Below are 127,393 nucleotides of genomic sequence, written 5' to 3' on the forward strand. Positions count from 1 at the left end.
GGGTCCAGGAGGATGGAATGATGTTAGAATTCTGAGCTGGACATCAATTTCTAGAACATAGCATGCAGAGAATACCACATGCATTGATTCACAGTCACCTTATCATTTTTTTTTTTTCCTTTCAACTCTTGTCTGTGGATCTATTTCTTCCTTCTGCTAGGAAGGGTTGCTGAATGTATAATAGAATCCATTAACACAAATATAACCCAGGAGCTAATGTTAATTAAAAATCCACAGTCACAAGGAGGAGAGGCCATATGATGAGAGGTTTATCACCATACATATTTTAAATACTTTTGCCTGAGAAGAAATAGACATACTCAAGAGGAAATTAAAACTCCGGAGGCAACTATTCTAATTTGGAGCAAGACTAACTGAATTATAAAAGCAAAATCAACCGTAAGAATTTAAATCTATTCTAGATGGAAAGATCCCTTCACTATTTATCATTTCAACAGCGACACAATTGTATTTGAAAATATCTTATCTTGGACAGGTTTCTGAAAAGTGACCTGAGGAGGTATAAAAGAAATAGAAGGATTTGTCTATTGTTACAGTGAATCATTCTTCACTTGGGAAGTGAGACTTCACATGCATGGCACACTTAGGGACCCTGAGTTTTGAGGGATGTACACTTGAAAATATCAAAACTAGACACATTTATTCTGGTTCGGTTTCTTGAATACAGCATCCTGACTGCTTCCAAATTTCTTTCCTGAAGGTAAAAGTGTGTTCATCTTTGATAATGGTGTTGATGTTTTCTTTTGATTTATATCATTATGTGTAGAGACCAACTGTTCAAGACATAAATCTTTATACAATGGATTTGCTGTGCTCTGTTAGCAAAACAAAAACAAAAACAAAAACAAAAACAAAAAAAACAACAACAAAACCACAAACATTTGAGCATTTCTTTTTAATGGGTATCAATTTCAAGTTCTTCTGAATGATTACTTGCCAACATCCGTATGATTTTTTTAAACTTGTTTTATTTTTTATTTTTTTAAATTTACATCCAAATTAATTAGCATATAGTGCAAGAATGATTCCAGGAGTAGATTCGTTAGTGCCCCTACCCATTTAGCCCATCCCCCCTCCCACAACCCCTCCAGTAACCCTCAGTTTGTTCCCCATATTTATGACTCTCTTCTGTTTTGTCCCCCTCCCTGTTTTTGTATTATTTTTGTTTCCCTTCCCTTATGTTCATCTGTTTTGTCTCTTAAAGTCCTCATATGAGTGAAGTCATATGATTTTTGTCTTTCTCTGACCGACTAATTTCACTTAGCATAATACCCTCCAGTTCCATCCAAGTAGTTGCAAATGGCAAGATTTCAGTCTTTTTGAATGCCGAGTAATACTCCATTGTATGTGTGTGTATATATATATGTGTATATATATGTATATATGTGTATATATATGTATATATATATGTGTATATATATGTATATATATATGTGTATATATATATATATGTATATATATGTATACCACATCTTCTTTATCCATTCATCCATCGATGGACATTTGGGTTCTTTCCGTACTTTGGCTCTTGTTGATAGTGCTGCTATAAACATGGGGGTACATGTGTCCCTTCGAAACAGCACACCTGTATCCCTTGGATAAATGCCTAGTAGTGCAATTTCTGGGCTGTAGGGTAGTTATTTTTAACTATTAGGGTAACTATTAACTAATAGGGTAACTATTTTTAGGGTAACTATTAACTAATAGGGTAACTATTTTTAGTTTTTTGAGGAACTTCCATAGTGTTTTCCAGAGTGGCTGCACCAGCTTGCATTTCCAAACATCCATATGATTTTTAAAAACAATTTTAGGCTTTGATTTTTTTTTTTATTTTTTTTTCAACGTTTATTTATTTTTGGGACAGGGAGAGACAGAGCATGAACGGGGGAGGGGCAGAGAGAGAGGGAGACACAGAATCGGAAACAGGCTCCAGGCTCTGAGCCATCAGCCCAGAGCCTGACGCGGGGCTCGAACTCCCGGACCGCGAGATCGTGACCTGGCTGAAGTCGGACGCTCAACCGACTGTGCCACCCAGGCGCCCCTAGGCTTTGATTTTAAGAGCCACCCATTTTTTCTTCCAAGCAATGCTATTGCAGTCACTTACAAAGCGTGGTCCCTGGGCCAGCTGCATCATCATCACCTGGGAACCTGTTCTAAAAGCAAGTTCTCAGGTCCCCCCACACTGGCTGAATCATTCTCTGGGGATGGGACTCCATAATCAGTGTTTTAACAAGCTCTACAGGGAATTCTGATGCACACTCAACTTTGAGAACCACTGTTCTTCTAAACTATGGCTTTTCACTACTTTGTGTATCTTTCACTCCTTTGGCAGTATGGTGAAGCCTATGGATCTTTTGTCAGAATAATACTTTTAAATATCCAAAATAAAATACACAGTTTACCAAGGAAATAGGTTATATTACAATTCTTTTATCCAAATATTAAAAACAAATTTGTGATACAACTATACATGTAGTTCTTTATTAAATGCATTTACCTAATGAGTAAGTCTAATAATGATCACAGTTTTAAAATATTGGTGATCAAAAATGTTATTTCCAGACTTCTGCAACAATCATGATTTGATATAATGATATCCATATCTATGATTTATATTGGTGACAAAGTCATAGTTATGGCTAATACTGTTGTGGTTTTTTCCTATATTCATAAAGGAAGGATATATTGAATTTCAGCCTGCAGTTAATGAAAATACAAGCATGAACTTTCTGTGCATCTAAATTCATGGATCTCCTGAATTCTATCTACAACCCCTAGGAGAAAAGAAGCCTTATAAGATGGGTGATTTGCAGTGTATCCAAAAAAATGCTTATTTTGTCATATAATAAATATGATACATTGTAAAACAACATAGGAGACAGGATATGAATCAAATGTGTTCTGGAAGCCATAGAATAAATTGTTCTCCCCCAGGGCACCTCGTGGTCTAACACCTGTGACAGTGAAAGCATAGCTGATCTAATAGTTTACTGGAAATTACCAACAGTGCTACATATTTTCCTGTTTAATCATACAAAACCTTTGTATTCATTATAATTTAAAATTTTTTTCCACACACCCTGCCAATCTTTACCTGTCACTTTATGTATTAATTGACACCTCCCATGATTCCTTAGAACCTCTTAGAAACAGTGAATTTGCAACTCTTTGTGTTTTCACTGCTAGCCCCTTTGAAGAAATGGATATTCAAAGATCACATAAACAAGTCAAGGTCATGGAGCACAGTTCAGGGCCTTAACTTCCACTTAGTTCCACATTTCTGGTTCTGCATTCTGGCCTCACTGGCATAGCTGCAGAGAGGCAGGGAGCCAATGAGACCTGGCCTGCCCCCCATTTGAGATAGCTGAATGGTGGTATCCATTGAATAAAAAGAACAAAAAGGGATCCTTTCTATTTTATCCACTGATGACAGACTACTCAAACAGGAAATAATCAGAGTATAAAAGGAGAAATCTACTTTCATCATGAGACAGAAGAGACAATAGACTGTCAAGAAAGGAACATGCTGTTATTTTGTAGATGGGACATTGTACAATAGGAATTTGTGCCAATCCCTTATTTCAGAAGCCATTATTTCAAAGTCTTGTCTTTGCCTTTTAGCTCCTTTTATTTGACAAATTCTCCCCCTTACCCTGATTATTAAAGGGCAATAAAAGGTCTTCTGATGGGCTTTCCTATAAATTATTTTCTTCATGTTGTTTCTTATTGGTATGAATAGCTTGATACTGTTTCTAGTATCAAATATTGACACCTATTTCTAGTCTTAACTTTATAATATGGAAACAGAGAGACATTAACATACATTTTCAAGTGCTCAGTTTAATTATCTGAGGATTACATTTGCCCTACTGATTCAAATATAGTTTTTAATAGATGAAGGAAAAGGAATGAATATTTATTGAGTGCCTACCATGTCCCAAGCTCTCAATGTAGAAGAGCCAGTGTAAAACAGGGAAAGGGGATAACACACCTGGGCAGGTAGAATAGAGGAAAAGAAAGTAGAAGAACATAAACATCTGCAAATGTGACAGCAATTCGGGAAGGCAGAGGCTGGCTGTGAGAAGGCACAAAGCAAACTATCAGGTAGGAAGAATTCAGGAGAATCTTAGTGGGGTAGAAATATCTGCAAAATATCAGTAGCAGCAGGAATTGACCAAAGTATTTTAGTGGTAGACAGTGCTGAGTTTTCTCCTTCAGCTTTTGTGATGGGAAGAGAAATGTCTGTTGGCAGCTGCAGATAGAAAATGTAAGAAAGATGGAAGACAGGGCAAGTCTGTCTACTGTGAAACAGAACTGACTGCATTTTTATAGGACAAAGGGGGGGGCAGTGTTTTCTGTTAGTTTCTATTTATCATACATAACCTTTATATTTGGAGAGTTGAATAAAAGCAAAGAGGAGAAAACCAGATAGAGCTTCTTTGCAGGAGAGAGTGTGGATGCTTTCAGCGAGGGGCTTCTTCATGAGAACCACTGTCTCCAGAGAAAGAACAACTGCCCCAAAACTCTGATGCATAAGGCCATGTTTGGGAGGACAGTAGATATTTATTATTAGGTTAATTCCAGGAAATAAATAACTTAAATTTTCTTTAGAACAACAGTGAAGCTGGTTTTAAAAATCTATCAGTGAAAAAAGCTGTGACTTCTCTTTTTTTTAATGCTTACTTATTTATCATGAGAGAGAGAGAGAGAGAGAGAGAGAGAGAGAGAGAGAGAGAGGAAGCAGGGGAGGGAAGAGAGAGAGGGAGAGAGAGAAAATCCCAAGCAGGCTCTGCACTGTCAATGCAGAGCCTTATGCAGAGCTTGATCCCAGGAACCATGAGATCATGACCTGAGCCAAAATCAAAAGTCAGATGCTCAACCAACTAAGCCACCCAGGTGCCCCAAAGCTTATGACTTCTGAAGGAATCCTATTTCAATTACACTTAGCAAATAAAAGGTAAAGATTGCTAGTTACTTTCAGGAATGGCCCATGCTTGACAGGACCATGAGGTATAATATTTGATCAATAGAGTTGTTAGAATAACACTAGTAACGCTAGTTGTTTTCATGGTTATTGCCAAGAATTATTGAATTGTGAATTATTGAAAATGGCAGATAATTGTGGGCTTTAGTATACATAATAAAAGCATGAAATAGATCTTTGGGGGAAAAAAAGAAAAAAGTCTTAACCATTTAATAAGTACTTTTCAGTTGGGGTCAGGGAAGGTTTAGAGTAGAAGTGAATTAGGGAACATATAATTCATTATCCAAACCAAGAGATGTTTATCTAGGAAAATGTCTCAGACTCTTCCTTAATATCTGTGGAGCCTGAGGCAAGCGTACAAATTGAAGCCCATATATTTGACATATTTCAAGTATACAAAGGAAGCCACAAAACTACTCAGTAGCTTTGTCTTTCTATTTTAACAAATAAATTTTCAAAACACCCAAGAAGATTAGTTTCAAATTAGATGTCATAATTCTCAGAATCCTTGGAGTTTTGTATGAGGACATGCTGATATTGGGTGAGCTGGCCCCAGGCCTTAGAAGGCTCTTTTTGTCCATCCCCAGCCCCTCCTAACACTGGCAGGGTCTCTCATGCAGATGTAAATTCACCCTTCAGCCTGCATACTGAGTCTATTCACTTCTCAGTATAAACAATGATCCTAGGGCCACTCCTTGAAATGAGAGATGGGCACAGAGGAGGTATGGCCCATCATCAGAAAGGGGAATGCAGCCAAAAGACTTGTATAGTTCCCGGGTATGAGCATAAGCCATTTGGGCTGGAAGCTCTGGGGTCCCAAGATGCCCAGGACATGGTTAGAAGGGGAGAGTTAAGCTCCAGGTAGACATGTTTTCTTGCCTCAGATAACCCCCTTTCACATGGAAATAAGACCAAAGTTGGAGTCTCTGAAGTGCCAGGACAAGAACAGAGCCCCTTTCTCATGAATCTAAGGCCAGTCTTGCAAATGCTAAACTGAAATAGATACCAGGACAACAAGCAACAAACCTAGATGCTTCAGAAAACTGGAATATATGGTTAGCCTAAATTTATGGAGCGTATGCCAGAATGTAAATTGCAGTCTGGAAAAGTGTCCTGGGTGTGTAGACCTGGATCAAACAGGTGTTCTGTAGAAAGTGCTCTGTGTGGGGCACCCAGGTGACTCAGTTGGTTAAACATCTGTCTTTGTTTTTGTTAATTTTCTAATGTTTATTTATTTTTGAGACAGAGAAAGAGACAGAGCATGAGGGTGGGAGGGGCAGAGAGAGAGGGAGACAAGGAATCTGAAGCAGGCTCCAGGCTCTGAGTTGTCAGCCCAGAGCCTGACATGGGACTCAAATTCATGAACTCTGAGATCATGACCTGCACAGAAGTCGGACGCTCAACCTTCTGAGCCACCCAGGAGCCCCTAAGCATCTGACTTTTGATTTTGGCTCAGGTCATGATCTCACAGTTCATGAGTTCAGGCCCCACATTGGGCGGGCTCTGTACTGACAGTGAGGAGCCTGTTTGGGATTCTCTGTCTCCCTCTCTCTCTGCCCCTCCCCTGATCTCTCTCTTTCTCTCTCAAAATAAATAAATAAATATTAAAAAAAGTAGCTCTTTGTATATTATTGGAGATGAAAAGCATTCTTACCAAAACTTTGTAGGAGTAAATAACACTAAAACTAAAAGACACAGCTGGGCAAGCTTCTTGGACACAAAAATCAAAAGGAGAAAAATGACTCTGGCTGCATTTGTGACATGAGCATGAAGAAATAAAAGGCTAAAGTGACCTAAATGAACTTTAAGGAGGAAGAAATTTGTGAGGAAACTGGATGATATCCTATGAAGAAAGCGGATCAAGAAGACAGCCATCAACAACTTTCTGGAACTAGACTTAGGCAATAAGATAACTTTTACAGAAGGCCTATTTCAGAAAAGGAAGCATTATCTGATTTACAGGACAAGTGTAAATTTGAGTTTTGTTGTTGTATTTTGTTTCCTTTATTATGAGGTAATGAGTAGTATACAGACCTTGTGATGAAATAAAGGAGTGTTATGCATTGAATGTTTGTGTCCCCCCCCCCAAATTAATATTGAAGCTCTAACCCCCAATGTTTGAAGATTGGGCCTCCAAAGAAGTAATTAAGGTTAAATGAGGTCATAAATGTGGGGCCCCGATCTAATATGATTAGTATTCCTATAAGAAGAAAGATATATTGCTGTCTCATTTTCTCTCCACTTGCCCAAAGAAGTCTCATAAGTGCACAGCAAGATGGCAGCTGTCTACAAGCCTCAAGAAGAGGCTTCAGAATGAAACTTTGATCTTGGTACCTTGCTGGCACTATGATCTTGGCACAGGACTTCTCAACCTGTAGAACTGTGGGAAATAAATTTCTGTTGATTAAGCCACTCTGTCTGTTGTATTTTTTATTATGGAGCCTGAACAGACTAAGACATGAAATAAACAATAACAGACTGGGGATTAGATATATTAATGTGTTTCCAGAAAATTTTTGACAATAATGGGATAGAATATAATATATAGCCTGAGCTAAGATAAAGAGGTCAAGGGAGGGGTGCCTGGCTGGCTCAGTTGTTAGAGCATACAACTCTTGATCTTGGGGTCATGAGTTCAAGCCCACACTAGGTGTGGAGCCTACTTTAAAAAATAAATAAAATAAATGTTTTTTAAATTAAAGAGATCAAAGGAAAGTTGAAAAGACATTTTTTAAAAAAAACATTTATTTTCAAGACACAGACACAGTGCGAGGGGGCAGGTGCAGAGAGAGAGGGAGACAGAATCCAAAGTAGGCTCCAGGCTCTGAGCTGTCCGTGCAGAGCCCGACGCGGGACTCAAACCCACCAACAGTGAGATCATGACCTGAGCTGAAGTTGGACGCTCAACCGATTGAGCCACCCAGGCTCCCCAAAAAGGACAAAGTGAAATAGAAAAAATTAAGAAACTTATTAAAATAAAATTACATGATAAAAATATTTGGGAATTCAGCAAGCCAGAGAAATGCCTTCCAGTTGAGGTCTGAAGGAAAAGAATGTAGATGGAATTTAGAAACGATAGAATATCCATTCAACTTTGCTGTAAGTGTGGGCTAAGGGGTGTTCCTTGGGGTTTTAGTACTCCTAGATTTTCCAGAGGGATGGTTCAACATCCCTGAATCTAATATCAGTGAAATTCTAGGCTTTTACTTGTAGCTTGAAAGAGACAACTGGCATCTTCACTTCTTTCCCAGTCAAAAATTAACAAGGATGGTTTTTTTCTACAGACATCTATACTTGCCAGGTGATGATTTCAACACATTTGCCTTTTTAAAGACAAGACAGCAACCATACCAGTCATGTAACTTGTTAATAAGCCCATTTCTTATATTTGGTATTCCAGGGATGGCATGTTTGTAAAGAAGAGGGAGTAAGACAGAATGAATTCATGATTTTCTGGATGATAATGTCATTTTACTCCCTGTTTGGATTATCATTTTTGGCTCTGTCTCCAGCAAAATATTAAAAAGAGTGACCTAGACACTTCTTATCCCCCATTCTCTCTTTTTATCATGTGATATTACCACTGTTTTAACTGTTAGGGTACAAAATATGTCAAGGCTTATCTCCTCTCCCCCCCCCCCACACACACACACTTGTTTAGAGCTTTCATGACTATTTATGAAATTTAGAATCATCATGTCTGGTCTCAAAATAATTAACTACCATTATTTTTATTTGGATCATATATACTTACAATGTAGTTTTTAGGGGAAAATTGACATCTTTATGGTGATCTTCTTCTTCAAGAACATCATGTATTTTTCCATGAACTGATTGATGTCTTCTATTGTGATTGTTTGTAGTATTGAAATGTATTTCACTCATTTCTTATTTAAGTTGTTCCTATTTATTTTACCTTCTCTTGATGCTGTTACAAATTTGCTCCTTTTTACCCTACTGGGCGTCTACCTGGTTGTTATATGTGTATATGGGAAATATGTATCTGTGCACATTTACTTTGTGTGTTGTTATATTTCTGAATTCTCCTACTGCTTAGAATAGCATTCAAGGGGTGTCCATAGCTATCACCCCCCCCTTTTTTACTTTAAGTGTATTTATTTATTTTGAGAGTGAGAGAGAGGGAGAGAAAGAGGCTGTGCACATGAGCTTGGGAGGAACATAGAGAGAAGGAGAGAGTGAGAATCCCAAGCAGGCTCTACACTGTCAGCACAGAGCCTGACGCAGGTCTCAATCCCACAAAACGTGGGATTATGACCTGAGCTGAAATCAAGAGTCAGAGACTTAACCGAATGAGCCACCCAGACACCCTCATCTCTCTTTATATATATGTATATATGTACATACATACAAATATTTATTGTACTTATTGCATGTGCAACATATTGCTTTCTCATTATATAGGCAAGATATATGTTAGAGTCATTGAAGTGTCTTTTCTAGTACTTTCTCGTACATCCTTTTAGGTTATCTCTACCTTTCATTATTTTGAGCTATTTTACAGATTTGTTAGTTGCATAAAATTGATAATGATGTACATTTATTCTCGATTATAGAAATACATACTAGTTATTCAATAGAACGTAACTGATTATTGCCATAAGAATAGAGCATCTATTTATAAATTCATTTCAACATATCTTATATTCTTCTATATACGTGATACTTGAATTTTTCCATGAATTGTGATATATTGTTCCGTCAATAATGAAAGAACTAACCAAAATCTGGGACACATTTTCATTTTATATTTGTGAGTCATGATTATTCCCCCTTTTAAAATTATCCCTAAATAGTTATTTTCCTTCTTTTTCTTTCCTCTGTTCAATACAAAACTACACAATGGAACATAATGGAGAAAGGAGAGAAATTCCTGTACATTTTCCTCTTTCTGGGCATCCTTTCCCTTCTTTCAGCCTAGAAAGGAATTTGAATACTTATTTAGAATTTTATTTCTTTAGAGTTTTCTAGCTTGAAAAACAAATTCACAATTTTTTTTCAAATTCATAATATTTAAAAAATTGGTTTATGGGATGTTTTACTGGCTTATTGTAGATTTTAAAGAGGGAAAAAGAGATATAGTCATTGATTTTAGTAGTATTCCACTGACTGCTATAAACAGTTATGTGTATAAATTATTCAACACTTCAGTACACATGCGTGAAAATCAACTTTAACTCATAACTTTAATATTTTCATACAATCAAAAAATAGAGCTGTACATTAAGTAGACATAATATGACTTATTTTAATTGATCAAAATATCTTGTTTGTGACTTACAGATAAAAGAAGTGGTGGTTTCTATTAGCAGATTAAAACCAAAAGACAATGAAGTTCACACTTAAAAAAATTATTAAGCCAATAAATACAGCACTACACCTACCACTAATACTATGTACACACTGCGTTACATTTGAGAAAACACCAAATTCCAGAATGGATATTTTATGAATGAATTCACTGGAAAATAACTTTAGAAAATGAAAAAGGACAAACTAGAATTTTTTAATTAAAATCTGACTTACACAAGTACTTACAGAAAAGTAGCAGATCTGTATTCTGAAAGGTAGAAATTCCCCAAATTAGTGTTTAGCTACCCCAAAAATTTGGCTTTAAAAAGTATTTATTTTATCTTTTCTTTATAAGTAAGATATAAAGGAGATCCTAGTTATCACGTCAGCTTTAGAGAAGTCTAATATTTGAAAATATTACTCATAAGAAAATATGGCTACAAAACTGAGTAATTATTGGCTGCCTTCATCTAAAAACTGTGCACTAAACAATTATGAGCCATAAAAGAAATCTGATCTAAATTTAATATGATAAAAAAACAGAATAAAAGAAACACTGGAAAATGACAGTAAAATTTTACTGTAATGCTCATGGAGAATTTGACAGACAGAATTGTCTACTGTCATTTATGGTTGAGACTTGACAGTTTGTCTGGAAGAATGTGGAAATATGTGAGCAGTATGAAGCAAAGGATTTGAATCTTTGAAGAGTAAGTAGCTAAACAGTGAGTTTATTTAAAGGAATTTTTGTATTATTTAGACAGTGGCAAGTCTGGAACAGCCTGCATTCCTTCCTGTGACAGCTTGCTGTAAAATCCATAAATTTAGAAACAAACGACAAAATCTTTGCATGTGTACAGATGAATTATAAATATATTGACCAAGCCATTTAATCTGTTAGTTCTTACTAATTTAGATAATTTTCCTGGACAATTACAAATGACTTCGGAACTCACAATCTATTGACAGTTAAGAAAGAATCTATGATTACTCAGTCATTAGTTTAATCCATTTTAAGCAAATTGACACACTAGAAAAGCACATACACATAGTAACTTGTCCTCCTCAAATTGAATTTTACTAATTGAAGGCATTTTTGTTTTTCAGAAATTCCAGTGGAAAATAACATTAGGGGAACAACTGAATCCCATTTAAATGTCACTTTAATTCATTAGCAAGGCTTTCTTCCATCTTAATTTAATTACTCCCTAAATGTTCTGACAATTCTTCTTCACTGATGTATTCAAGTCTTTCACTGATTTCTGGTATCATATTATCATAGTAGCTCTAATAAAGCATTGTATATGATATATATGTATATATATTCTATTCCTCTAATTTTTTAAAAAGTCTGAACACTCTCAAAACCATAAATGTTTATGCAGTAAGCGTCAGAAAAGTAATATTTTTAATGGTGTGAAAACCATAAGAATGGCAGATTGGCATTTTTTACTATAGGAATCCATTAACATTACTGGATTAGAATGCAAGTTCATCGTCAAAATAAAAGGAGAAATATGTCAAACATACCTATTATTAAGGTATGAAAGCATCACCTAAGCTAATATAATAAAACAATGGCTTGATTTTTTTAAATAAATATTTTATATCTTATCATAGATATTTCTGTTCTCTTGGTTCTCAAACAAACTTCTGATGCTGGCATCTGGTTGTCTTTAAAATATTTACCAAATATAGAATTCCAGACTCTATTTTATTATAAAATCAGCCCAGACACAGTATCAGATATTAACATGCATACATTGTTACATTATGTATTTGTTTTTTTTAAAAACTTACCTAGGTTGTACACATTTGATTTCAGACTATAAAATAGAATAACAGAGTATTTACAAGCTTATTTTTCATAACAAATTTTTTTACAAACTTCCAAGAAAATAAGAAATCCTTCACTGATTTCCTTCATGTAAAATAATTGCCAGTTTGTCTACACAGTAGAAATGGAAGGGGCAAAGTTTCTATTTACAGATACAGGGAAACTGATTCCCTCCCACTTGTGTAGTAAGATAGGAAAGTAGCTGACAAGGATGCTTTGTAATATCAACCAAGATATCCCCCTGATGATGCCAAAGTAGGATTGTATGTCTGACATACTATTCATCAAACCTCAAAAACAGATATGACATTGGATATAACTGTGATGTATCAGCCAATGAGTAGCCAATAGCAATTCTACTCTATTGCTTTTCTTGGGGAGAAGTGGTTAAGCCAACAGAAATAATGACCTCTTTATGCAGTCCATTTGAAAGGGTAAATACAAAAAGGGTTAGAATACCTACTTGGTTAAAAAAAAATCAACTGCACCAATGAATATGGGATGAAGAGTTTTAAAACAAACAAATGAAAAGTTAATTTTCCCTCTAAGTCTATAGGCCTCAGCTAGGCCTGTTTAGCCAACAAGAGTAGAATCACGCCCGACGCGTATATGAACTTTACAGTCTTATTCACATGTGAATTCGTGCAGTGGTGTACTAGAGCTGGCACATACCAGCCTACAAGAGTTGACTGTCCTCATCTATTCCCAGTTTCACATTCAGTGATGTCAGATTGGTAGACCGAAATTAGCCCTGGTGGGAATACACCATAGAAACTGGAAAAACGTTACAAATCAAGGGTTTTTTTCCCCTCCCAAAGGGCTAGTTGTTAAACATTTAACAAAATACTACTGAATTGATATGAGGCATTTCTTTGTGGTATTCAAGAAATTCATTTTATACTGAAGTCTTCTGGTTGTAAAGTCATGGATCCAAGTCCTTGAGTTAGGAGTGACCCAAAATAGTTAAACAGTATTCCCTCTATTATCAATCATATAACTTTTCTGGTTTTAAGACAACATTTTCAATATCATGGATGCTTTTTCCATTTAAGTGTTCACTGGGACAGTCATGACTGTATCCTGTACCATCACTGATTGTGGACACTGTGTAAGACGCACTGCGAAGAGCATCTGAATGGGAGAAGCTGTTTCCAAATTGGATTTTATATTGATTCCAATTTCTTTTCAGAATTGCTTGAACCTATCAATCAAAAAGAAACAGAAAGGACAAGAGCAATCCATTATCTGAAATAAAGATACTGTATTTAAAAGTACAATAAAATAATTTATGTAAAACTTTAGAAAAACCAAAAGCATTGATGTTAATTCGTGAATAATATTGCTCTTTTTAAATTAAAACATTAAATTGGAAACATTAGGAAATTTACAGTTAGGAAATTCGTTGCCTTGCTCTTTATTTTAGATTCCCTCAATATTTTTTTCATGCCTTATCTTTGAAGCTTTAATAATGCATATGAATGTATTATGGTCAAACAAGTAGTTAATCCAGACCCCCTTTTGTAAGATTGTGTGCGTAACATTTACTTTTATATCAGTATCTTAAATAATAGAATGAGAAGATAATTAGAGTATAAAAGAAGAGAGGAAGTATAAAAGAAAAAGAAGTTAGGGAAACAGGGAATATAAATCATCATCATCATCATTAACAGCAGCAGCAACTAGTTTTTACGGAGTGATTAACACATGCCAGGTATTGTGCTACATTCTGGAAAAAAAAGATCAGGGTTTTTGTCCTCCTGAGGCTTACTAGCTGGAGGGAAGAAAGCATTCAACAGGTAATGACAAATGAGATGAGCCTGTGAAAACGTTTAGGAATGTCACCACTCCACTTTTTTTTGTTTTTTGGATCTCCCTCTGACTGGATGAATTTGATGTCAACTGGCTTCCTTCTCCTCTAAAGCTAGAGATCAGGACTTGTAGGCCATATATAGTGACCTAGGTTTGAATCAAACATGAGACACAAAGGTGATTTTCTTCATACTGAGTCAGTGAGTGGAAATGAGAATATTCAAATACATCTCCAGTTTGGCAACCTGGCTGTTTCCAGGTGTCTGATGATTGGGCACACTGGTGTGGGACTCTGCTCCTAGGTTACGAGTGTATTAGCCACATCCCTGTGACCTAATCCAGATCTGTCCAAAACATATGTATAGCTTTGAACTGTCTTCCCCACACTATCTACTGCTCTTTGACCCTTTGCTTCCTCACAGGGAATTTGAGCATCATTAAAAGCAACTTTCCAGTCATCCATGTACTAGAAACATACTCATGCAATAATTGTTTAACTTTCTGCTAATATATAAAATTCCCCAACTTTTCATTCACTGTAATCATGTGTAAAAATTAATATTAACCTTTAAAATAGGATGGCTTAGTTAAGTCTTCATTGTTTTATATAATAGATCGAGAAAACTTCTCCAAATTATGAACAATCTATTACTAATAGCTATTCCCAGGAGATCTTTTAATGAGAGAACTCAGTGGGATACTTCAAAGTCCTTTGAGTCTCCTGTTCTCTGTCACTTAAAATGGACATAAAGTTTTACTGTCTCACTTTATGTTTTAGCATGTAGAAAAACAGAAGACACAGATAGAAAGTCAAACCGTTTCTTTTTTTTAAGTTTCATTTATTTATTTGAGAGAGAGCATGAGCTGGGGGTGGGGGGTGCAGAGAGAGAGGGAGAGACTGAATCCTAAACAGGCTCAGCAGTGTCAGCACAAAACTTGATGTGAAGCTTGAACTCATGAACCATGAAAATCATGACCTGAGCCAAAAACAAGAATTGGCTGCTTAACTGACTGAGCCACCCAGGGACTCCCTAAAGTCAATGGGTTTCTGTAGTTAGAATTCCAAATGAGTTACTAAAATTTCGGGTAGCTCTATTGTAGAATTTAAAAGTTATGTAATTAGAAATGCAATAAACTGGTTTTAAAAATTGTATTTTATGAAATTCACAATCTCAGGACTTTCCAGTTTATTTCTTTATATATATTCTTCAGGACTTTCAAGTTTATTTCTTTATATATATTAACTATGTCGGAAAGGAATAATTTATATTCTTACACAAATAAAGAAATAAAAGCCTTTATAGGACAATGAATATATTTATCTTGCAAAAAAAATCATATTTTGTTTCCCTCATGGTTTAGTAATGTCTTTCTTAATTCTCCAAATAGCATATTTAAATTAAAGCAATTTAAAATAGGGGCACCTGGGTGGGTCAATTTCTGTCACCTTTTGGTTAAGCATCCAACTTGTGGGTTCGAAATCTGTGTTGGGCTCTGTGCTAACACCTCAGAGCCTGGAGCCTGCTTATGATTCTTTGTCTCCCTCTCTCTCTGCCCCTCTCCTGCTTGCACTCTGTCTGTCTCTCAAAAATAAATAACACTTAAAAAATAAAGTAATTTTAAATAATGTCTGCATACATAAAGTCTTCAAGAGCATAAGCAAACAACAGATGAAAATGGTTTTAGAATGTGCCTTTTAAATATTCAAAGATTTACAACAAAAATGACGTTGGGCAGATTATCTAGATATTCCTGATGGGAATTGGTTTTGATCCTTATTTTATGCTAAATTCATTTCTCTTCCCTTTGCTACTAAATGATGGATTGACTGAATACCTTTCCTATATAGTTTCTGTTTGAAAGGAAATGGAATGTAGCTATATACAAAAGATTCTACATAAATGTTGGGAAGAAGTTGACAAGAAGAAATATCATAGCTGTGAATGTATAACTTTTTTTAAAAATGAAAGCTTAAATTAAATTCCAACAGCCAAGATGCCTTTTGAGAGAGAGAGAGCGCCGAATCCTAACCACTAGACCACCAGGGACCAAGATGCCTTTTGAAATATCTGTTTGCTCTTGAAATATCTGCTTTGATTACAATCATCACCCTATTTCTTCCTTGCAACTAAATCATCAGAAAATCCATGAAAGGTCAATTTCCTGAACTGTGGGGACATTTTTACTGAAGTTAAAAAATGAACCTAATTAAAGACCTATGGGCCTTGTAGACATCCTTTTGTTTATATTATTCTCTATAAGGACTTAAGCTTTTCATCTGCTTCCTCTAATATATATCACATCTATTCAACAGAACATTAAAGTGACCACTCTTAGTACACTTTTAATGAAAAAATTATGATGGGAAGAGATAACAAGGAAAATTGACATTGGAAGGGAAGGTGTTAAAGATATGAAAATGTTTTTTATTGCCTTACACATGAGTATTATATAAATAGTAAATCCCACTGTTTAGAATATAACCTTACAACATTATATGCCCATTAGCACTTCATAAGGAAGCTATAAATCCTTATCCTAAATCAATTAAAAAATATTTAATAGAGCTTCATATAAAAATGCTACCTAGTTTTCATTACAGAATGTAGGTTTGATTATTATCAATAAATCTTTTTGTTCACTTTATAAAAATACTCTCAGGTATTGTTCGATTTACTCCTGAGGCAATGGAGGGCCCTTCTAATGACAAGAGCTCTAGTTTGTGCTAACAGTGCACATTTTATCTGAGTGGGCTAGAGATGAGATGAATGTGGCCTGATAATTTGTCAAGCCACCATTATTTAGTGAGAAATGCAAATAGGAATATTTTGGATAAAAAAATACATAAAATTGTTACTTAAAAAAAAAGAAAAGAAAAAGATAAAGACTAAGCTAAAAGGAAGCTATTTGACCTCCCGTGGAAAGCAAGAAGGAGATTTAAGCCGGAGCAAGTGATTTTAAGAAGTACATGACATAGTTGGAACAACACAAAATGAATTTGGCAGCTGTGTCTTCATGTTATGAGAGTGGGAAAAACTAAGAGGCAAAAGGACAAAAAAGGAGGGATTATAGTATTTCCTAAGATGAAAAATGAGTCATCCACAAATAGAGACTGCATCTTGAGAGATGAAGAAAAGGGGACAGATATTGGAGATGTTGTAAAGAACCAAAGGATTTGGCAACAACTAGGCTCAAAGATTTTGTATTATTGTAATTTTTTGCTGCCAAAATTTTCTCAATTTTAGGACATGGCAGAAGATCAAGGTCTCTGTCTCTTTTGCTTACACAGAGAGAGTGCAACAAGATTGTTAGGCATCAGTTTAGATATTCCCTGAGCAACCTTTCCAAATAAAAAGGCCAATTTGAGATTGATTCCAAAATGATTAATGCTCCTACTTGTACATATATTTTTGAAAATAAATGACTTGAAAGATCTAATAAGGAATCTATAATGTACTGATAATCTGTTGAGGGTGGGGCATGGTGATAAAATTTTAGATTCCTAGCCTACACTAATCTTTGTGAGACTTGTGTAAGGAACTTGCTTTTTTTTTTTTTAACTCCTTTAATAAAGTAAACACCAAGACTCCAGAAGGTTCAGAATATTGCCCAAATTATTACATCCAGGAACAAAGTAGCATTTTGGGGGTTTAAATGCATTGCTGTGTCTGTGCTTTTATTCTACATTGCTTCCTATCATAAAATATTCTACTAGTGATTATGTTTTGTACACTTAAAAATTACCCTTTAGAATACTATGTCATGTCTCTGCAGATGCAGAGGTGTATTGTTCATATTCCATGCATGTTCTTTGGCCTGTTGTCTATTTCTTTCTCATCTACCTTTAACTGTAAAATCCTATATTGGCAGCAAATAGGATTGTCTAATTCAGTTTATGCAGTCATAAATTTATAGAGGTAATCAATGCTATTTGAATTATATTATCAAAACAAATGTTTTCTCTATTTTTCCTAATTTCATATTCTGTCTATGCTTCTCATCTACTTCAGAAAGAGTCACCATTGTCTACTATATAGCAGAAGCATCATGGAAGCACCACCTAAAGATATGAAATATAGCCTCCCATGTTTGACAGTTCTACACTCCAATATAAATAATTAAGTGAAATAAAAATTTTTAAAAATCAATTTGATAAAATCAAACATGAAATTTCATTATTTGCTGAGAAAGAAATAAATTCTTATTAAGCAAAGAAAACCAATATTTTATAGATTTTCATGACATGTACATGATTTCCAATGTTGATTTATTTGTAGGAATAGTTCTCATAAAGTTATACCAACTAGTTGACATATTTCCCATCTGAAGCTTTGTGATAAGCTTCACAGTTACCAAGTATTTGAGTCTCACTCGGTGGCTCTCTAGATTTCTAATTTTGCTGAGTTTTCCAATCCTCTAACAGATTAAAACTTGTCCGGTAGATTAAAAACAGATAAAGAGCTAAATCAATATAGCTCAAACCACTGAGCCATAACGCTATTCATATGCATAAGAAATATGGTACCAGTTTGTAAAACATCTGAAACTTTCCACTTAGGGAAGCCTAGGATAAAAATGTTGAAATATCCAAGAGCATGCTGCCATGTTACAAATTAGAGCATTCTCTTCTCCGAAGTTTTCTAACTTACTGCATGTCCTCCCTGTATAACTAAGAGTTTAATTTTTTTTCAAATCTTTTTGTAACCACCAGAAAACTATTTTCAAAGACCACATTGTGAGCTAGGCAAAACAAAAAAAGAGAGAAAGGGGGGAAATGAAAATGAGTCAATTCTATTTCATATTACAGTGTATGTTTTATGAGGGTGTGGATTGCCTAGCACTGGACCTAGGACAAAGGCCAGACTTAAAAAGGATTCGTTCAAATGGTAGGTGAAAGACTAGATAAATCAAAGTAAATGATAGACTCTTTTAAAGTGAGGCTAATTTTGCCCTACTCTTGAACTCCAGTATGACCCAAGCTTTTGGGTAGAAGAGTTACATCCATGAAAAGAGATCCTGTGGTTCTTTTTCCTGATCAAAATGGAATTTGAAGTAGTTGTTCCTAGGGAACGTGTGATTCTCTCTCTCTCTTTTTAAGGAAAAGATACATTGCAAATATAAAATGATAAAAGGAATAAAAACAATCACGCATACCTCTCCATTAAAGAAGCAGAAAATTGTAGAAACCAAAAGACCCTGTAAAAGAAAAATAGAATTTTCTGACTCCAGATGGAAAAGATACATTATTTGTCACCAACTTGCTATGTACACAGTTAAGACTAAAACCAAAGCCACATGCAATTTAATACCAAATTTCACAAGCTGCCTTCCTGATTCAAGAGCACCATACCTGATAATGCATAAGGATGTGCATGATGTAATCATATATCTCCTCTGCAATCCTTCCTTCAGGTCTCCACGGAAGCAGCACAAATTCAATGCCAAGTAATGGCACCAGGATAAGTGTAGCTCTGACAGCTTTCATGTAGAGATTGGATTCCGCTTGGTGAGTAACTTTTAACTTGGTGATGAGAACACGTACAATGTTTAATAGAAAAAAAAGATTCACCTAAAAAAATAAAATGACATCATGAAAATTATTTCATATTTAATATTAAGAAGCATTTTTGAAGGATCCTTGAATTTATAAATCTTAGATTCTTTTATTTATTTTTTTTAATGTTTATTTTTGAGAGAGAGACAGAGACAGAGTGCAAGCAGGGGAGAGGCAGTGAGAGAGGGAGACACAAAATCTGCAGACGCTAGGCTCTAAGCTGTCAGCACAGAACCTGACGTTGGGCTTGAACTCATAAACCATGAGATCATGACCTGATTAACTGACTGAGCCACCCAGGAGCCCCAATCTTAGATTATTTTCAACGTACAAGAATATGTTCTACTACAGAGAATATATGCCCAATATATTAACTTGTATTTCTACAATTGTGATTTATTAACTTAACAAGTACATCAACTTTAATGGACCTAGGCTTTAGAAAAATAAAATTACGGCAGAATTAGTGTAGAACACCTTCAGTTAAGAAATATATGAGTGTTTTTATCAATTAATTTTCTTATGTAATTTTTTAAAATTTCACTGTGGTCCAAAAACTAAATCTTTTCAACATTTTCAGCTCAAAGGAAAGAAATGTTTATGACAAATGCTAATTTTTTAAAGTGTCTCCTCTGTATCACTGTCCATACTGGAACTTTCCAAATACATTTTCTACCATAAAATAACCATTTTCATCTTTTTGGTTCCTTCTTCCTGTGTTTCTTTTTGTAGCAATAATCCTCATAACTCCCCAGTATAGTATTGTATAAGCTTCTTTATCATTCTGAGGAGGCTGGTCACACACTAAATCAGCTGATGTTCAACCCAGATAATCCTAGAGATAAAATAATTTTGGCATCCCACAGGGACTTCTGTTAATTTCTTTCTGTAATCACATATTTGCTGTGTGTTAACAACTTTCCCCAAGACAAAACATTCTTTTTGAAAGGGAGACATAAAACATCAAAATATAGCATGGATAACTAAGTTACTCAGGCAATGGACAGAGTTCTACTTTAATATATCTCTCTCTTTTGCTCTCTCTCTCTCTCTCTCTCTCTCTCTCAGGTTGAATACCACTTTCTTATCTTCATTTAAGTCAAAATCTTTTACACTTGACTATTTTTCTCTTTGCCCATATTTATGCCTTCCATAGGATTAATGGCATTAACTCCAGAAGAGCCCCTCAGGACTCTTATGCTATTATGCTATGTTCCCTTTTCCTTTTTCTTCACCCTGACTTCTAGTATCTGTGCTTTAATAATCTAAAAATTTTAAGCTACATACATACATGCTTTATGTCTGCATACTTTAATAAATTGGAATAGTAATTATAGCATCTCATTTAATACACAAAACAGTGAACAAATGCTTTTGCTGATTTAAGGCATGTGTTATGAAAATAACTGGGCATAAAAATATCCTACTACTATTCTTAGAGAATCTAATGGAACATATGCTCCAAAGATATACAGCTCACTACAATCCTGATGGAAACACATCTATGAAAAGTAACATCAGTTATAGACACAGGAATATCTCTGCTAAAGACAAAAGCAGAATAAGCCATTTCAACAGGTGTAGGAAGGAAACATGACAAATCAACACATCAGCTGTTATTCCACCCTTCTTATATTCCCTTCCTAAATACTCATTGCTGTTTAAAAGTGTTGATTAAATGGAAATCACTACCAGTCCGTAGAAGAAAATATAATAATGCCCTTTATCTGCTTCTAAATTTAGAATATAAAATATTTTATAATCCTTACAGAGAAAATCATAAATTATAAAATCAGTAGAAATGCTGCAATTTAGGTGTCCATTAAATGAAAAATTTCTAACTGCAAACTGCTTCTCCAAAATGGCAAATCTAATTTAAAATGTGAAACGGGAAACTAGAAAGTCACCCTACTATATTTTCTGCAAATACTCCCATTTATTTTGAATAAGAATAGAACAAGAATTTTACATTTCAGACGAACCAGGTCTAAATCTCATGTATCTTAGCGCAAAACTAGTTAAGGTAAAGAAAAGAGACTTGTTTTTACTCCAATATGCATAAAGATCACATAGCTGGTAGGCACAACAGGACATTTTCATATCACGGTACCACCCTGGGAAACAGGGTGCATCAGCACTGTAGCTGTTGGAGGATTCCTACAAGCCATTCCGATAGTAGAACAGCCAGCAATCACTTAACTATGTACTGAACGGACTTAAATATCTCTCACTAAACACAAATTAAATGTATCCCCTCTCAGCTTCCCTTTGGCAGGATCTCAAAAGTGCTGTAGCCACTTGAATTCCACCCAGCTCAAGGGGAAATGTGACAGGGGAAGTCTGAGTGGAAAGAAACCGATTGAGGTTGAAATATTTTATTTATAAAAAATGAACTTAAGCATGTGACCATATAAACAATTGCTAAGTCCCCTCCCAAGACCTTGGAATTGGCCAGAACCAGTGAGGAGCCCTCGAAATTAAACAGACAGAACAATTTATCCTGGTAGAAGAATAGGCTCCTGCTGTTTTGTTAAGCCAAGAAAATGGAAAAAGTTTTATGCAAATAATGTGGATTTTCACTTCCTTTCCTACAGAGTAGATGGGTTATATTTCTATGTGATATTCTACCCTAGCTGTACCATCTACTCTTCCCTCCCAAAATGGATGTAAGCTCCTGGGTGGCCCCAAACGTGTCTTATTTCTTCTAACTCTCCTCAGAACAGAATCAGAGTATTATGTAGAAGTTACAAGAAACTTTTTAAAGCATTTTCTTTGGACAGTTTTTTTGTTTTGTTTTGTTTTTTGTTTGTACTTTTTTTTTTTTGGTATTGTAGGCACTGGGTTAGCAGGATGCATCTCATATAATTCTTACAATAACCTATGAGGTATCCATTCTTATTATTCCCTAATCACGGAAGAGACAACAAATGCACTGGGAGGTTAAATACAAACCAAAACAAAACAAAGCAGAACTTGCCCTGAGATACCCAGCCAGATGTGGTAGAACTAGGTTTCGGTGCAGGCTCTTTCAAAGAATACTAGGATATCTCAAGGTACAACTTAAACACAGTGTGTCGTGCATGTCCCCAGTAGGTGCAGGGCAGAAGGGAAGGAAATGTTTCTGCCTATGAAATTCTCACTAGAGTCTACATTACAGTATATTAAAACTTCCATAAATGATATAATAAATTCCATGTGTTAATTTTTGAACTGGCTGTCTTATGTGGCCAGGCACAAGTCAGAGGTTTGACATTTGTTATGTGCTTTATACATGCCAGGCTAAGTACTGTATATGTATTACCTCATTTAACTCTTTGTTAAAAGGATTTAAAAATCAGTACTATAATATTCTTTATTTTACCAGGGAAGGAAGGACTTGAGACACAATGTAATTAGTTTAATTGCCTGGGGTCATACAGCCAGTCAAAGGTAGAAAAGGAGTTCAAGCCCAGGTCTTCAGCCTCCAGAAGTTTCCCTCTTAATTGTGACTTGTTTTTGACAATGGCTTGAACAGTGTTCAAACATAATAATATACTAACCTACAGCTAGCAAATATAGTAAAATAATAGAAGAATATTTGTCTGAAACAGAGCATTTGAAAACAAGGTTTAGGAAGCTCTGAATTTTGGCTGAGAAACATACCACCTTTATCTTTTTATATATAATTGAGTATCAGTTGTAATTACCATCTCAGAGAGTGCAATTACATTCTGGTCTCTAATGCTATATGAAAAAAAAGTATGTTAATCTGGATTAATTTATTTCCCTATTGAAACAATGTAATAAAAGCATTGAATGTGACTTCTGTTTCATTGTAACCACACTTAAAAATGTCCAATTGGTGTATTCATATTAAGTGATGATCATTATAATAATAAAACAATAGTTTAACCAATACTCTCTTTTTCCAAATTAAAGTCTTTTCTCTATGGGACTATTACTGTTACTACCAACATAGGTGCGTGGGTTTTTCCCATTTGCCATCCCTACTCACATCATCTATACCCTCTGCCCTTCTCTTCTGCTCTGTGCCCCAGGAAACTCAGAGGCACCTCTAAAGATTGCATCATCGTTCAAGCTTTCTTGCTCTCTGATATTTGCTGCACTTAGCCAAAGGGAAGAACCAAGAAATCAGGGCATAGGAAAAGAGAAGTTTCGGTATTTCTTCCTCCTTCTTCTTCCCTACCAGGCTGTGGTTTGGGCAGTGGCTGTGTTCTTCCACTCAAATCGAGACCTCCTGTTGGGCCACTCCTCCCAGCACTGGTCTAAATCCAGTAAGACTGTTCTGACCCCTCTTGGGGTCTAGCCCCATTAACAGCTTCCTACTGCCAGTCCTGGGTGCCTGGCCATCCCTTAGGAATTAGCTCCTGTTCTGTCCCTTTCTTCACTTCAAATACAACACCTTTATTACACTGTCTTCAATTAAACACTGTGAACATGTCATTATTTCCCCCAGGATCTTGAAAGATATCATAGGCCAAATGATTCAGGAAATAAAGTTGAAATATGAACATCATGAAAAAAGGAAAATTTTAATTACATACCAGTAAAGCAGCACAAATTGGACCATGGATAATATAGAGGAGATGGGTATCAGAACTGATCCAGCAGCTTGGGGAAAAAAACAGGAAAATTATGTTGAAGACTTTCATTTTACTTAGTTCCAGTAGAAATCAGAAAGAGAGATTATCTTACTTGTCATTATAATATAAGCTTCTTGCAACAGCATGTATACAAGCAGGGATCAGTGGAAATCCTGTAAATATCAAATGAAAAGAAAATAAACAAGCAACTTTCTCTGTAGATGGAATTTCTAAAATGTGTCATAAAATATGAAAATCCGAGGTACTCTCGGAACAAACATAACTGGTCACTATATGTTTATTGAATAAATATTATGAAGTGTTTGTTATATATTCAGGTGTGTGTGTGTGTGTGTGTGTGTGTGTGTGGTTTCTTCTAATAGAAGTCATTTTGAATCCGTGGACTTCAGAGCCTAAGTCCATAATTTTACTGCCTAAGCCCCAAGACTTAAAAGAATTCAATAGATTTTCTTTTTCTAAGTTACTTCTTTACTTATTTTGAGAGAGAGAGAGTGCAAGTGAGGGAAAGGTAGACAGAGAGAATCCCAAGCAGGCTTTTTGAACAGTCAGCTCAGAGCCTGACATGGGACTCGAACCCAAAAACCATGAGATCATGACAGGATCCAAAAACAAGAATCAGATGCTCAACTGACTAAGCCACCGAGGAGCCCCAAGAATTCATATATATTTTCTATGATATGGAATTGGCTAATACTTAGTAGATAGTCAGATGTGGGAAGAAGTTGAGACTGATCAGGTGAAGAAAAAGAGAAAGATGATATATATATATATATATCAGATATTTGTATGTTTTTACCATTCTAAATCAGATTTTTCCAAAATGAAATGAAAAAATGTTTTATAAAGGTAACCTTACTAAATATACTGAATATACTAAAGAGTGTGTGTGTATGTGTGTGTGTGTGTGTGTGTCCATCTATCAGTGTCTATTTGTTGTCTGGCCATATAGATAGGCAGATTGATATAGGGAAGTATAATTTCAGTTATGTTTCTGGAAACTAGCCCAATTGAATTCATTTTAAACATTATATATTTTGCATTATTCTACTTATTTTTAAAAATATGCTAGGGGGCACCTGGGTGGCTCAGTCAGTTAAGTGTCTATCTCTTGTTTTTGGTTCAGGACATGACTTTATGGTTTGTGAGTTCAAGACCTGTGGCAGGATCTGTACTGAAAGCACAGAGCCTGCTTGGGAGTCTCTCCATCTGTCTCTGCCTCTTCCCTGCTTGCACTCTCTCTCTCTCTCTCTCTCTCTCTCTTTCAAATAAATGTGACTTTAAAAAAATAAATAAAAATATGCTAGAAGCACAAATCAAGAAACAGGCTCTTAATTACAGAGAACAAACCGATGATTACCAGAGGGGAGGTGGGTTTAAGTAGGTGATGGAGATTAAGGAGTGCACTTTTCATGATGAACACTGGGTGATATATGGAATTGTTGACTCACGATATTGTACACCTGAAACTAATATAACACTGTATGTTAACTAACCAGAATTAAAAAAAAAAACTTAAAAATAAGAAAAAGATAAGAAAATATGCTAAAAGTGTATCATTATTTGCTTTGTGAATGATACCATGTCAGGAGATTGTGTGGAAAAATAGATCTTTTGTGTGCCTTTATTCAATAACTGATCCCTCTACCCTTACAATAAAATGATATTTTTTTAAAAACAAACTTTTTCAGGGTGGAACTTCAAAGCTGGTGAAGCCCAATGCCCTCATTTTGCACGTAGGAATAAGGAGATTCAGAATAATACAAAGACTAGATCCCTAATTCATGATTCCAATTCTATTGTGTTAGCCACTGCTTATTCAGCCAAGATACACATTGGAATATTAAATAGAAAAAAAAAACAACAACATTGTATTATTGACCTTTTGACTACTGAAAACAATGAGTCAGTGGTACTTTTAAAAATATTTCAACTTACAGCAATAATCAAAAGTTAGTTGCCTGATGTTGTTTAAGAATGATTAATAATAAGGAAAATTGTATTTCAGAGGAACTCTGCATCTTCCAAGAGCTTTCTTAAAAGGTGAGGCAGCACATACCTATAATGGCACTTACCCCAGCCAAGCAAATAATACCACATCAAGTGCTGCTTTTCCGCAAACACAGCCACCACAATGAGTGTGTGTAGGTAAATGCCTTCACAAAGCATCCAAAAGTAGTTACAGCCCATCAGGTAAAGATGAATGAACTGAGATACTTTACAACTAATCTGTGAGAAAAAAAGAAAGAAGAAAGCAATCAGTATTTATGAATTCACATGTAAAGCAATAGTCTAGTTTAACTTAGTTATACAGAAATATGGAATTTTCTCTCCTCTACACAAAATCTTATGCGCTAATGATTAAGACTGTAAAATGCCAGTCTTCATCCTGATCTAATTGTGCCTCAAAAGTTTTTAGCCACTGACTCTAAAGATATATAATGATATACATCCCAAGAAATGTGTAAATTCCAAATTTATTACATTTAGTGGATGTGTATTTTCCAAATACGCTTTTTCGTGAAAAGTGCCCAACAATTCAAAGTCTTGCATATAACTGCTATCAATGCAACTACTTAGTGAATAATAATCTAGCGAGCCATATTTTATCTTATTCATAAAGGAGGTTGAGGATTTCATGTAAGTAAAAAGAAGAAAAAAAATATGATTTCCTTCCTCTTCTCCTGAGATCTCCACTTTCTCTTCTCTATTCTTAGGGATAGGAAGAGGAAGGTTCAAATACAGGGTAAATATGAAGAAGGAAGAGATATATTTTACTCTCTTAGAAAGGAGAATAAATTTAAAGCTCTCCCAGAAATATACGGCCAATCACTCTCATGAGCTCCTAATTATCTGTTCAATAAATATTTAGTGGCAATTATCATTATTTTTGATATAAATATTTTTTTCACTAAAAAGAAAGCTGGAAGTGAAATACATGGAAAATAAATATTTTGTTAACATAGAATAGTAATCATAACATTTGCATATTAGATAGCTTAAAGTATTTTTTTTTAATTTTTTTTTTCAACGTTTATTTATTTTTGGGACAGAGAGAGACAGAGCATGAACGGGGGAGGGGCAGAGAGAGAGGGAGACACAGAATCGGAAACAGGCTCCAGGCTCTGAGCCATCAGCCCAGAGCCCGACGCGGGGCTCGAACTCACGGACCGCAAGATCGTGACCTGGCTGAAGTCGGACGCTTAACCGACTGCGCCACCCAGGCGCCCCTAAAGTATTTTTTATATATTGTTTTATTTAATCTTTAATGCTGTGTGGCACAATTTATCACTAGGCACATATCTCTCGGATAGAAAACTGAGAGAAGTTAAGTGATTTGCTAATATTCATATAATATCAACCCAGGTTACACCCTGAACACAAGTCTTATAATTCTAATTTTGTTTTCGTGATTATACACAATGCTTTCTACCTGAAGGACATTGATAAAACTTCGTCTCCCATTAAATACATTGGCAGAATGCATAACATTAAATTTTAAATAAAGTATCTTGATGTCAAATACAACATTATATTAACAGAGTCTTCTCAAAGGTAATAATGAGTTATTCAATTATATTCTATAGAAATAATGGACTTCAGCTTCAAATTTTTTACCTGTTATAGTTTTTAGATATGCACATCTAATTGGGCTTCTTACTACTAACTTCCCTTAAAAATAATCTATCAGCCACCATGATAAAAAGACTTAAAACATGCTTCACAAACATATTTTTATGAAGGGCATTGCTGATATAAACAATAAATTTTCCAAGAATACATGAAGAACAACTATATTATAGCTTGCAATTTGCACATTAAATACAATATCCTCATATCTAAATGTAAGATTTATCATCTCTTGCTCTGCAGCTTCTTGACAAAACTCCTAATCTCTTTGCTCTAGAGAAATTCACTCTTAAATGATAGCCCAGTAGCCAGTTTTTTTTTTTATATTGTTAATTATATCCCAGTGTGTTTCCTCACCCAGTGATGTTAGAGTGGAACATATACAAGATGAAGCAATCCGGATACATATGTGCAAACAATGCAGGGAATCTTAGCATTTTGGAAATTACCCCAATACAGACATAAAACACATAGGAGAGTATTGTTTATTGACCCATTGAGTGAAAATTCCTTCCCTTCCGTGATTTCAGTAACTAGATAACTTAATCTTTAAAAAAACACTTTATATACACAATACATATCTCCTCCACAAATCCATATCCAAAACTGTAGTATGGATTCTACAAACATTACAAAAGCAGATGATTTTAAATACTTGAATATATGTTTGTTATTTTTGGAGATACTTTGATTTAAATATAGCTCACATGTACATATAGTTTGCATAAAATGTGTGCATTTGTATAAGTAAACTTGCGTTTATGTTTTCAAATATGGCTTTTATATTATGACAGTCTCTGTGCTTATTTTTGTGTATCTTTTGATACTCATCCTACAAATTGTGTTTCCAGAAACAGACCCATAAATACAGAGAACAAGCTGTTATTACCAGTATGGAAAGTAGGAGAGCCGGGAGATGGGCAAAATGGGTGAAGGGAGTTGGGAGGCACAGGCTTCCATCCTATGGAATGAATAAGTCATGGGAATGAAAGGTATAGCATAGAAAATATAGTCAATGGTATTGTAATAGTGATGTACAGCGACAGGTGAGAGCTACACTTGTGGTGAGAAAAGCATATAGTGTTGTTGAATCACTATGTTATACACCTAAAACTAATGTAACATTGTGTGGAAACTGTACTTCAATAAAAATTTTTTTAAAGAAAAAAATTGTACTTCCAAAGGCGTTATAGAGAAACAATTTGTAAATATTTGCCTAGATAATGAATACTTAGTAGAGTTCTTTAAAAATTTAATGTAAAGAAGTTTAATGTATAAGTCATTTTCCTCTAGTTTTATCAACTATTTAAAGTCAGCCTGATCCCAAATGTAGGATAGGAATTTTTCTATTACCATGTCTTGTTTTTTCTAACTGCACAATCATTTGCTTTGATTAATTTTTAAAATTCAACTGAGTAGATGTTATGTGGTCATAAATTCTTATGTCCCACTAGCAGCAGGACCCTAAGCATAAAATTATATATATATATATATATAGTTTATATATGATATGTATATGTATCATATATAAATAATTTAAGCATAGAAATGTATTCTTCCTTTTGATAGTCAACTTTTATAACCTGGGAAAGATTGAGATGTATTTACCTTTGTAGATTGGATATATATATATATATATATATATATATATATTCTCCATATGCCACACCCTATTGTGTGTGTATACACACACACACACACACACACACATATATGTATTTACACACACTAACATATATCAGGACACCCCCCCACCCACGCACCCACCACCTTTCACATTTCTTTCCCTCTAACCTTTGAACCTAAGGATACAATCTCATTTTACTTACAGGATTTGTGGCCACTAAAGCCTGGTTGTTGGCCACTGCAGTGAGATGAATGATTGTTACAACAGAGTTACAAACAAAGGAGAAAAATAGATTTTTGTGCAAGGTAATCCTTTGACAACTTAGGCTCCTAAAAGGCAAGAGAAATCACATATTTTATTTTTTTTAATAATAGTTCAAATGAGATACATTCACAGTTCATAGCAGCTGCTCCAAATATGTAAGAGTTCTTTTTTCTCCCCAAGATTCACTCAATAAAATCTTAATTAGGGAAAACCTATAATGCTTTAAAACAGAGACAAATGAGTTGCTTCAGTATGGGGAGACACACATAGGAACAGGAAATTTGCCTATACAGGACCTCTACATAAATTTCTTCTATTGATCTCTTACCATGGTTAATATTTTAATTTATTCTGAAAAATGTAGAAACTGAGATTCGGTGAAGTTAGATAATGGATTAAAAAATCCTACAACTAATTAATTTGAAAACTTTGGGTCTGTCAGATTCTCACACAGATAATGCTCTTTTCACTATACCACATAGGTTTTCCTGTTTATATAGCCTGTTTATGATTGTGGTTGTCCTGTTTATAGAGCCTCTGTGTGGTGGTAGTGATTATGCATACCAAGCATGAGAAAGATAACACTGTATTCAGAATAGATAAACTGATAAAAATATAGACTTAGCAATCAATGAGATTATTCAGCTCTACTGAATTTTTTTCTAATTGGCCCAGTCATATGTGAGATATGAAAATATTACCACCTTTTTGGAGGTCCTCCTATGTAAAACAAAATTAAATAAATTTTAGGAAAAGTCATTATTAATGACAGGAAACACTATTCCTCAGATTGAATCCACATCTACCTTACCAGATTGTCCACATATGACTGAATTACTTATGCTCAAAGACCAACTCAGGTTCTTTCTTCTTCAAGAAGCGTTTATTTGAGGGTTTATTATGGGTAACGTTTAAAACTACTAGAAAGGAATCCTTTTGAAACTGAATAACTATATCAAAACTAAACACAAATGTAGGAAGATATGAGGAAGGTTTTCATTACAGAAATTAATATGGTCAATTTAGATAATCTATCCTATAGAATACAAACTAATGACTTCTACTTTGGAAACTTTAAGAAGATTTTAACTTAATTTTATCACTATATCACCTTATCCTAAGTAAACTATGTGCCCAGGATACTATAGTTAGGGTGGGATGCCAAGGTTTTCTATATTTAAAAATGCAAAGTTTAAGCTATATTGTCTCTGAGATTTCTTCCAGCTATAGATCTGTGACTTTATATATAGCTTTAGTATTTTAAAGGGTCTAGAAGAGAATTCAATCCAAATCCATATTCACTTACATGCCTTCCACAGAAGTGGGTGCTATGAGGGAGGCAATGAAAAGTCTTCATGAATGAGATGGCTCTTAAGTCAATCATTGAGCATAAGACAGTTATATGCGACAAGTATGTGAAATCCAGCTGGAACCCTTCAGAATAGAAACAGCTGAGACCTGCTAGTGTTTTCATATTCGAGAGTCCTTGATTTGACTTTGCAGTGCGTGAGGTAGGGAGGTGTAGACAGGGACCAAAAAACAGAGCATAGATGATATTCTATAGAAAGAAGAATCTCCAAAAGTTTTTTTTAACAGAGAAGTGGCATGACTGCTGTTACTATTTAAGTAAAGTCAACATTGATACAAAGATGTCTCTCTTTTGATAAAATACCACAGCAGTGACAAGTGTTTTATGTTCGCTGAGACTGAAGAAAATTAATGAGTGTGAGAAAAGACCTAGTAAAGAATATTCTTTTCAGGATCATTTATATTATGTATAGTTTATTTATGTATTTATTTTTATTTTTATTTTGTAATTGATCACTCGTCCATGATGAGCATTATGAACATGTAAAATATGTCCACATGGTCTTATTTTAAAATGCCTTCCTTGAGTTTATTCTGTGTCTGTGCAGTGCCAATTATTTTTAGAGAAAAACTGCTCACCCATGCAAATATACACTTTTTTTTTCATAACAGAATTTGAATAACTCAGCTACCATCATGGGAAAAATAAAATAAAATGTTTTCCTTAGCTGGGCTATTTTGCCCCTTTCTGCTGAACGCACTTATATTTGGGTCCATTGGTTAAGACATATATAGAAACACAAAATTTCATAGTTTTCAAATTATGGCCTAGGAATACTAGTATTCCTAGTATTTTCTAGGAAGGTTTGCTTAGACAGAAAATAAGAAATGTTTGTGAAGAGTAAGTTGGAATGAAGGAAAACAAACACTAAAGAAGGCTTTTAAAAATGACAATTTGTAATAGAAGAGCCAAAAGATAAGCTAAGGGACATAAATGCACAGCATTTATATTATGACTATTGGGATTCGTAATATTCACATGTGCAAAGATTAAAAATAAATAAAATGGAATGCTAACTAATTAGCTGAAAGTAATTTAAACTTTCTTTGTGTACACTTAAGCTTCCTTTTTTCCTCTATGATAGTATCTCTGTTCCTTTCAGAATTCCCTCCTTTCTGATGACTCTGCTCCTACCTCAATCTCGTTTAAAAGTTAAGGACGTAAAAACGAGCTGCCTGCATCTATTCTCTTCTAAAGATATAGCTATTTTGAGTCTAGTAGCAAAAACAAACAAAAAGAACAGCTTCTTAGTCTCTTACTCTGTGATAAAGAGAGATACTGCATTTCTTTCTTTAGAACACAAATAAAGCCATATGATGGGTAAAAGTTTGAAATAATAGAATGAACTCCTATTATAAATAAAATATTTAATATAAAAACCAAACAAATACTTAAGAGGATACATGAAATCATTTCAATACAGAGACATAAAGCTTATTTTGAGTGTTTTACAAAATCGTCTAAATAACATGGGCAACATAGATAATCCACCCTATAGAATTCAAGCCAAATACTTTGTTTTATGAACCCTGATGTCCAGTTTAGCTGTCCATATTGTTGTCTTAAACTGAACCACTGCAAAATAAATTCACTTTGTGTTGTGTAAATATGTCCAACTATCTGTAATATTAGCCTATAGCTATTGCTTTAGTGTCTTCCATTTCTTCCTCCAGGTTCTGTGCAACTTAAATGCAGACAGATGCTGTCCCACACATGCTTTCTATCAAGGCCTAGTGGTAAAAATGCTCAAATGTTTCTAGTGCGGCATATTGTTTTTCTCTAAACATATTCATTAACACATGTAAGTACATCAGTACAAATAAAATCAATTGGTAAATGAAAACCAAAATACATCCTTGATAAACACATTGGTTTCTTTAAATAAAACTCTAAAAATATTCAGGTATTTTTTTTCAAATGCAACCAATTTCACCTACTGTAAATTTTAAAATGTGCTTCTTTTACTCAAAATATTAAAACAATTGTTTCATACACTTGGAGAATGTTTCACAAAACACTCTGCTTTGTTTTAATGTTATAGTATCCCTTTCTATCCTAGCATAGCCACAGAATAGAAAATGTGGTTTGTGGGTTTGGATTGTTTCCATTTCATATTCTTACATATGATTTTTTTAGAGTATATTTTTTAAAGTTTATTTATTTATTTTGAGAGATACGGAGAGAGAGAGAGAGAGAGAGAGAGAGCTCAAGCAGGGGAGAGGCAGAGAGATGGGGGGAGAGAGAGAATCCCAAGCAGGCTCTGCGGTGTAGCAATGAGACTGACAAGAGGCTTGATCTCACTAACCATGATTTCATGACCTGAGCCAAAATTGAGTTGGATGCTTAATTGACTGAGCCATCCAGGCGCCCCAGAATCTATTTCAACGTGCAATTTGACAATCAGAGTGTTAGAGGCAGTTGATGTAAGTGTGTCAACAAATCATCATACCTCATGTGTAATCTAACTATGCCTCTCAGTTCTCTTTTGGAACAATTAGAAGCAGGTCGTATCAAGTCAGTACACATTTCAGAGTGGGTTTTGAAACCTGGCCTGAGAATGAATCTGGACTGTATTATCTACTGATATTATGATTTAGGGCAAGTTATTTAAAAACTCTAATCCCTGGTTTCTGCATCTGTAATATAGGGATAACAATACTTCATAAGATTGAATGAAAAGTGGAGTGAGATAAATCATGTCTAGTGTTTTTAGCATAATATCTCACCCATGATAAGTTAGCTATTTTTTTAACACAGCTGTCATATGGCTGATTTTATTCAAGTTCTCCAATGTTGGTTTTCTCTCACAAACAATAAAATAGCATCAAGTTTTAGTAATCTAAAACTGCCCATGTTTTAAGTAATACAATGAAACAAAAATTGCCATCTTTTTGTTACAAAGCAAAAGGATTTAGCATTAGAAAGAGAATTTCGCATGTGATAAAGAGCAGGAGACCAAGCAACCTGAATTATCTCCCTAGGCATTTCATCCTTCCCAGACTTGCCTCCAAATGACTGCTTTCATTATCATACAGGCCCCAAGTATTATGCTGTCCCATATTCAAAGTTCTGCCACACTATGAACAAAATATGTTGCCTTTGTTTCCCATTTGGTTTTGACCTAAGATAGAAATTTCCAAACTACTTTCACTCAATACTAATCCTGAGCAAAACTAGTAAGGGAAAGAGGAAATATAAACAATATAAGAATAGCCCAGTCTAAAAAGTACTGCTTTCTTATGCTAGTGTATCTAATTTAATTTCTTAATGCTCAGCTCTTTTCCCAAGAAAACATTAACCATGTATCTGAGAGGAAAACCCAGGCTAATCTGAACATAGCTAAGAAACAGGCAGAAATCAATACATGTATTACAAGGGAAAGTCGGGGCACCTGGGTGACTCTGTTGGTTAAGCGTCCAGCTTTGGCTCAGGTCATGATCTCATGGTTTGTGAGTTCGAGCCCCGCATCGAGCTTTGCGCACTAACAGTGTGGAGTCTGCTTGGGATTCACTCTCTTTTTCTCTCTCTCTTCCCTCCCCCCACTCTGTCTCTCTCTCAAAATAAATAAATAAACTTTTTTTTTAAAAAAAAGGAAAATCAGTGTGGTTATTTTTTGTCCACTGAAGGGAACCTTGAGTTGATGTATTCACCTGGATAGGTATGACACAAAATACACATAACCTCTATCAATAGATCTCTTTGGAGGCTGCTTCTAATCCATTTAATCAGATTAGGAAGCGTACAAGAGTGTTTCAACCAAAGTGCTCAACGAAAGTTCTTCTGGAGGGAAATGGTTGCTCTTCTCTATCATGCTCCCTTCTTTGCCCCTGCCTTTCAAGGTTGCTCAGTTAAGATAACATATGAATATGGGCTGCCTAAGGAACAGATGTGCACATTTTGTGTGGCCAGAAGGCTTTCTCATGTGTGAGCTGCCCCATGCAAGAGTTCCTCCTGCTCTTCTAACGGGCAGGAAGCCAAGAGAAGAAACAGGTTTTCTGAATGACTGTGATTCTTACACTCCCCCAAAAGACCCTTTTAGAGATAAAATTCGCAATAATGGCAGCCACCATTTATTGAGCTTTTAGAATAGACGCAGAGGTAAGTACTTCACACTCATTATATGATGTAATAACCCCCTGAAATATCATTATCCTCTAATAAAATTGAAGTAAGTTGCTCCAGGTCACAATCCTATTAAGTGATCTGTTGAATTTGAATTTTGAATTTTGAGAAAATAATAAAGCTTCTGTCTCTTTCAGTATTCATTTAATCACTTATAACTATTTATTGATGCATAAGTAATATATTGTGTAATATTTCTAGGTATTGAAGAAACAGTTGTGAATAATACGGATGTCACTCAGGTGGAGGGTAAATTCACACATAAATTACATCACGTAATTCCTGGTAGTGTTATATCCTTTTTAGAAATTAAATTAGGATTAAGAAATAGATAAATACTATGGCCAGAGTGAGGGGAGACACAAGATAGAAATGAAACAAGAGAAGAATATGGGAGAAAAGCATTCCAAGGAGATTAAGAAGTTACTCTGAGTCAAAGTTCAAAAAAAAAAATGAGCTTAGAGTTTTTAAGGGGCACAAAGGACAGGGTGGAAAAAAAGCATAAGGCAAGACTCCACATTGTTTTTTTCTCTTCTAAGATTAAGAAAATTAAAGAGTATAATTTACTAAATGATTTTTGATTCTGAAGCTCATATTCTTTTGTGTTACATTTCAATGTTCTATTAGCAAATGTTAGCAGCATACTGTTCAGTCATTTTTGGGTTTTGTTTTCCCTAACTGCTAAAAAGATGCTATACTTTAAAGGGTTTACTTTGGCTTTCTTCTAATATATAGTCATATCCATGGGTACAGTCTAGGAAAATAAACCATGCCTGCAAGAGTGGAAAACCAAATTGCAAAAAATATTATCAGTTTGGGGTTCTCTATCTCAAATCATTATTTATGTTCTCTATCTCAAATTATTAACTTTTAACTCGTTCAAATGACTGTATCAAGCAGTGAATCATTCGTTTTCTTAAAATGATTTGTCATTCTATTTCCATGAAAATTTGTGATGCCTAAATAGTGCTTGTTTCAACTTACACAAGCAAAATCGATTAAATATACCTATAAAGAAGTTACATATTTATTAGAAATAATAACAGAAATATGTGATCTTTAACATTCAGTTATAACTCAAGTAATAAGTTTGCTGTTTACAATAAGTCCAAATTATTTAATTCAGTTAATTTACTTTAATTTCTATACCTGGGACTCTTCTCCATAAACCAGTAATAGCAATTATGTCATAGTGGAACTGGTTTTTGTTAGAGTAAATTTATTAATTCTTGTACTACTGTCTCCTTACTCAGCTCTGATACTCTAATGTGGAAATGCAATGCTTTTATTATTTAATTACAATGGGCATACTTAAAAAACTTTCCAACCAAGACTCACATTACTGAGTAGGAATGTTTTCACTTCTCACTGTGTTTAGTTTGAGGGAGATGGATTTCAGCACATTGATTGAAATTCACTAATTTGGAAATAGACTGCATATGACCTAATGAAATGTTACTTGAAATACTGCGGTTAATTAACCATTATTCAATGTTAAGCTGAAGGACACCTGGGAAACATGCAGCAGAATAAAATATGTCTCAGAACCATAGTGCCTAACAAACTTACATTGAATGAAATGTACCAAAAAGTTGAGAGAGCAAGGATGATTCTGGATAGGCACTGAGAAGTATGTTACTCAGGGACCACTTGATGACTGTTTCCGAACTCAGTCATTGTCAAACCTCTGACGGGGCAGGTTTGCCAGATTTTAAACAACTTATGTAAGTGAAAAGTTCTAATTTGCCAAGACAAATACATCAGGCTATGGTTTGTAGAGTAAGACTCTTTCTTCTCTATGTTCCTATGTAGAATTTCTTTAAATAGTTAGCTTTGTTTAAAACTGACTTGAAGATGGAATCATGAACAGTTTTCAGGAGAAAGTTTATAACTTAAAGAAGAAAATGATACTTTATCTAGTTTCAAGAGATAATATGAAGAAACTGGAAGTGAGATAAGTGTTCACAATATTGATTGAATATATTCAGATATGATCTAAGGAAAAAAAGGTGAGATCTGGATCACTTATCCTGAAGAGCATAAATATAAGCATTAAAGGATTATTTTATTAAGAAAGCTTTAGCCTATCGACTGGATAGATTTTTTGCTGCATTTTATTTAGGACCTTATCTTAACTACCTAGAAATGACATCATTGTCTATAGGGTTACAAATGTGCAACTTGGCTTTGGAATTACTTGGAATCAATGTCTGAAATGTCAGCAAAATTAAGATGTCGAAAAAAAAAAAAGAACCACTTTCCCCCCCTACAAGTCAGTGTTATATATGCTCTTTTATGTGCAAGAAGACAGAGCCCTTTATCTGGGTAAGAGCAAGATTTGCTATGCTCTCAAATTTTAAACATTAATTAAAATATAATTTATAACTAATTCTGGTAAAGTTTATTTATTTATTTTATCTAAAGGGTTGTGCTTTGTTTTTCCAAGGATCGTTATGAGTAAGAGTCATTGCCTCTCAGGGCTTGGCAAATCCCAAAGCTCTGTCTCTCTCTTCCCCTCCCTTTTGGTTCCCTTTCTTTTTATCTCTCACTCTCTTTCCTTTAATTGGCTCTAATATAAAACTGAAGTATATCTGGTAAATAGTGTTTCGTGTTCTCTGTTTCTAATTTAAAGCATGCCTGAGTGGTAGACTTTTTCTTTTCTTTCTGTAAATAAAAAATAACAAACAGAACCCTAAGTTGACTTTTTATTTGGTTCTTGGTTTTTATTAGGATGGGCCAGTACCTCTGAATTAACAAACAGAAAAAAAAAATGTCACCTCTACCAAAGACTAAGCAGAAATGACTGTAGCAGGAGGAACTGAGTTAAGAAGCAGAAAAGAGATATTGATAGCTTTTTCATAACAATGATGTATGTGAAACATCAACTCCTATAGGATGTTTCCAGGTTGGTGGTAAGAAAGCTAAATTTCCAGTGCTGTTGACTATTTGAACATGCTTAATTAACCATTCAATTCAGTATTTTCTGAAGTGGTTTTGACCTTTCTTCAACCTACTTACAAAGTATCCTATATTGTTTTACACAGATTCTTCTACTGATTAGAATTTTAAGGAATTTTAAGTTCTTTGTCAATGGAGACAAAGAAGGCCAGACAAACTCAAGGGACTTGTTGAAGGTCACAGATAAGTCATGGGAAAGTCAGTCTTAGAAATAAGCTTCCAAGTCAGTTCATGCCTTTCATTTCTCAAAAATGTATTAAGTGCCTACTATGAGCAAGGTCTTGTGCTAACCCCCGGGATGGGTTTTAAAAAACGCAGAGATGATTTGTGCTCTCACAGAACTAACTTCATGATATTCTTTCCACTACTTGTTGCTCAGTGGATAGTTGTTTTTGACGGATAGTGGCTTTTACTGTTTTGAGGAATATATAGTAGAAGTGTCTTAAAATAAAAGTCTAGACATTCTTTAATATGGTTTCAAGTACTGAGTAAGCTAGATGGTATCTTGTGGGCATAAAGAGTTTACTCATTTTTGAGTAACTTAAGTTTTTCTAATATGATTATACTAATATTTTACTTATAAAATTTTTCACTCGTTTACTTATTTTTCTACATGAACATAACAATTTCTTTATAAATGTCATACATACAAAACTAAAAATTGTGTCCTTCGATTTTGTTTTTAAAGTGCCCATATTGTTATAATAGGCCTATCAGGGCTAAAAACTTATATAAAAATCTTTTAATGGACTAATAAGAAAGAGTGATAACTATGCCAATAATAGTGTTTCCAAATTAGACACTCCACTTAGCACTGAACATATACTGTGTCAGTCCTTATACCAAACCTGTGATATAGATACCTATAGAGTTTGCATTTTAAAGATATGAAATTGAGGATTACAGAAATGAAAGAACTTGCTACATTGCAGGTGAGTGACAAAGGTGGGTTCTGAGACTAAAGGTGCCTGTTTAGAGAACATACTCCTATGCACTGTTGTGTAAGGAAGGATGTCGAGATATATAAAAAAGTATGTAGAATGCTACACCTGGGTCTTACTTGAAGGGGGGTTTTCACATTTTATCTAAAGCCTAAGAATGTATAATTAAAAAAGAAAAATTAATTGGTACTTTTACTTCATTTTGTTTAAACTCTCCATTTTTAAAAGGTAATTAAAGTCAAATAAAATTACTAAGCCAAGTAGAAAGAACACAAATTGGGAGGAAGTCTGGATAACTTAATTAACTACTTAAAACCAGCTAATCTCTTCACTGATTGTTTACAGTTTTTACCTGTGGAAATTTTACCCATCATTTAACACTTATTTCAGTGTTAAAGTGAGATTATTGCCTCAGGAATCTTCTGATTCTATGAGTCAGAATGAGTCTTTCCTTCCTCTGTCTTCCCATAGCTCTTTGAACCTCCACAGTAGCTTTTTTTTTTTTTCTTTTTCCACTTTGGATTACTATCAGATAGGGATAATGTTATGGGGCACCTGCATAGCTTGGTTGATTAAGTGACCAACTTTTTTTTTTGTTGTTTAACATTTTTAGAAGTTTAATTATTTTTGAGGGAGACAGAGAGAGCAGGGGAGAGGCAGAGAGAGGAGAAAGAGAGAAACCCAAGCAGGCTCCATGGTGTCAGCACAGAGCCCAATATGGGGCTAGATCTCATGAATCATGCGATTATGGCCTGAGCTGAAATCAAGAATTAGATGCTTAACCAAGTCACTCAGGTGCCCCAGGCAACCAACTTTTGATTTGGGCTCAGGTCTTGATCTCACAATCTCACAGTTGTGAGGTCAAGCCCTGTGTCAGGCTCCTCGAGGGTGTAGAGCCTGCTTGAGATTCTCTCTCTCCCTCTCTCTCTGCCCCTCCCCCGCTTGCATGTATGCTCTCTCAAAAAAAATTTTTTTTAATTTGTTGAAAGAATAGAATAGATAAGGGTAATATTAGATGACTATATAGTTCAGTCTCTATGCCTACATGTTGGATACAGTCCAATGACACAGTTAGTACCTCTTTCTTACCATTTATTGAGAGATTGCTATAGGCCAGGTACCATGTAAGGTTTCTTTGCCCAGTATTTTAAACATTATGACTCATTACAAAAACAAACGAACAAACAAACAAACAAACAAAACCCCTGACGCTTACTGAAAAGCAGAACCAGGCTAAATCCATACTATTAGTAAGTGCTGATGGCAAGATTTGAATATATCCCATATTTGTAATTACTGTATTACACTATCCATTAAAACTAACATAAACCTGAAATCAAGTACACATTTCTCATTTTCACACACCATTTAATATCTTTTTTAGTTCATTATAGAGAATGAACAGTTAATTGCAGTTTTTAAATAAACTTTTAGCATAAGCAATGTAATTGAAAATCTTAATTTTTCTTTAATGTAGAAGCCAACAACCAAATTCTGTATACTGTCAAGACACTCATTGGCTTTGACAAGGTTTTGCCTATGTAGCATGTTATATATCATTTATAAAAGAGTGACATTTTTAGCAAATAAGAGATACATGGATTTATTGCTTACAATACTCTTGATTAAAAAATCTGCTTTCTTTCTAAAAAAAAATAAGGCCTATTTACATTGTAATATGAGGACAATATTTGGGGCAACAAAAATTTCTGGCTTCTCTTTTAAAATGAAGTATGAATCTACAGATTGTATTTTTAAAGCTAAAGTACTTAGCATATGTATACATAATTCCAGCTTAAAAAAATGTTTTTTCATACAGAAAATAAACTCTGAAGTTTTAAGTTTTAAGACTTCAAGTAAAAATGAAAATTACTCGTATTAGTTGAATAGTGTTTGCATTAAAAAAATTTTTTTTTAATGTTTATTTTTGAGAGAGAGAGAGAGAGAGAGAGAGCATGAACAAGGGAGGGGCAGAGAGAGAGGGAGACACAGAATCTGAAGCAGGTTCCAGGCTCTGAGCTGTCAGCGCAGAGCCCGACGCTGGGCTCAAACGCATGAACCATGAGATCATGACCTGAGCCGAAGTTGGCCACTTAACGCCTCCAATAGTGTTCGCATTTTTAAATAAAACATACCTAAATATAGGGACGCCTGGGTGGCTCAGTCGGTTACGCATGGGACTTCGGCTCAGGTCATGATCTCACGTCTGGGAGTTGAGCCTCGCGTCGGGCTCTGTGCTAACAGCTCAGAGCCTGGAGCCTGCTTTGGATTCTGTGTCTCCTCCTCTCTCTGCCCCTCCCATGCTCATCCTCTGTCTCTATCTCTCAATAATAAATAAAGGTTAAAGATAATTTTCTTTTGAGAACCTAAATATAGATATAAAAATATTAAACCAAACCTAAATATAGATATAAAAATATTAAACCAAAAATTTTCTTTCAATTCCTAATCAATAATAAAGTTTTTCTGTATAGATTGCTTTTAGTTTGCAAAATACTTTCACAAATGCTAACTTTCCTGACACTGAAATTATGTATTTTGATTTTAAAAGTATTAATTTTTTAATTCTAATCCTCTTTAGTAAGTTACTCCTCATTCATAGACTTGGGTTTGGAAGTAGCATTACAGATCATTAGGTCTAACCAGGTATGGGAATACCCCATTTCAAAATTCTGATTAGACTGACATCTAATTTCTGTCTGAGTGACAGGAAGGTCAATAGGTCAATTGGGGTTCATTATATTTTGTTTAGCTGTTAGAATTTTTTTTATAAATTGAGTCAAAATTTTTTTTTGTTATTATATAAACTCTATTCCTAATTACAGTAATTGATATTCTTGAAGTCATCTGTTGTGCCCCCTATTTTTTGTCTTTTTCTGGCTTACCATTTTTGATATGTTGACTCCCTGATCAGTGAACATTATTTTCTTCAATTGCTTTACTATCCTAATAAGCCAATTCTTATAACACCCTCTTTCCTTTACAAAGTCAGTTCATAATGGACAGAGTAAATGACTGCTCTGATTAGAGATTTGGCATTGGATACTTTTCATTTATTGGGATAATTTGGCTTGTAGCATTGTTTTCACTTGGCAGTCCCACTGCTTCCTCATTAATTCACAGCAAGCATTTGGTCAACTAAATCATAGACTCAAAAAAGCTTTGTCAATTTTGCATTTGACTTTATGGAATTAGTGTAGGAGTTTAGTTACATCCTTGCTAAATTCAAACTTGTTTGGGACCATAAGACTTGGTATTCTAGGAGACCATTGTTCTCTTTTTGACTACAGATATTGGCATGCTATATAATTGTTATTCTTCTTAACTTCATGTCATTCAGATATTTAATGTGCTTGAATATTTTGGCTTATTATAAGCAAAATTAAAAAAAAGATTATTTAATCTGAAGAATCTCTGTTGTATTAGTTTTTTTTTTTTTAATTTTTTTTTCAACGTTTATTTATTTTTTGGGACAGAGAGAGACAGAGCATGAACGGGGGAGGGGCAGAGAGAGAGGGAGACACAGAATCGGAAACAGGCTTCAGGCTCTGAGCCATCAGCCCAGAGCCCGACGCGGGGCTCGAACCCACAGACCGCGAGATCGTGACCTGGCTGAAGTCAGACGCTTAACCGACTGCGCCACCCAGGCGCCCCTGTATTAGTTTTTAAATCTACAGAGATAGGTGGTCTCCTAAATGGTAATTAAAAATTTACTCCACCTGCGCTGTATCTAGTCACAGTTTTAGAAATACTACAATAAGGAATTCAGGAAAATTTCACTGAGGAATTGATGTTCAAGTTCAGATCTGAAAGATGAATAAATTTAATTAGGCTGGGGTGGAAGGATAGGCAAGATATTCAACTATAGGATCCATTAATGATTTTGATTTTATATAAATTACAGCAGAAAGTTTAAGCTTTTTATTTATTTTTTTTTTAATTTTTTTTTCAACGTTTATTTATTTTTGAGACAGAGACAGAGCATGAACGGGGGAGGGGCAGAGAGAGAGGGAGACACAGAATCGGAAACAGGCTCCAGGCTCTGAGCCATCAGCCCAGAGCCCGATGCGGGGCTCGAACTCACGGACCGCGAGATCGTGACCTGGCTGAAGTCGGACGCTTAACCGACTGCCCCACCCAGGCGCCCCTTTTTTTTTTTAATTTTTTTTAAGTTTAAGCTTTTTAAAGCAAAGGATGACAAAATCATTTCTGTATTTGATCTAAGCTTTGAAAATATTCTGGCTTGCATTGTTTAGAATTCAATGAAGGTGGTAAAGGGGAACTTCCTGAGGCTAGTTAAGACAAGGTCGGTGGTGGTGGCAGCAGAGACAAACTGGATCCATTGGAGGGCTGTTAGGAGGTGAAATCCAGAGTATAAGGAAGAATGATTAGGAAGAAAGTTGAGAAGGTGCCACAGATTGCCCCTAACTCAACTAGATTGCTGGTGGTGGTAATCTTGAAGATGGGTCACTCTGGGAGAAAAACTGCTTTGAGTTAGGAGGAGGTATGTATTATGAATTTTTTTCAAGCATATTGATATTCAGATACTTTTGAGATGATGTATTTGAAGAGCCATAAAAAGATATATACTCTTTGACCAAAAAAATTCCAAGTCTCTGGGAATGTAGCCTAAAAAAATAGTGCCAAATATGGGAAAAGTTATGGCTTAAAATGTCTGTACAGTGTTTTTTATTAATAGGAAAAATTGGAAGTAATGTTACTATTTAAAACATGGGACAATTTAATAAACTTTTGTCAGCTTACACAATGGAATATTATTTAGCCAAGTAAATAAGTAAATAATAAACTGAAGAGTTTTAAAAACTCTTTAAGGACATGGAAAGAATTATATAATGCTAAATTATAAAAATAGTTAAAATACTTTGCAATTAAAACTGTAAAAAATTAATATGAAATAAAACTACAAAAATCTAAGAAATTGCTCAATAGGATATTAAAATTACAGGTTTATATATTCTTGTCTTTATTTAAGAATTAGTAACATGCTTAATTTTTTTTATTTTTTAAAAAATGCAAATTTAAGTGCAAATCTTGTTTCTCAAGATTATAGTTTGTTTTAAAAATACATATTTTGGGGGTCCCTGGGTGGCTCAGTCCCACCACTTCAGCTCAGATCATGATCTCATGGTTCATGAGTTCAAGCCCTGCATGGGGCTCTCTGCTATCAGTGCAAAGTCTGCTTCAGATCCTCTATCCTGCTCTCTCAGCCTGTTCTCCCTCTCTCTTTCTCAAAATCAATAAACTTTAATAAAAAATTAAAAATTCATATTTTTAAGTTTATTTATTTATTTTTGAGAGAGAGAAAGAGTGCATGCACTTGTGTGAGGGCCAGAGGGAGAGGGAAAGAGAGAATCCCAAGCAGGCCCCATGCTCAGCACAGAGCCAGCATGGGGCTCCAACTCATAAATGGCGAGATCATGACCTGAGCAGAAATCAAGAGTAGGACTCTTCACTGACTGAGCCACCAGAGCACCTCAAGTTTGTTTTTATTTAAGGAATGAATTCTTTTTCCTAAGGTTAAAAATATTTAACAGTCATACCTTTTTTCCCCAAGATTTGTAAAACAGTCTTAAACAGCTCTTATGATTCCTATTTTATGCCTTCAGGATAGAGGCTGACCTCCTTTATATTCAGTCATAGTTGTTAAGTTTTATGTTAAAAAAAAAGAAACTTGGCTAATATTACTTTAAAAAATTTTTTTTAAAGTTTATTTTTGAGAGGCAGAGACAGCGTGAGTGGGGGACAGGCAGAGAGAGATGGAGAGAGAAAATTCCAAGCACACTCCATGAGGTCAGCACAGAGCCTGATGTGGAGCTTGAACTCATGAAACCATGAGGTCATAACCTGAGCTGAAACCAAGAGTTGGAGGCTTAACCAACTGAGCCACCCAGGTGCCCCTAGTTACATTAAATTTTTTTTAATGCTTATTTATTTTTGAGAGAGAGAGATTGCAAGTGGGGGAGGGGCAGAGAGAGAGAGAAGGAGACACAGAATCCGAAGCAGGCTGCAGGCTCTGAGCTGTCAGCACAGAGCCCCATGTGGGCTCAAAATCACGAACTGCGAGATCATGACTTGAGCCGAAGTTGGGCGCTTAAGGGTCCACGGAGCCACCCAGGCGCCCCACCACTAGTTATATTTAAATTAATCCTTTCCATGTGTTGGTATGTTATGGTGTGGTAGATACGTAATTTTCGTGAACTAAAAATCTCTGAGTTCTAGGAGTACTGCATAAACTTAATGGCAATTAGCCGTATCATTTAGTTCCAAGAGCCAAGACAGTCAGATTTTAAAATGTAGTATTTTTAAATTGTAAAGATTGCCTTTAGAATTAGAAAAGATATGAACTATATTTTTGTGAAACTATTTAGTCGTTTTATTATACTAAATGAGAATTTGAAATTTTAATTTTATTTTGTGTGGTATTTTTTTACATTTATTTATTTTTGAGAAACAGAGTGAGACAAAGCATGCATGGGAGACGGGCAGAGAGAGAAGGAGACAGAATCTGAAGCAGGCTCTGGGCTCTGAGCAAGCGGTGAGCACAGAGCCTGATGTGGGGCTTGAACCCATGAACTGTGAGATCATGACCTGTGCCAAAGTCGGACGCTCAACCGACTGAGGCACCCAGGCACCCCTATTTTGTGTTTTAAATTCACTAAATATTAACCAAGATTTATTACCATATTTTACCAATAAAAGTTTGTTAGCATCAGCAACATTGCTTCACTTTGTCAATTAGCATAAATTATATATCACTATGGACCAGAGGACTCTAAAAATTATCACTTTGGAAAATGATTTATTTTCTATTTTTAGAAGAGATATTTTTAATCTATTATGCAATCATAACAAAGTTTTTCCTACTCCAAACATAGTATTCATTTAAAAAATCTTGTGTAAGCTAAGAGTATATATGAGTAAAGACATGAAGTTTTAATAAGCTGTATGTAAGCATCTGATATGACATAACTAATTACAAATGCATTGAGAACTGGCAGTTGGTTTTCTCAAAAACCTTTTGGTAACTTGTTGCAAAATATAGTATAGTAAATATAATTCTTTAAGAAGTGTTTTCCATATTTTAGGATAAAAATTCCTTTCAACTGACTTTTTTTTTTTTAATTTTTTTTTCAACGTTTATTTATTTTTGGGACAGAGAGAGACAGAGCATGAACAGGGGAGGGGCAGAGAGAGAGGGAGACACAGAATCAGAAACAGGCTCCAGGCTCCGAGCCATCAGCCCAGAGCCTGACGCGGGGCTCGAACTCACGGACCGCGAGATCGTGACCTGGCTGAAGTCGGATGCTTAACCGACTGTGCCACCCAGGCACCCCTCAACTGACTTTTAATTAATGCTTAATTAGCTTTATTCAGAGTGGAGTTTTTTAAAGTCAGTTTCTAATCATGCCTAGATGATGTTATAAATTAAAAGTGCCATTAAAAAGTTTCCATGTGGATTCCTCAAAGTAACTAATCTTGAAGATTTTTAAAAAGGCGCAGGTTTCCAAAAATACCAGTACAGTTCTGATGCAATCTCTACATCCTGTGATTTTGAACCCATGAGAGACAATGGTTGGTTGGTTTGTATATTCTTCGATGCACTCTGAATACTTGATGGACTGTGGGCCAAAAGCTGGTGCTCTGGTATATCCAGGGGCTTGATAATTTCCAGATTTGGATTATTGTGGTATGCTACTACTCTAGCTGATTCTGAAGCTGCTAATGCTCCAAGACAATTGTTGGAGGAGAAAGAGGAAGATAATGACAATGGTGATAAAGCTACCATGAAATACAGCTACTCACTCTCCATACTGCATTTTATAATTACTTGTGATCAAGTTATGAAAACCATTTTAACGCATAAAATACTGCATGCAAATTTTGATATTTACTTTCCTATCAGTTAAAAAAATCATTTGTTGATTGTCTAAATCAAGAAATTGGAGGGGCGCCTGGGTGGCGCAGTCGGTTAAGCGTCCGACTTCAGCCAGGTCACGATCTCGCGGTCCGTGAGTTTGAGCCCCGCATCGGGCTCTGGGCTGATGGCTCAGAGCCTGGAGCCTGTTTCCGATTCTGTGTCTCCCTCTCTCTCTCTGCCCCTCCCCCGTTCATGTTCTGTCTCTCTCTGTCCCAAAAATAAATAAACGTTGAAAAAAAAAATTTAAAAAAGAAATTGGAGTTGACTCTCCTTCCCCAAAAAAGAAGTAAATTTCAAGTAAAATTCAAACTGCAATCTACCTATATTAATGATGACCCCCCCCCAAAAAACAAGGAAAAATAACCGAACCATAATATATTTAGGTTATTATTATTATTAGATAATATGTATTATTCCCATTGCCACATTCCCATTGGTTTCTGTAAGGTACCATGTATACTGACACTAACATTGACCTAGAAGTTGAAAATTCAGTTAATAAGCTCTATAATATTTGATAGTTTCCAAAACAAATACAGATACATTTACATATTGATTTTGGCTCTCTTCTTGCCACATGACTTCATACTTAGGCTTCAGATATTTCATCATTCTCTGCTCTGTACATTTTATAAAGTCAAGGTAAAATCAATATATTTCAGATTATTCTAAATGTTCAATTTATTTTAAACATTATAAATCATCTATTCCTATATTTTATCAGCACATGACATAAACATGCACAAGGCACTGCATTCACCAAAGACAATTGATAAATTAAAAAATATTTTACATGTACTTACTTGAAATAAAAGAATATGCCAAGTGAGATAAGCAATGATGCAATAGATAATCCATGTCCAATTATAGTCAGGTAAAACAAATTCAGTGCAGTCTACAATTGGTATGAATAAAAAAACAATTAAGATTCCTATCAATACGATAATCCCACATGTGTATAAACTCAAATCAATAGACCAAATTATATTTCTAAAAATATGTGTTCTACTCGCATTGCCATTTAGCTTACAAACCAATAGATACTTAAATACATCTGGAATAAAGAGTATCTGTGCAAATTTATCAAGTGACATCAACATTTATAAATTGTATGTCCTCTTAATGTAGAAAATTAGAAATCATATATTAAACCTAGGAAGGAATAATTTTATTGATCTAGGTTTTGTAATACTTGAAAGTAGCATTTTATGTTTTGAAGGACATTGACAGTTTTTACTCTATCACTTTGTGAATGTTAAATGCTATTAATTATTTTTGTTTATTTTATATAAGGCTTTCTTTCCTACTGGGTTTTTCTTTTTTCTGTAACAAATTTGAAGCCCCAAGACTAATCTCAGTATAGCAATTATAGGAGCCTCTAATCTATACAAATATGTTTTTTCACATGGTTTCGCTCTTCCTCTTTGTTTTTTTATTTTTCTGTATTCTATTTGTAACTTACCATTTTATTGCATATTTTTATACTTCTCTTTAAAATCTTCTCTGAATAAGCAAAGAACACATGATTTATAAGTATAGTGATAGCTGACATTTATCAAATGCTTACTATATACCCATGAGTTTTCTAAGAATTTTCCTTGTATTAAGTCAATCCTTATGAAAACCTTGAGGCTAGGTTTATTGTTATCTTCATTTTATATACAAGGAAACTGAGGCAGAGAGAGGTTATAAGGTTGCCTGAGGTCATATGGCTGGTAAAGAATAGGAACAAGAAATCAGGACTCCGTTCCAATCACTGACAAACTGCCTGTATATTCACACCTGTGCAAATGTATTCAGGCACTTTCTATCAAAGCTTAATTGTTGTGACAAACTGTGACTAACCTTGACTTTAATGTATTGTGTTAAAAGTGGGAATGTGAGTGAGTAACCTAGCAGCCAGTCAGGACAGCCTTCTGTTGAGGGACAGATAGAGTTGTGTACGCCCTTTTGGACTTACTTTGTTTACTTGAGCACAATTCCTGAACTTAGTTCTAGAAATTCCAATACCAATGAATATGTTCCCTTTTCTTTCCCTTTTAAAATATGTTTTCTTTGGGAAATTTGAAACTCCAATACCAACACATTGACTTGTAAATACACTATTACCTAGCAGGATTGCTTCCTTTGTGTAATGACAGAATGAATAATTATTTCCACAAAGATTTTTCTCCATTGCTTATAAAAAGGCTTTACAACACAATGGAACACTAGCTAAATTTTCTCCAATACTCTATCAGTAACTAACTTTGTAAGTAGATCATGTAAATAACATTTGAGTTCATAATTATTCCATACCTTCACTTTCTCGTGTGTGTTAAGATTACACTGGGTATAATTTGTCCATGTCCTGTTGCTCTCTGGATGTCTAAACCAGTTTCCATCTTGGTCACAGATCTTTGTAACTTTTTCTTTAATTAAAAACAAAAGAAGAAAACATTAATGCGATTAATTTAGAGTTTATTTAATGTCAAGTGGATCTGTGTATAAATCTCTGTTTCTACCTGACGGATCAAAGTCCTGAAAGTAATCAGGGCAGTGCTGCATTGATTCAGTTCCTGCGGCAACATCATTCCAGCATAACCACCCATCCCAGGTTCTGTTACAGTAAATGCCTTAAGAGAAGAATAAAAATCAGTGATTAATAATCCCTTTAGTTATACATGAAGACATAAGTCTTACTGGTGGGCTAATACTGACATGAAATACATACTACCAACTGCAAATGAAGACCATATAAAATCCATAGCTGGTAAGTTTTTCATCAAGTCATTATTGGGTTTGTTGCCAAATTAAATTTAGAAATATCCATAAAAGTGTACTGAAGAGTTTAGATTTAATTCCAGTTCTCAAAGGTGGCTATTCATTCAATAAATCAAGTAAGTGGTCTTTGATGGCTGTCCTTAACCATAAAGGTGGTAGTTACTTAGTGTCCCTATACTTAAAACTTTGTAAAAGTATGAGAAATTGGAAAATGTTGTGTTCTTAGGGCAAGGTTTTAGTATTTTCTGAGATAAACAAATGAACACCCTAACACTTGCTATTTCACAGTATTGACCCTAGCAGATATTCAGGCCCCTCTACCAAATTGTAGCTCTTACTTCCCTTCCTTCACATTTCAAATGGAGTAGAATGTAAACATTCTCATATTTTCCTTTTAGTAAACTGAAGAGAAAGATCCTCTTACATGAACAAATATAAGTTTTTTTTTAAAAAGGGATGGAGAAATAAAATGACCAATAGTCCAATGTTATAACAGTCTATAATTAAAGAAAATAATTTTTCACCTAGTCGGGCAAGTACTCATAGATAGAAGCCCAAATGTTTCATGAGATGTTTATTATTTTTTAACAGATTTGTGCCACAATCTCAGACTCAATCTAATCTTCATCGAGGTAGAAAAAAATTGTACTGGCCTGAAAGTGTAAGTAATTCTATTAAATTATTAAGTAAGTAATTCTATTAAATTCTATTAAAAAATAACTCATTTCATCTCTGTTTTTTTCTCCTGTGGTTTTCACTTATTTAAATAGTCTACATTCATATATTACTAAATAAAATGCATTTTGTGGCCTAACAGAGAAGAATTCCTTGATAGAAAGCATCTCGAACAGATCCTATCACCTGTCCAAAAGATCCCATCTAATTAATGATAACACTGGCAGTATGATAGATTACACAGGGCAGAATTTTTCACATGTGTTGTATGGCATTTGAGTGAGACAGGAGTAGGTATTCCATTAAAAGAATTTCTGTGGTCAAAAGATTTGGGAAGCATAAAGTTGAAATGAAGACAGTTCTTTCTTGCAAGACTTGCTAGAGTATTTAAAATTACAAAGTGCATTATGAAGCTCCAAGAGGAGGATTTATTACACAGTGATTCTAAAATTATTTTATCACAAAATTATTTTATTATGAAACACTCATAAAGATATTCCTATTGTTCAACAATGAGATTCGAAGACTACTTTTACATATATCTACACGATTTGGAAGGGGTTAATTCAATAATTTGAAACTTGAAACTTGGAGTTTAATGGAATAAAGTGATAAGTCAGATAAGTTAACAGAATTTGTATGCAGTTTGTGTACTGGATAATTTAACCCCTAGTGACATAATATCAGATAGTTTGTCAGTGTCTGGTATATATCCAAGATATTTTTAACTGAATAAATATCTCATTAAAAAAATGTTTGGATAGATCTATCTAAATACTTCTCCAAAGATTATCAAATTATATTGTTCCATTAGATTTTTCATTAAGAATTGTTCATTACAATTCTAAAAGTTCTAAAAGTTGTCCAATGTGGGAAAATCACTTTTTTCTCTTTCTCACAAGCAAGTTCATTTTGTCAGCTACAAATACTAATAATAACCTACTGTCAATATTTCATTTATATAAGAAACATTATATATTATACCATCAAATATTTTTCCAAAAATGTAAAGATCTTTGTATCCACTGATAATTTAGAAATATCTAAAGTCTAGGGGCGCCTGGATGGCTCAGTCAGTGCGTCTGACTTCAGCTCAGGTCATGATCTCACGGTTGACGAGTTCTAGCCCAGAATCAGGGTCTGTGCTTACAGCTGAGAGCCTGGAGCCTGCTTTGGATTCTGCCTCCCTCTCTCTTTGCCCCTCCCCCGCTCATGCTCCGTCTCCCTCTGTCTCAAAAGTAAATATAAACATTAAAAAAATTAAAAAAAGAAATACCTAAAGTCTTTACATTTTGCTATGTTTCATTGTGAGTTTCATGTTTTACATTCTGAAGATATACCTGTGCCAGATAAAAATACAGGGCCTGCTTTTGGTCTTGATTTTTTATTTTGTTTTTGCTAAATCTAGCAACTCTAATTGTGCTACTCATCCTTGTATCTTCAGAATCCAGGCAAATATCTGGCACTTAGCAGGACTTCAATAATGTAATAAAAATATCTAAAGAATATCTTGATAGAAACAGAAGCACTTAGACCAAATGTATTATACAAAGCACGCGTTATGCAAAAAAATTATAATTTATTATGCAAGCTCCTATCAAGCAGCTTGTGAAAGAGAAATACAAATTACGTAAGCTGAAGATCAAGTCACTGATTTAATTAAAGACACACATTTGATATTTTAAATATCTTTGTACCATAAAAAACATTACTAAAAATATTCCTGTTGCACATAGTTTGAATTAGAATTTTTTAAAAAGGAGCAAGATAAATTATGTCATAAATTTCTTCATAAGTAAGAATGCACATGTAACGGGAAAGCTAACTAACCCATTTTTAACAATGGACCTAAGAAACCCATAAATGATATAATGGAGTAGTTTTCTTTTAAAAGGGTATCAAAGGCATTTAAAAATTAAATAGTCATGTTTACCTTCTGTTTGTTGAATAGGGTCTTGCAGAATTTTTTGGTAACATTCATACTGAGCTGTCATGATTTTATTTCTAGTATAGACACCGAACTCATTTAAGTCATCAATGTTCTCTTCTGATTCTGCTATGTCAAGAATCTAAGGGATTTAAAAAAAAATCAGCATTGTGAGAATGTCTGTCAGAGGCAGTCTGTCACAGTGGAAAAAGAGTAGCTGCAGTGATATGCTACATGGTTAACTGGTTCTGGGGGGGAAAATCCCTGATTTGAACCGTTTGCTAATTTTCATGGTTTAAATGTCCCTACCATGTTTAATTTCAAGTGACCTCAAGTAGCTGTAAATGGCAGCTCTGGGAAACAGGCTATAGTCGGTTCTCAGAAGCCTATAGGATCTGGCTCTAGGACGTGAGCTCTGGAATACAGACAGTTGTATTGAAAATCCACCTCTACTTTTTCACCTGCTCTGTGAATATGGGCAAGGTATTTAAGTTCCCTAAGGCTCTGCTTTCTTATTGTAAAATGGAATAAAAAAAATTTTAATGGGATAAAATAGTATCAAGATAACAGAGGGAAATGGGGCGCCTGGGTGGCTCAGTCAGTTAAATGCTGACTCAATTTGAACTGAGGTCAAGATCTCATGGGTTCATGAGTTTGAGCTCCTCTATGGGCTCTGTACGGACAACATGGAGCCTGCTTGGGATTCTCTCCCTCTCTTTCTCTGCCCTTCCTCTGCTCTGACACATGCATTCTCTCTTTCTCAAAATAAACTTTAAAAAAAAATAATGGGAAGTATTTGACACGTGGTAAATATTCAAAACTGTTGGCCATTTTTATTATCAGATTTTGATCATCAAAATATTGAGAAGTTCATTTATGTCATTGGTAAATAGAATTTTTACTGTATGTACATCAATAAACGTTTTGGACAAGGTATATATTTAAGATCTTCCAATTTAGTAGTACTATTTAAGTTTCACTTCCATTTTAATATCTGCATGACTTTTTGTTACTGTTTTGCAATATGAAGCCTGTATAACCTCCCTCAACCTTACTTCTTCACTTTTGCATTATTTCCTTTAATTATCATTCATAAGCATTAATTTTCTACTCTTATTTTGTTCCCTTATACTTGATTCTCTGTTCTCTAGCCCGAATTCATATTTACCAAAGTCTAAGTAGTTACATTCCCTCAGTGTGTGGTACCACTCAAGCCTCACTATCACCTGAGCACCATTTAACATTTATTCTCTCGTTCTTTGATTAGTTTTAATTTCCTAATAAAGATTTGTGCAGCATTTGTGCTGCACAAGCAATAAATGTAAATTTACAGCATTAAGAAAATTTTACAGCATTAAGAAATATTTTTCTCCTGTTCTCAGGAAGTTTATAGAATTGCATAAAATCAATATCATTTTTATTCTTAAAAACACAGCTTTGCACTATCTGAATGAATTCAAGAAAAATGGTCACAATTCCTTAAATTACAGTAATCAGATTGGTAATCTGATACAGAATTACCTGCAGGCAACCAGAGTTGGCCTGTGCAGTTCATTGGCACGCTCAGTGCAGGGAGGGAGCTGAAGAAACAGGAGTCCTGCTTCTTGAATTCTAGGCTATTTACCTAAGATAACATCTAAGAAGTGTAGGATTTGGACTGCTCCTAGACTGGAGAATGTTTTCAAATACAAATGCTGATAGGAATGTAGGCTTGTTTTTTTTTTTTTCCCCATTTAGGTTTTCTATATTTTTCTTGAGTTTCTTTGTTTAAATCCTCTTTTGGGGTTTGCTTGAAAACACCACAGGAAATTTATGTGCTGGCACAGAATCAGATGAGATTACATCTGTCGGTTTCTAATATATATAGTGAGATAAGAGTACAGTCCCTGTTTTAATGTGGGAGAGAGAAAAATGTGAACAAAATATTTCTGTAAATAAACATCCAATTGTGTGTGTAAGGAATATGGCCCCTCCGGTAGGGCAATAGGTTTGTAGTCATCCTTAGTCTACCCTCCACCTCCAGTCTCAGCTTCCCCCAGCTGTGTGCAAGGGCACACATGAGTGCTCACACTCACATATACAACTGCCCCAAATTTAACATCAAAGCCCATCAGAAAACAGGCACTTCATACTCATTTGAATGAATGGATAAGGAAATTGATTGAAAACAGTGCGTGGTTGGGGTGCCTGGGTCACTCAGTCGGTTAAGCATCTGACCTCAGCTCAGGTCATGATCTCAACTGTTGGTGGGTTTGAGCCCCATGTTGTACTCAGAGCCTAGAGCCTGCTTCCTATTCTGTGTCCCCCTCTCACTCTGCCCCTCCCCCACTCATGCTCTCTCTCTCTCTCTCTCTCTCTCTCACTCAAAAATAAAACATTAAAAAATTAAAACATAAAACAGTGCATGGTTTCAGTTAATGTAAATCAATCAGTTGGCAGAATGGGAGAAAAACCAACAGGTTGGAATCTACTTTTAAACAGATCTAACACATACTCAACAGGTCTGGTTGAAAGTATTTTATTTAATATATATGACTGTAGTATAGAGCCATTTCATTTTTCTTTCAAACTCTGACGATTACCTTCCTCTGGTATCTTTTACATTTTTATCATGGACCTTCCTCACTTTAACATCCCACTCCCACCTCACTGCCCAACCATCCTATAGTGCCTCCTAGTGAATTAAAGCCTAAAAGGATACACTGAAAGAAAATAAAGTATTGCTCTGTTGATTAAAAATGTACTTAATTTATGCATCAAATAACTGTATGTCATTTTGTTGTTATTAATGTTTATTAATTATAGGTTTATTGGAAGTCAAAATAAATAATCATAAATAGAGAGATATATTAGAGGAATTTATCCTTACCATAAAAAAAGGCAAGATAAACAGAAAATACAGGATACATTTTTTCTCCATCATTGAAGCCAAAATTAAATATGCTGTACAATATAAATCAAACTGCAAATAAAAATGAAAGAAATATAATTAATCAATATTTATAAAATAAATTTATATGGTACTCAGTGGTAATTTTTTTAAAACCATATAATAAGTAATTTAAGTGATTAGAAAACATCTTACTTCCTTTGCTTTTACCAAAATTGGAATAAAATAAAGTATCAAGACAAAGAATTTCACAAGAGCATAAAGGCACAAATTTTGATAGCATATTTTACCATAAAGCTCACTTTTATCTCCTATATATATTAACCTCATTTTTAATTTTCTGACTCTTCAATAATTTAAGGGGAAAAACTTTCCTCAGGCCAATTTCTTGAGAATCAACAACCATACATCACAAAAATGGCCTTATAATTTAATAGCAATTATTTTTCCTTTAATTGGGAACTAAAATATTCCTAAATTATCTATATTAAAATAAGGTTACAGGAAATGGACAATACTACATAAAGTATTTCTGTGAAATTTTTCTAATGGTAGATACAATCCTGAGCTAATGAAAATGGACTCTAAAACAACACCCCCTAACATCTTAATTCTTAGAGACAAACATTGCTGGGATTGCTTACTCACTGTAAGGTCCATGAGCAACCTACTTTGACAGTGCTTTTATGAGATAAAAATTATCATGATATAGTCATAATACAATATTTATTTAAGTGAATGTATCTGAAGTATTTATCAACAGAGATTTAAAAAATCCAATCAATAGATATTTGCCAGAAAGCTATGAACTAATATTTAATTTTGTTAAGAACCTTGTCATGATTTTTATTATAGGTCCAATGGTAAAGTAAGAATTATAAAAAGTTTTTCCACATATTAAATTATTATTTTTATTATCACATGCAACAAAAGCACACCAATTTCTAGCAACTTGAATCTATGTCATTGCTTGCCCTTACCAATGACTCACGTAGACAGCTTTTCTTTTTAATTGTAGTAATCTTCCAAGTAACGTTTCTCTTCTATCAGATATACTGGGTTTTTATTATTAGTTGATCTTCTTAAAAAAATAGCTAAAAATGAGGAGGCATTATATTAATTTTAGATATTTTAAAAAAATGTTGTAACAAGGAAAACAATAATGAATAAAAGTTTTGTCAATATAGTAATTAATGAGTTGATATTTTAGTTTTTATTAAATTTTACCATGAGAAAATCTAATTTTCCAATACTTACATACACAATTGTCTCCAGACTCAAATCACATTTTCCCCCGGATCATATTTGATGTTGTCTTGAAGAATTTCTTAAATCCAGGGGTCATGACCTGAAATATTGATCGATGTAATAATTTAATATTATTTAATGAGTCTGCATAATTTCCATGAGAAATAGAAATTTTCAAAGAAAATACCTCTATTATAATGATATTTGTATTAAGCTATTCTAATTTTTTAAAATCTCTTTTGCTTACCATATATTTGAGTTTTGTCACAAATATTTGTTGTTTTCCATTATATGGAGAAACTATTAATTTCCAAGTTAATTTCCATTCAAGTTAATTTCGATTCATCTAGGATGGTTAAGATACTAAACTTTTAAATTAAACCACAGTTTAATTTTCCTTTGAATAACTTTCTTTATCTAATAACTTCTTGGAATGTGTTATTAGTCTTAGTTACATATATCCATTTCCCTTGCTCATATGTTTTTTTTCAAAGCCAGAAACCATATCCGATTGATCCGTGTATCTTTGGTTAATTTATATTTCCTGTAAATGAATGAAAAAAATAAGCCAATAAACTACTTTAGGATTTTGAACTTGCAATCAAGGAAACTAATCATAACTATTAATTAACTTCTATTTCTTCTATTAGAAGGCTTTAGATAGTGTTGGAATCCATACTGACAATGAAAATCAGAAAAAAAAATGTTGCTCTATCAGCATTTTTACTTTCTTATGAAAGAATGTCCCCAAAACTATTGATCTGTCAAGTTATGTGGTTGCTGAGATACTGAATAAACAGTAATTTACTGCTTTGTAAGTCTTTATAAAGGTTAAGCCAAATTTAAAACATTGGTAGCTTACATTTCTCTGTAGTAAATATATATAAAACAGAAATACACAAATAAGAATGTAAAGAAATATTATTCTATTTGTAAATCAAGGTTTTTATGAAATAATGCTTTCATAACTTATACATGAGTTAGGATTAAATGAACTATAAAATGCACATAAGCTGGAAAATGGAAGGGGAAAGAGCTTCAAAAACACATTTGGAATTTTGCCAAACCCAATATATGTCAAAAAACTTTTACACAACATGAGCAGTTATTTTTGTTGCTTATCTAATAGGCTTCAAAATCAGAGTTCTAAAGAGTATTTGAGTGAAATTCCTTTTAGGGTTCACTAGATAATTCTGGCACCGATAATTAAAGATTTTATTCAATTCACGAAATATTTACCAATGCAAATCATTCCACTTTTATAGTTTTCTTCTTCACCCTATTCTTAAATGATCTGGAACGTGTGCTACTAGTAACCAGGGAGTATTTTGCACTGTGTAAACTTGTAACACTCCTAATCCAGCGGCCAGTCTGTGGCCTCTGGTTTTATCAAGGATGCAGCAGCAAGGTTGGGTGGCAGTTTTTCAAACACATGGTGGACTCCTGTACACTCCATAAAGTCTAACAATGCCCATTTTGTGTGGTGATCCAATTCATTTCAGTCATCTACCTGACAAAACCTATCAAATTTTCCTGCCAGCGGACACATGTGGGGAGCAGCAGTTATGAAGGAAAGATCACGTTCACCAAAAGTTCTGTAGATCCATAATGGAAGGATCATGACTGGGCAAGCAGGTAGCACCCCTACAGATACAGCTGAAGGTCAGTTTAGACTGAGTCTCATGTTGGTAGATGTAATGGCATGATTGTCATCAGAAGTATGTTTAATTGTATTCTTCAGTTTAGCTCAATGGTTCTTTGCATGCTACCTCTACAACGTTCATCCAGCGAGCGGTTCTCTTTTCTATATTTAGCTTACTCCAAATTTACATTTGCTAAAATGCATTTGATATTAACTGACCAGACCTTTTAAGCAAATCATTGTAAATCTCTTTCAAATCTTGTTAAATTATTTACTGACAACTGAGTTGCACGTTGCCTTGTGAGATGTAGTAGCTTCCATTCAATTCTAAGGAGAAATGAAGTATGTAATTAAGGGTGCGGTTAAATGACTAAATCTGCTAGTGGGTTTTTCCAAGTGTCTTTAGGTTTGTGTAGTAGGAAAAGAACTTATTTAAAACTAAGAAAGCTCTAATTTGAACTCTTAAGTGGATTTGTAATCATAATGATCCTGCTAGTAGTTAACTGACATTCTCTTTAACTGCTAGCCTCACGGATCTTATCAGTACTATTTCATTTTCACTTCCCAAAATTAAACAAAGTGGAAGATTTGCTTCTACTACTAGAAACAAAATAATTTTCTTTAGTGTACACATGCAATAAAAAGATCTTCATTCCTCTTGCCAAAAAATCACCAACATAATCTAAAAATGATTTATTTCATCACAGAAAAGAACATTAAGAAATGAAGAATGTTGTAAAACTTCAAAGAACTTTTGAAATATAGGTTTCTAGTCACTTAGGGCTTTATGTAATATCATCCTGGTTTCATTTCCTAAAATTACCATTGATCTGTACCACAAGACATTTTTCATGGATCTACATTTCCAAGTGCAAAACTTCTAACCAATCTTGTTTTGCTTACTTCAGTGTGAAATCATGTTTTATTCTACATAAAAAATTTATGAATCAGTGTGACTTAATCAATACTAAGTTATCACAAAAACCTAAATCCTCTAAATGCATAGTAGTGCCTTGCAAACCTACTTTTTATTTTCTCAATTTTTATATTCCTATATGCACATTTCATTAATTTATTTTCTTTATGACAATTTTTATTTTTAGTTGAGTTGCCTTACCCTGATACTAAAAGTATATGTTCACTTCAAGATTAAGAAAAAAACCCGCAACTTTTAACTTCCAATCTTCCATTTCCAATGTATTTTGCATTTTTATGGGCCCTATGCCATTTTCTTTTTTTCCACTTATTTATCCAGTCACTATAAAGTAGGCTAACAGAAGCATTTCCCACACCTATCTCACTTGCCATGAAGCATCCTGAACCCTTGTGTGAACAAAGTAAGGCGTTTTCTATTTAGTATGTGTCTTTCCCATATGACATATTCAAGAAGTTACATTTCTGAATCAAAATAGGGAATGAGCACTCTCCTCAACCCCAGTATTCTATACTTGTATGGCAAATGGAAGTTTCTTTCTGTTGTTTTATTCAATGTAGAATAGATTGTGCCACTCAAGAAAAATGTCAAAAGTACAAGAATCCTGGTTACCTTTTATTTTCTCCTCACTGTTTATTTCTGGGAAAAACCTAACTCTTTCTGCTAGAATTATTTTTACAAATTACTTTCTTTACTTACAATCAAATATTTAAGAAAGAAATGACAATATAAGGTTTGAATTTCCTACCCCTATCCTGGCCTGTCCTTAACACTTTCAATAAATGAAGCAGTAAGAAAATTAAAACAGAAGGATTCTTTTTCCTAAACATCTGTTATTGATATAAGGAGGTCAAACTATATGGTTTGTAAAGAAAAATAGTTTCACTTGGAGCTTCCATAATTTTTTAGACTATTGAATGAACAGGTAGCAAATCATTGATGTAGCATGAACCATTATTCCTCCAATTGTGAGTTCATGGATGATTTGCATCAGAATCACTACTGGAACTTCTTGAACATGTCAGAATGTCTAGGCCCCACCATAGACCCAATGAATCAGTATCTTCTGGAGAAAAACTTGGGAATCTGCATTTTGTGTAAGCCTTCAAGGAAATTATTGGTCTATTAAATTTTGAGAAGCACAATGTTAATACATCATCCTCATTAGACCATGCTGAGACCTGAACACACCTACATTCCTCTGTCTCTAGGTCCTGCCAGACTATTTTTTTAATGTTTTTATTTATTTTTGAGACAGAGGCAGAGCATGAGCAGGGGAGGGGCAGAAAGAGAAGGAGACACAGAATCTGAAGCAGGCTCCAGGCTCTGAGCTGTCAGCACAGAGCCCGATGCGGGGCTTGAACTCACGGACTGTGAGCTGAAGTAAGACGCTTAACCGACTGAGCCACCCAGGCGCCCCCCTGCCAGATTATTTTAAAAATAACTACTAAGAGGGTAACTGGCTGACTCATTTGGGGTAGCATGCAACTCTTGATCTTGGAGTTGTAAGCTCAAGCCCTATGTTGGGTGTAGAGCTTACCAAACAAAACAAAACAAAACAAAACAAAACAAAACAAAACAAAACAAAAAAAACTTATCAAGTATAAATTAAGCAGAAATATTCTGCCATGTTCCAAGGCACAAGAAATGTCTCAGAACTCCCAGAGAAAATAACTTAAATATCTATTTTAAAATGTACACTGGGGGGGGGGTGCCTGTGCTGCTCAGTCAGTTAAGCATCCCACTTAGGCTCAGGTCATGATTTCACAGGTTGTGAGTTCAAGCCCCACATTAGGCTCTGTGCTGACAGCTCAGAGCCTGGAGCCTGCTTTGGATTCTGTGTCTCCCTCTCTCTCTGCCCCTAACCCACTCGCATTCTGTCTCTGTCTCTCTCAAAAATAAATAAACATTAAAAAAATTTTTTTTAATCTATACTAGGGGTGCCTGGGTGGCTCAGTCAGTTAAGCATCTGACTCTTGATTTCAGCTCAGGTCTCACAGTTTGTGGGATCAAGCCCTGCATTAGGGTCTGCATTGGCAGTGCAGAGCCTACTTGGGATTCTCTCCCTCTCTCTCTCTGCTCCTCCCCCGCTCACACTCTCTCTCAAATACATAGTCATTAAAAAATAAATAAATAAATAAAATAAATAAAATGCATCCTGTTATGTTGTAATTCTTTTGTGTGTGTGTCTCTTTGTGCCACTAGATTGTGTGCACGGTAAGAGTAGGACATGCATTATACATACCTCTATAATTCCCAAACCTAGCCATAAAAAGAATACATAGAAAGTGTGTTGTAGGTGCCTGGGTAGCTCAGTTGGTTAAGTGTCCAACTCTTGATTTTGGCTCAGGTCATGATCTTACAGTTTGTGGGACTGAGCCCTCGTCAGGCTCTGCACTGGTAGCATAGAACCTGGTTGGGATTCTGTCTCTATTCCTCTCTCTCTGCCCCTCCCTCACTCATCTCTAAATAAATAAATAAACTTAAAAAAATGGAAAAGAAAGTGTATTTTGAATGGATTGCTTACAAAATGAATTTAATTAAGTTGAAGAAACTGGTGTTAGAGAATGTTATTAGTCCTATGAAGCATACTATACTTTTCTGACACCTAAAAAAAATATCACTGTATGGATTATACTGCAAGAAATTTGGATTCAGTTCATCTTGATTGGAGCCTAGACATAAGCATTTTTTTTCAAGTTTCTAAGGTGATTCCAGTATACAGCTAGAGTCGAGAACCAGTGGTACAGATAAAAGAATCCTGTGGTAGACAGAATAATGACCCCCCAAGTATTCCCATGCCCTAATCCCCAGAATCTGTCATTTTAAGGTTATGGACCTTAAACTAGGAAGATTATCCTAGATTACCATGAATTACTCTGCTACACTAAACTAATCATTTGAGCACTTCAAAGTAGAAGAGGAAGGTTGAATAGTCAGAGAGATGCAACAGATAAAAAGGAAGCAGAAGAGATATGACAGAGAGATGATGGCTTTGCCAGGGACCCACATACAAGGACTAGAAAGAGGCCTACAGGCCTGCAAAGAAATGGGGACCCCAGCTGTACAACCTGAATGAATCAGGAGGTAGATTCTCTCTCAGAACTTCCAGAAGAGAATTCCTTGATTTTGGCCTTATAAGACTTGAAATAGAGAAACTAGCCAAGCCCACAGGACTCCTGACCTATGGAGCTGTGAGATAATAAATGTATTTTGTTTTAAGGTACTAAATTTGTGGCAATATGTTACAGCCATAATAGAAAATTAACCGTAAATCCTTACCTGATCAAAACTTACATTTTCCTGTCAAATGTAAGTGGTAACTTTCTGCTTCACAACTGGCCAGTCATTCTTCCTAACTTTAGAATACATTTATCATAGTGCAAGGCAATCACATTAGCTATAGGATATTTCTTTCCAGCTGCTCCTAAATTGTTATGTGATTTTAAGAAAAGTATTTCAATTCTTTTCTGCTTCGTTTACCTAACTAGAAAAATGAGTACTTAATCTTTAGCTCCCTTTTTTATATTGCATACTTATTTAAAAGATGTGTGCTGGAGTCAGAGAGACACAGCTTCAAACACTTCAAACATAGTTCTTACAACACTTCAACTCACTAACCCTATTTCCTGACAGGAAAAGTAGTATACAAAGAGTGGCTTAATCAATGTTGCCTAGAATTTTTATCATAACTCATCTTGTCAGATTGTTTTAAGTGTTAAATTACATGATACATGTAAAGAACTCATCTCATAATAAACACCCAATAAGAATTAGCTATTGTTATTATCTTTATTACTCTATAATTTTAATTAGTCATGCCAGTGTTAATCTCAACAGAATGAATGAGAGCATTCATATCTTAGTGAGTTGGCCAAAGACACACAGATGCTTAGGGTTGACCCCAGGCTAAGTACTCAGAATCTCCAACTCTAAATCAGGCCCTTTGCCCTGCAGTATACTGACTTAGAGAATTGAGCCATTATTGGGATAATTAAGGTTTAAAAAGTGCAGGATACATTTCTGTGTTGCTTATTCAGTTATTTTGCCTAACCACCCAATTTTCATATTTCAATTCTGTTTTGTTTATCAAACACATTTATATTTTTCCTCACACAATTTCCTTCTTTTAATTCTTTTTCTTAGTGAAGTTGGGATATTTTACTTTTTAAAAAACTTACATTAGTAAATAGCTTTACAACTCAGACTTGCCATTTTGGTAAGGTAATTTTAAATTAAGAAATACTTGTGGACATTCAATTAGTCATCCTACCCTAATTAGTGAGCAGCTACTCTCACCTAGTTGTGTAGGAAGATGGGAGTAAGTGAAGATTTCTCAATAAAAATATTTATGATGTTGGAGAATAGTAATCGTATGCTGATTTTAGTGGTTTAGTTCATTACTTTTAAACACAGTCCACAGGACTCATTCATAAGGTTCTAAAGAGGGGTAATTTCACCAACATCTAAGACAGGAAGTTAGTCGGAAGTGCTCAGTCAATATGTTGTCATTCAATGAGCTTGAACAAGTTACATACCTTCCCAGATATCTCATTTGTAAAATGAAAGAGTAGGATAAAATAATTTGAGCCTTGGATAGGTTTTCAAATTTATGTAAAAGGCAAACATGGTTAAAATAGAGGAATGGTTTTGTTCAAACTAACCCAAATCCAAAATATCCTTGAAACTAAGTCATTCCTAACACTTTTTTTCTGGCTCAAGAAGGCTTTCTCTACGTATCCTCCTACTAAGTTGCCCAAAAGAGTTTGACTTTGAATCTGAGACAGTGGAAAGTAGACCATTTGGCTACATAATTTTTTTTCTTTTGTTATATGAGAATTCAGGGAAAAAGATCTAAGCCAAAAATAAAAAAAAAAAGTACATATTGATTTCACCTCTACATATACTGCAACATTTTAGAGCTTCTTGCTTTAGAAAGGCCATTTGGGGCAAGTCTAGTTCTCTCTTCTCCACTGCAGAGAATCAAAATAGAAGAGCAAACATACTTCATAAGCCTCTTTGCCACACTTTTTGAAATGGGTTCTGATTAGTTCATCTAAGTCAAGCTACACTTATTGTCATCAACATTTTAATAGACTAAATGTTCCTGGGTTGGAAGCCAACAATTTATGAATTTGGGATACATTGGGTTTTTATCTCTTTTGCCTTTAACAGAAAATGATCTACATTAAAAAAAATTAAAGAGGCATGTGGGTGGCTCAGTTGGTTAAGTGCCCAACTTCAGCTTAGGTCATGATCTTGCGGTCCGTGGGTTTGAGCCCCGGCAGCTCAGAGCCTGGAGCCTGCTTCAGATTCTGTGACTCCCTTTCTTTCTGCCCCTCCCCTGCTCTCACTCTGTCTCTCTCTCTCTCTCTCAAAAATAAATAAACATTAAAAACATTTTCTTTTAAATTTAAAATTTACAGCACCAGAAATTATAGGGCATGTTAAGGAAGATTCAACAATGCATAAATTCAACAAGGTAATCGATGAAATAGTAAGAAAAATTATTACATTCAATTCATCAAAGTCTTACGAATGACCCTGTATATAAAAGCACCTCCAATAGCCAATTTTAAAAAGTCAATAAAAACCTCCAGAAAGTCACTTATTTTTGAAGAGACTTCTGGGTTTTACTACAACTATTAAATTCCACATGTTAATAAAATATATATGATAAATATTGTCTTACTGACTAATGATACAGTTTTCCCTTTTTGAGGGAGATATTAAAAGAAATAAAAACAGCATCCAGCTGATATTTAATAATTAGTCTAATGGACAATTGTGATAGGTAGAGGCAGTGGTTGTACTGGTTACAAGTGCTGATTTGAAAACCCAACTCATCGTCACACTTTCAAGTTAAACTTCTATAAGTATTTTTTTCATTTGCAAAAAACCCCTTAACCAGAAGGCTGTTGTGAAAATAAAATGAGATAATGTACATAGACTTTTTATAACTCAGTAAAGTTAGATATTGTCATTACTATTATTATTATATCACAATAAAATTTGTAAAACATAAACAAGCTTATACATGTTTTAAGTTATTTGCTATAATTTTTATAGCATCATAACTGAAAATTAACCCAATAATTCAAAGGGTGGTCATATGCATCCCAAGTTCTTTTATTTTTTTCAGAAATAATATGTTTGGTTTTATTGTCATTTCAGTCAGTTTTGAAAATAACAAATAAAGTGAATGGTAACAAGTATATTCCCAATATGATGTTCATTTAGTTAACAACATATTTCCTGATATTGAACTTATATAAACTAAAAGTTTAACAAATTGTTTGTATACACTCTAATTAAATAGTCACAACTTAGAATATAACATGCTAATGCAATTAAAAACAAGATATAAAATCTCCCAACTTTGAGTTTAATTTGACTATAATAGCCCTACTGACACTGTATTGGAACCCCCCCCCCCCAAAATATATATATATACATATATATATAGAGAGAGAGAGAAAGACATTATGCTTAGTTGCTTATCTAATGAACATTCCAGGTTGAATAGTTGAATAGCCATAAAGACAGATAAAATTGTGATTAAATTTGGGACTTAATTTTACACTCTGAAGTACATACTCATGGGAATAATTTTCCCATTGTGGGCATGATTAGCCATTTTCCGGTGATTTTGGTCACCTTCTTTTTATTTGAAAGAGGCAAGTGGCCAAATCTCAGTCCAATTAGTAAAAGGTGGGAGGGCGACTGAAAAAAAAAAGGCTTTGTACTTGGTGGAACACTCTCCCTCCAGGAGATCTAATATGGAAAGAATTGCTTGCTCAAAGAGTATAAAAACAAAACATATCTTTCCAGCTCTTTAGACTAAGAGTTTTATACCTATTTCCCTTTCACAAAGTCAGGAGTCAAATTCTATGTGAAAACATGTTTTCTTCCAAAGGCAATAAAATCAGAAAACGTGGAAATCTCTTGGAAATTTAAGTTAACATAGTAGCGCATCATCAGAGTTGCATTTTTGTCATTTGGGGCTTTCAATTTTTCTTAAAAAATCAAATTTATACAATACCTACTAGCGTATCTCAACATTTGGGAAGCATAGGAACTCTGATGATCTGTTGATTCAGCACAACTCTTTTACCCCTGATAAAATGAACCCCTCTTTCCAGTAGAGAATCTCTTCCTTCTGGTTCAAGTGAGTCTGTCCTCCTGGTCACAGAGGTAGGAAGTCACTGAAATCTGTTCAGGTTAGCATCATCCTCTGGTTTTGGTGTGTTTAGGCATAGACATGTAGTCAAGCTACATCATCAGTATTCTCTCTGGGACTTTTCTCTTAATGTTATCAGGGAAGATTTTCTCTTTTTGGAGGTTGCAAAGCAAGTAGGGCATGATTACTAGGCTATCCTAATGTATTCTTCCCACCATATGGAAAAAAACATTTTTTTAAAAAAAATGAACCAATCAGCTGAAAGCTACAAATTAGTGGGGAATCCTATGACATTATTAGAGCCTTTGAATCTATCCATATCTGAAATCAGCTGTAATAGTGGACTTCCTCATCAAGGTAACTGGTAAGTTACATTTTATGACTAAACAGAATTGATCTGGAATTTTGTCTCCAAAATATTTGCAACCAAACATTTCTAACTAACATTTTGAGAAATGCTGGTGCAGTGGAAAGATTATTAAGAAGGTTCCATTTTGCATTTGCCTAGCTTACAAAGCCTGAATATTGCCAGGTTAGTCAGCTTCCTAGGCCTCAGTTTCCTGACTGTAAAATAAGATGACCTAAAACTCTTCTCCATTCTGTAATCTAAATAACTATAGATTATTTTCCTTTTCACAAAACATGACATTGTTATTCATTCCCAAAGCATAAACCAAGCCCAGCCAACAGGACTTCGGAAACTTTTCTCCCCAAATATATCCATGAAGTGGTTTTTTTTTTTTAATCTGAAATAACTTAGCAGTACATACTCTTGGATAATCCACAACTAGTGTGTGCTTATGGCAAGATATTTATAGCTTGCTCAAAAAGTAAATACAACTCTTACATTTGATACCATACATATGATACCAAAAGCACAAGAAACAAAAAAATAGATGGGGACTACATCAATATTAAAAACTTTCGTGATACAAATGATACCATCAAGAAAATGAAGCAAATCACAAAATAGGAGAAAATATTTGAAAATCACATATTTGATGAAGGATTTGTATCTTATATACAAAGAACTTTTATTTTCAATAATAAAAAGATGAATAACCCAACTAAAAAATGGGCAAAGGTTCTGAACAGATATTTTTCTACATAAGACATACAAATGGCGGTGCCTGGGTCGCTCAGTTGGTTAAGCATTTGACTCTTAATTTCAGCTCAGGTCATGATCTCACGGTTTGTGAGGTCAAGCTCCGTATCAGGTGCTGTGCTGGCAGTGTGGAGTCAGCTATGATTCTGTCTCCCTCTCTCTCTGTCCTTCCCCCATTCATGTGCTCTCTCTCTCTCTCTCTCTCAAAATAAATAAACTTTAAAAGCAAAAACAGAAAGAGACATACAATGACCAACAAACATACGAAAAAAAAATACTCAACATCATTAGTTTTACAGAAGTGCAATTCAAAACCACAATGATACCACTTCATACCCACTAAGATAGCTATAATAAAAAGACAATTACATGTAAAGGAAAGATGTGGAGAAATTGTAACTTTGCTGATGGGAGTGTAAAATGATGCAGCCAGGTTGGAAAACAGTTTAACAGTTCTCTAAAATGTTAAACATAGAATTACCATATTATCCAAAAATTCCACTCATATATATATCTGACAGAAATGAAAACATATGTCCCAAAATACACCTGTATATGAATGTTCATAGCAATATCATTTTTGATCTTCAAAAAAGAGCAAATAACTCAAATGTCTATCAATTGACGGATAAACAAAATGTTGTATATCCACACAATAGAATATTACCTAGCAATAACAAGAAGGGAGTAGTAATACATGCTATAACACGGAGAAACCTTGTAAACATTACACTAAGTTAAAGAAGCCAATCACAAAAGACACATTGTATGATTCCATTTATATGAAGCACAGGCAAATATATGGAGACAGAGATTAGAGGTTGCATGGGGCTAAGGGAGAGTGATGATGGGGACTGATTGCTAATGAGTACAGGGGTCCTTTTTGTGATTTGTCCATGTGATTTGTATGTTAATAAAGCTGTTCTTTAAAAAATCAAATGCAACACAAAACACATGTGTATATAAGGGAAGATTTGTGCTGAGCGGAACATCTAATTTCCTCTCTCTCGCTCCTTTGTCAAGAGATAATGTTCACACTGTAAAATCAAACACACTGAACAAAAAACCTGCCTGATTTACAGAACATGCATTAACTCTATTTTATATGTTAAGAGGTGTTTTGATTTATAAGGAAGAGTACATTTTCCTTGAAATTTATTTTCAGAAAGTACTTCTCAACTCATACACAAAAATATATTTCCTTTGAGAAAAAAATTTAGTTTATAAAAAATAACCATTATACATAATTGAGGCAAAAGCTAAGTGATAAACTTAGAAAATATTCATTAGGTTTAAATAGTATTTATAATTGTCTATCTCTTTTCTCCTGTCAGTAATTTCTTTTCTTTACATTTCTGCAGTCTTACTTTCTTACAGTCATGGAAATCTGACAGCTTATATACAAAAAGGCAGATAGTTTTATTCCACTTGTGACATATTTAAATTGTGTCATTACAACCAATAATAACAAAGAAACAACAAACAGGAATATTAGCAAGAAAGAGAAGAAAAATTAATGAACTTTAGTCCATTCTTAGAAATTAACCCAAGTTAAAAAGCTTATATCTCAACTATTTCCCTTCTATGAGTAGGTAAAAGAGAAGTTTAGGAAGGATGGAAAAAAGAAAGGAAGAGAGGAAGGAAGGAAGTGGGAAGGAGGGGGAGGGAGACAGAGAGAGGAAGGAAAGAGAAAAATCATTGGATGTGTCTCAGGTAAATGCACATTTTATTTAAAATTGATTACATTATCCATTATTTTTGTGAAGAAGCAGTGTTGATAATACTGAAATCTGTTCCTTTATAGGATCTCTATTTCTTACAACCATGAAACAGTTCCATCTTAATAATTTTTAATATATTCATTTATTTACTTTTCATTCAAAGATTTATTTAGAACCTAGTATATTCCAAAGGCAATATTAAGTGCTGGGGATCCAGAAATGTTATAGTTTTTGCTCTTAGAGATGGTTAAAACCATACAAGAGGAGAAACTCATGTACAAATATGGATAATAAAGTGTTATAGGTATTCAATAAATATTTTTTAGTGTCTGATTGGACAGATGGAATGACACATCTTACATGGGAGTAGCTTATGTGTGAGTGTGTGTACGCATGCACACACATGTGGAGAAAGCGAGAGAGACATAGAGAATATGACACTTCAGTGGAATTTTAAAAAAATCAGTAATTTGAAGCTCCAGGTGCTTGAAAGTGGTACATAAAGAGATGAGACTTTCCAGGGAGACAGGGAAACAGATTAGAGATGGTATTTTCTTGAGTTTTTATCTGATAATGTAGGCTAGAGATGCCTGCTGTGATTTGCTGCGGTGGCAGGCAAGACTACCTTGAGAAGCAGTGATAAGTCTGAGGCTAAACCTGATGAGAGGCACTGATACATCAGCGATGTCTACCATGGGTACCAACTGAGAAGGAATAACATGTATTCCAAAGATCTGCTACCTCCACTACAAAAAATAAATAATGATAGTAGGGGTCTTAAGCAATAGAGCACTGTGATAAGATTTTCATTTTAGCAAGCATGGAGCACCCGGGCGGCTCAGTCGGTTAGGCGTCCGACTTCGGCTCAGGTCATGGTCTCCTGGTTCGTGGGTTTGAGCCCGGGATTGGGCTCTGTGCTGACAGCTCAGAGCCTGGAGCCTGCTTCAGATTCTGTGTCTTCCTCTCTCTCTGCCCCTCCTCTCCTCACATTCTGTCTCTCTCAAAAATAAATAAACATTAAGAAAATTTTAGAAAGCAGGAGGATTAATTCAAAGAGGGCAACAAGGGCAGACATAGACAAATTGGAATACTGTAGTGACTTCTAAAGAGGGAAGAAAATAATCATAAAGTCTAGAATTAAGAAGAAGAATAATGGGGATGTAGAGGAATATTTAATTGTCAGATGTATTAAAAATATTTAATCTGTGAGAATATGAGAATTTAGGGAGTGTAAAACACCTAAACAGATTTTCAGAATTCTAACATGAATATCTGAGTAAGTTCCAATCACTGATATAGGGGATACAGCAGAGGAAAAGGGTTGGTGGGAAAATATCTGAGTACAGATGAGACATTTTGAAGAACAAAGTGCCTGGGCCTTTGTCGAGATGGTTCTCAAAATGAGTAAGGGAGGGCCTTGAAAGAAAGTTCACACCCAATCATATCATAGAATAGTAAACGATGAAATTTCATCCAGAAGGACTGTCACCATAGGAAGGGAAGAGACAGTGTATTCGAAGAGATGTGTATGCGAACTGAATTAGAGCACATTTCAAAACATCAGTGTTTAAGGAATTCAGCGTAAGAATGTGTGTTGATAGAGGGTAGAGATAGGGTTTCTTGGGACAAGGAACTGGAAAAACAGGGCATAGGTACAGAACAAGCAAGGGTTGTATGAGTGAAGGAAGGTAAAGGTGCAGACCTGTGAGGAAATGGAGGTTCTTTGGGGACTTAATGAGTGGAAATCTGGATACGCCATTTGGACATTTGCTAGGAACACAGTCCCGTGATGCACTCTGTAAAGGGCTGTCATTTTGGACATACCCAACAAAGCTTATTTTTAATTATTTACCGGTGTGACTAAGTCTGGGTTGTAATTTAAAAATAGATTTTCCAGTGCAAAAGCAGTTGCACAGGAAGAAACTCCTTGCTGAATTAAGCTTTGCCTAAGTGAGAACTGCTGCTTAAGAATAACGCGTTCCCTGTGAAAAAAGATGGCAAATCCATTTCAGTGAGTCTAACCTTTACGGGGGTGCTATTATCAACTCAATGGTATGTTTTTTCCTGTTTCACAAACATGTTCCCAAAAGACTTTTAAAATAGCTTTCTTTCCTGCTAAATTGTTGTGTCAAGCACTTTTTCTGAATCTCAGCCTTAACTGGACCAGGATGTGTTAAAGAAAAAAATGCCGTGTCACGCTTGACATGGAGTAACAGGCCTTAATGACAATAGTAAAACATTTTCATAACCTGACTGCCCCCTCTCTCCCTGCATCTTAAGACAATGCATTTTCATGTAAATGCAAAATACACTGAAGAAACAAAAGAAGGGTTGATTTCCCAAAAAGTCAAGTATAAAATCTGTCCGCTACAGTAGGACTTTTTCCTAATAAAGAGAAAAAAAAATCACTATGGAAAATTAATAGTTTTTTAGTAAAAGTTAAAATAAAAGGAAAATACGTTAATCATATGGAATGGTTCCCTAGGAACCTAATAAGTTGATCTTTTTTCTTCTTCTTCTTCTTTTGGAGGAAAAGAAAAGATTCATAACATCCTGAGGTCTGACTTGGTCACTTCAAAATGAATCTCATACATCGTTGAGGCCCATTTCTCAAATTGCAACTTGGATTGTAGTACTATGTGTGTTTGTCTTTCTAGTGAGGCGTGTTTCCCCACCGGGAGTCTTTCTTACCAGTGATAACCCTGGCAATCTCAGAGAAAAAAAAAAGTAATGATGAAAGTCAATAAAAGTTAAAAACAGTCTACTGGACAGACATCTGGATGGAGGCTATAGCTGGAAAACTCTCACATGAGCCCTTCTGGGGCAAGAGTCAATACACCTATCTGAGCAGTAGGCTGCTTTAGGCAGCAGATAACATTTTTTTCCTTTTAAATAACAGTAGGGGAATTGTATTGGGAAAAAAAAGACAGGAAAACAGAAAGCAAAATGCAGGGCATAGAGCACAGGTTTTTGGATCTCTGGTTTTGGATACTAGCTGCAGTATCTACTAATTAAGAATGTAGGCAGATACCTAAACTGCAGCCTCTACCTGGGTTTCTGTAGCTTTCAGATGGACATAATACAACATATCTTAAATACACTGTGGGGGTTACATGTAATAACTCACATAATCACCTATTACAATATGGGACGTGGTAAGTACTTAAGAAGTCATCTCTCTCTCCCCTGCAGCAGAAAGGGAATGCCTTGGTTTGCTTTCATTGGTCCCAGTGACAAGATTTGTAATTTTGAGTAAAATTATATATGGATATTTAACAAACAATGCCAATTGTCAGCTTTCTTTACAGAAGGACTTTATCGGTCACCATACACGTGGGATTACAATATTCAAGAGAGTGTGACAAAAGGCACCCTTTTGAAAAACACTTGTCTTATCAGAACTGTCTTTGCTCTGTACATAACACTGCTGACACTTGCTCTGTTAGGAGGTGCCTTTTCTTTTATATATTAGGCCTTTGATCTAAAAATGGTAATAAACACCTGTGATTAAGTCTGTCACATCTTCTCTTTAGATCCCCAGGACAATACTATCAAAGAAGTAAAAGTCTTTCTTGATTTATCACAAACACATACCCTAAAAAGACTTGGTTTTGCATTATCAACTTTTGGTTCTTATTTGCTTCATCAATTCTTTGATAAAGAAACCAGTGAAACTGAAGGTATCAGAGGCATTGTCTAGAAATAGCAGGAGGTTATTAGTTGGAAATAAAATGGTGCATATATAAACCATAAATGGTTCAAGGGGAAAGAAAGAAAAGTCTGCAGCAGCTCTTAATTAAGTTTATCTTGTTGTCCAAAATAATTAAGACTTAATAATAAATATATACATATATAATAAAAATAATTGAAATAATTAAATTGATAATTTGTTATTAATTAAATAAAATATACTATTGTGTTTTAAAACATAATGTTGCCTTTTATTTTAATATAAAATACTGCCAATATGGGGCTGTGATTCATTTGAGCTTTATCACTTCATTCTTATTGGGAAAGCTTGATTCTGGACCACCCACCACCATCCCCAGCAAAAAAACAAAAACAATAAAATGATTTTTAAAATACTTTCTTTTTCTGTAGAATTGTATAATTTTGATTTAGTTATTATTATTTAATGAAAATTACTTGTAAGAAAATATGTACTTTTACAAGTTGGTTATAAATTCTTTAGTGGAGATGTACAGAATATTCAATTTACAATGAAACTGAAATTTTCTGCTACATATCTCCATCATGAAGAAAATCTTAGGAGGATTCTGCCCCCGCATAAAAAGGGGTACCAGTTGGTACAAAAAAGGAGGGAAAAAAAAGAGGAAGTATAGGGGAACCTAATATGGTGGTTGGTTGGTTGGTTTCTATGGAGTTTTAACTGACCATTATTTATAATGGTGTGGTTAGTACTTTTTTTTAATGTTTATTTATTTATTTTGAAAGGGAGAGAGCACATGTGCAAGTGGGGGAGGGGTAGAGATAGAGGGAGAGAGAGAATCCCAAGCAGGCTCCATGCTGTCAGTGCAGAGCTTCATGGGGCTTGATTTCATGAACCGCAAGATCATGACCTGAGATGAAATCAAGAGTCGGATGCTTAACTGACTGAGTCACCCAGGCACTCCACTTGATGGTCTTTAAAAATATATATAGATTGTTGACTACACAGAATTTAATTGAATCAAAATATTTAAAACAGTGATTTCGAAAGAAATATGATGTGAAACCCATAGGTAATTTAAATTTTCTGAAAGCCACTTTGAAAGAGAGAGAGAAAAAGAGAGAGAGAATCCCAAGCAGGCTCCAAGCTGTCAGTGCAGAGCCCTACTCCAGGCTCGACCTCACAGACCGTGTGATCAAGAACTGAGCCTAACTGAGTTGGATGCTCAACTGACTGAGCCACCCAGGTGCCCCTGCTATGGTTAATACTTAAAATAAGTAACCAAATAAGTCTTTAAAAAAAAATGTGATTTGATCCTCTTCTGTTGTGGGTGTGTGAAAAAGAGAAAGAGAGAAAGAGAGGAAGCCAAAACTAGAAGTTAAGACCCATTTTCCTGTTTTATTTCCTACTCAGGGAAGGAGTGATGGGAATCAACATCCTTAAAAACACATGTTAACTAATCAACTGGAAAATTTTTTAGTCCAATGTGAGAAGAGTAGACTTTTGGAAAAAATAAACTATTTTACACAACAATACTAATAATTCTTTACGAAAGATCTAATTACTGTCTTTTCAGGACTTAACTTTAACTGGGCCATCCTTAAGAAACTCTGAACTTACTTCCAGAGTCTCCCCCCCAAGTTATGCCTACACCACAGATAGCTTAATGCTCCTTTTTTCCGCATCCTCTAATAGCACATTATCACACTCGACTTGGTGAGGTCTGATTTTTTTATCCTCCCCACTAAATGTGAGTGCTATTTGAGGGCATTGTCTTACTAATCTTTAGGTCTCCGGGGCATTGTCTGGAATGTCGTAAACTTCACTAAGCTTTTTAATGAATAAATAAATATTATCCATTACCAAATATGTGTGCATAGTTATAATCATTAGCATTGTTTTAATAATTTACAAAAACTGATCATAGTAAAATTCATGTGTCCATAGAAAGAATAAAAGAAAAGTTAAGATGGTTTGTTCCAGCCATTTTGTTTTTTGTTTGTTTTTAGTTTATTTATTTTTTTTAGTAATCTCCATGCCCAAGAGGGACCTCTAACCCATAACCCAGAGATCAAGAGTTACAGGCTCCCCCAACTGAGCCAGCCAGGTGTCCCTGTCCCATCTGTTTGCAAAATAAAGAAAAGCACTATTAAATTAGTCATAAAAGTGTTCTCTCATACTTCTGAAAAAAAAGTTTTTTAATTGGTAGGTAAATACACTATGACAATCAAAATGGAAAAGTTGTGAACATTTTCAAACGAACTATTTTTTGTAATTCTTAAAAAAATTTTTTTGAACATTTATTTATTTTTGAGAGACAGAGGGAGACAGAGTGCAAGCATTGGAAGGGCAGAGAGGGAGACACAGAATCTGTAGCAAGCTCCAGGTTCCAAGCTGTCAGCACAGGGCGCGATGCAGGGCCGAACCCAAAAACCATGAGATCATGGCCTGAGCAGAAGTCGGACACTTAACCATCATCCAGGTGCCCCTCTTCTAATTCTCAAATGGCGTATATTCAAAAGTTTAGTAGTATGTTTTTGCCTATTAGCCCTGGAATTTTGGGATAGCATAGACTTTTATATTCTAAGAGAAAAAAATCCAAATTTAAAAATACAAGAATGAGAGGTCTTTGAGTATAAAGTGAGGGCTGAGATAGAGTGAGATATAAATATATACTGCTTGATATTAAAGGTTTTTTGGCAATAAGCATATATTTAAATAAAATGTTGCTTTAAAAAATTCAAATAGCATCTGGTTGAATGAGAGTAAACCCAGGGTTCTAATTTTGACCAAACCTGGGGATCAAAGAGGAAACAGAGTGAGAACTCGTTCTAGCAACAAACAGGTGTGACCTAAGGCTTCTTGTGTATAGTGCATTAAAGTTCCTAATATTCTCACCTCTATATGTTGTCTTGGTTTCTGCTACTAAACAAGCTCTACATAATTTGACCAAATCCATTTAACTTTGGTGGTGTCAGTTTTGTTTTGTTTGTAAAATAAGGGTATTGGACTAGATTCTTAAATTCTTTTTTGTTCTTTAATTCTATTATTCTAAGGGGAAAATATTGTTATTATTATTTATGTGTTAATGCAAATACATTAAGTATCAAAGGCCAAACTAAAAAAAAAAAGGAACTTTTCCCCATTGATTTATTTCAGGTATACATGCAACAAAATATTATGGTTGGTAAAATAATGCTATTTTGATATTTATTGATATACTTAGAAAACTTATTTTGAGATTTTGCTTATAGCTATAAGGAGTTTTTTTTCCCTCTTTTCTTCTCAATGCCTTAGTTAATAAAGGAGTTATGTCAACAATCTTAAGCATTATTTAGAAAAAGCGAATCTAAAAATATACCCCAAAGATATATGTCTAATAATATGATGCTCATAAAATTATGTTATGTATGGTGTATCTTCCTTTCAAAAAGTCAGGATGATACAGAAGCCCAAAGGCCTACTGCAGAAATAAATAAATGAATGCATATACCTTTGAACTGGAGTCCTTCGCTCTGTACAAGTGAAAATTTAAAAACTCCCTTCTGCATCCAATTTTTATATTTTTGCTCTTGTGCTTTTCCAGAACAACTTTTGGATTTTATTGCAATTCATCTACAAATTCTCTCATCTCAGAAAAGTTACCAAAAAACTTCAGTGAAAGAAATTAAGTATTTTAATCACTGTACAGTGGATGAAGCGATTATACTCCAGTGATAGCTAAAGAATAAGAATAGGTAGACCAAGAAAAAAGATAAGATTAAAAATGTAGTGTTTTCTTTAACATTTTTATTCTGATCTCTCATTCTCCATGCTTTATAAAGTTCATAACTAAAACATTTCATAGAGATACAGAATTTAATTTTTCCTAAAATTTTTCCTAAAAATAAGTAACAATTACATTTTTAAAGAGTGTACAAATAAATTAATTCAGATCATATAAAATGTTTACAATTATTCTTGGTTAAAGATATAAAATCTATACCAAGTCTCTCCAAATCTGTAAGTCTCTCCAAGACCATAACAGTCACTGTGAGCTCTTTGTAAAGGAATGTTTTACATATGAATGCCTTTAATTGACTTGGTTTCCCAAACAGTGAAGGATAATAGTCCTGGAACCCCTGGGAAAATGTTTTAAACATTAAGGTTTTTCCCCCTCTTCCACTGGATCAGCTTTTCAAACTCATTTGTTTTGATTCAGGATTTAATCTTGCTAGAAGGCCAGGATTTTCCTCTGGATGAATAAAGAAGATGTTATTGTGATCTAAGCAACTGTGAGAGAGAGGGAGAGGGAAGGAGAAAAAGAGAGAGAGAGAGACTGAGAGATAGTCCAGAAGGGGGAAGAAATATGAGCCACAAAAAGTAACAAAAGATAGGGAGAAAAGGACGAACATCAAATGGGCATAGTATTTATATATCAGAATTTCAAATTTCAGAGATTCAAACATTCCATTTTACTTGACATCATATATTATTTTTTGTGATTATTGTCAGCTCTTATTTTTTAAATCTTATAAATTAATTGCTCCATTTGATCACTACTCTATAATTGTTATATTTTTACCAGTTGATTAAATCCTATCTGCCCCCTCCTGTAAGAGGAAAGCAAGAGGATTTTATAGGACTATAATATTATTTAACACACTGTCATTCATATACCAAAAGAACAAAAGTAGGTTTGAGGTAGACTGTTTCCAGCAAATGTGGAAATTACTCTTCTCTTCAACAATTCTGAAGTAGAAAAACTAGGCAAAGTCGTTGTCATTGGCCTGATCTTGAAATAATCTTTCATTGAAGCTATAACTTGTGTACTGACACACACAAAATAATTCTGATTTATGTTTCAATAGATATAAAGTACCACAGAAGGTAACCCAGAGTTTGCTTTGTTCACATTTACATCTTGGGAGAAGTGAGAAAGATTATTTTTTGGAGTTAGTCATTGATTAAGTCTGTATTTTGTTGAGCTCTGATATAAATTTATACTATTTATTTATGTGACAGGCAAATTCTTTGATCCCTATAACCTCAATATCTGCATACAATGGAGATAATGATAATACATCCAATTTGGGGTTGATATATTACATGAAAAATTAGTATGTAGTGAGCTAAGAACACTTTCTGGCATATTAATAAGCACTTAATGAAAGTTCTTATTATGTATTATTATAAGGCAAATTTAATATTGGATATCAATAATTGTCACCCAGTAGGAGGAATGGAAAGCTAAATTGGGACATCAGCATAGTAAATATTTACTTATGCAAAAATTTCATTTTGGAGAGTAACAGTCTGTTTTCTATCCTGTGTTATTAGAGTGTGAGTTTGGGAAAGTTATATAACTGTAGCTGTCCCAGAAAGTCAATTAACATATTTTATCCAAGGAAGTTTTTTCATTCTCCAATATTAGTTAACAATATTTCATTTATAAATATAAAAGTAACTTTAAATAATAAAGCTATAAATCGATGACAACATTTTAAACTCACTGTTCATATATTAATGTAGATAGCATGTCATAATGACTCATTTAAAATCCACTTTCATTAAGAAAGGTCATAACTATTAGCTGCCAAATCTGTAGGAGACTGCAAATACAACCTTTCTTTTATCATGATAGGATAAATACTACCTAAAATCAAAGTATATGTGAATCTTGGCTACAAATAGCATCTGACTGACAGCCTGTGCACTATATGCCATCTACTATCTTTATGGCACCTACACATTGAATACCCAAAAGTTGAAAAAAAACAACAACAACATGGAAACACTGATATTCAACACAGATTTTTCCAGGACCGTAGAGGCATTCTAGTAAACATAGAACTGGATTTAGAAACAACCAGCGCCTACCCAAAAGACAAGAAGTTAACACACACATCAGCACCAAATTCTGAAGCTCATAGAACTGAGAGTTGTACTCATCAGGAAATTAGTAAGTGTGGGTGTTTTTTTTAAGGGAACCAGAGAAATGAGTCTATTCTTTTTGTACACCCCACACACATCTCCCCTCTCCCCCATCCTCCACCCCTCCCACTGCCTGCCATTCGTTCAGGAATCCCACTTCTCAGAAAATGAAATATATCTGTTTGTTGATGGATTGATTTGGTTAGGTGTAGATATTGGTGCTGTCTCAATAAATTCTTTGGTTAAGAGTGAATCTAACAAATCAAGTCCTATAGGGAAGGAATGAAGTAACAAAGAGCCACTGTAGAGACAATATATTTGTTTCTTCCTGGAAAAGAGGTTTTTATGAATTCTACTTGTCAAAGTGTAAGAGCTCCAGATAACAAGACATGTGATATAGGATATGAGACAATTCCACATTAGAAAAATCTAGATAAATGTTTACATAAATGCTCCCTAAATGTTGGGAATGTGGCTAAAATCAGTGCCTACAGGCTTGTCTTTAAATTCCTGACCTAAAAAGAGGAAAGAGATTTTGGTGAAACCCTAGAGAATAAAGAACAAGCTAAGGTCACCTCTTAAAATGTGTATGTCCACAAGCAGATCTATTTTCATGTAATGATCAGCAAACAAAAAAAAATTTTAAAAAGGGGCATAATTGAAAAACATTGAAGAACCAAGGAAAGAGAAATCTTTTTGAAGAATCTGAGGAAGAGTATAAATCCGAAAAGCATGCATACTAATATATAGAAAAATTTTCATAAACTTCTGTGGCATTTAATAGTATCTCTGGTAGGAAACTTATAGTGTCTCTGGCATCAATTTGACATTGAGTCATAAAAGGGTTTCCAATTATAAATAGTTAATGAAATATTTGGCTGAAGAATTCGTTTTGAAGGGCTGATGTGTAAGAAGTTCATACATAACAATTTAAATTTGGGAGTCATTGGCATATAGAAGACATGGATGATTACTTTTTACTTAGAGATTCAAAATTTTTAAAATAATTCTTATCTCTTCCACCTTCTTTGAAATAATTTCTTAGAAATTGTTGGTATTATGGACTAAATTGTTTTTTTCCAAAAATTTATATGTTGAAGCCCTAATCCAAATGGTGACTATATTAGGAAATACGGCCCTCAGTTAAGGGGTAATTAAGGTTAAATGAGGTCATAAGTGGGGAACTGGAAGAGACACCAGGGATGCGTACACACAGAGAAAAGGCCATGTGAGGACATGGTGAGAAGGTGGACATCTACAAGCCCAAAAGGGAGGCCTAAAGAGAAACCAAACCAGCCAACACCTTAATCTTGAACTTCCAGCATCCAGAACTGTGAGAAAATTAATTTGTGAAGCCTCCCAGTCTGTTATTTTTTTATGGCAGCCCTAGAAGACTAATACAGTTAGGTTTTAGTTGGTTCTCAGAGCTTGAATCTAAAGTGAAACCTAGAGAAAAATTTCTAAGAGCTTTATAAATGGTATTATAAAAATTATCTCATTTTAAACACTTTCTGATTGATGAGTAGGCCATTTCATTTATTCAAAATTTAGAACAAAGAAATATATTTTAATTTGCAAAAGAACAATTTGTGTTAAGAAAATACTATATGTGAGGTTAAATTAAAATGCATTAAAAAGGCCTTCCTTAGAATGTTTTAACTAGAGGCATAAATTTATCTCAAAAAGATCTGTGACATCTGCCTGAAGGCATTATAAAGATGAATATCATAATATTAAGCATTAAATATAGCAGTTTAGGGGCACCTGGGTTGCTTAGTGAGTTAAGTGTCTGACTCTTGATCTTGGCTCAGGTCATGATCTTATGGTTTATGAGTTCTAGCCCTGCATCAGGCTCCATGCTGACAATGCAGAGCCTGCTTGGGATTCTCTTTGTCTCCCTCTCTCTCTCTCTCTCTGCCCCTCCCATGCTCTCTCTCTCTCTGTTTCAAAATAAATAAACTTAAAAAATTACAAAAAAATAAAAAATATAGTAGTTTGGAAAATGCTGTGATTAATAACTCTTAGTTCTAGAGTCACATGCTCATCTTTTTGGAAACAGAGATAGGCTCATATGCCAACTCACCTTCTGTTTCCTCTACTGATCATTGAATCTTCAGTTGTGATTCCAAAATCTATAAAATGAAATAGATGCTAACATTTCTGAGAGAGCTTTCAAAATAAGAACATTAAAAATCATTTTCATGGAGTGGTTGAGGTGAATCAAATCTGTTATTTCATGTTTTTAAAAGATCATATCTTTCTAGGGTAGTGAATATAAGACAGAAGTTTGTCTTTTGTATCAAGAATCAGTTCGATTAAAATAATCATCTAATGAACTAGTTACAGAAGATATCTCTTTTTCATGAGATTATGACTTAATGTTCATAATGCATATCTTGGAAAAATGTCGTATTTATTGAACAACTATTTTCTCAAAATGTAATGATAACATTATAATGAAATTGGTTGAAAGTAGAACTCAAATAGGCTAATGATCATAATTATAGTGCTTCTTCTTTTCAAAAACTTTTAAAAGAAAAGAAGTGGACTAGTACTGGAGAAGCAGCTGTCCCTGTGGTAAAGAGCATGATGCCTTTGCCAAGTTTCATGTGTTTGCCTACAAAGAACTACAAAGAGCTCGGCAGGGCAAAAAAATAAAAAATAAATAAATAAATCTATTCAAAGAATATGTTGAAACTAACTATGAATTCTTGTCAAGTACTTCCAGCAGGAAAATAATGAACAATATGAATTTACTTTTCAAGAGTGTATATATTTGAGTGGTATCTTGAGGAAAAGAAAAAAGAATTTTGAAATGTACAGGAGAGGGCTATAAGTGAGTAGAGGTATGGGGGAAGGCTAGTGTTCAGATAAGAAATGAAATAACATTTATAATATGTAATCTTAGATTATTTACACATAAGTATATCAATAATATGTGTTTAGGAGTATAAGTACACTTATATCAAATACTGAATGCTTTGCATGGGTTTTAAGAAACAATTGAGTTAAGGGTTTCAAAGCCATTTGAGTTTCCCTTGAACCACTAAATGCTGACTTGTGACTGTGGACTTACAAGAATTTACATGTTGTGTTCTTAGGTAGAAATATCTAAGCCATGAACAGATTAATCCTTAGGGTTATATAGAGCAGTAGCAAGACCTCCCATGTGGAAGAAGCTATGCTCATTTTTTCCTTTCTGAAAATAACTTTATTAGGAAATATCACACACTTGATTTATTGCCAGATGATTCACATGAAACCACAAGATACTTAAAGTCAAGTAGCTAATCCCATAGTTCACTTATTATTTCCATAAATCCAAACACTTTGAAACCTACTCTTGGTTCCATACTATTGAAATATCTTAGTTACAAATAAGACTAAATAGAGACTAAGACTACATAAACTCTTATTCTTGTGACTGAAAACTTGTTGAACCCCAAAAGCCTCTGGATATCAAGTCATGTTATCAATAACTCACAAATTTCTGATTTTGTCTGCACCTTAGAACACTGGACCTCCAGCATCCTGCAAAGTCTCAAGTGTCTCTTGAAATCCCTAAGGGGATGCTTTGCAAGCCAGTCTCTTTCATAGGACCAACCCACACCATTCTTTCCCTAGCACTCTGACTTTCTTTGTCTGTTCTCTCTGCCCTTAGAATCACTTTCAGTGACCTTCATCTTGCCATGTCTTACTACTTCAATTTGACAATAATGTCACAAAGACTATAACCTAATCCTCACAAAGTCTTCACTTCTCAAGGTGCCATAGTCCTTCTGTGTTCTATATAGAAATGGTAGAAAATGACCTCTAACTTTATCCTCTGCTGCCATTGCCACTTGGGCCCTAAGACAGCACAAGTCCTTTCCAGAGTTTTACTAATTTTCTCATGAAAATGTTGTCTGCATCTTCAGGTCCTTAGAATCTCCAAACCAATTCCAATGTCCAATAAAGTATAGGTGCCATGTGATACTCTGAGTCTTTATGTCTTCCTCATCATAGATTATGTCTCAGAAAACAAAACAAAACAACCTCCTGTTTCTTTCTTTAGCAACATTCAACATTCCTCCGTATATTTTCAAGCATAGGGATAACAGTGGAGGGTAGTAGGAAGTGGGTGAAAGAAGGGTGTTTGGACCAGGCATCTCATCCTGGTTCCTCTATTTAATAAAAGGAAAGCAGAAATTGTCAAGAATTCAATGAGGTAGCATTCAATAATCTATTACCAAAATATCAAAACTAAATAGTAGGAAATAAATTACTATAAACCAAGGTTTAATTTGATGTTATTTATAACTATTGAAATCAGGATTATAAAATAATTTACATAGTAATAGCTACCATTTATTGTTCACTGCATGCTAAACACTGTCTTAGGTATTATAAGCATACTATCATATTCAATTCTGAAGGTAACAAATTATGATATTCTCTGTCTTGTTTTTTCCAGATAAGGAAATTAAAGCTCAAAGTAATCCCACTAATGAAGTGAGCAAGGATTCTAACCTGAGACTCTTACTCTTAAACATACACTGTTAACCAGAACTACCTCTGGAACCTGATATATTTCACTCCCCCTAATAGTCACTGGCTATATTGACATTTATTAGTACTATTTTAAAGCTTATATGAAGCACTTCTGCCCCTCCCACCCAACAAAACCATCACTAAAAGATCATGTTTGTGGAGCATTTTCTTACTAGGATAGTAACAATCCTTAATATTCTTTTACATTTAACTTGGTTTCTTTGCTTGTATTAAGAGCTTTAGAGTATTCTTCAAGAAAAAAAATGGACCATATTAAATAATACTGTGCAACTTCTGCCTTGAAATTATTAATTTTATGAGCAATCACATACAATTTGAGATCTTTCTGATACCAGGAAGTGCCTTTTTTTTTTCAGAATTAGCAATAAAGTATGTAACATGAGTTGGAAGATGATGTAGTAAGTATCTTTTGGATAAGCCATACATGTGTGACCAGTTGACAGTTTAGGAGAATTAATCATAGAAGATACTCTCAGTATTTTATCTTGACGTTAATTATACACCCAGTAAGTACCCATGTTTTTGCACACAATTCTAGTGAAACACAGACTGTTGAAACAATTCAGAACAGAACACTGTCAGCCAAAACACAACTCAATGCCATTCACAGCAATTAAAGTTAAAAGGACCTAATGGTTTCATTAATAATAATAGCCATAATAGTAACAAAAGCTGTTATTTGATGAGAACCAATTATATGCAGTTTTTGTTTATTATTTTGTTTAAATATCATCATTTCACAATATAAACAAGATCAGTTAGGTCCAAAAACCTTTAATTTATAGATGAGGACACTCAGGACCAGGGAAGTGAAATGTCTTGACCACATTAGCACAGCTGCTCAGAGGCAAAGAACAGACTAGAAACATGTCCCCTAACCCAAATTCCTATTTGTTACCCTATGCTGTCTCAGGAAAATCATCCTGGATATGCAAAACCCTGGGAACTGAGCTAACAGCATTTTCAAGATGAAATGTGAGCAACTAATTATATACACAAATGGTCATGTGTTCTTTATTACTGAGATTTCAGTTAAAAATTAGCATTTTTAGAAAATATATATTTCCATATGGGTTTAGGCAGATTTAAAAACCAAATGACTTAAATGAGTTACATTTAATGAACAGAATCTCTGCTTAGTTTTTCGTCCATTCCACCGATGTTTGAAGTCAGCTTGATGGCCCTGGTAAGAGTCTGGTTTTACCTTCTGTGAAGAATATATTTTATCACAATCCCTTTTCAATATAGAAACTCACTGCCTAATGAGTTTCTTAAGGCCCTGGTGCTAAATATGTTGCCACATAAAGAGAGAAAAATACAATAAAACGGCCATTGAGAGACCTGGAAAAGACACAGTGGCCACAAAGTCTCTACGCACATGTGTGTGTTAATTGAGTAGCATTTTCATCATGTCAGGATATGGAGAGCAGTTTCAGAAACTTGACAGGTCAAATTTTTTTCAACAGAGATATCAATCGCGCTACTTATTTGAACAGAGTTTGCATTAAAATTGCATGAGAGATCTTGAGGCAACAACTATCCTCAAGTTTACAGTACATCAGCACATTATGTGACCCCAGTTAGAAAATAACTTGACAAATTCAATGGACACTAGAGTGGTTATGAACCCCAAAGTTCAGATTTAACAGAATGTGAATGGGGGCATCGTGAAATGGATTTATCAAATCTAACAATATCCTAGAATAAATATCAGAGAATGCTTAGTGTCATGTTGACAATATAGAGACCATCCAGAAGAAGATGGAGAAAAATTAAGTTTTGTGAAAAATGGAGTGTTGCTTATAGATAACTTCTAAACGGCATGATTAGGTGGTTTGTAGTCATTGTATAGAATAGTCAATATAAGTATATTGAAGAGAAATAGGTCCTTATTTTGGTTGTGACACCAGATTACTATTTTCTTTCTTTTAACCAATCTTTTTATTTGCCTGCTTCTCTGTTTTTCATTTAAAAAATGTAGGGGTTGTATCAAAAAATTGTAAGGATACTTCTGGTCCTATAGAACAATAAAGCTAATATATTAGAGTAGTGAAAATAGGGCATTTTAAAGCTCTGTGGTCAGAAATGGCACCAAAGACTTTCAAGTTATAGAAAGAATAGAAATTACAATTCACATTATGATAGATAGGACTTATCAGAGAAAACGTGGATATTCCTTGATTCACTAATAAAATTTTGCAAAGATAAATTTGATCTTCAAAGACAGGAATAGACAATAATAATAAAATGTAATAGAAGAATTTTCTCTGGCTACAGATATATAGACCTTTCCAAACCAGGCATTACAAAATGTAAACCCAAAAGGTAGTCTATGATTTTAATTTAATATATCTTGTGAGGGGTTCCTGGGTGGCTCAGTTGGTTATTTGTATATAATTTTCCACCAGGTATTCTATCAAATGTCATGTAGCATTTGAGATGTTATAGAAGAATTCAATATTATTTCTCCTTTGCAAAGAAAACACAAGACTTAATAGGATAATGTTGAGAAATATTTTTTAAGTGTTTATTTATTTATTTTGAGAGAAAGAAAGAGAAAGAGTGTCCCCTGTTAGCGCGGAGCCTGACATAGGGCTGGATCTCACGACCTGAGCCGAAATCAAGAGTTGGATGTTTAACTGACTGAGCCACCCAGGTGCTTCATGTTGAGGACTATTTTTATGACCTGGCAATAATCATAAATTCTAAAATCTGCTATGATTCAGAAAATTGATGCTTATGATGGGAAAATTAATTCTAAAGTATGTTGTGATTTTATGTGTATATGTGTATTAGTGCTCCCGGTGGTGTGGCAGCCTGTGTCAGGGCACTGTTTTCTGGATCATTTATTGCATGGCCAAAGAGGTTGGGGAAAAATGGAGAGTAAATAAGGACTAATAAACTTCTTCTGGAAATAAGTAACTAAGATTAGCACACTCTATAAAGTGGAATCCCCAAATGATTTGAAGTTGGAATTTGTTACCAATTATATAGTAAATGTGAAAAACAACTTTACTCTATTTGTGTGATAATAAAAAAAATAATAAATTCAGCACAGCATTTTTTTTTCTTATGAGGAGGGACTCTCCTGCTGAAAGCCTCATTTAGCAATAGCCAAATTGGTTTTTAAAATGTGGAGCTGACCAATGAGGTAATTTTTTATAATTGGAATCATAGTTATTGGTTACTTAAATTTCTGTTACTCTTTCAGGTCATGTAGACAAAACATTTGACAGAAATGTTGAATTTTCTTCTGGAGGTTTTGGTGTCATGTAAAACAGTTTAAAACAATAAAAATGGGTCTAAAGGCTGGTTGGAGTTAACTAATTGTCGCCAGGTCTATTTGCCAGGCTTATGAATCACAGCTTTAGTTTCCTTTAAATCCAGAGCCTGTTTCTAACAGTCTGTTTCTCATGGCAGGCAAACTTTAGATTCAGCATATTAAAAGGTACAATGATTTGTGTTGGTTTCCCTTTGTCTTATATCTACAGCAGTTTGAGAGAGCAAAGAACTTTTAGCCACAGCAGGAATTTCCTGTAAAATACAATAAATAACTGTACTTTCCTCATATGCCACATCCTTTTTTAATTCCTAGGTCCTGGGCATTTTCCCACTACTTTAGGTAGAAATTTGCTCACTTCTACAGGAAGCGATACATGTAAATGTTTTTCATTTTTTAAATAGCAAACATATAAAGATGTATCATTAAGTATAACATTAGCAGGACTTATACATTAATGGAACAAGCCACAAAATGTGGAGGACTTGCCCATCTGGCATTTATAAGTATACTGTGACTGATGGAGTAACATAAACAGAAAATGAGATAACCTCAGAAATATATAAATATGGACAGTTTAGGAAGCACTGGCTAAGAGCTAGCTCATTTATAACCTTGATAGGTATAAATGAAGTGGCCTAATCTGATTGATAATTTTACTTTGTCACATTCAAGCTAGGGTTTGCACATTTCAGGAAGAGGAAAAGATTTTTGTCAAAATTGATATATTCCATAAAAAGATAACTAATTTGCTTTGAAAGGAAGTTTAAGAAAGGCCTGGGAGATAGGATGGAAGACAAATGAAACAATAATAAATTAGCTTAGTGAAACAAACAAGGTTTTTGGTTGGCAGGGTAGGGAGATGCTTTCTTTTTTTAACATGGGGTTTTCCTACATAGGGGAAATCCACACCCCATCCACTATTAGAATTCATCTGAAGTCTGATGGACTCTGGTTGCAATTTGGCCTGAAGGGCCTGATTCTTAATCATAAGTATGGGACTATCCCACTGAACAAGATTCGAATATCATAAAAATTCCTTCAATATAGGACTCTCTGTTCAACTGATTGCTGAGTCAATGCATCTTGGTAAAAGATTATGGAGTTTTCCTGCATCTAATGGCACCCTCTTATGTTTTTGCAAATGTATCATTATCAAAAATAATAAAAGTAAGCTATTTGCTAATGATCATAAATTGCAAATATAAATTATTACACAGAGAATTATAAGCCCTAGTTGTAAAGGAACTTTCTTAACCTCCTTATAATTTATTGTCCTTAACAACAAAAGAGAAACCTTTTTGGTATGTTTCAATGCATTGCTTACAGAGCCTTATATTTATTTGCTTACTAGCAGCACCAACAGCTCATTTCTGTGTGATCTATAGTATCTAGTCACATTATCCCAGATTCAGTTAATCTTGTTGTAATTAAGCCAGAAAGAGAGAGAAAACTGATCATTGAGTGAGCAGGTGACATTTTAAGAACCATGGTGTTTTTCCTTTTCCTTTGACATGTTTGCATGGCTACTATGCAAACCTCTCCTAATCTTTTCATAGGAACATTTTCAATGAAGTCTTCCCTGCTCAAAATCTTCTATGCAACAAAATATATACCTTGGTGAAATTTCCTGGGGCACCTGGGTGTCTCAGTGTGTTGAACAACTGACTTGATTTTGGCTCAAGTTCTGATCCCAGGATCATGAGATCAAGCCCTACATTGGGTGGGGACAGCTGCTTAAGATTCTCTCTCCCTCTCCCTCTGCCCCTCTCCCCCCTCCACACTCTTTCTCTCTAAAATAAAAACTAAAATTCCTGTCCAAATGACTGTCAATGAATGTTTTTAAAAATCCTACTTGATTGCATTACCATTACAATTTTTTTTTTAGAAATAATGACGATGTAGATATTATAGTAACTAACACTTTTTAAAGGTTTACTAAATTCCAAGTACTAAATACCTCTATCTCTACTTGTATCTATAAATTTATATACAGAGAAACCACTAAGTCTGTATACATAAATTATACATAATAAATTATTTTCTCATTTATATTATAATAGTTAAAAAAGTAATATTATGTTTTCAGACTTTATGATCACATTATTAAAAACATGTATAGTAGGTACTATGTTTTTCTTAGGTTTACCTGTGAGGAAACTGAGGTACAAGTAGGTTTATTAATTTTACCAAGTGATTAAAAAGTGGTTAGCTCAGGATTTGAGCCAGGTAGTTTGGCTCTAGAGTTGATACTCTAGATCAAATCATAGTAAATGTATTATAAATTTTGATACATGATTTTTAAACAAAAAAAGTAAAACTTTATTATAAATACATCAATTAATGAGATGAAGAGAGGGGGGAGTTCATTTTGAAGGAGGCTTGGCAAAACCAATGTCTGCATTGTGCCTATCCTCATTTGTGGCCTACGGGATTGTTACACTTTGCAGAAATGCTTTGTAGTAAGACTCAGACAGGTGAAAGAATGCATGTGTGTGTAAAGAAGTAAGACTATAAGAAAGGAGAGGTAAAAATGAAGAACTGGCCTAAAGCTTGGACGTTCGGAATTTTGTAATGACAAGAGTTAGGATGGGGTTCAAATGAAGGTTAAAGATCTAGAATTGATTTCTGTAAAACAAGCTATTTCTGCCTACCCTTTAGGGGTATCCATACCCCAGTTTGTAGATCACTAGTCTAAAGTGATATGTCTAATATGTAAGACATATTAAATGATGAAATGCAATTCTACCATAAATAAAACTATATTGTGTTTGAGAACCATTATGCTGGGTACTGTGGTCAGAAAAATGATTAAGACTGGGGGCGCCTGGGTGGCTCAGTCAGTTAAGCGTCTGACTTCGGCTCAGGTCATGATCTCACGGTCTGTGAGTTCGAGCCCCGCGTCGGGCTCTGTGCTGACAGCTCAGAGCCTGGAGCCTGTTTCAGATTCTGTGTCTCCCTCTCTCTCTGCCCCTCTCCCGTTCATGCTCTGTCCCTCTCTCTGTCTCAAAAATAAATAAATGTTAAAAAAAAATTAAAAAAAAGAAAAATGATTAAGACTTAAACTGTAATTTAATGTAAAGCAAACGTGAAAAGGAACAAATGATAAGAAAACGAATTTTTTAAAATGTATAGTATTTATACTGCATATAGCATGATTCCTATGCATTTCAACAACTTATTTTTTATCTATTAAATTAAATATTAGTAAGTATGAAAATTATCATAACATATTAAATAATGATTATTGTAGCACTGTCATCAGAAATCCTCTTAGGAAAATAACTGTGTTGTTGTTTTTTTTTTAATATATAAAATACATTCAAAATGACACTGGGGTGCCTGGCTGTCTCAGTCAGTGGAGCATGCAACTCTTAATCTCAGGGTTGTGAGTTTGAGCCCCATAATGGGTGTAGAGATTCTTTAAAAAATAAATAAAATCTTAATAAATAAATAATAGTAAAAATAACAGTTGGAGTAGAGCAGGCACATGGCTATGAATGTTAGCAGGTGCTCAAATAAGAAGAAATCTCCTTTTCACCAATCAGGATTAGAAAATGTAGTATTGGTGGGGTGCCTGGGTGGCTCAGTTGGTTGAGTGTCCGACTTCGGGTCAGGTCATGATCTCACAGTTCATGAGTTCAAGCCCCGCATCGGGCTGTGTGCTGACAGCTTGGAGCCTGGAGCCTGCTTCGGATTCTGTGTCTCCCTCTCTCTGTACCCCTCCCCCACGCATGTTCTGTCTCTATCTCTCTCAAAAATAAATAAACATTAAAAAAATAAAAAAAAAAGAAAAGAAAATGTAGTATTGTACCTCCTGGAAAGGAATCAGGCAAACGAGTGATGAACAGAAGGAATAAAGGCAGAGTGGATCCAAAAAGATGGAGAGAGGCAGGAAGTAGATATGATATCGAGAGGACAAGTGACATTTTAAAAATGGTGATGTCTACCATTTGATTTGAAGTTATTTGAAGTTTTCATTGCTAGCATAGCAACCTCTCCTGAATTTTTCATTATGAAAATCTGCAATGAAGTTTACTATGTTCTAAAGCAATTTATATGAACACAATTTTTTATGGAGATCAAAGGGCTATTTCAGGAACCAATACAAAATAGAACAACTTTAGGCACTAAAAGACAGTCTGGTTAAAAGTGAATTAACAAGGAGTTTTCAGAAAAGCATATTCATAAAGGACACCAAGGCACTTGATCCATAAGAACACTGAATTTTGAGATGGGTGTTAGATTCATTCTCAATTTTGCATGTGATAACATAAATGACAAGTATATATATAGCAAAGGTTCCTCATCAGTTGGGCTGAATTCATTTTGTTGAGGGGCACCTGAGCGGCTCAGTCATTAAGTGTCTGACTACGGCTCGGTCACGATCTCACAGTTCATGGGTTCATGCCCCAACTTGGACTCTGCTGACAGCTCAGAGCCTGGAGCCTTTTTCAGATTCTGTGTCTTCCTCTCTCTCTCTCGCTCCCCCCCACACACTCTGTCTATGTCTCTCAAAAAAAAAAGTAAATAAACATTATAAAAATTTAATTCATTTTGTTGAATTCATAATTTTTATTTGAATCATTTTTCTTGGAAACATGGCTCCGTAATTACATAGCAAGATGAGAACAGGTATTTTGGGGAACATACTGTCTATTAGAAATTACATCTTTTGATTCTTTAAAAAATTACATTTAAAAATATATTTTGTATGTCTTAATACCTATTTTTATAATAGATCCTTAATCATATCTCTTAGAAAAATTATCTATATTTGGTTTATCTATATTTGGCTCTGAGCAACAGGATACTGTGCAATAAAACTTACAAAGGATGGTAAGACAGTCATGGATGGAGTTGATCTATTGAGCATAGTTCCAAAGACTGAAGATATAATTTTTCTGGAGTATTTTAATACAGTTTACAAACATTGAGTTTCAGATTTACCTTGATTTACTTCCTACTGTTCTAATCAAACTGACTCACTACTGATTCTCTGAACTATTTGCTGAAAATAAGATTTTCTTAATTTTTTTAAATGTTTGTTATAATTTTTTCAATTTTTTATTGTTTATTTATTTATTTTTGAGAGAGAGAGAGAGAGTGCAAGAGGGGGAGGGGCAGAGAGAGAGGGAGACACAGAATCTGAAGCAGGCTCCAGGCTCTGAGCTGTCAGCACAGAGCCCCATGCCGGACTCCAACTCACGGACTGTGAGATCATGACCTGAGCAGGTCAGACACTTAACCGACTGAGCCACCCTGGCACCCTAAATAGAAGTTTGTTTTAATAGATGCAAAACTAAAATGTATGAAGATGTTTAATTGTTTCCCAAATAATCTATAAATCAAGGTAATGAATATACAATCAAGGTAATGAATAATTCTGAAGTTTAACTGAACAAGTAACAAGACAAATGGACCTTTGAATCCAAAATAATTTTAGTAGAATTTAGTAAATATAACAATGTAGTAAAGTTTGAAATCAGTAATAGAAAAGATTAACTATTTAATACAAAGTGTTGGTAAAACTGTCCATCAATTTGGAGGAAAAAATTATATCTGAGATTCAGTGCCAGTTGGATTAAGATTTCAATGTGAAAGTGGACTATTAAAGCGTTAGAAATTTAAAAGTTAATATTGTTGCTATGTTGGAGGCATAAAGAATTTTTAGGAAGATTATTAAATTTTAATGATAACCGGAAACAGATCCTTCTATTTCCTGAATTCAATCTAGCCAGAGATATTCTCCTTATTTTTTTCTCTTTCCCACCTCTTAACCATCTGTCATATTTCAGAGTATAATCAATGATTATCTAAATAAATCAGGGCAAAAATATTCAAAGTTAGAAATGAGCTATTACAAATCACTTTATTTGTTACCAATAACTTCAGATAGTATTCTATCTCCAGTTCCTATCTTTAATTCAGAATAATTAGGGTCAGAGGTTCCAGAATCTCAAAGCTGACTGGACCTGAGAAGTTTTATAGTGTAACCTGTTCATTTTACGGATTTGGAAGGTAGGAGTTTAGGAGACTTTTTGCCTCGTATCCCACAGCCATGGTAGATGATCTAAGACCAAGAATTTTCAAAGTCTCACTTCTGTGCTGCTTTCATGAGGTTAAAATTAAATCATACATGAGTCAAACTAATATGATGGTAAACGCAATTCTGATTCTCTGTTATATTTTTTAATCTCCCCAAAGACAATTATTCAGCCTCTTTCGTGCAGGAATTTAAACACACATCCACCTTGAACTGTACTTGTTGGAAATAAAATTTTAAAAACTACAAAAGAGGCAATTGACTGCTCACAAAGAATCTTACCAATACTCTGCAAGTCAGAGATCAATCTAATGAACAGAAAACAGTTTATATTTGTACCTTTCATTTTCAAGCCACTTCCAATCTATCTCCTTCACACTACCCAATACATGTTAAAATTTGTAAGTTGGAAAGACAGAAAAATATTGTGTAATACTTTTAATTTTCACAAGAAGATGACTAGTACACACAGATGGTAGAGGTCAAGATCAGCTTTTGCCTAGTTAAGTGAATTTTCTTCCATTTTGTGCTCTTTCCTATATATCTTCATAATTGGGGCTAATAAAAATTGATCTGGCTCCACTTCACATAAAAAAGTTCAGGGGGAAAAATCCAGCTGTCAGATATAAGTAGGCATTTTGAGCATTCAAGCCTTGTTTTAAGGAACAGTGAGTCATATAAAATGTAATGTGCAGAGGAAGCTGACACATAAAAGGACAGAACAACAATGATGAGTTCCCAAAGACATGCTGTGGGAAAAAGAATAATTATAGAGAGTCTATTTTTGGGTCCAGCAGAATTACTTTGGAATTTAAAAATCAGAAGAAGGAATTATGTCACTTAGCTTTGAATTCAAGACAAAATTATTTAGAAGCCTTTTTCATTAATGTTCTTAATAGTTTATCAGGATGAAACATGATTAATTGTTAAATACTTTGCAGTCTAAAAATAAGTTAGGACAGGAAAACCACTTTAATTTTGTCAGGAAGAGGGTTGTGAGGTGTAATAATAATTGCATAATAACAGTTCCATGTTATCTGACATGGAACTATAATGCTAAATATAAATAAGAAGACAAATCCGTCTACACCAGTAATCTTTCTGGAAGCACCAATGCCCCCTGAAACTTGTAATTAATGCCCAGGATTGAAATGGAAACTATTTGACCAGGGAGTTCAAAAAATAGTCTCTAGAACAACTTAAATCTTTAAAACAGCTTACACCACTCCCCCATTTTCCTGTTCCCTTATTTATAAATGATATCTTCTTATGTTCCAATTACAGGAAAGTTTTACAATCATTTCTAGGAATCTAACAGTGACTATGTGAATCACAAAAGAACGACCTTTACAGGCCAAAGTTAGTTCAAATGAGCAACCTAGCTCTATAATTTTATAACGTTAAACATAACTTGTTTTCTATGTATGTATATATAGAAACATATATATATAGTTATAATATTAAAAGCTTAGCTGCAGACATTATGTGTGTGTGTATGTGTGTCTTTGTGTGTGATGTTTGTGGCAAATACTACCAGATCATTAATATTACTATATCTGCTGGACCCATTCAAATTAATTTAACATCCCTAGTTCTCTGGTCAAGGAAATAAGAACTTCAGGGCTAAATCCATACCTGATGATCCTGAGGAAATGACTTTATAAGTTTGACAGATGTCCATAAGTCTATCCTTACCAGTATTTTGTTAGACTACCTTTCAAAGTTTTCTTTTATTCAGAAGTTATTTGACATTAAGAATCATTCTGTGAAATATTTCTTACTATTATTAACATGTTCATATTATTCTCAACTCCACTGGAAATCCAACGTGTTACTTTCATTAGGGCCCGAATGTTCTTTTGGAGTGTATGCAATACCTGAAGGTAGGGCCATCCAAAGATTTGACAGGTGGCATCACAAGTGGTTGATGTGTCATCGTAGAACCCTGGATGACAAGAGAACATTCCTGTGAATTTGTTAATATTATTAGTGAATAATGGGATTTTAGAGATTTTAACTTGAAGTTATATACTAGTGTGCTTCTTTTGTTAAAATCGTAAACCTTGTATTTCAAATGTTGAATTTTAATGGGAAGTTGGGAGGAGATGTATCAGGCACATTTAGGCTGCCAGGTTGCCACCATGTTAACCAAGAAGTAATCAAGAACTTTGTTCTTGGCACCTTATTTTTTAAGAATGGAGATTCTTAAAAGACATGGAGGATGGTCCCTGTTGTTCAAGATTGGAGCAGTATGAAGAGGTGGATGCTCTGGAATGTTCAGGAGAAAGGTTGTTCCCAGAAGACAGGATGACTCGATGAATGGTTCTGAGGACGGAATGACATAGCTGTTTCAAAGTATAGAAAGTAGGTCCATGTGATTGAAGTGGAATGAATGAGGGGCAAAGAGTGTCATAGACCTTGTCAAAGAGGGAGGCAGAGGCTAGATCATGACAGTACAACATTTAACTTTCTTTAAACATAGGACATTACCAACAAGTAAGATTCATCCGCTGCTAAACAAAGAATGTATATGAATGGAGTTTACATGCATCTTTCCAGACTCAAACTAATGTTGAAGGCAAGATATAGCTATAATCGAGTTTATCCTGCTTTGCATTTGCATGGTATTTAGACTTAATAGAACTTCAAAGATGTCAAATTTGTGTTTGCAAATTATGTACCTCCAATGGTTCATATTGTGATTTGAGGGACGTTGACTGAACTTATGTTTATGGATCATCAATGTGTTGCTACTTTTTCAAAAATTTTTAATTTTTTTTAGTTTAGAGAGAGAGAGAGGAAGCACATGAGTGGGGGAGAGGGGCAGAGGCAGGGAGAGGCAGAGAGAGAAAGGGAGAAAGGGAGAGAGAGAAAATCTCAAGCAGGCTCCATGCTCAGCGTGGAGCCCTACATGGGGTTCCAATGCAGGATTCTGGGATCATGACCTGAGCTGAAATCAAGAGTCAGATGTTCAACCAACTGAGCCACCCAGACATCCCTATTTGTTGCTACTTCTAATGATAATCTTTGAATTATTGCCAAGGATTTCTATGAAGTCATAGGGATTTTTACATGAAAAGTCAAAAGTACTAAGAAAGCTATGTTAAAAGCAATCTCTGCAATCAAATCTTTCATGACTCAAAAAACATTTTTGTATTACTTTGTAAATGTTTACATCTTCACATATTTTAATAATTTATTATATATTATTATAAGGTGTGTAGTCTATGTTCCAATTAGGATCATGATCTGGTCTGATTAAGGAGATGTGTATTTTTACACCAACAAACATTGCACATTTTTAGAATCTGGATTTTCTACAAGCTATTTTGGAAAAAATAAAAACTCTTGTCAGTCTCAGGCTTTACTGGCATATCTATGGAATTCAGAAGGTTCAAAGTTGAAGTTTACTTTGAGAATTTTCCCAACTTGCTATAAAGTAGCACATGAAATAGAAAGGACTACTGGTTTTTTTTTTCTGCATGGTTCTAAAAATTTTTTTTTCATTCCAGCTGAAAATGCTATGAAAGAATCTTTTCACCCTTTTGGTGATTTGGGGTGAGTGAAAGAACAAATATGTCAGTAGTCATGGCTATCAGAAAATGTATTGATGTGGTAATTTTGATTAGTAAATGTGTTGTACTTATTAATAATAAATGTCAGCATAGTCTTACTTCCACTTTCCTCTGAATAATATCCATATCTGTAGTACCAAAGATTAATTAATATCCAAGAAGAAAAGATACAAAGAGGGCACTTGAGTGGCTCAGTTGGTTGAGTGTCCGACTTCAGCTTGGGTCACAATCTCACAGTTGGGTTCATGGGTTCGAGCCCCAGGTCAGGCTCCATGCTGACAGCTCAGAGCCTGGAGCCTGCTTTGGATGTTGTGTCTCCCTCTTTCTGTGCCCCTCCCCCACTCAGGCTCTGTCTCTCTCCCTCTATCTCTGGAGAATAAATAAACATAATTTTTTTAAAAAGGAAGAAAATGAAATCAAAATCAACTAAACCCTGAAAACACAGAAAAGAAATATAGCAAATAAGGCTAATAGATAAACCCTCTTTATATAATGTCATGATGAAACACAACAATTGAGCTAAAAAAATGCAAGCCTAAGTATGTTTAGTAAGAGGAAATTAGAACAGGGGAGAAATGTATTGGTTAAATTCAGCTGATGGGCATAAGGGTAATCATCTCCAAAATGAAGGATTACGTGAAAGACAAAAATTCCAATGCCTTCTATAATGTTTTTATGTGTAAAAAATAATTTTACCACAGTAGAGAGAGAGACACTAATTCTTTCAAGATATTGTAGCTCCATAAATGATTTTAACTATTCAAAAGATTATAAAAAGCATACAGCACATGTCATTATACATTTGTCCAAAGTCGTGGAATGTTAAACACCAAGAGTGAACCCTAATGTAAAGTATGGATTTGGGGTGATCATGAAGTGTCGACTGTAGGTTCATCAACTGTAACAAGTATACTATGGTGCAGCATGTTGATAGGGAGGGTGTGCATGAGTGGGGGCAGGGGGTGTGGGTAATCTTTGTTCCTTCCATTAAGTTTTGTTGTGAACCTAAAACTGCTTTTAAAAAATAAAGTCTACTAAAGAAAAAGTGCACATGCACCTGAATGGAATTACTCATTTTCTTCCTCTTTTTTTTTTTTTTAATTTTTTTTTTTTCAACGTTTATTTATTTTTGGGACAGAGAGAGACAGAGCATGAACGGGGGAGGGGCAGAGAGAGAGGGAGACACAGAATCGGAAACAGGCTCCAGGCTCTGAGCCATCAGCCCAGATCCCGACGCGGGGCTCGAACTCACGGACCGCGAGATCGTGACCTGGCTGAAGTCGGATGCTTAACCGACTGCGCCACCCAGGCGCCCCTCTTCCTCTTTTTTTTAAGAGATTTTGATATATATTTTGATGGGGGTTTTTGAATAAAGGAAATGGGGAGTTAGATATAATTCTGCACATTATTAGTCTGTGTTCTTGTTCATGGTGAAAAATGTTATTCATACATTCCCAGTTTTAAAAGTTATAAAACACTTTTTCCTTTCCCTGGACCAGCCAACCCAAAATAGACAGTCCTTCTCTTAAATAATTATAAGCAAAAGTGGCTTAACCATAATTCTCCAACATCAAGTCACTGCTACCCAATTAAAAACAAATGTTTCTGAGAAAAATTTTAATTCTTTTTACATACAAATTTGCTGTGATTCATAATCAGGACAATGCAAATTAAAACCACAATGAGATACTATGTTACTCCCACCAGACTGGCAAACATTTAAAAGCTTGACAGTAATACAAAGTGTTGGAAAGGATGTGGTGCAGTGGAAACTTCGTACACTGTTGATGAGAGTATAAATTGGTACAAGCACTTTGAATTGCTAAATTCCTGAAACCCCACTTGTAAATTATAATCCCTGAAGAAACTCAGAGACATGTGTACCAGGAGATTCGTAAAATATACGTTCATTGCTTTATTGTTTACAATAGTAAAATGGTTGGAAGCAATCCAAATGTCTCAGCAGGAGAAAAGGGACATTCACTGTGGTACATTCATACAGTAGAACACTGCAACCGTGAAAAGAAAGAACCACAGCTACATAGATACATTAATAGGGCTGCATCTCCAAAATGCTGAATGAAAGAAGCAATCTCTGAAGACTATATTCAGAGTGATTCCACTTTCATAAAAGTAAAACAAAATAACGCATTGCTTAGAAACACATATGTATGTGGTAAAGCCATAAAGTAAAGCAAAGGAATGATTAGTACAAGCTTTGGGTGATGGTTTACTGCTGGGGCTGTAAGTGTGACCTAATGGAGAGGAACATGACGGACAAGCTGGGTTCCAGGTATATAGGAATTTATTGATTTAAACAATATATTTGTGCTATACATAATCAGCTATATGTATAAGATTTTTTTTAGTTATAACACATTTTTGTAGAATAGTATGAAGAATATTATTTCTTTCTCTGTAATTATGCATTTTTTGTGGATTTATGTATCAGCATATCAAAATGCAATATATTTGGGATAGGTCAAGGCACTAGGTGGGAGAGCAGCTGTCTCACATAGTACTGATCCAATTTTTAAATTTTTTTAAGTTTATTTTACTTATTTTGTGAGAGAGAGAGAGACAGAGAGAGAGAGAGGGCAAGCAGGGTAGGGGCAGAGAGAGAGGGAGAGAGAGAGAGAGAGAATCCCAAGCAGGCTCTACATCATCAGCTCAGTGGCCTCTGTAGGGCTCAAACTCACGAATTGTGAGATCATGACCTGAGCCAAATCAAGAGTTGGTCGCTTAAGCTACTGAGCCACCCAGGCACCCCAGTACTAATCCAATTTGAAAGTTTACTTCCTTTTGGCAAGATATTGTTAAGATTAGACCCCCTTGGAATATTTCACAGTTAAATCATAGTCAGTGCACAATTTAAACACATACTTTTACAAATATGATTTAGGCATATGAATTCTATTTGATTTTAGGTTACTTTCCAGATATGGAGGAAAATAAGGAACACCAATGATGAGCATCTCTTGAATTAATGTATATATGTGTGTGCATGTGTATTTATCCCCGAGTCCAATGAAAGAGGAAAGGGTCAGTAAAGTTGTATTTTGGATTATTACCTGGTTCTCAAGACTTTTAAGTTAAGATGGTTCAGACAGGGAAAATATACACCTAAATCACAAAACTAATAATTAGGAAAGCCAAAATTAAAAGAGAAGGTAATATATGTGTCTTGTTATTTATGTGTAATTCATGTGAATTAATGCTTGTTATTTCATTCAGAAAGAGAATTACTTGATTTAAAACATGGGTCATGTTCATGCTTTTATTTTGTTATTATAAATTTGAACTTAATTGTGTTTTTATACCTTAATTCTCATCATATCTGGAGTTCACTAAAGAGAAAACTGTTTTCAGGACACACAGGGATCATGTAAGCATCTCTTCTCTCTATAGGCTGAGCCATCTCAGCCTGATTTGGAAGGTTTAGAATGAGCCAAGGTTATATTTTACCAAACAGTTCTGCTGCTTTAAATGTGGTATGATGGATACAGCCCATCCTTTTGAGATGCCTTTTGCCTTTTGAGAAGGTGTCCTAGACAGACTAAGACTTGCCAGTAGGTCAGACTCTATGTACCCTTAAAGTACAGTCATTGTCTTGAGCAGTTGGGTCCAAGCTTTAGAACACAATTGTCATCCAGGAGGTGGTGTTTGCTTCTTACAACTTCTCATGAACACTCCTCACCTCTTATCAGAAGGAATAACTTCTAGGCTTAACCCTCAATCCAATTTCCCAAACAAAAGGGCAGATAAAGTTTTCTTATCTGAACTGTTAGACCAAGCAGCTGAAAGGCATTTGCATACTAACTTTTCCTCCATGGCCTTGTATCCAAAGTGTCTCCACATGTTAATTTGTGCAGTTCAGTGCTGGATTTTTTATTTCCTAAACTTTCTGGCAAATAAAATGTATCTTAATGGACCAATTTATCTTCTTTTATTGCCTCTCTTTTATCCTCTCTCTTTTCCTACCTTTTTCACTCCTGGTTTTTAGATCTAATTTATTTTACTTTCAAATCCCATCTCTCACTCCTTTTACTCAGTGAGCAATAATTACTAAGTTAATTACATTCTACAGTCATATATATATTTATCCTGTAAATGAAACTTTTTCTGAATCTTCTCTTTTTTTCTGTTCTCCAGATTGGCCCTTCACTTCCTAACTTGTTCTCTTCATTTCTTGTTTCATCAACTTCTGGGTGAATCTCCAAACCCTTCATCTTGCCATTTACCAAAGACATTGTCACCAGACATGTAACAAAATGCAGTGTTCTGGATTTACTCCAAGGTGAGGACAGGTTAGAGGTGAGGTGAGGACAGTTAGAAAGGGGAATTTGTTAAAATAGGACTAATTAGGGAAGTGTTAATAACATTTGTTTTGGACAACATCATGAACTACAAAACTGATTTAAGATTCCTTTATGCTTAGGCTCACAATGTATGTCTCTGGTGTTACTATCAATCTCCTGGAATAGAGATACTTAACACAGTCAAGGTGATCTAGCAGATAGAAAAGATTAACAATTACTAAAATATATATGAATATTAAGATATATATTCAAATCCACTATGCAGTGGAGAGCAAATTATAATATTTAGTGAAACTATTTTAAATCAACAGCAACTTTTTACATCAGGCAATTAGTCAAACCTCAAAACAGCCTTTTCATCTTAAAGGTAGCATTATTAGAAAAGGCTTTCAGCAATATGTGGTGTCTGCTGAATCTAGATGAGAAAGAACAAATATTTTGGCCCTGCTTCTTTCTGAATAAGACCACTGGGGGAAAAAAAGACTACTGGGAATATCTATTTGTCATTGTAAGGACAGATACTGGCTTGAAAATGTATGATGTATGTCTGCTCACTGTAAGAAATTAGTCATTTGCACACTCTGGTTTTTGAAAGTATTTATTTATTTATTAACAATTTATTTTTATTTTGTCTACACCCAACTTGGTCTCAAACTTATAACCCTGAGATCAAGAGCCACATTCTCTACCAACTGGGCCAGCCAGGCTGCCCTGTACTCTAATTTAGTGCAAAGTACTTGAATTTAAAATTCTGTCAGGGCTTTTATTGATATAAAGTTTATTTTTAAGTGCCTTTTCCACCCTTTCATCAAGCTCATCTGGATTAAAAATTGTCACTCTGTTGGTCTGAGCTTTATTTTATTATTATTAATTTTGTCTATTTTAAGCTATGTGGGACAAAGAAAATGTGTTGCAGAATATTGGTTTGCTATGCTATCTATAAACATACCAGAAATAAATTGAATGCTGGCTAGTCCTTAAAAAATACAGTTTCTTAAAAGGCATTGTTATCACTTATATTTTGTAATAAAAATTTTATTATAAGTACATTATTTGATAATGACCATATCCAACAGTGTCAGGAAGTTCAGAGTTAAAGCATAGGAAAGGATGGTTGAAAGGAGAATAGTCTTGTTGCTTGTGGTTTAAAGTTCAGTCAGTGAGTTATTAGATAATATGTTGAAAGACAGTAAGATAACTACAACACATTTTATATACATATTTTCTCTGAATACTATGAGCATAATTTGAGAATCAGTCTTTCTCAAAGGAAAATTATCATTTTCATAGATGATATGAATATCTGGGCTCAGAAGAAAAAACCTAATTATGTTATTTCTAGGTGAATGAATGACTAGCCCTCAGTTTTAAAAGAAAATAAAATTTACTATATGAATCTCAACACATGGATAATCTACATTAGAAAAACAAGTGTTGTTATAATTTGTGAGTCGAGTCAATTCAGAAGATGTATTTTGTGAAAATCCATCATGATGCTCTCAAACAAATCATGTCTTAATTTAATGATAAATATGTATTTCATGTTATAAAATAGTCCTTTGGTTTTACATTTAGAAAATTTCAAAAACTATACAGTGATGAAAGGGCATTGACAGTTGGCATTCTTTTTAGAATTATCTCTAAATATTTATACATCAACACTTAAAAGCTTGATAAATTGTGGATTTTCAAGTGCATAACTCATCACTTATCAAACGGGGTATAGTTTTTGTAAATTAAACAGAATTTCTATTTTGCCATATGTATTTTTTTAAAAGATTGATTTGCTTTTCTCTAAATTCCACTGCTGCGTTTTTTTCTCCTTCTATAGACATTTGAGTGTTATTGTCCAGAAAGGCAATAAGTAATGGAGTAAGACTTTTGTTGGGAGGCAACAGTTGGCAGGTCTGCCAGTTTCAACAAGAAATTCTGCCAAATTCAGCCATTGTTTGGCCATTTGGGGAAATGCTTCAACATTTTGTGCTAAAATACCAAGCAACCTTCTCATTTACCCTAGTTTGAAAGGTCACTCCTTGGAATTCAGTGAAACCTGAACACTAACTACGTTACAGAAAAGCATCTTTACTAATTTATTTCCCTTTACAAAGACAGTGGAGGAATAAATATTAGATTGACCTAAGAATAACAAAATGATAATTAGTTTCTGAGTATTTTCTCTTCGGCCATGGGTCATGTTTACAACACCTTCAAAATTTCAGCTCTAGAATCTATTGGATACTACAGACAAAATCACGTAGAGTCTCTCTCTAGTTTTCCGTGGAAACTGATACAAAGAAACATATTCATTCATTAATCATTTGTTAAGAAATTTTTAAGCACCTACTTTGTATAGGCACTTACCTAGGTGCTTAGGATATATTAGTGGGGGAAAAAAAGCAGGAAGAAGTGCTTGTACTTGTAGAGCTTAGAGATAATGGACAGAAAATGGACAATAACACAGAAAATATGTAAATTGTAGTTGATGATTTGTTGCAATGTGATTGGTGTTCTAGGAAAAAGCTAGGACAAACAAAAATAAATGACAATGAGCAAAAGGGTTATGGTCGTGTAGGTGTAGCTGTGTTTAAATAAGTTAGGTTCCAGAAAAAAGTTTGTATCTGAGCAAAGGCTATAGGGAAGTTTGTATCTGGCAAAGGCCAGCAATGGATTTCTGAGAAAAGAGCATTCTATGTTCTTTAAAAGAAACCCACAGATAATTTTTAATCTTGTTTCAGATAATGTGCTTGCATTCCTTTAATTTTATGCCTGTTGATATCAGAATTTACTTCTTTAATAAGAAATAAATTTGCCTGGAGATGAAGAAAGAAGAAATACTAAAGCCTGGAATCCAGGAACTATAGGCCCACCAGTAATAAAGATTAACATTTTATTATTTATTTATTCATTTTGTTTTTATTCAGGTGCTGTAATGATGAGTATGTGATGAAGAGTAAAGGAGATATAATAAACTTAAAAAGTTACTTAGTTCATTCAAATGAGTACTCTTTCATTAATTGCTATTATAATCTTGTATCAATAAATATGATGCACAACGATCTTTGTTGTTTACTACAAATTTAATTCTAAAGAATTATTCAAGTTGGATTTGATAGGAAAGACAGAAAATCTCACATATTATATTTACAGGTTGTGTCCCTTCCATGATTATAAAACTATGCAGTTATAACTGGGAACAAAAACATAGGCCAGAATGGAGAACTATCCTTGAAGTCTACATGATTTTGAGTAATTAGGAGTGGAATGTTGTCTAAATGTAGAAATCTAACTTTTTTTTTTTTTAAAGCAGATGCTATTTCAAGACCTACATTGTGGTTATACTTAATGAAACCCTCTGAGGACACAATGAGCTAAAATCTCCTATTTCTAAGTTCGAAACCCGTTAACTAGATTTATTTAGCTTATTCAGGACTCTAGCTTCAGAAGCCCTATGTAACATGAAAAGTTTTGAACATGTAGTCCTTAATGGTAAGGATGATACTAGAAGTGATATAGTTGAGACTTTGTAACCTTAAATATGTAGTCTTTTATGACACTTGAGATTTTAGTGAATAATCAGCTTTCAGAGTTAATCTGAAAAATCACATAATTAGTGGGTTTTTAAAGGGTGTTTGAGTTATACAATGACTCAAACATAAACTCTTTGTTAACTTTGGTGTATTTATTTTGAAGGAAGTAGGCTGGAATCTGGTTCATTAAGTATGGACATTTATTAATTTTATGATCAAAAAGACTCAGTAAGTGTTTTCTAATAATTTTGAACTGATAACATGGGACACAGCACAGGAAATCCTTTTGGAAAATGTATAATTAAGGAAGTTAACTCATGTGAGGAATTCAATTAACAAAAATATTAAACAATATTTAAGAAAATAATTTTATGGACTTTACCCCTGTCAGTTTGTTCTAGACTTTAACACTTGCTCATATCTCATTTGAAGCCCTTCCTGTTCAAATTAATGAAACCAATCATGCTTCAAAGCTTTATTCTTAAGAATATCTTTCTTTAACCACATTCTTTCTCTCTTAAAAGTAAACAATTTCTGATACCCAACCATGATATCTGTAATTGATTTAGATGCAAGGAAATCTTTCTGTTAAAGTATGAAAGTTCCAAATTACATTAGAAGTAGTTGAAAATAAGAGATTTCAGAATATCTTAGCCAAAGCACATACAATTGTGAGCTAAGTAGAATCCGTTAGACTTTTTTACTTCAGGTTTTTTTTTAATATTTCATCTGTAATCCAAGGTTTCCCAAATATAATAAATATGTACAGAAAATATCTGATTTATCAAGATTTGTCACTTTACAAAACATTCTAGCTCAGGTATTCAGTCCTGATCTTATGACAAGATGAAAAGTAGAGTGGTGGCCAGCAGTATAGATGAAGAGTTAATAGTTTAATCGGCACTGTTACACAGCACTGAGGTGGAGCTGATGTTGTCCAGAGCAGGGGTCCTGTCTTGCTTACCTTTAACATCTAGCATTGGGCCTGGCACGTTGTGAGTGTTTGCTAAACTGAGGATCATTCTGTTTAACCCTAGCACTCCTTAATAGCAAGAAGTCATATAACTTAAAATACAACTGTTCTCTGACAGTATTAAATTCTGATATGAACGGAAAGTTCCCCAGATAAAATATACTGCAAAGAGAACAGACTTTAATTTCATAAAAGGATGAGCAATCTTGGAAGGTCTTATGTGAACCATATAGGGGAAAAACATGCTACCGTTGTGGCAGGAGGGGGTGGAATGTAGAAAACTTATATCCTTTTAGTCTCCCTCATTTATAATATAATTGCTTTAAATATTTCTTCTACCTACATTTAGAACCAAATCAAAAAAAAAAAAAAAAAAAAGAACCAAATCAGATTCTACCCCCTTCCAAAAAAACAAACAAAAAGCCCTGAGTAACTGGAGAATTTCTATCTTGCTCATAGTTGGATGACTTAACATTTTTAAGACATTACTAATTTTTGATTCAACTAATAAATTCATTGTAATTTCAACTATCATTCCAGCAGAAAGTTTGAAGAGTTTCCAAAATTTGAAAACCTAAATAATTTTTGGGAAAAAAGAGCAAATATGGATGAATGCCCTTAACTGCTTGCAACGTTTAATTGTATGCGTTAACTTGGCCAGGCTATGGTGGCCAGTTGTTGGATCAAAAATTAGCCTTGATGTTTCTGTAAAGTTATTTTGTAGATGTGATTGACATTTACCATCAATTGACTTTAAATAAAGGAGATTATCTAGATAATGTGTATGGGTCACATCCAATTGCTTGAAGGCTAAATAGCAAACATGAGGTTTTCTGAAGAAGAAAGAATTCTTCAAAATCTTTGTTTTTCAAGCAACTCTTGACTACTGGAGGCTAGAGAGTAACTACTGGGCATTTGGTTTAGAGGAAGGTGAGGGTTAAGCAAGTATAGATGAAGGAACATAGTGGAAGGAAATGCATACAGAATGAAAGATGGGAAATTACCAATTTCTAATTCTACCTACTATGTACAGGCTTATCTCATTTTATTGTGCTTCATTTTCTTGTGCTTCTCAGATATTGCATTTTTTATAAATTGATGGTTTGTGGTAACATTGCATGTACCAAGCTTATCAGTACCATTTGTCCAACAGCATTTGCTAACTTCCTGTCTCTGTGTCACATTTTGGTAATTCAATATTTCAAATGTTTTCATTATTATTATTATATTGTTATGGTGATCTGGGATCAGTGTTCTTTCCTATTACCAATAGTAAGTGTTTTGTGCACCACTGACCATACAAAATGATGAACTTAATAAGTGTGTGTATTCTTTCTGCTCCCCCTTCTCTCTCCCTTTCCATGGGCCTTCCTATTCCATGAGATATAACTATATTGAAATTAGGCCAATTAATAATCCTACAGTGGCCTCTAGGTGTTCAAATGAAAGGAAAAGTCACAAGTCTCTCACTTTAAATCAAAAGCTAGAATTGATTAAACTTAGGAAGATATGTTGAAAGCTGAGATAGGTCAAAAGCTAGGTTTCTTGCATCAGTTAGCCAAGTTGTAGATGCAAAGGAAAAGTTCCTGAAAGAAATTAAAAGTGCTACTCCAGGGTACACACAAAGAGTGAGAAAGCTAGAGAGTCTTATTGGTGATGTGGAAAAAGTTTTAGTGGTCTGGACAGAAGATCAAACCAGCCACAACATTCCCTTAAGCCAAAGCCTAATCCAGAGCAAGATCCTAACTCTCTTCAATTGTATGATGGCTGAGAGAGGAGAAGAAGCTGAATAAGAAGTTTCAAACTAGTAGAGGTTGGTTCATGTGGTTTAAGGAAAGAAGCCATCTCTGTAATATAAAAGTGCAAGGTGAAGCAGCAACTGCTGATACAGAAACTGCATCAAATTATCTAGAAAATCTAGCTAAGATAATTAATGAAGGTGGTTACATGGAACAACAGATTATAAATGTAGACAAAACGGCCTCCTACAGGTATATGTCATCTAGGACTTTCATAGCTAGAGAGGAAAAGTCAATGCCTGGCTTCAAAGCTTCAAAGAACAGACTGACTCTCTAGTTAAGGGCTAAGGCAACTGATGACTTTAAGTTGAAGCCAATGCTCATTTACCATTCCAAAAAGGCCTAGAGCCCTTAAGAATTATACTAAATCTACTGTGTCTGTGCTCTATAAAATAGAACAATAAAACTCGGATGATGGCACATCTGTTTACAACATCATTTACTGAATTTTTTAAGCCTACTGTTGAGAACTACTACTCAGAAAAAAATGATTCCTTTCTAAATGTTACTGCTCACTAACGATGCATCTGGGCACCCAAGACCTCTGATGGAGATGTACAATGAGATTAATATTGTTCTCATGCCTGCTAAGACAGCATCTATTCTGCAGCCCATGGATGAAGGAGTATTTTCAAGTCTCATTATTTAAGAAATACATTCCCTAAAGCTACAGCTGCCATGGATAGTGATTCCTCTGATGGATCTAGGCAAAGCAAACCAAAACCTTCTGGAAAGGATTCACCATTGTAGATGTCATTAAGAGCATTCATGATTCATGGGAAGAGGTCAAAATATCAACATTCACAGGAGTTTGGGAGAAGTTGATTCCAACCCTCAAGGATGACTTTGAGGGAGTCAAGACTTCAGTGGAGGAGTGACTGCAGATGTAGTAGAAATAGCAAGAGGATTAGAAGTAGAGACTGAGGATGTGATGGAATTGCTCTAATCTCATAAAACTTTAACAGATGAGCTTTTTGTGGATGAGCAAAGAAAGTGGTTTCTTGAAATGGAATCTATTCTTGATGAAGATGCTGTGAAGATGTTGAAATGACAACAAAGGATTTAGAATAGCACATAAACTTAATTGATAAAGCAGCTGCAGGGTTTGAGAGTTGACTCCAATTTTGAAAGAAGTTCTACTATAGTACCATGCTATCAAACAGTATCTCATGCTACAGAGAAATCATTCGTCAGTGGATGCAGCAAACTTCATTGACTTATTTTAAGAAATTGCCACAGTCACTCAACCTTCAGCAACCACCACCCTGATGAGTCAGCAGCCATCATCATCAAAGCAAGACCCTCCAGCAGCAGAAAGATTATAACTCACTCAAGCCTCCAGATGATGTTTAGTATATTTTAGCAGTAAAGTATTTTTTAATTAAGGTATATGTATTGTTTTTAAACGTAATGCTATTGCACTATATTGTTTCCATAACTTTTACATGTACTGGGAAACCAAAAGATTTTTTTGACTTCCTTTATTGTGATATTCACTTTATTGAGATAAACTAGAACAAAACTCACAATATATCTGCACTTAAAACCTAAGGTTCTAGGAACAGCATCCATTCACACTAGGGGTGACTAGAGACCAGCAACCAATTGGAAAGGGAAGCAGAGTGATTAAGAGCATGAGCTCTGGAGCCTGATTGCCAGGATTCAGTTCCTGGTACCTCCGCTTGAATAGTTATGTGATCTTGGGCACATTACTTAAAAGTTCTCTTGTTTTTGATGTTTCTTATCTGCAAATACTAATACTAATACTAATACTAATACTAATACTAATACTAATACTAATAATAGTATTTCTTGGGGCTTTGGGGAAGGCTAAATGAGTTTATATATAACTAACAATATATATATACATGGCACAGAGCAAGTCCTCAAAGAAATTAACTAAATAATCTCAACAGAGCAAGCCATCCTTTAAAAAGGGGTTCTCTTGTATAAGTGCAGTATGGAAAAATTCACCCACTGCTGACATTGGGAGAGAGTACTGCAGCAGAGAAGGCTGACATTCCTATTTGAGGCAAAATAATAATAATAATAACAACAACAATAATAATAAATGATGTTATTTATCCCTCAGGGATATTAAGATATGTGCATTCAATAATGTATCTTCATCTAATAATGTCAAGGACCAGAGGATTAAGCTGACAATAAATATATACATTTACGAAAATAAATCTGACAAGTTCCAAGATATTTTAGTTAACTGGGAGTTTAATGAAATTATGTTTAACAGATTTCAAATGTAGCAATGTCCTAACTGTATATGACATGAATACTGTCTGAAGTATACTCCATTCCAGGCAGTTGCTTCAAACAGTGATTATACCTACATTTCTAAAATACAAATGCATAGGTTGTATTTTTTGCCTTAGCTAAAAAAGTATATTGGCACATTTTAAGAAAGATTTAAAATAAAAAAAAAATTCATTGAAAATAAATTTTCAAAGACATATGTAGACTGATTAATAAAACATTTAAACATGGAAGTCTAATATTAGGTTTCCATTACCTAAGTGAAATCAAGTCTGCTCTTTTGCCTCACATTTGAAAACAACTAGAGTTAAAAAAAAAAAACAAGAAAATAAAACAGAAAAACACATTTTGTACTGATGACATCTTTTCCCATAGCTTTAATCCTCCTTATTTTCAGTTATAACATAATTTATTCTTCTCTAGTACTTACCAAAGTTCCCATTTTCCCTTCATATTATCCTTGGAAAGGAAGCAAAATTGAGGTTTATGCACAAAATATCTAAACAACATTTGGTCTCATGTTAATCAATGGATATGGATTCAATTAATATTCATTTGTAGAATTTATGAAATTGATACTTGGATATAAAACAAATTTATTTTAGTTTTGATTGATAAAACACCCGTGTGCTCCCGAATATGCTAATAAACCTCTATGTGACTAATCTGTGAGGAGAAGCAGCACTCTTATAAACCACATAGTTGCCATTTCACTGTATCGCTGTTATTTAATAGACCAAATGACATGTTCAGGAGTCACCATGGTTTTATGGAAACCTGGTTGGGCTCAGATTAACCTAAACCTGAATAGGGAAACAATTACAGATTTATATAAAAGTTTATACCAACCACCTCAGTAAACCATTGAGCTATAGTATAGCCTTGATACCATAGAGATAGGTTGGTTATTTATTTATTTATTTATTTATTTATTTATTTGCTTACTTATTTATGTCTGTGTTGGGTTGAGTTTTCTGCCCTTTTGATACCAAGGTAAAAAAATATATATATTTAATTAAAAGCGTGAAGTAATAAAAAAAGTCTTACATTTTAAAAACGAATACACTCTTTTGACCATTTTGCAAATGATACTGTCATTTGCAAATGATACTGCATAATACTGTCTCTTCTAGGTAAACAAACTAATTTAAAGGTAAAAAAAGGAGGAAACAGGTTCTAGGAAAATATTTGCAATTTATCATCTGATAATTAGTACTAATAATCTAATAAACATAGACTCTAACTCAGTTCACAGTGATTCTACTTTATTTTTAAATAATAATAAGACTTTTATTGTTTTGTTAAAAATTAAATTCATGTCTTCAATTTTTGCTAAAATAATTGAAGTAAAAACAATTAGATTTAAGATTACACAAATACTGGAAAATGCAGATTATTTTATTAATCTGATTTAATGAACAATATTATAATACTAATTAGACATGAAAAAATAATAATCTAGATTTATTGAAGACTTTCCCGTTTAAACGAAATGGCAATATAATGTATGAAAATATATTTCTGTTATTTAAATAGGTTTGTTGACTTAATTATCATATATCTAATTATATGTTCTTCCTAAATCACACTAGCTCAGTATTTACATTTCAAACTGTACAATTAAATGCAGTCCACCTTTTACTTCTTCGATTTTATACTAATTAAGACTATACATCTTCCAAGTTATGAACCAAATTACAGGGAGGTAAATCAAGGTTAAGGTGTGAAAATCATCCAGATGCTTTTTATTCTTTTTTTTTTTAAATTTTTTTTTTCAACGTTTATTTATTTTTGGGACAGAGAGAGACAGAGCATGAACGGGGGAGGGGCAGAGAGAGAGGGAGTCACAGAATCGGAAACTGGCTCCAGGCTCTGAGCCATCAGCCCAGAGCCCGACGCGGGGCTCGAACTCCCGGACCGCGAGATCGTGACCTGGCTGAAGTCGGACGCTTAACCGACTGCGCCACCCAGGCGCCCCTGGATGCTTTTTATTCTTAAGGTTTTATTTTATTTTATTTTATTTTATTTTTGAGAGAGAAAGAGTGCAGTAGGGGCAGATAAAAAGGGAGAGAGAAAATCCCAAGCAGGCTCCGTTTTGTCAGCACAGAGCCCCATGCGGTGCTCATTCTGATGACTGTGAGATCATGACCTGAGCTGAAATCAAGAGTCAGTTGTTTAACTGCCTGACCCCGCCCCCAGGAGTCCCAAGATACTTTGAGGTGTGTAACTGCTATTGATGAAGGAATTTGGATAGGAATGATTGTTTATGTGAATAAATGGGGAAATGATTGAAATGTCTTGTTGGTATGTAACCCTGATCTTGTGTTTCTGGTACATTCTTATTTTCTATAACTTCATCAAAACATTTTCTTATATTAAATGAGCAGATTTTTAAAAATAATTTAATAATGCAGCAGGGTAGAAGTACTTTGGTAGAAAAAGAGAGCTTTCCTAAGAAATTATAAATGTTTATGGTTCACGCGTGGGCTTTAAACCCAGATACAGACAAATGTTTTATATAGCTGGGTACTGGCTTTGCATATTAAGTGTATTCTCTGATAGTCTGATTGAGTCAAGAACACAGAGGTGTTACAAATTTGACTCTAAGTGTCTTTCATTAACACCATTGCAATGATATAACTTATGTTTTGGGGTTAATAGCATCTCCGAATACGAAACAAAGATAAGATAGAGAATAAAGCCAATGACTTCAAATAATGTCCTTTGAATATATTTGTGTTTTGAAAAGTTGGTATTGTAATCATGATATCTCTAAAACAGAATTATTTTTTCAAGCTGTGTTCAAAATCATACATAGAGTATAAAATCAGTTTTGTTTCATGAATGTATATTTTGATCCTTTAATTTTTTTTGTTAATTTTTGTATAAATATCTGTAAGATAATTCTTAAAAATTAAGGTACTATCAAATTTTAACCATGGAGAGAAAAGTTGAAAGCAACATAGTGTTATATTTTTTACAAAAATGATGTAAGTTAGAAATATATACTAATACTATTAACAGAAGTTTGATTAATTTTATGAGTTTATCAAATAATTTATCCACATTAGCATAAAGCATATAAAATCATCTTTTTTTGTCTTAATATTATTTTGAATTTCTTACTGAAATAAATTTGGTGTGTACAAAATAATGGTAAATATATACGATGAATGTGAAGATTCTCATAAATATGCTAGGGTGTTGATTCCATTGAAACGTATCCTAGGCATCACCAGTAGGTAAAGTATATATTTAACATCATTTTTAAAACTACAGAATCAATTCTAATTTCTTTTTTATTTTCCTGTTTTCCCAATCTTTTTTTCAAATTGAATGAGTAGTTTTATATATTCTAACATTTTTACATAGTTTAATAAAACAGTATTTTGGAATGTGCTAATATATATTAGGGGGGGAAAGACCTTGTAGTGGTAACCAAAAGCATATCTCTTAAAGATAACTGAATATTGCAGGTAAAACAGACTTTAACTCACATTATTCTTACAATTTCTCAACCCTATGTTTCATTTTCCGTATTTATAACTGGCCTTAGACTCTGCATTGCTTTTACGATCCCATAGCATCTAGAAAAATAAGTGAATTCTTTATGGCTGAAAGCATGCATTGATCCTCTGATACTCTCTTATCATTAAAGAAAACAAACTTTAGAATATAATAATATGAGTTCTTATTTCAAATGTTCAATTATTTTCTCAAATAATAAGTCTTTGCCTAATGACCTTCAAAATTCGTTACCTAGTGTTTCTCAACAGTATTTTCTGAAAATAAAAATTATAAACCACACTATTAGTAAAGTTAACAAAAATTTAATTGTTATGGAAGAAAATGATGGGTTTTTGGTTAGCAATTAAATAAAAATTAGATATGTGTGGGGAGTGCCTTATTAAAAATATTATATTAATATATCTCCTAAGAAAATAATATAAATTAAAAATAATGCTATTTTAATTTTTATTACTAACCCATGGCATTGGGTTAGGCATTTAATGTGTTCTTTTCATTTCCTTCCCTAATTACCTAATGGCTATTTACAAAGTCACATTCTAAAAACACTTTTTCTAATTCTACGCATGTGTCAGGGCATTCAAAACAATTAATGGTTGAAAGGCGATAGGAAATCAGCCACAATATTTTTAAGAATCACAAAATAAAAGGCTTAATTGAAGTTTCCATTATTTGGAGAAATTTGTGGAAAAATTGAGCAGAAAATTATGAGGGAGTTACTCAGAATAAGTTTGTTGTACACTGTTAATGTGCCAGATTATGGGTGATTAAGTACAGGATTTCTCCACTGAAGGACATTCTGCACAGTATAATTACATAGGTAAGAAAGAATATAGACACAGATAAATTATGTCAATCAATATAATTTGAACCCAAATCTGACACTTAATTTTTATATAAGTAAATTATATCAATCAATATAATTTGAACCCAAATCTGACATCTAATTTTTCTTAGTAACAGATTTGTGACATCTCTATACCAACACTTAAGTAGACAATAGTTTCTTAATAGTCCTGGACAGTCTGTACTGGTGAAGGAAGCATTAACAGATGTTTCATCTCAACATTACTGTAAGTTTTTTTCTGGAAATTCTTTTTTTAAAAAATACACACTTTAAATTCTCTATTTAATAATCTGCTATACTTATTTGGAAAAACTTTGTCACTTTTCTTTATTCACAGTTATCTTTATTTCACGCCGTCCCCCCAAAAGCTTGCAGAGAGATACTAGAGAAATTGAAGCAATGCATTGTTAGCTAAAGAGTTGTAAAATTATACTTAATGTGGAAATAACATTTTCTTAATCCTAGCTGGGATTTTTTTTCTTTTGTAGCCCACCCCCTGATCAGATACAGCGGAAACAATTCAGGGTTAGTAAGAGAGAGACTTAAGCACATCTGGCCACAATGAACAGTGAAAATTCTATTAGTTCAATAACTAGAGATATATGTGCAAATAAAAGGCAAATAGAAGACACATATAATAATAATTCCAAAGTGATTACTTTTCTTTTTAATTATCCATTTTGTTCAATTTTGCAGAGACTCCAAGACCCCATAAGTAGTTATTCTTCTCCCCCCCCCCCCCCTTCTCAGAGTACTAACTGTATGAAAAGTTTAAAGACCCTTCCTGGGGGGAAAATGTTTTCCAGCTGTCAAAATTTAAGCTTAGCTAATAGTAGAGCTAATTTTAAAAGGCATTGTTCCCTGATTAAGTATTTGTTTAGAAGTATGCTTTTTAATCCATTTAGATTTTTATTACTTGCTAAATTTATCTTCTAGAATATCACTGTGCATAATAACATCTAGTAGTAATAGATTTTGTATACATTTGGGAGTAATACACTATAGTTTCTTTAAAATGTGAAATAAATGAGAATATGTTTCAATATTATTTCAATGTCACTAAATTCCACAGTAGGAACATTGCCAAACTAAATGAGAATACTATTCAGAATACATATATTTATTCTGAATAGTGTACTTACCCAGCACAGCTTCTAAGGAAATTCTTGGTGAAATATTCTTAGGATGGAATTTGATTTTCTGAGATTCCGCAGAAGAGATTTACCCCCAGGCAAGGTGGGGAAGAGTGAAAGCTTTGCAATGTAATCCTGCAGGCAGGGTCAGGTCCAGTGAACAGAGCCTGATGATCCTAAATCAGGAGGTGATACTCTCTGCTGGAGAGGGAGGGTTGTTCTGAGTGGATTGGAAGTGTTGTCACATTGTATGTGCTCAGCAGCAGAAGGGAAACATCAGAGCTTCCTGTTACATCACTCTGACCCCGCCTGCAGTTAGTGTTAGGTTACTTTCTTTCTCAAATAGCATACCCCAGGAAAGCAGCACTCCTTTCTTATTCTGAGACAAGAGCAAGAAGCAGCCTGAACAGACAGAGATCATATGCTGTATGAATACATTGTTAGCAGCCAAAGCTGGCTGCATTTCACCTTGACTGAGTTCTGTTAGAACTTGCCACACAGAGCAGCCTGTGATTTGAAGGAAATCTGAATATAATATTCTGTTCCAAAATTAAAGGAGTTAGGGAAGTGTGTGTGTATGTGTGTGTGTGTGTGTGTGTGTGTGTGTATACTTTACAAAGCTTTGGGGAACTGTTTTATCTAACATGTCTTCTTCAAAAAGGAACACAAAAATAATACCTACATCCATCATAATTAACTCTGTGATCCAACTTTTATTGAGATCTAATAATCAGTTATTAACTGATCAGGTTTTCACAATTAAATGATGAAACTTTATTCTGTAGGTTTTTAAACCTTTTTTTTCTTTGCCCATGACATAACTATGTGCGTGTGTGTCATGAACAAAACCATTGTGTGTATACATGTTGTGTGTGTGTATATACACATATACATAGAATGTTTTTTCATTATATGTAAGTATATGTTTTAGGGAATAAACTTTTGAGAACATATAAATTTAAAATCATTGCACTTATTTTAAAATATTTAACTTGATTATGTTATCATCTATAAAATAAAATAATAATATATTACATTTATCCCTCAAAATAGCCATAACAAAATTACAGATAATTTATAAACATAATGGTTATGTAAAATATGTAACATGCTTAAATTTTTTAGACGTTTTCTATCAAAACATAATTTTATTCCAAATGTGTTTAATAAATCATTGGACATTATCAGGGAAGAAAATTTAAATTTGAAATGCACTTGTCTTTTGATAATATGGTAAATGTGTGAGATATGACAATAATCATAATCACTGAAATATAAACAACACTGGGCATAGATTTCCTCATCTGTAAAATAGATGAATCAAATAATATCTAAAATCATTTATATCTCTAAGACTTTGAGTCAACTAATTATGTAACAATTAGAAATAGATAAGACACTACAATAATTATTCAATTCTTGGTAAATTTGAGATCAGAGGCACTGAAAACTTGGTAAATTCCTTCAATACAGGAACAAAATGAGATGCTCATACTTTCTATTGACTAATAAAGGAGGACAAGGCAACATTAATTAAAGGGATAGCATGTTTCTGAAGCAGTATGCTCCTGTTGACATTTTTATTACCTGGATCCATGGAAGAAACTTATTCCACAATCTTTGATTTTAAGATCAATAGGATCAAGGTGAAAAAAAATACATATAAAAATAGGTTACATACTAATCCCTGTTGGTTTATATTTAAAAGACCTGCAAGAAACTGAGTTATTGAGAAAGAGAAATAACCAGAGAGTTAAATTGCCAGGTTATAGAATATTGTGTTTCCAGTCACAGTTTGGTTAGCTTTGCTTCAGGAGGCTGCTGAGATGTACTTCATTTTGAGCTATTTCCTTCACCCTGTGAGAGGAGAAGTCAATGCTGCAGATTATGACTGGCTCCACTAAGAAGAGTTGTTTAATCAAAATACTGCTGTAGATATTTCCAGATGAAAGCTTTACTGAATTTTGCTATCGAGGCAGCATATTGCTTAGGAAACCACTAAGAAAGAAGTAGAAAACACTGGGATTGGACCCAGACACATGAAATTCCAGTCCTGGTTCTGACGCTCTCTAGTGTGACCCTGACAAAACTTTTTAGGTCTTGGTGTTCTCATCTTAAAATTCAGAAGAGAATAAAAAAATAGATTTTAGTATCTGAATGATCCTTGTCTATGTCTTCTCATCTTCCATGCTTTATATAATATCTGACCCCTGGAAAGAGATTAATATAACTTTTGAACTTCAGTTATGAAAAACTAAAACTTTTTCCAATAAGTGTGCAAAAGCACTAATACTGTTTTCAAAGATTCGTTTGTTTCATTTCTCCAATACTCGTAAAGTCTAGTGCATAAAAAAAAAAACCTATGCTTTGAACTTATGTCTTAAGACTCTTATACCAATGCTCTTTCTCCTCAACATCAAGTGCTATACTAAATGGGAAGGCTAATAGAAGTTATAATATTTATATTTAAATGATTGCTCAGGCCATGGTTATAGTCCATGAAGACTCTAGGATAATCTTTATCAGTATTATCTACAAGACTAATTTAGAGGTAATAGGCAAATTACACCCCACTTAAGAGTTGTCATTTTCTAAACTCCAAATGAAATAAATGGCATTGAGGACTTCCATGGAGGCATGGAGGCACAAGACAAAATATAGGTAATGCCAACTCTCAAGTACACACTGAAATATGATGAAAAATATTTAAGAAAATGAAAAATATTAAGAAAATCTTATATATATACATTATATATAAGATATATATATATAATCTTTTCCCATAACAGATTGAAGACACTTGCAAGCATTTAATAGTAAGCAAGCTTGTTTTTTGAACTAGAATGCTGTACCAGTTATGTTGAGGAGCTAAGGAAAAAAATGGGATGTGTCCTACTCTCTAGTTGTTTAAATCACGGATGGACTAGCACATAGAGATTCAAGCACCAAATTATCGGTAGTTAGCAACTAACGCTACAAACACAGAGTCTAGACATAACCACGCAGATACTGTCAATAGTGGTTTCTATAGAACTGGGGAATAATGTATAATTGAAGAATGACATATATAATGATAGTCATAGTTGTCTATTTCAGAGTCTTACATGCAGGCTTGTGCCTACATTTGTGGTCCCACGTAAGGCTCCCAAGTGCCATGGTCCCACAGTAATGAATACCAATTACCATGTGAAATGCACTTTGACTCATACCAGGGGAAGCTAACTCAAAATCTCTGGAATACTGTTTATATTCTTTTACTAAGGTAGCCAAATGAATAAAAAATGTGGTTTGACAAATTTAGTTCTCTACCGGCTTAACTGACCACTTATTTTGAATTTGTGTAGCTACAGCCTTGGAGCATAGTTCTGCCATAAAAATAAACAGGACAAAACAAAACACTTTTACATAAAACCTATTACGGACAGACTACCTCTAGTGAGAATGCAAGAAAGATCTTTAAAAATGATTTCCATGATTGTGTTGTGAGTTAATAGGTTTCAGGTATTATGTTGTAAGTTAATAATTCCTATGTTCACAATTGTCTGCAAGCCATCACTTATACTCAGAGATAATTTATGCAGTCAACAAAATTATGCATACTATGCTTTATTAAAATGTACCAACAATTTGAGAAGAAACACATAATTTTTATAATCTTTACATCAAAAAATTCTACTAAGGAAATAAGTTGACCTGACCTTTTATTATTTTACCTTGCAATTGCTTAGCAGATTTAAAGTTATTTCATTGCTAAATGAATTGCATTTAGTAAAAGGAACGAGATCCAATGACTAGGCCATTAAGAGTGAATATGCTCTTTTTTACTATTAAACCAAACAGCTGATTTTTAGTTCTAATTGTACACATAACTTATCATCTTCAAGGACATTATAATGTTATTGTTAAAATATCTCCCATGACTACAAATTTGAACAAGAGCAGAAAACTCTGAATTTTAAATTAGTAACATTACATCCATATATACATAAATAAAACTATTTTGTTAATCTATAGATAGTATTTCTTCTAGTATTTTATAATGTGTTTCCCCAAGAGAGTCAAATAACAAATCAAAAACAATTGGCTAAAAGTCTGCCTATTCTTTTCATTATTCTTATTCATTATTCTTATTAAGTATTCTTGGATTTGGATCTGTCAAGAAAATCAATATTTTTTATAGATATTCATGATTGTTTGAGCCTCTCCTCTTCCAAAAGGAAGAATCCTTGCTAGAATAAAGAGCTGACACTGGCAAATGAGCTATGACATAGACTAATTCAAAATGAACATTTCAATATAACAAAATTATAAATTCTCACTTAAATGAGGGTACCAAATGACCTTTCCAAGAATGAACACCATTAATTATGGTGACATTATGCCTCAGTTTGCTAGGTTAGTCCCAGTTCATATTTCCACACTCAAAACTGTCATGATTTGAATGTAAAAGTATATATATGATCACCTTAGCCATACTTACGCATAGTGCACTGACAAGTGGTAGCATAAATATTGAGAGGAATTCCTTTGCAAACTTGAGTCTCCTTTCCCAGAAGAGTTAAAAATAGTTCTTCCTATTTCTAGGATAGTTTTAGTTGGCATTGAAAAAGATGCCCTTTTCGTCTCTAGATATGTATTTATTGTGAATTTTTGCTGAATTGCTTATTTGCAGAATGTCAATCTTGATTACAAAAATAAACTGTTTATTTAATTTTAAGCTTATGTGTGTTGACATAAGTAGCATAAGATTAAATGACCATGTCTTAAGTTCTAAAGATGCCAAATAGTATGAATGTTCTCCCACTACAGACTTTTTTATTCAGCTATTGTCATACTTATATAACTTGTAAAGTTACTAGTAATTTATATGTTTCTCTTCAATAATTTACTCATGTTTAACATCACTCTGTTGTATACAGTGAAAGTTTTTAAACATAAAGGAAGTGGAATTATATACAGTACATATATTAAAGAGTACTACAACGTATTTGCCTAAAAATTCTCAATACCTTTGAGAAACCAGCAGATATTTTACACTTAGCTTTGAGGAGTGAGGTATCTGCAGTCTCATCCTGCCATCTAGTGTTAAGCAGTCTCACATTGTAAAAAGCTGCTTTCTAACTGAATAATGAAATTCTTTTTTTCTCTGACAAAAAATCCCAACAACTAGGAAAGATCACTAAGAAAATATTCTGAAGCACTTAACTAGATTTACAGTGGGCAGGTATTTACTGTAGACTATACAATTAAAGTATCAACATATATAGTGGAAAAAAGTACATCATAAAATATTTAGATACAAAGACAAAACAATAAATATATGTTAAAACATAATATAAGTAAAAAATGCAAATTAAAAAGACATACTATCTTTTGTCTTCCAATGAATGTATATATGATTTGCATATATAATGTATATATTTAAATATTGATTTAAATATACACAATGCTGAAGCCCATGGCTAGGCTAGAGGGGATTAACTCCTATGTATCTGACCAGGAATACAAATCAGATCTTCAAAAGCTCACAACAGAGTGACAGTGTCTCTGACATCTGACAAATGAAGCCCTCACCATATCCAAGCATGAAAGATATACATTCCACCACTGTATGTTAGAAAAAAATCAATTGCTAATTGGCTATAATCCTGTTCTGGCTTAATACAACTGACACTTGAGAGAGACATTATTTGGGGGCATAATTATTACCTCCAAGCTCTATCTCTATAAACATTTGTATCATAAGAAAGCAAGTTTCTGAACAATAACCATCCATAAAACACATATTAATTGATCATCTACCATATGCCAACATTTGGATAGATACCAGAAGTACAAAAATTGGTAATAGAGACATGATCCTTGATCTGAAAGAATTTACTTTCTATCCTCAGGTAGACATTTAGAAAAATATACTTATTTTTGCTTATATTGCTTAAACATTCGTATTCTAAAAAGCACTACGTTCAATGACTAAAACAGGTGAGCACTGAATAGAAGGAAGGGAGGATGGAGGGAGAACATATTTCCTATAGAAAAGCACTTTCTCTGAAGATAATAATTACTCTGGAACCTAGAAGGGGAGAAATATGAAGCATTCTATAGATTAGAAAGAAGTCTGAAGTAGGGCTTCCCAGATGAGAGCTTGAGAGGATTTAGATGCCACAGTAATTGCTGGAGGAATGCTCTTTAGACTTTTGGCAAAAGCAGTAAGGGAAGGAAGCAGATTTGGGGAAAAAAAAACAAACATGAGGTGAGCAAACACGTGATCTCAAGTAAACTCTGGATTTGGCCTAAACAATAGGGATAGGGCTCTGGAATGTAATCTGAATGACAGAGTTGGCCTCCCTTGATGCAAGGGAATCCCTCTTTAGCAGGTCCTTGTTAGTCATTGTATGAGCCACTCTGGGAGTGGGAGTGCGAGTAGTGCTTTCAAGGGAAAGAGCTACCATCAGCTGAGGACAGTTTGGAGAAGGATGCAGCTGAGGGCTATTAGCAGCCAATTCTCCCAACAACTGGGAGATGAGTTACCGGCTCAGTAAAAGAATGTGGGAGGGGGCACCAAAACAGAGTTTGCTGGAAGACTATTGCAAGTAAACAAAACCTGTCCAGGTGGTGCACCTAGAGTCTGGAGACCAGTGAGCAAGAAGGGAGTCCCACACGAATACATCAGGACATAAGTTGTACGACCTTCTAGACTGTGGTAAGGAATTTGTATTTATTCTATTTGCTGGGTCAGGCAATCCAAATCAAGTTTTATGCTTTGTTCTGGTGCAGTTGGGTATGGCTGGGGTGGTGGGGCTGGGTGAGGAGGCAAGTCCAAAAACTTTTCCTTTGAAACGTGTCCATATCTTTCTGAAAGGCTATTAATTGAAGTTAATGTCCATAGTGTTAACCATGGTTCCTCATATGTGGTATTCTTAAAATCCCCTTTTCATAGTATTTGTGGATATTCAGAAAATAAAAATATCACAATTGAAGGGCTCTCTCTTTTGGGGTTAATTGTAAAGCATAAAAACAAATTCAATAGTGAATTGTAGTAATTAGTATATTTCCAAGTACTTAACATCTAGTAGTGCTGCTGGGTCTCTGTTCTGTTTTAGGGGAAGTTGAGGAGGAAAAACAATGTTGATAACCTGTCATTTTTGCAGAAATATGCTATATGCTTTAGATATTTTCTGTAACTCTGTGAGGATTTTATATTCAGTCATCAGATGAGGGAACAGAATCTTAGTAAGTTTTTACAACTGGAAATTGGTAGAACTGGAACTTGAAACCTAAGTGGTTTAGTTTTTAAACCTGGCCTTCTTTACAACATTATTAGCAAAATATTTAACCTGGCAAACTACTTCAGATAGTTTTGGAAGAAAATTGTATGGAATATAAGTCAAGTGATATTGGTTACCGGGGCTTCAGTTAGATAAGTCCACATAGGAAAAAAAATGAGTATTAGCAAGAGAGGAAAGCAAAGCACAGTGTTTAGAAAATTTACCTGAAAGATTCCACACTAGGTTAGCTATTTTTCTGTTTCAATATATTCGTATTCTGGTTTCTATCCAGATCATGCATTTTTCAATATTATTCATATATGAATGCTAGTGTAAGTTTTTGAATATTTGAGAGAATTACACAAGGAATAATGGTGGTCATTTAAAAAAAATAATGCTTGTTTATTTTTAAGAGAGACAGAGGATGAGCAGGGGAGGGGCAGAGAGAGAGGGAGACACAGAATCCTAAGAAGGTTCCTGGCTCTGAGCTGACAGCACAGAGCCCAACGTGGGGTTCAAACTCATGAACCGTGAGATTATGACCTGAGCCAGTCGGACACTCAACCGACTGAGCCACCCAGGTGTTCCAATGGTGGTCATTTTTTAAACTCAAAATCTCGTAGAAACATGAGACATATTTAAAAATTGTAAGATAAGTTTTATGTAGGTTCAGTAGAGAAATAAAAAAACATTCACTGATTTTACCGTTTTACCCGTGTCCTAGAACTTTCCACGTTAAAAAATATTTTAGCAACTCTTAGGCAATTATTTCAAAAACAAATTACTAAATGTTTTAAATATTCTCAAATATATAATTTTTACATTTTTCTCAGTTAATCTTAAGAGCACTTACATCAATTCCATTTCTCATATTATAAAATTGTTATTTTAGTGAACATTTACCTAAAAGTTCCTACTTTAACTTTTATTGCTTGACTTATTTGAGTAATTGTTAGAGCTCAGAGACTGTTCAAAATATTATATATTCAACATATCCTAGTACCAGTAGTTACCATTTTATTGAAGACTTACGAGGTAGCAAGCACTATGTTGAATACTTTACACATGTGCTCTTACATACCCTCATAATCATTTCACAATAGGGACACCAAGGCTTAACAATCTTAAATCCAAGTTGATTTGAATCCAAATCCTATGCTTTTCATTATTTTATTTGATTTGTTTTTGTTTTTCTCTTCCATAACTGAAAAATAGTTCTCATTTGTGTCTGACAGTTTATTGAAGCTGTGAGATATACTAAATTTTAAAGATTTTCTTCCTTCATTGATTGTATATGTGTGTAGTTTGTGAAGGAGAAAAAGAGAATATGCAGAGTTAAATTAAAAAATTTCCTAACCTATATTAGCTTACAATTCCAAAGACTTTCTCCTTGAACAATAGCAGATACTTTGAGTAAAAAATGGTAATTGTTTATTTCTTCTCTGAAGTAGAAATTTCTTGGCAAGATGGGTCATTTAAGTAGCTCATAACTGTTCACATTTAGAAACTCTGGAAACTTCCCTAGGGTGATTTGCAAAATTGCAGAACATTTGTTCAGAGTGGGGAATATGTTTAAAAAAATAGACTATTGGAAAGTAAAAATTCCTTTTTTTAAAAAATTTTTTCATGTTTATTTTTAAGAGAGAGAGACAGAACATGAGTAGGGGAGGGACAGAGAGCGGGAGAGAGACACAGAACCCGAGGCTGACTCTAGGCTCTGAGCTATCAGTACAAAGCCTGACGCGGGGCTTGAACTTAAGAACCCGAGATCATGACATGACCTCAACTGACTGAGCCACCCAGACACCCCTGAAAAGTAAAAATTCTTCAATTCTAATTCCAAAAACTGACAAAGGAAGTAACAGTTTCCTCTGGCTTCTAACTTGAGAGCCCTTGCAACTTAAGTGTTCGGTATATTAGAATTATACCCTCTGTGAAAATACAGATTAAACATGGATTAAAACCCCAAAGATTTCGTAATTGATTTAGCTGATGTTATCGCATAAAGAGAAGCACAGCAAATGAAGAATAGCAAATCATCAATAATGCTGACAGGGATGAGTTAATTTTGGCTACAATTGGATTTGCTTAAAACAGAGTAAGTTTTATATCGAAATAAAAGATTTTGGTACTAGAGATAATTTATTTTCACTAAGCTTTGCTAGTAGCTCTAAGAATGATTTCAAAAAGATTAAATACTTTAAAAATTATTTCAAAACTTTCCATGGGCTTGAAATGCCTTGATGACTTAGTGTAAATCAGAAGCACATGTATTATTTCTAGAATGCATATAATCTTGAGAGGAAAAAAGTTAATGGTTCAGAATTTTTTTAAATCGTAAGCAAAACTGCAATGTTAAGGCATTCAGAATCTCCCAAAGTGATTGGAATCTCTGTAATCAATTGGATGCTTCTCATACAATCTTCTGATGTTTGGGAATTGGGCACTGAAAAAGAAAATCTGTGATAGATGTAGTCAGTTTGGAAATGGCGAGCTGCATCAACGTAGGTCAGCGTTGAAGAAATACAGGGGACCACTGAGAATGGACCACCTTATGCCAGAAGAGATGTGATTATTACCAAGAGAAGAGCCAGGTCAATGGTGATTTTTGTCTTTTTGATCATGAGGCATCTTAACACTTTTCGGCTGTGTATTGGTGTTGAATGTTTTGAAATAGAGAACAGCCCCGTAAAATCCAAAAATACGAAAATTGGAAGAATTCTTATAGGTAGTCTAGTTCAGAACACTTATTTCAAATATGAGTAAATGTGGGCCTGAAAAAATTAGATGACCAAATCATCCACCAAGTAGTGTCTGTATTGGTACAAAAAACAGAATCTTAGTTCACATTCCAGAACTTTTCCCCAAAGCCTCTGATGGAAGGTAAAAGCATTAAACACCTTTATTTTAATTTAATGTTTGTTTTTCAGGAAGCACTACAGGCACATAATTGAAAGATCAATTAGCATTATTAAAGCCTTTTAACAAGTAAACAGCTATTATCCTCTCTCAGACTTTCGCATCCAACTTTATTTTGGCTTCTTTCCATTCTTGCCATGGAGATGTACAATTCCACTTTATTTCAACTTCTCTGTGATTATTCCCCCACAAGCTTTTCTGTCCTTTAGGAATTTTCTCTTTATCACTAGTATTTGAAATTTCATGTAAGTATAGGGAGTGTGCTGGGCAGGTTTTCCTTTGTGGGTTACAGCACACCATTTCAATAAAGGAAACCTATGCTGTTCTATAAAATCTCTCTCCCCTCTCTTCCAGCTGTTCTGTTTTTCTGGACCTTCTGTTACTTCAGGGTTGCTCCTCAATTGATTTCATAATTTTCTTATTTTTTTATTATCCAATTTTCATTTTGTATATCTTTTTTAAAAATTTTTAATGTTTTTTATTTATGTATTTATTTGAGAAAGACAGTACAAGCGGCTGAGGGGCAGAGAGAGAGGGGGGACAGAGGATCCAAGTGGACTCTGAGCTGACAGCAGCGAGCCTGGTGCGGGCCTGGGACTCATGAACTGCGAGATCATGACCTGAGCTGGAGTCAGATGCTCAACCAACAGAATCGCCCCGGTGCCCTTGTCTTTTTCTTTTTATAGGTTAGAGATTTTTTTCACTCTTCTGTTTTTTAATTTATAAAATGCTTATGTATTTTAACATTTTTTCCCTTCATCATCTAATGTTCTTGTGTTCTTTCTCTGCAAATACTAAGGGCTACAATAAATAGAAGACTATTTAGTTCTTTTTATGTCCCTCAGTAACATATTTGAATTTTCTCTCAGGGGTTTTTTTTCTAAATTTTTTTTTAATACATCCCATGGGATTTAATGTTAAGTGCATTAAGGTTGTTCTTCTATTGTGGCTAGTACATTTTTTTCTATTTTTCTATTTAGTGTACAAAAATGCTCTTGAGGCACCTGGGTGGCTCAGTCGGTTGAGCATCCAACTTCATTCAGCTCAGGTCACGATCTCATGGTTTGTAAGTCAGTGCAGAGCCCGTTTTGGATCTTATGTCCCCCTTTCTCTCTGCCCTTCCCCCACTTGTGCTCTCTCGTTCTCTCTCTCTCTGTCAAAAAATAAATTAGGGGCACCTGGGTGGCTCGGTTGTTTGAGTGTCCAACTTCTGCTCAGGTCATTTCCCGGTTTGTGGGTTCGAGCCCGAATCAGGCTCGCCGCTGTTGGCGCAGAGCCTGCTTCAGATCCTCTGTCCCCCTCTGTCTCTGCCCCTCCCCTACTTGCACTCTCTTTCAAAAATAAATAAAAAATTTAGAAAATAAAAACATTAAAAAATTTTTTTTAATTTTAAATGCTGTTGATTTCATGTGTTGAAATGGCATGTAGCAATCTTGCTGTACTCATATTTCCATTTTTGGTTCTGCTGTATTTTCACTTATAACAAGCATATTATATGAAACTATGGTGTAATATTTATACTTAGTTTCTGTTTCTTACCTTTTTGTTTCAGCATAAAATTAAGACTACCTGGATGTGTTGAATAGTAATGGTAATGGAGAGCATTTTGGTCCTATTCCTGAATTTAATGGGAATGTTTCTGAAATTTTACCACATACATATAATGTTGTAGGTTTTTGGTAGATCTGCTTCATTAGGAAGATCTCTGTTTTGCTCAAAGTTTTAAATCATGGAACGAGTGTTGAATTTTAGTCAAATGAACTTTATTTATTAAATAATAACTTGGTTATTTTTGTCTGAAAATACTTTTTATTACACTAATAATGACCAAATGTGAACCGTCTTTATATTCTTAACAAATCATCAATATTAGTGTTTTTTCCTTTTGCCTCAGATTCCAATATGGTTGTTACTGATCCTGTCTTTTTTTTTTTTTCAATGTTTATTTATTTTTGGGACAGAGAGAGACAGAGCATGAACAGGGGAGGGGCAGAGAGAGAGGGAGACACAGAATCGGAAACAGGCTCCAGGCTCTGAGTCATCAGCCCAGAGCCTGACGCGGGGCTCGAACTCCCGGACCGCGAGATCGTGACCTGGCTGAAGTCGGACGCTTAACCGACTGCGCCACCCAGGCGCCCCTGATCCTGTCTTTTTAATAACTTGGATATTTTCATCATGAATTGCTTTATTTTTTAAGAATGCTATATTAAAATATTATTTCTTAGTTACCGACTTCTTTTTAACATCCTCTCAAATTTTGTGCCTGTGGCCTCACTCTAGTCCCAACCCTAGCAGTCTGATCACAGATTTCAGATAGTGCTTATATCAGTTGGATATCTTGGAATGGACTTGTGAATCAAACCTGGTTAATCAGAAAGTCACAGTTCTCTAAACATGATGTTGGGTCAGGGCTGGCCATAAGATATTTGGGTCAAAGAGTGTAGCCACGATTTTTTTTTAATAACAAAAATTTAGAGCAATTTTATGTTTATAGCAAAATTGAAGGAAAGGTCCAGAGTTTTTCCATGTATCCTCTACCATGACACATGCATGATCTCCCCCATTATCAACATCCCCCAGCAGAGTGGTATTTTTGTTATAGTTGAACCTCCGTTGACACATAAATCATCATCCGAAATCCATAGTTTACATTGGCTCACTCCTGTTGCTGTACAACCTGTGGGTTTGGATAAATATATAATGATGTATTTCTATCATTGTGA

The 127,393-nt window shown here is 34.3% G+C and overlaps 1 protein-coding gene across 2 annotated transcripts; it reads right to left on the reverse strand.

Moving 5' to 3' along the window:
• Nucleotides 1–10,190: 10,190 nt before the first annotated feature.
• CALCRL (calcitonin receptor like receptor) lies at nucleotides 10,191–114,742 on the reverse strand. 2 transcript variants are annotated; one of them, XM_043577248.1, is made up of 16 exons: nucleotides 114,493–114,742; nucleotides 94,389–94,456; nucleotides 56,479–56,569; nucleotides 56,202–56,315; nucleotides 55,201–55,293; nucleotides 52,338–52,473; nucleotides 49,471–49,581; nucleotides 49,265–49,377; nucleotides 47,770–47,861; nucleotides 29,576–29,702; nucleotides 26,192–26,345; nucleotides 24,211–24,271; nucleotides 24,060–24,126; nucleotides 19,312–19,530; nucleotides 19,116–19,157; nucleotides 10,191–13,353 (listed from the first exon to the last, which is right to left on the reverse strand). In XM_043577248.1, the coding sequence occupies exons 5-16, from the start codon at nucleotides 55,252–55,254 to the stop codon at nucleotides 13,138–13,140; spliced, it is 1,392 nt and encodes a 463-aa protein (XP_043433183.1). In that variant the 5' UTR covers nucleotides 55,255–55,293; nucleotides 56,202–56,315; nucleotides 56,479–56,569; nucleotides 94,389–94,456; nucleotides 114,493–114,742; the 3' UTR covers nucleotides 10,191–13,137. The 2 variants fall into 2 exon arrangements, with proteins under 2 accessions (XP_043433183.1, XP_043433184.1); XM_043577249.1 differs by lacking the exon at nucleotides 94,389–94,456.
• Nucleotides 114,743–127,393: the final 12,651 nt, after the last annotated feature.

Source organism: Prionailurus bengalensis, chromosome C1 (assembly GCF_016509475.1).
Source record: "Prionailurus bengalensis isolate Pbe53 chromosome C1, Fcat_Pben_1.1_paternal_pri, whole genome shotgun sequence".
Classification (NCBI taxonomy): domain Eukaryota; kingdom Metazoa; phylum Chordata; class Mammalia; order Carnivora; family Felidae; genus Prionailurus; species Prionailurus bengalensis.

What these genes read in the sequence shown, in the direction of transcription:
- CALCRL (XM_043577249.1), bottom strand. Translation starts at nt 55,254, where the DNA reads ATGATGGAGAAAAAATGTATCCTGTATTTTCTGTTTATCTTGCCTTTT. An exon ending in AGCTTATATTATAATGACAA is followed by an intron (nt 24,127 to 24,210) that starts GTAAGATAATCT and finishes TTTTTCCCCAAG; the next exon opens with CTGCTGGATCAGTTCTGATA. An exon ending in CAATTTGTGCTGCTTTACTG is followed by an intron (nt 19,531 to 24,059) that starts GTATGTAATTAA and finishes TTATTTTTTTAG; the next exon opens with GTGAATCTTTTTTTTCTATT.